The sequence below is a fragment of the Tursiops truncatus genome, chromosome 4, assembly GCF_011762595.2.
Source record: "Tursiops truncatus isolate mTurTru1 chromosome 4, mTurTru1.mat.Y, whole genome shotgun sequence".
Classification (NCBI taxonomy): Eukaryota; Metazoa; Chordata; class Mammalia; order Artiodactyla; family Delphinidae; genus Tursiops; species Tursiops truncatus.
This window is the reverse complement of record NC_047037.1, coordinates 136,689,874-136,834,052: the sequence shown is the minus strand read 5'-3', so window position 1 is coordinate 136,834,052 and position 144,179 is coordinate 136,689,874.

Here is a 144,179-nt window from a genome sequence, read left to right as displayed (position 1 = left end):
GGAGAGCCTCCTGGAGAGGTAAGAGACAACTGAGACTCACCCTGGGGACATAGATGCTGGTGGCAGCCACCTTAGGGAGCACATTGTACCATGAGGACATGATGCTGGCAAGTGTTATTTTGGAGTCCTCCCTCTAGTGTGTTACTCCAGGGGCTTACCTGCACACCAATAGGCCAGCAGCAACCTCACAAGGGAGGACCTGGCAGCTAACCAGGTCAGGGGCCAGCCCCATATACCAGCATGCTCACAATAGTCAGCCCCACCACAAAAGGGACCACACAGCCCACATAGTGGGTGCCCCTGGAGCATATAGCTCTGATTACCAGAGGGGAGTGTGCTCCTGTGTCCCATAGCATGTCTCCTACATATGACTACTTCTCCAAGATCACGAGACTTAACCAACCTATCTAATATATAGAAATAAAATCAGCAAGTAGGCAAAATGAGGAAACAGAGAAATATGTTTTAAATGAAGCAATGAAACAAAACCCAGAAGAAGAACTAAACAAAGTAAAGACAGGTAAGCTACTGAATAAAGAGTTCAAGGTAATGATCATAAAGCTACTCAAGGAAGTTGGTAGAAGAACAGATGAACACATTCAGAAGATTAACAGTGAGTGAGAAAATATAAAGAAGAACCAAACAGATCTGAAGAACACGGTAAAAAATATAATAATAAAAAATACACTAGAAGTAATCAACAGTAGATTAGATGATACAGAGGAATGGATCTGTGAACTGGAAGACAAAGTACCGAAAATCTCTCAAGCTGAACAGAAAAAAGAAAAAATAATTTTTAAAAATGAGGATAGTTTAAGAGACTTCTGGGATAATATCAAGCCTACTAATATTCACATTATAGGGGCTCTAGGAGGGACAGAGGACTTACTTGAAGGCATAATAACTGAAAACTTCCTTAACCTGGGAAAGGAAACAGATATCCAGGTCCAAGAAGAATAGAAAGTCCGAAACAGGGTGAACCCAAAGAGGTCCACACCAAAACACATTATACTTAAAATGGCAAAAATTAAAGATAAAGAGAAACTTTAAAAACATCAAGAGAAAAGCAACTAGTTGCATACTAGAAAACTCTCATCAGACCAACAGCTGACTTTTCAGCAGAAACTTTGCAGGTAAGAAGGAAGTGGCACCGTATATGCAAAGTGATGAAAAGTAGAAAACCTACAACCAAGTATACTCTACCAGGCAAGATTGTCATTCAGATTAGAAGGAACTAGCAAAAGAATAAACAAAATCTAAATGTAGTAGAAGGAAAGAAATCATAAATATCAGGGCAGAAATAAATGAAATAGAGACCAAGAAAAGGAAAATATCAATGAAACTAAGAGCTGGTTCTCTGAAAAGATAAGCAAAATTGACCTAACTAAATCAACTAAGAAAGAAAGAGAAGGTTAAAACCGACACAATTGAAATACAAGGGATCATAAGAGTTTACTAAGAATAATTATATGGCAATAAAATAGACCACCTAGTAGAAATGGATAAATTTCTAGAAATGTACAATCTCCCATGACTGAATCAAGAAGAAATAGAAGATATGTACAGACCAGTAATAAAGTTGAATCAGTAATTTAAAAAACTCCCAACAAACAAAAGCCCAGGACAAGATGGCTTTCTAGGTGAATTCTACTGAACATTTAAAGAAAAGTTCACACCAATCCTCACACCAGCCTCCCAGGGCTGATCAGGTAGGCTGGGGGAGTGTAGACCAGCCAGGTTCTAGGAAACAGTTCTCCCTAACTGCTCTGAAATAGAAAGTGATCTAATCACTTATACAGGCCCTGGGGGAGGTGGAGAGGGCTGATCACAGTCTGGAGCTGGGGCCCTCTAGGGGTCAGAGCAAGGCCAGGCCACACCCCTTTCTGTGCACAAGAGCACATGGGGCAGAGTGGTGGGGCCTCTTCCCTGGGTAAAACCCATTCTCCTGACTTAAAGTTTTCTTCTGCTTCAGAGAAACCTGGTCCTACCCTCAAAGTCCCAGGGAATCTCCCTCCTCTGAGGCTCCCTCTCTCCTTGTGTGTGGTCCCTGTGGGCAGGCAGGGGTGAAGGGTGAAGGGTGTCCCAAAAGGTATTAATTGAAAGAGATGGATTCTAATCCTAGCAACCCTGGAAAATTTCACTGGACCTGGCAGGGTCTTATAATTTCATGGATTCTGTGGACCCAGCATGTCCCTGTGTAATTTAAGTGCTCCTTGAAGAGGGTGACCCTGTACTGGGGGTGACACAGACACCATGGCTCCATCTCTCATGTGGTCCTGTCATCTTGGGGAGGGTCTCCTATCTGCCAAGTCACCTTCAGAGTGGGCCTCTGTGGAGGGTGCATGTCCTTCTTTCAGCTCCATTAACCAACTTTTATTTCATTAAACCACACCTTGCTCTCCTAATATCTCTCAGGCAGATCCAGGCTCAGAGCCTCGTAGTTCATCCTCTAGGACTCAGCCATGAGAGCCTGGTCTCCAGTTCCTTCACTGCTGTGGGAACAATGTAATCTAAGGCCAGTTGGAGAGTCCTAGAGGGTGCCAGGGATCAAGAGATCCATGGGACATGAAGTGGGCACTGGGGGCAAGGGCTCCTCCCAGGGGAAGTCAGACCCCTTTCAGGGCAGCGGGAGCCAACTCTGCACCTGCAAGTGGTTGGTCTTTTAAAAAGATCCAAAATGGGCAGAAGAAATGATAATATTCTTCCTAATACGAAGTCAGGCCTTAAAAGAGTGAAATAGAATTGAGACTATTGCCCCATAAACAGGTCCAGAATATGTTAGTGAGTGAAATGGTAAGATGCTTGTATATAGAGAATTCTGAAAACATTCTGGGAGGATGGCCCCTCCCCAGTCCCCACAGGGTAAAGAATTTGAAGAAGCAGGAGGGAGAAGACTTTGGCCTCTCCCCTCCCTTCCCCTCCCCTCTCCTCTCTTCTTCTGTTCTTTTATTTTTTCCTTTTTTTATCTTTTATCTATCTATCTTATCAATCTGACATTGTTATTATCAGCATAAATAATTTGTAACCCTTGACAGTTTACTTGTAGCCAGGTTGGAATTTGGACCCCACATCACACACTGTCCCCTGTGGTCTGTCCTCACTGTCCCCTACATGTGAGCTGCTCCTTCCTGTTTCCACTGCTCCCCAGACAGAGGCCCCACATCCACTGAGCAGCCTCAGCCTCCAGCTCGTGAGCACTCAGCACCCAGAGCTCACATCACCCCAGGGTCTTCTCTGCTTGGGCAGCTCCTGGGGTCCCTTCCTGTGAAGAGCGGTGCAGGCCTTTCTGCTGCAGTGTCACCTTTGAGCTGTCCGCGCCCCCATGCACCAGTGTATACCTATGTGAGAGTGTATGTGTGTGTGTGTGTGTGACAGTGCATGTGTGATGTGAGTGTGTGTGTAACAGTGTGTGTGTGAGTGTATGGTGTATGTGTAACCGTGTGGATGTGTGTGTGTGATCGCGTGTGTGCATGTGCGGTGAGGGTGTGTTCATGTACGTGTTCACATGTGGGTACATGTGTGTCCTTTGTTTTCTGCTGGGCCGTTAAGTCCATGGAGGGCAGGGCTACATCCTTTTCCTCCTATCCCCCTTCCCCTTCTGCCCTCCACTCAGGGTGTGACTCGGTCACCTCATGGAGAAGTGTGGCCTCCAGGATGAGACAGCTGCCTGGGGTCCTGACTCACCATTTGTCCCTGTGCCATCTTGAGCAGTTAGTCACTGCCTCTTGTTTCCTTTTCCCCATCTTGAAAGAGGGTGATGACAGTCATCCCCCAGCACACTTGTGAGGATTGAGCCAGACGATGCTGTAGGATGCCTACAACAGTGCTGGGCAGATGGAAGAGTCCCCGCAAAGGGTAGAGGTCATTGCCAGGAACACTATTAGTAATCACAAAGGCTTGTTAGACTGAACTGGATAAATATATAAAAATCTGTATCTACAGCGTTCCTCCCTGGGGAATGACTATCCATGAAGTCATTGCTATCCCCAGGGTAGGGATAACTAAGGGCAGGTGAGAGGGGCCTGAGTCCCTGGACAAAGGGGTTTCTCTACAGGCTACACACCAAGGTGTAGGGAACATTTTGCCTTGTTATGGAGGATGATATACAGATGGAGGGTAGGAGTGGACTGTGGACTAGAAAGACCCCTGCACACAGGTACAGGCCAGGTGTTCTCCCAGAAGCCTGGGTGATGCTCTCAATCTGTGCTGAGTACCCAGGTATTGGGAGATGTGCCCATTTTACAGGTGCAGTAAAATATACAAGAATCTTAAAAATCTTGTCTTTTAATGTACTTTGACATAATTCCAGCTATAAGAATATATTCCAAGTACATAATCAGTGTTTGGACTAAATATACTGCACAAGAATACTTATTACAGAATTACTTGTAATAGAAGAAACCTAGAAAGACCACTTAAAGTCCAATCACAAAGGAAAAATTCAACAAATTAAGAGATAGATTCAGGATGATGATATTTGAGTATGGTGAGCAGCAAAATTTGGGGAGAGGGCATATGATTAGATGTAGCTTATTGTCAATGAAGTTTTGCTATAGCAGGTGGATTAAAGGATGCTTATTACACTACTAAAAATACATACATATGTACATGAAACATACCTGCCATGCATGGGCCAATGACGAATTTACACCATGAAATAAGGAATGTAATTTAGCCACTTCAGAGGAATGGACACCCAAAAAAAGATAGATAGATAGATAGGTAGATAAGTGATAGATAAATACAGATGATAAATGTAGATATACTCATACACACATACATATATATGTGTATGTATTTAGACATGTGAATTTTATTACACAACATTTAAAAATAAAAATTTAAAAATATTCTTTCCAATAGTATTCACAAAACATGAAATACTTAGAGATAAATTTAGCAAAAGGTGTATAGGATCTCTATAGTGAAAACTATAAAACAATACTGAGAGATATAACAGAAAACCTAAATAAATGTACAGTGTTTAAAAATTAGATGACAACATGTTATAATGTCAGTTCTCTCCAAATTTATCTGTAGATGCAATGCAAACCCAAGCCAAACTCCAGCACTTTTTTAAAAATAAAAACTGACAAGCTGATCCTAAAATACATATGAAAATTCAAAGTACCTAAAATAACCAACACAATCTTGATAAAGAACAAATGTGGAGAAATTACACTAACTGACTTGAAATTTAATAAAGCTACAGTCATCAAGTCAGTACGGTGCTGGTTAAAGAATAGGCAAAAATAGATCAATGGAACCAAACAGAGTTTCCAGGAATAAACCAAACATATATGATCCAATAATTTTTTGACAGAGATACCAAAGCAATTCAAAGGTAGACTTTTTTTTCAAAAAATGATGTGGAAACAAGTGAATATGGGGAAAAAAAAGTATCTCAATTCCCACTTCACACCCTACACAAAAATTATTCCGGGAGAGATCTAAGCCTAATCATAAAAACTAAAACTGTAAAACTCTAGAAGAAAACCAAAGAGAATAACTTCATGACTTTGGGGGCGGACATAAATTTGTTAGAGAATCCACAGAAAGTAATAACCATTAAAATCATTATTTTGGTAAATTGGAATTCACTAATATTAAAACTTCTGCTCATCAAATATATGTTATTAAGAAACTAAATAGACAAGCCACAGACTGATAGAAGATATTCATATATGTTTTTAAGGGACTTCTGTCAAGAAATATTTTTTAAAACTGCTACAATTTAATAATAAAAATGTAAACAACTTAATTTAAAAATGGGAAAAAATCAAAATACCAATGACATTTTTCACAGAACTAAAACAAAAAATCCTAAAATTTGCACGAAAGCAAAAAGACGTTGAATAGTAAAAGCAATCTTGAGAAAGAAGAACAAAGCTGGAGGTAGCACATTTGCTGATTTCAAACTATACTACAAAGTTACAATAATCAAAACAGCATGGCACTGGTACTGGTGCTCATTTAACTTTTTTGGTGTTCCTGTGTCAAAATCTGCACTCAGATTATAAGCTTCCTGAAGCAAGGACTGGGGTCTACATCCCATTGCACATCCTGAGCATCTAGTCTTCTACCTTAGCCATAGTGGTGGGCCATGGGGCTGCTCATTTTGGGGTTCATTCCCCATCTTTGGCTCCTCTCTCCCAGTCTTCATAATAGAATACTAACACTGTCCCTTCCCCTCTCCCCCACATCAATTCAGTCAGCAAAGCTCCCCCACTCTGCTATGAAATGAATGTAAAATCCTCACCTCCACGACCACCACCGGGGTCCAGCCACCCTCATCTCTGTGCTTGGGTTGATGTAACAGTCCCCCTGTTGGGATCCTTACACCCTGCTTGCATCCCTGTAGAAGATTCTCCACAGAGCAGTCAGATTGGTCCTTCTTGTTTGTGTGTTTTTAATAGCTTTAAGAGAATGTAACTTAGGTATCATACAACTCACCCACTTAAAGTACACAATTCCATGGTTTTTAATGTATTCACAGAGTTGTGCAACTACCACCACAGGCAATTTTGGAACCTTTTCATTACCCCCAAAAGAAAACTCCCAACCCCTTTATCCCATAACCCAAGCCCCTGGCAATCACTAATCTGCTTTCTATCTCTGGATTTGCCTGTCTTGGAACTTTTCTATAAATGGAATCACACAGTATGTGGTCTTTTGTATCTGGCTTCTTTCATTTAGCAAAATGTCTTCAAGGGTCATTCGTGTTGAAGCATTTAAGCATCCCTCATTACTTTTTATTGCCAATTAATATTCCATTATATGGATATACCACATTTTATTTATCCATTCATCAGTTGATGGCCATGTGGGCTGTTTCCACAAATAACCTTGACTACAGTGAATAATGCTGCTATGAACATTTGTGTACAGGTTTCTATGTGGGCACATGTTTTCATTTCTCCTGAATATATACTAAAGAGTGTAATTGTTGGATCATTTGGTAATCCTATGTTTAACATTTTAAGGAATTTTCAGGCTGTTTTCTAAAGAAGCTGAATCACTTCACATTCTCAACAGCAATCTATGAGAGTTCCAATTTCTCCACATCATTGACCACACTTGTTATTACCTCTTTTTTTCATTACAACCATCCTAGTGGGTGTGAAGTGGTAGCTCATTTTGGTTTTGATTTGTATTTCCCTAATGGTTAATGATGTTGAACATCTTTTCATGCTCAATATCATGAGCTATTAGGGAAGTGCAATTTATATTAGTCATTTGTAGATCTTCTTTTTAGAAATGTCTATTCGAATCCTCTGCACATTTTTTAAAATTAATTTTTATTGGAATATAGCTGATTTACAATGTTGTGTTAGTTTCTGCTGTACAGCAAAGTGAATCAGTTATACATATACATATATCCACTATTTTTTAGATTCATTTCCCATATAGGTCATTACATTGAGTAGAGTTCCCTGTGCTATACAGTAGGTCCTTATTAATTATCTATTTTATATATAGTAGTGTGCATATGTCAATCCCAGTCTCCCACTTTATCCCTCTCTCCCCTTTCCCCTTGGTAACCGTAAGTTTGTTTTCTACATCTGTGACTCTATTTCTGTTTTGTAAGTTTTAACTGGGTGATTTACCTTTTTATTATTGACTTGTAAGAGTTCTTTATATAACCTGGATACAAGTCCCTTATTGGATACATGATTTGCAAGCATCTTAACCCATTCTGTCTTTCCACAATCCTCCTAAACATGCCTTGTCCCTCCTCTGACATCCTTTCTCATAGAGAAGGCTGTTAGGAGAACTTAGGTTCAATGAGCGCCTATTTGTTGTGCTCCCTCCCATTACCAATCTGCCCCCATCTCTTACTACTCAGCCCATTCACTCTGCCCCAACCACGTGGGGTCCTGGACAGTCCTCCTGCCTCTGGGCCTTTGCACCTACTATTCTCAGGGGAGACTTCCCTGCACACCCCATTTAATTGGCAACCACCTCTACCCTGGAGCACCTCATCCACATCTTTGCTTGTTTTTCTCTGAAGAGCTCATATCTGACATACTACATTACACTTACTTATTTGTTCATTTCCTGTCTCCCCCAACTAGGCTGTAACTCCATAAAGTGGAGTTTTATCTGTTTTGTTCACCGCTCCAACCTCATCACCTATAACAGGCAGGAAGGATTTGAAGGAATAATTATGCTCCTGAAAACCCACAAGGAAATCAAAGTTTCAACATTCAACACATTTTAAATTCAATCAAGGAGCAAATTTCCTAAAGTAAATATGTATGTTTTATTACATATCCTTAGAAAAAGAGGCTCTTCCAGACCTATCCATTATATATATATGTGTGTGTGTATATTTTGCTTTATTTTCCACACAGGGCAATTGAACCACCCAAAGGGGGCAATTATTACAACCACACAAAGTGAAGCAAGAAATAAATGAACCTATAAGACAGAAAAGGAATCAATTCTTCCTTAGGCTATTGAAGGGAATGGTGGTATTATGTTCTCAGCCAATCCAGAAAACCAATTATGAAAGTAGACATAAACGGTTTTCAGCCTTGTGGCTCAGAAGCACCTCTGTGTGTTTCTTCAATAAACTGATGTGGTGTTTTTCTTTCCATGATTTGGAAACCAAACCAATGAAGCAATTTTATCCTCTCAATTTACATATGTTGCTTTCTGCCATCATTTATAGTGAACTCAGCAACTGGATTAATTCTGTAATTTTATGGTAGATGGACAGCTGCAATCTTTTGACTAGGACACAAGCCTTTTCCTTTTGCTGTGTATAAATACACAGCATCCTGCTTGAGAACCCGTATCGCCTCTCGACATTCCTTGATCCATCTCTATTTTACTCACCCAGATTCTCTCTTTCCAGCTCTACAATAAAACCTCACACGACTGCCTCCACTGCCACTCTACCAAGGGCACTGGGATAAATCCTTCAACTCACCAGCTCCACTGTGATCTCCTGGTCCAAGATGTTATCATTTCTTGCTGGATTATTGCAATAGCCTCCTAACTGGTCTCTCTGATTTCCCCTTGTTCTGAGCACCAGTGAACAAGCAACTCACCCCACAAAAGAGTCAGAGTGATCCTCCTAAAGCCCAAGTCACTTCAAGTCACCCCTCTGCCCCAAACTCTTCCCATTTCACTCAGATAAAAAGTCTTCACCCTTATAGCAGCCTCACCCACCCACCCACTCACATCCAGCCTCTCTGGTCTTGCTGCCCCAGGGATGTGCCAGGCACACACTCACCTCAGGGTCACTGCCCTTGAGGTACTGTTGTCTTAAACATTGTTCTTCTAGAAATTTGTCTGACTCATTTCCACATCTCCTTAAGGTCTTCATTCAAGCTATACCTTTTCCAGTGAGGCCTTCTCTGATGATCATATTTAAAATTGCAATATCTCCCCTGACCCCCACACCCCTAACTAATTCAGTACATATTCTACTTATGTAGTTAATAGCCTGTGTCCTTCTCCCCACTGCCTTGTAAGGTAAGTGAGGGCAGGACTTTTTATCTCTTTGTTCACTACTGTTTCCCAGTACCCGACATACAGTAGACACTCAACATTTGTTGAATGAATGAATTACATGAGTGAATGCATGTTGTCTGCCTACATGGGTTACAGCTGTAACAGCTCCTGAATAGCTTTTCCAGCATATGGAAGAGGACTTGTTCTCGTTTCTCTTGGGTATATACCTGGGAGTGGAATTGTTGGATCATATGATAATTCAATGTTTAACATTTTGAAGAACTTCTGGACTGCTTTCCAAAGCAGCTGCACCATTATATATTCCCATCAGCCGTCTGTGAGGGTCCAAATTTATCCACATCCTTGCGAATATTTATTACCATCTGTCATTTTGATTACAGCCATCCCAGTGGGTATGAAGTCGTATCTCATTGTGGTTTTGATCTGCATTTCCCTATGGACAGACATCTGCTAGGCAGACACCAAAGGGACATGGAACATAATCAGAAGAGCCTCTAGGAGCCTAGGCTTACCTCCAACTGACCCTCAACCAGAGGGAACTATGAGGCAAAGATGACCATGAAGGGGTCAGACTATAGCCTCTGGTTCTCTGCTTGGCATCATCAGAAAACACCAATGGGAGATAAAGGAGACCCAGCTGGGGTGACAGGCCCACATCCTGGTTATTTCAGCCTTCACCTTTGGCAGATGAGTGGGCTGAACATACAGGTTTATTTAAAGGTCTTCCAGGAAACAACTCCTATTTGAATGGTGGGAATGGTGAAAGTTTTCTTGAAAATACCCATCTTACAAATATTTTCAAAATCTCTAAGTCTAAAAAGTCCAGTTTGTCATTTGTATTTTGGGTTCACCAATATTGTCATATTTTAGAGGTTTTCTTCAATGAGCATTGAGAAGCGCATACTAGGCTTCAAATTTAAGATGACAAGACACTGAAATTGAAATGGCTTGGGTTAATACCCCTATTAAGCCTTGCACTCACTTAACCATGGAAAAGAACAACCAGGATTGCCTACAGCCCCTGCTGATTAAAGGAAACTTTGCTTTCGCCTTCCTGGTTGAGAGTAGGCACTTATGTCCTTCTGCTCCATTGATGCTAGATCTCGGGGAAGGACCCTCCAGGCAAGATGGTAAACTACGGTCTCAGAGTGGAGCTTTCCAGCAAGGTTAGAAGGAGAGCTCCCTGAATGAGTATCTGCCATCATAACAGTTGACGGCAAACCCCTCCCGTCTGTCCCTCAGCCTACCCACTGCCCTCTGCGAGAGAACAGGAGCTGAGAAAGGGGAGTGAAGTGCAAGCATTACGGGTCTTACTGACACTAATCCTGAAGGTCAGTGCCACCTGCTAAGGTGTCATGAGCCAGACCAGGGTGACAACACTCCCCTATCCTGGTAACTGCCTGCCCATCTCTTCTTTTTCTAACGATTACACCCCACTGAACTTTTATTTCACTGTGCCTGGGTTGACATCTCTCCATAGTGAGCTTGGAAATTCTTCAGGGTTTTTGTATCATTCAGACGTCTTGTCATTCCCTGTTTTTTCTTTCAAGTGCCCTCCAGGCCCAGTGCCAGCTTCCCAGTGGGTGTCCTGCAGGTTCTTGTTGAATTAAACTCACCAGTGACATCCACCTCCCTCTGAACACTTCCTGCTCCTTCAGACACACCCATGACATGTCCTAGAAATGGGCAGCAATGTATAGAGCGTTAAAGAGCAGCATCTTTTCAGATGAAACCTATAAAACAGGTGGAAAGCTGAGGCAGTGGTTCTTTCTATTTTGGATGGGTTTTCATGTGGCTGTTTTCCAGACACTTCTAATCATCCCTCCACTCTCAGAGAACAACACAAGCTAAGCCCCCAACTTCTTGCCTTTAAAGAATCTGAGACACACAGAAGCCACATTATTGGCTTAATCTCAAAAAACAAAAAAAACAACTTGGTTTTGAAGCTGACACAAGGTTTTAGCCTCCCCATTTCAGGCTTAGCTTCCTGGGCTACACTAAAATTTTTAAACAGCCCTATACTCCCTTTCAAAAGTCTAACCTGGTACCTAAGAACAAAAAATAACCAAACACTGCGATTCAAAATTGGGCAAAGGAGTTGAATAGACATTTCTCCAAAGAAGATATACTGAATGGCCAATTAACACATGAAAAGACACTGAACATTACTAATCATTAGTGAAATGAATGAGATATCACCTCACCCATTAGGATGGACTTGAGGATATGGGGAGGGGAAAGGGTGAGCTGTGACAAAGTGAGAGAGTGGCATGGACATATATACACTACCAAATGTAAGGTAGATAGCTAGTGGGAAGCAGCCGCATAGCACAGGGAGATCAGCTTGGTGCTCTGTGACCACCTAGAGGGGTGGGATAGGGAGGGTGGGAGGGAGGGAGATGCAAGAGGGAAGAGATATGGGAACGTATGTATATGTATAACTGATTCACTTTGTTATAAAGCAGAACTAACACACCATTGTAAAGCAATTATACTCCAATAAAGATGTTAGGGGCTTCCCTGGTGGCGCAGTGGTTGAAAGTTCGCCTGCTGATGCAGGGGACGCAGGTTTGTTCCCCGGTCCGGGAGGATCCCACGTGCCGCGGAGCGGCTGGGCCCGTGAGCCATGGCCGCTGGGCCTGAGTGTCTGGAGCCTGTGCTCCGCGGCAGGAGAGAAAAAAAAAAAAAAAAAGGATGGTTATTATAAAAGAAAATCAGCTGATAGCAAGAGTTGGCAAGGACATGGAGAAATTGGAACACTTGTGCACCATTGGTGGGAATGTAAAATCGTATAGCCACTATGGAAAACAGAATGGCAGTTCTTCAAAAACTTGTAAATATAATTACCATGTGATCCAGTATGTGATCCAGGTATAGACACAAAAGAATTGAAAGCAATGTCTGAAAGAGATATTTGTACACCCATGTTCATAGCTGCATCAGTCACAATGGATAAAGTGTGGAAGCAACCCAAGTGTCTATCAACTGATGAATGGATAAGAAAAATGTGGTCTATATATACAATTGAATGTTATTCAGCCTTTAAAAAGAAGGAAATTCTGCTTTATGCTACAATGTGGATGAACCTTGAGGAAATTTTGCTAAGTGGAATAAGCCAGACACAAAAGGACAAAAAAAGTATGATTCCACTGATATGAGGTGCCTAGAGTTGTCAATTCATAGAAAGTAGATCGGTGAGTGCCAGGGACTGGGGGAGGGGGGAACAGGGAGTTATTGTTTAATAGGAATAGAGTTTCCTATAGATAAGTTTTACAAGATGAAAAGAGTTATGCGGATGGATGATTGTGATGATTGCCCAACACTGGGACTGTATTTAATATCACTGAACTGTACACTTAAAAATGGTTAAGGGCTTCCCTGGTGGCGCAGTGGTTGAGAGTCCGCCTGCCGTTGCAGGGGACACGGGTTCGTGCCCCGGTCTGGGAAGATCCCACATGGCGCGGAGCGGCTGGGTCTGTGCGCCATGGCCGCTGAGCCTGCGCGTCCGGAGCCTGTGCTCCGCAACGGGAGAAGCAACAAAAGTGAGAGGCCCGCGTACCACAAAAAAAAAAAAAAAAGAAGAAAGAAAAAAAATGGTTAAGATGGTAGATTTTATACGTGTATTTTACCACAATTTTTTTAAAGTGCAGAAAAAGTCTAACTTGGCCTTCAAAGGCTGTCTCTTTCCTATTCACACTAGCATCCCTTCACCTTATGGTCTGCAGTCTGTTCACTAGACACACGGAGTAAACGCAATAAAAATGGTGAACACATAAAAGCTGCTGGAGAAGTGGTGGAGCAGGAGGTCTGCGTGAATTCACAAATTCTTCATGACAGGTAAGCACAGCACCTCCTGTGCCCATGACAATGAGCTGGCCCTCAACAGATCCAACAAAGCTGCTATCCTTATGATCTGCTTTTCTCCTCCAGGGTCCTTCAATTTTATTCTTCTTCTCTAGGGGATATTCTTTCCTTTATACCCTAGATTTTATTTCTTGTGGAATTAAACTGCACTTTGGTCCTCGAATTGACCACCTGCCAGGTCATAAACATTTAAACATTTTCAGCCAGATATAACATTGCTGAGAGCCTGTTTTAAGCACACAGTCACTCTGGGTCTGACAAGAGGCTGGTGGTGGTTTCCATGGAGCCAACTGTGCTGGTGGACTCCAGAGGCCAGCTGGCAACCATTCTGTTTTACATTCAGTCAAACCCCTCAGCAGAAAGTCTGCAGGCCCTTCATCTTGGTCAGTCCTGCCCCTGTGCAGTGGTCCTGTGTCCCCAATCCCAAAGCAGGACATGTATGCAAAGGAGCAGAAGTCAACCAGAAGGGAAGTCAACAGGCTTATTTGAAGGAGTGATTTCCCAAGTGGAAGTTTATGTTATGGTGGCCACATCTTATTACCCAGAAAATCCAGGGTCCCATGACCCAAGCAAATAAACTGCATCCTACCTATGAATTTGACATCAGTTCATACACCGTGCAAAAAAAAAAAAATGGAGTTGCTTGTTTTTTGTCACTTCTCTGAGGAGATCTTAAGGCAAGAGGCATTTTCAAATCATAGTTGTCTTTTGCGAACAGAAGTATAAGCACTGTTAACATGGGAGACAATGGCTCATTAGGTTTAAGCTGCATCCTAAGGGCTGTCTCAACAATGCACCAGCATTTCTCTGAACCTTCCAAGCATTCCCAAGATGGCTGTCTGAAGGCCTCAAAGGCCACTTGCATCTAACCCAGCACATCTTGGTAAGAATGCTTTCTCCAGTCTACAAACTAACTCTCTATTTCTCTCAATCTGCTCAGCCTGCCACTAAGTTGCCTGTTGTATTCGGCTCTCAGAGCAACTTGTTCTTGATGACACACAAGCATATAAGAAACAGCCACTGAATGGGATGCTTGAAACCACAGTACCGACGGTTTCATTGCATCTGAATTTGGGCTGCATGCTCTATAAGAGGCAAAATTCAAAACTTTTGGTAAAGATACAAAAGCAATTCAATGAAGGAAGGATGGTCTTTCAACAAAAGGTGCAGGAGCAACTGGGTATCCATAGGCAAAAGAAAATGAACCTGACTAAACTCACCTCTTATAAACAGTAATTCAAAATAGAACATAGATTTAAATGTAAAGTGTAAAACTATAAAACTTTTAGAGGATAAGTATAGAACACTTTCATAACCTAGGGAATGGCAAAGTGTTCCAGACATGATGTCAAAAACATATGCATAAGATAATCAATTTATAAATTGTACCTCACTAAAATTCAAAATTTTTACTTTGTGAAAGATTTCATTAAAAAGATGAAAAGACAAGCTGCAGTCTGGGAGAAAATATTTGCAAACCATGTGTCTGACAAAGGACCCATATTTAGAATATATAATGAACTCTCAAAATTCAACAGTAAAAAGCAAATAATCCAGTTAGAAAATAGACAAAAGACATGAAGAGAGATTTCACCAAAGAAACTATGCTGATGGCAAGTAAGCTCATGATAAAATGTTCAATACTATTAGCCAGCAGAGAAATGCAAATTAAGACCATGACGAGAGATTAATACACACCTATCAGAACAGCTAAAAGAAAAGTAGTGACAAAACCAAATGCTGGTGAGGAGATGAAGAAACTAGATCTCTCATACATTGCAGGTGGGAATGTGAAATGGTACAGCCATTCTAAACAATAATTAGCAGTTTATTAAAAAACTGAACATACACTTTCCACACAACCCAGCAGTAGTTCTCCTGGGCATTTATCTCAGAGAAATGAAGAGTTGTGTCCACACAAAACCCTGTGCTTGAATTTTCATAACAGTTTTATTTTTATTAGTCAAAAACTGGAAGCAAGTATAATGTCCCTCAATCTGTGAATGGTTAAACTGTGGTGTATCAGTAACCAAGGAGGACCCTATGGGGCCTTCCTGGGACAGACACCACCCCCCACCATGTCCTCCACCTGTCTCTTGTCTGTAGAAAAACTTTAGCCTCCTAGGTCTTCCTCAAGTTCCAAAGAATATATTTAATCAGAGGAGTGAGAAATTGCAGAAACAAAGGAAAACAATCAAGCAAGACAAAATAATTAGAGTTTAGGCATTAAACAAAGTCAAGGACCTTTAATTCCTCCTCACAAACTATAGATAATATCCTGAGCAATGATCAGGATATTATCTATTTTGCAGATACTGAAACCCCCACCAGGTGTAAGAAGTTAATTGTATGCTGCCCACAAGCAAGTAGACCCCAGACCCATTGGAACCAGAAGGTTGATGATGTTGACTCCCTAAATATCACCCTGTTATCTCACCACCAACCAATCAGAAGACTGTTCACCAGCTGATCACACACCCTGAAACTGTCTCCTTCACTCTGTCTTTAAAAATCTTTGCCTGAAAACCATTGAGGAGTTCTGGCCTTTTGAGCACCAGCTGTCTGGACTCCTTGCTTGGTACCCTGAAATAAACACACTTTCCTTTACCACAACTCCCTGTCAGTAGATAGGCTTTATTGTGCACAGGAGAGTGAATGCAAATTTGGTCCTATAAAATATAAAAAGGAGTTGAAATTTTTTAATTTTAATTTCTATTTTATATTGGAGTATAGTTGATTAACAATGTTGTGTTAGTGTTAATGTCAGGTGTACAGCAAAGTGATTCAGTTATACATATACATGTATCTATTCTTTTTCAAATTATTTTCTCATTTAGGTTATTGCAGAGTTTTGAGCAGAGTTCCCTGTGCTATACAGTAGGTCCTTGTACTACTATATTTTAAATATAGTAGTGTGTATATGTTAATCCCAAATTCCCACTTTATTCCTTTCCTGTCCCACCTTTCCCCTTTGGTAACCATAACTTTGCTTTCTAAGTCTGTGAGTCTGTTTCTGTTTTGTAAATAAGTTCATTTGTATCATTTTTTTTTAGATTCCATACCATATGATATTTGTCTTTCCCTGTCTGATTTACTTCACTTAGTATGATAATCTACAAGTCCATCCATGTTGCTGCAAATGGCATTATTTCATTCTTTTTAATGGCTGAGTAATATTCAATTGAATATTACAATGAATATTCAATTCATTCAATATTCAATTCACATCTTCTTTATTCATTCATCTGTCGATGGATATTTAGGTTGCTTTCATGTCTTGGCTATTGTAAATAGTGCTGCAATGAACATTGGGGTACATGTATCCTTTCAAACCACAGTTTTCTCCCGATATATGCCCAGGAGTGGGATTGCTGGATCATATGGTAGCTCTATTTTCAGTTTTTTAAGGAACCTACATACTGTTCTCCATAGTGGCTGTACCAATTTACATTCCCACCAACAGTGTAGGAGGGTTTCCTTTTCAAAAGGAGTTGAAATATTGATACATGTCACAACTTGGATGGATCTCAAGGACAATGTCCTTGAGTATTCAATGCTGAATGAAAAAAGTCAGTCTCAAAAGGTCATATGATGCATGATTTCATTTATGAAATGACAAAATCACAGAGATGGAGAACATATTAGTGTTTGTAGGGGTTAGGAATGGTCAAGGTGGTGTGGGGGCTGTGACTGCTGGGGTAACATGAGGGAGGTCTTTGCATGGATGGAACAATTATGTATCTTGATGTGGTAGTTGTTACAAGAAATCTACACATGTGATAAAATGACATAGAACTTCATACACATTGTATCAATGTCAGTATTGATATTGAACTATAGTTGTATAAAATGTAACCATTGGGGGTACCTGGATGATGGGTATATGGCATCTCTTTACACCATCTTTGCAACTTCCTGTGAATATATAATTACTTTAAAATTAAAAATTAAAAACAAATAAACCCAACCTTAGTATTTAGTTAATCTGAAAGCCTGAGGGTCTTTTGGAAAAAAACTAGGAATATATAAGGAATATGTCACTACTTATATTGACTTAGTAGAGAACTGAAACATCAAAATGTAGCAACTCTTCTGCTTGGAGTCACACAAATTCTGGAAACACAGCTCTGCCCCATTAAAGAACGACAGAGAACGTCGAGTTTTGATGTATGGTGCTCATAAATCCAGCTTTTATTTTAATAGCTGTGAGTTGCAGACTCACCACCATGGGTTGTTACAGGGTCCCAGACTCTGCCTGAGTTTTCAGAACCTGTACAGCCTCTGAGGGGATATAACGCAGGTAGAGCTGTGTCCTCACAGGGCCACATGAAGTGGTGGGCCAGCTGGGGAGCCTTGTGGAATTCTGGTCCATGAGGTGCACTAAACACCATGGGAAGCAAGCATCTCTGGAAAAGAAGAAAAGGAAGAAAAGTGAATTTATCAGAATTCATCTCTAAGTAAGTATCAGGCAGGGCTGAAAGGGGCTCTTGTATAGATGTTGAGGGTACAGGGAGGAGGCTGTGACACACCAGGTGCAGAAAAACTAAACTCCACCAAGGGGCCTGGGTCCCTTCATCCACAGGGTTTTCTTATACAGCTTTGGGAGTGTTTGGAACCAGGATAGAAACCCTGGAGACCACCGAGAGAAAGTTAAAGGCTGATACAGGTGATCTTTCTCCTCCTTCCTTTCCCGACACTGCACTGAGGCCCCCCAAAGACATACCCACTGATCAGAGGTCACTGGTTAGGCCCAGCACTAGCTTTAAGGGGGAGAGGGCAGAATCCTGAGTGGACCAGTGTGTCCAGGTTGGTTCTCTGCATTATTACAGAGCAGGAATGAGTCTGTGATGATGACCAAGGGGAGAAATGCAAGCAATTAAAACCCAGAGTCAGACTTTCAAGAAAGTTATGATTCTCAGAACATACACTTGACACCTGTTGTCTTCCCCTGAAATACTTGTATTTTTGTATTGTTATGGGAACTGCACTCTGTAAGTCATTACAGTACAAACTGTGGCTTCTTGTCCTTTATTCTTCCTCAGTGAGCTCCTGTATTTGTTTCCTATGGTTGTTGTAACAAATTGCCACAAACCTAGAGATCTGAAACAACACAAATTTATTATCTTACAGTTCTAAAGATCCAAAGTCCTCAAATCAAGGTGTCAGTCTGGCTGTGTTCCTTTTGGAGGCTCCAGGAAACAATTCACGTCTTTGCCTTTTCCAGCGGCTAGAAACCTCTGCATCCCTTGGCTTATGGCCTCTTCCTCTGTCTTCAAAGCCAGCAGAGTAACAACTTCCAATCTCCCTCTCTCTGCACTGTCCCACCTCCATCTGTGACTCTGACCCTCCAGCCTCCATCTTATAAGGATCCTTGCGCTTGCATTGGGTTCACCCTGGTAATCCTGGGTCATCTCTCCATCTCAAGATCTTTAGTTTAATCGTGTTTGCAAAGTCTGTTTTGCCATGTCAGGTAACATATTAACAGGTTCTAGGGATTAGGATATGGTCATCTTTGGGGGGTCCTTATTCACTATCTTATTGGTAGTGGTAGTTTAATAAAAACTTGGGTGAGGAAATGAATGAATGTTTGAAATGAGACAGATAGTATTTATGAGGATAGTTCTACCTGAAAACAGAAACACATCATATAGCAGAGAATCTATAAGGTTATGACTTCGTTCATGTTTAACAGAAGAACAGGAACTCTTTTTCTCTTGTCAATAAAGAGTAAGGTATCTCAAAGGTAAATTGTGGTACAAAAGAAATTTCTAAAATCAATTGCTTCTCTATGTACCATTAATAACCAATTCAAAAACATGTTTGAGAAAAGATTTCAGTCAGAACAGCAAGAAATCTTAAAATACCAATTAAGTAATACGAAATCTATTAATATAAATTAATGAGGCATGTATGAGACTCACATGAGAAAAACTTTAAAACTTTAGGAAGAACATAAAAAAACTTAACTACATAGATTCTTTATATTTCTGAATTGAAAGACTCAATTTATTAAAGATGTCAACGCTCTCTCCAAATTAATTTGTACGTTCAGTGCAACAGAAAAATTTAAATGGAACTTGAAAACTGATTCTCAAGTTCATCTGGAGAAATAACAGTAGTTTTTGAAAAATAAAATAGTGAAGAATGATTCTTATATTCTATCAGATATTTGAGAATATATATAAAAGTATAACTTAGTGAAGAATGCTTCTGGCTGAAGAATCATCAGACAAATCAGTGAGACAAAACAGACATCCTTAAACAGTCCTGTACACCATCTTTGCAACTTCCTGTGAATACATAATTACTTTAAAATTAAAAACAAATAAACCCAACCTTAGTATTTAGTTAATCTGAAAGCCTGAGGGCTTTTATATTATATAAGATGGCATTAAAATCATTACAGAAAGGAAAATAATTATTTGATGTAATAATTTAGAATAACAAGTTAAGTATTTAGAGGGAAAAACAATATAGAGTCCCAACCTCATATTGTACTCTGAAAGAAATTCCTAGTGGATCAAAAAAAAATGTAAATAATGAAAAGCCTGGGGAGAAACGTATCTGATCTTGGGATGAAAAAGCAAACTTCTGAGCATAAGAAATGATGAGAGAAATCACAAATAAAAAAAAATTATCTCATAATACTTTGAAATGTCTGTATGTCAAAAAAAATTGTTAAAGCATGCAATGAGACAAGATGTATGTCAGAAATATCACAGGATAAAATGTTAATGTTCTAAGTATATTAAGTGGTTACAAATCAATGAAAATGGACAAGAACAGAATCAGAAGAGGAAACATAAATGACTAATAAGCATTAAATATTCTGTTTCACTCAAAATGAAATATCATTTTTCATCTATCAAATTAACAAAGTTTCAATAATAATTTTGACAGTTAGTGAAGTTGTGGTAAAATGGACATAGAAGCCCCTCCCCTTCTTAAAGTCAAAGCAAATGCATCTAAATGACAGAATTATTTCAAAGGGAATTTTTATAATCTTGCATTTGGAGAAAAGCATGGCTTTGTAACAAATGAAGAACAATTTTCTATAATGTGTGGCATGGGGCAATGCCACCTCCAATTGGGGATGTCAAGACAGGTCTATCTTATGATAAAGGAAGCATGGCCTTAATCCTAACAGACAATGTTCCCTCACTGCTAATATGATTTTGTGGGTAACAGCATCAATATGTTCACTAGTTTGCATTTAGTTACCAACAATCTGGGAATGTCATATAACTGGAACAGATGAGATCCCTGGCATGCTGGAAAATGGTATTCCATCCTGTGCATAAACTTCCATCCTAATGAACCTTCAAAATTAAACAGAAAAATTTAAACCTCAAGGCAAAAACTCATCCATTTGCTTACCCCTAAAGACTCTGTTAACAAGTGTGCAGAGCAGTGATAGTCTTGGCCATCAAAGCGATTTTTAGTTTATAATCCATTTACTGAGTTTCAGTTTTTATTTTGAGTGCCTCAGCAACATCAATAACCCTAACATGTCAGATAAATATAAAAGGAAAAACAGGGTTGGAAACGTTACAATCCAGAGGCATAAGATTATTACAGAGGAATTGAAACAGTTAAGACAGAGAGTGAAGAGAAAATAACAAATTTTTACTTGGATGGTATGATAAGTAGAATTTCTAAGTAGGGCCCCCAAATATGTCCTACCTTACTCTCCAGACCCTGTGGGTATGATGAGATGATTGCTTCATAGCATCATGTTATGTCACATGGCACAGTTAAGCTTAAAATTGAAAGATTATCCTGGGCTATCCAAGGGCATCCAAGGTAACACCACAAGCCCTTAAAAGCAGAGAGTTTTCTCCAGCTGGTGGTGAAGCAGTCAGAGAAATTCAAAGTATGAGAAGGACTCGATGATCACTGCAGTTTTGAAGATGGAGAGGGTGCTAGCAGGTGGCAAATAGGAGCTAAGGACAGTCCCCGTCTGAAGGCCAGCAGGGAAATGATGACCTCAGTCCCATAGTCCCAAGGTACTGAATTCTGCCAACAACCCAAAGGAGCTTGGAAGCAAATTTTTCCCCTGAGTCTCTAGTTAAGAGCCCAATCTTGTCAACACCTTAACTTTGACCTTGTGGGACCGTACGGAGAATCTGGCCACAGTGTGCAGAACTCTGATCTATGGAGCTGGAAGATAGTATGATGCTGTTTAAGCTGATAAGTTTGTGATAATTTGTTATGCATCAATAGAAAACTAATAATAGAAAACAAATATCATGGGCACTTACAAACAGAAGGATTTATAGTCAGTTTCTAGAAGCTTTCCAGTTGCTACATAGAGAAGCTCTTCATATTGTTGGTGGGACCATAATGTATACATCCTTTATCAGAAGCATTTGATAGTAAGTTTTAAGAGTCTTTGACCTACCAAACCCATATCCAGGAAAATAGGAAAAGATTTAAATACAAGTCTCATCACAGAGTTATTTTTAAAAATCAAAAAATTCTAATTGATGTATCTATCAATAAGGGATTATTTACATTAATCATGTTATGTCTATAATCTTGCTTCTCAGAGTGTGGTCCAGGGGCCAGCATCAGGATCACATGGGCACTGGATGCAAAATCTCAGGCCCCAGACCAAACCTAGTGAATATGCACATCTGTGTTAATAAAATCCAGAGGATTGATAGGCAAGTTTGTGAAGCACTAATCTAGACAATGGAATATTACACAACAGTAGGAAATTGTTTATTTTTTTAATGCATCATGAACAAATTGTTTGGGTTTCTTTTTTGAGGAATGGCAATTTGGTTTAACAATCAAATGTCAATAAATTACAATCAACCACATTAATAAGTTTTAAAAAATGATCATCTCAGCAGACGCAGAAAAACTATTTGATTAATTTAGTACCAATTCATTTTTTAAAAATTCATGGCAAATTGGCAAAAGAAGGATGCATCTTTTTTTCTGATAAAGTGTGTCTATGAAACATTTAATATCAAAACGTTGTAAACCTTGCTTTGGAATCCAGAGGAACACAAGTATACCCACTGTCACAATTTCTATTTGTCAATGAAGATAGTATCCATTACATCAAGTCAGGTGAAAGAAATGAATCTTTATAAATTGTATAGTAAGAAACAAAACCCTCATCACAGATAATAAGTAAAAAATAAGGAAAAAATCCAAATAAGTCTGCAGACAATTTAATAAAATTTGTAATACTTTAAAAATTTGCTACAGATATATGTGTGTGTGTATAACATTTCTATATATCAGTGACAAAGAGTTTCAAAATAAAATTTAAATAAGTTTTCAATTAAAAAAAAACTGCCAATGGATATACAAAACCTCTGTAGGATAGACCAATGGAAAAGACTAAAAAGCCCAGAAACAGACACCATATGTGACTATTGATCCACATCAGAGGAGGCAGAAAGAGGGAGCATTTGGAATGTAAAATATAGTCATCCATCCTTGTGCAAACAGGTGAGACTGGACCCTGCCACAGAATTTTCTCTACCATCAGGGTTCTTCAAAGTATTCCGATGCACAGATGTTCTCTTCCGAACATCTGACAGCTCTTACTTTGTTTGCTTGCTTGCTATTATGTTTGATGGTTTGATCTTCTAGTTATAGACTGTCTTCATTGTAAGAAGTCAGAAGATAGAGAATGAGCTATCTGAATACCTATCTTCTTGGTTGGCATGCACTGGAAAGTGTACGTGCCATAGGTAAGAGCTGAAATCACTGACATATGAGATTAACGTCATTAATGCCCCATCCACGCAGCTCTTAGAAAGCCCCATCGTGATAGTCTTCAAGTGATCTCTTGATCTTCTGTTATCCTTGAGTCAAAATAGTTCTGGAGGCTGGAAATCCAAGATCAAGGTGTTGGTTCCTTCTGAGAGCAGAGAGGGGGAATCTGTTCCATGCTGTCTTCTAGCTTCTGCTGGTTGGCTGGCCATCACTGGCTTTTCCTGGCTTGTAGATGCACCTCCCCGATCTCTGCCTTTGTCCTCACATGGTGTTCTCCCTGTATGTGTCTCAAATCATGCTTATTTTCAAAAGATATTCAGTGACCTAGAACATTTTTCAAAGCATAATACTGAATTTAAAAGTAGGCATACAAAACAACCATATGATCTCAATTTCATAAAAATAATAATATACAAGCATTTTTTTTAAATTAAAATAAAATACAACCAAAGGAAGAGTGTTTACGCATGGGTGTTTTTTTCTTTATGTTTTCTAAATTTTTCACTAGAGCATTTACATGAAAAATAAATAAATGTAATAAAAGAAGTGTGGGTAGAAACTCTTTACAGAAGAGGCTCTTGTACATGTTAGGAATATAAAGAGATTTTCCACTTAATAACAACAATCACCACAATAAGCACTCACTATGTGCCCAGCGATGCTTTCAGAGCCCTGTGTGTATAATTCATTTTATCTACACAAAAGCCCTATTGTAACCAAGCAGGACACAATGGGGCCTTCCCAGAACAGACTCACCTCAGTCTCCTCCACCTGCCTCTTGTCTGTAGAAAAACTTTAGCCTCCTAGGCCTTCCCCAAGTTCCAAAGAGTAAATTTAATCAGAGAAGTGAGAAAATGAAAAAAGAAAGGAAAAGTTAAGCAAAACAAAATAATAACAGATTAGCCATTACAAAGTCAAGGACTTTTAGTTCCTCCTCAAGGGCTATAGATAATATTCTGAGCCATATCCTTTGAGCTGTTTTGCAGACACTGAAACCCCCAGCAGGTAAAAGAAGTTAACTTTATGCTGCCCAGAAGCATGTAGACCTCAGGCCAGTTGGAACTAGAAGGCTGATGATGTTGACTCCCAATTACCCCACCAACAACAAATCAGAAGAATGTTCATGAGCTAATCACACACACACAATGCTCTTCCCTCACCCTGTCTTTAAAAAACCTTTCCCTGGAAGCCTTCAAGAAGTTTGGGTCTTTTGGACACTAGCTACCTGGACTCCCTTTTTTTTTTTTTCAATTAATTTTTATTGAAGTATAGTTGCTTTACAATGTTGCATTAATTTCTACTGTACAGCAAGAGAATCAGCTCTATATATACATATATCCCCCCCTTTTTTAACATCTTTATTGGAGTATAATTGCTTTACAATGGTGTGTTAATTTCTGCTGTATAACAAAGTGAATCAGCCATACGTATACATATAGCTCCATATCTCCTCCCTCTTGCATCTTCCTCCCACCCTCCTTATCCCACCCCTCTAGGTGGTCACAAAACATCGAGCTGATCTCCCTGTGATATGCAGCTGTTTCCCACTAGCTATTTATTTTACATTTGGTAGTGTATATATGTCAATGCTACTCTCTCACTTAATCCCAGCTTTCCCTTCCCCCTCCGGGTGTCCTCAAGTCCATTCTCTACATCTCTATCTTTATTCCTGTCCTGCCCTTAGGTTCATAAGAACCTTTTTTTTTTTTTAGATTCTATATATATATGTGTTAGCATATGATATTTGTTTTTCTCTTTCTGATTTACTTCATTCAGTATGACAGACTCAGTGTCCATCCACCTCACTACAAATAAGTCAGTTTTGTTCCTTTTTATGGCTGAGTATATTCCATTGTATATATGTGCCACATCTTCTTTCTCCATTCATCTGTCAATGGACACTTAGGTTGCTTCCATGTCCTGGTAAATAGTGCTGCAGTGAACATTGTGGTACATGACTCTTTTTGAATTATGGCCTTCACAGGGTATATGCCCAGTAGTGGGATTGCTGGGTCATATGGTAGTTCTATTTTTAGCCTTTTAAGGAACCTCCATACTGTTCTGCATAGTGGCTGTATCAATTTACATTATCACCAACAGTGCAAGAGGGTTACATTTTCTCCACACCCTCTCCAGCATTTATTGTCTGTAGATTTTTGATCATGTCCATTCTGAACAGAGTGAGGTGATATCTCATCGTAGTTTTGATTTGCATTTCTCTAATAATTAGTGATGTTGAGCATCCTTTCATGTGTTCATTGGCAATCTGTATGTCTTCTTTGGAGAAATGTCTATTTAGTGCTTCTGCCCATTTATAGATTGGGTTGTTTGTTTTTTTTGATATTGAGCTGCATGAGCTTCTTGTATATTTTGGAGATTAATCCTTTGTCAGTTACTTCATTTGCAAATATTTTCTCCCTTTCTAAGGGTTGTCTTCTCATCTTGTTTGTGTTTTCCTTTGCTGTGCAAAAACTTTTAAATTCCATTAGGTCCTTTTTGTTTATTTTTGTTTTTATTTTCATTTCTCTAGGACGTGGGTCAAAAAGGATCTTACTGTGATTTATGTCACAAAGTATTCTGCCTATGACTTCCTCTAAGAGTTTTATAGTATATAGCCTTACATTTAGGTCTTTAATCTATTTTGAGTTTATTTTTGTGTATGCTGTTAGGAAGTGTTCTAATTTCATTCTTTTACAAGCAGCTGTCCAGTTTCCCCAGCACCACTTATTGAAGAGACTGTCTTTCCTCCATTGTATATTCTTGCCTCCTTTAGCAAATATAATGTGACCATATGTGCATGGGTTTATCTCTGGGCTTTCTATTTTTGTGACAGTATCATACTGTCTTGATTACTGTAGCTTTATAGTATAGTCTGAAGCCAGGGAGCCTGATTCTTCCAGCTCCATTTCACTTTCTCAAGATTTCTTTGGCTATTCGGAGTCCTTTGCATTTCCATACAAATTGTAAAATTTTTTGTTCTAGTTCTGTGAAAAATGTCACTGGTAGTTTGATAGAGATTGCATTGAATCTGTAGATTGCTTTGGGTAGTATAGTCATTTTCACAATGTGGATTCTTCCAATCCAAGAGCATGGTACATCTCTCCATCTGTTTGTATTGTCTTTAATTTCTTTCATCAGTGTCATAGTTTTCTGCATACAGGTCTTATGTCTCCTTAGGTATGTTTATTTCTAGGTATTTTATTCTTTTTGTTGCAATGGTAAATGTGAGTGTTTCCTTAATTTCTCTTTCAGATTTTTCATCATTAGTGTATAGGAATGCAAGACATTTCTGTGCATTAATTTTGTATCTTGCTACCTTACCAAATTCATTGATTAGCTCTAGTAGTTTTCTGGTAGCATCCTTAGGATTCTCTATTTATAGTATCATGTCATCTGCAAATAGTGACAGCTTTACTTCTTCTTTTCCAATTTGGATTCCTTTTATTTCTTCTTCTCTGATTGCTGTGGCTAAAACTTCAAAAACTATGTTGGTGCTTTGTGACAGCCTGGAGGGGTGGGATGGGGAGGGTGGGAGGGAGGGAGACGCAACAGGGAAGACATATGGGAACATATGTTTATGTATGACTGATTCACTTTGTTATAAAGCAGAAACTAACACACCATTGTAAAGCAATTATACCCCAATAAAGATGTTAAAAAAAAAAAAAAAAAAAAAAAAAAAAACTATGTTGAATTATACTGGTGAGAGTGGGCAACCTTGTCTTGTTCCTGATCTTAGAGGAAATGGTTTCAGTTTTTCACCATTGAAAACAACGTTGGCTGTGGGCTTGTAATATATGGCCTTTATTTTGTTGAGGTAAGTTCCCTCTATGCCTATTTTCTGGAGAGTTTTTATCATAAATCTGTGTTGAATTTTGTTGAAAGATTTTTCTGCATCCATTGAGATTGTCATATGTTTTTTCTCCTTCAATTTGTTAATATGGTGTATCACATTAATTGATTTGCATATACTGGAGAATCCTTGCCTTCCTGGGATAAACCCCACTTGATCATGGTGTACGATCCTTTTACTGTGCTGTTGGATTCTGTTTGCTAATATTTTGTTGAGGATTTTTTGCATCTCTGTTCATCAGTGATACTGGCCCGTAGTTTTCTTTTTTTGTGACATCTTTGTCTGGTTTCGGTTTCAGGGTGGCTTTGTCGAATGAGTTTGGAAGTGTTCCTCCCTGTGCTATATTTCGGAAAAGTTTGAGAAGGATTGGTGTTAGTTCTCTAAATGCTTGATAGAATTCACCTGTGAAGGCATCTTGTCCTGGGCTTTTGTTTGTTGGAAGATTTTTAATCACAGTTTCAATTTCAGAGCTTGTGATTGATCAGTTCATATTTTCTGTTTCATCCTGGTTCAGTCTCAGAAGCTTGTACTTTTCTAAGAATTTGTCCATTTCTTCCAGGTTGTCCATTTTATTGGCATATAGTTGCTTGTATTAATCTCTCATGATCCTTTGTATTTCTGCAGTGTCAGTTGTTACTTCTCCTTTTTCATGTCTAATTCTGTTGAATTGAGTCTTCTCCCCTTTTTTCTTGATAAGTCTGGCTAATGGTTTATCAATTTTGTTTATCTTCTCAAAAACCAGCTATTAGTTTCATTGATTTTTACTATTGTTTCATTCATTTCTTTTTCATTTATTTGTGATCTGATCTTTATGATTTCTTTCCTTCTGCTAAGTTTGGGTTTTCTGTTGTTGTTCCTTGTTCTCTAATCGCTTTAGGTGTAAGTTTAGGTTGTTTATTTGAGATGTTTCTTGTTTCTTGAAGTAGGAATTTATTGTTATAAACTTCCCTCTTAGAACTGCTTTTGCTGCATCCCATAGGTTTTGGGTCATCGTGTTTTCATTGTCCTTTGTTTCTAGGTATTTTTTGACTTCTTCTTTGATTTCTTCAGGAAACTCTTGGTTATTTAGTAGAGTATTGTTTAGCATCCAATGGGTTTGTATTTTTTATAGTTTTTTTCCTGTAATTGATATCTAGTCTCATAACATTGTGGTTGGAAAAGACGCTTGATACAATTTTAATTTTCTTAAATTTAGCAAGACTTGATTTGTGACCCAAGATATGAGCTATACTGAAGAATGTTCCATGAGCACTTGTGAAATGTGTATTCTGTTGTTTTGGTATGGAATGTCCTATAAATATCAATTAAGTCCATCTTGTTTAATGTTTCATTTAAAGCTTGTGTTTCCTTATTTATTTTCATTTTAGATGATCTATCCATTGGTGAAAGTAGGGTGTTGAAGTCCCCTACTACTATTATTATTGTGTTACTGTCAATTACTATTATTATGTTACTGTCGATTTCATGTTTTTTGACTGTTAGCATTTGCCTTATGTATTGAGGTGGTCGTATATTGGGTGCATAAATATCTATAACTGTTATATCTTCTTCTTGGAGTGATCCCTTGATCATTATGTAGTGTCCTTCTATGTCTCTTGTAATAGTCATTATTATAAAGTCTATTTTGCCTGATATGAGAATTGCTATTCCAGCTTTCTTTTGATTTCCATTTGCATGGAATATTTCCATTCCCTCACTTTTCCATTCCCTCACTTTTCCATTCCCTCACTTTCAGTCTGTATGTGTCCTCAGGTCTGAAGTGTGTCTCTTGTAGAGAGCGTATCTATGGGTCTTGTTTTTGTATCCATTCAGCCAGTCTGTGTCTTTTGGTTTGAGCATTTAATCCATTTACATTTAAGGTAGTTAGTGATATATGTGCTCCTATTACCATTTTCTTAATTGTTTGTGTTTGTTTTTGTAGATCTTTTCCTTCTCTTGTGTTTTCTGCCTAGAGAAGTCCCTTTAGTATTTGTTGTAAAGCTGGTTTGGTGGTGCTGAATTCTCTTAGCTTTTGCTTGTCTGTAAAGGTTTTAATTTCTCTGTCAAATCTGAAAGAGATCCTTGCTGGGTAGAGTAATCTTGGTTGTAGGTTTATCCCTTTCATCACTTTAAATATGTCCTGCCACTCCCTTCTGCTTGCAGAGTTTTTGCTGCAAGATCAGCTGTTAAACTTATGGGGATTCTCTTGTATGTTATTTATTGTTTTTCCCTTGCTGCTTTTAATATTTTTTCTTTGTATTTAATTTTTATAGTTTGATTAATATGTGCCTTGGTGTGTTTCTCCTTGGATTTATCCTGTATGGGACTTTCTGTGCTTCCTGTACTTGATTAACTATTTCCTTTCCTATAATAGGGAAGTTTTCAACTATAATCTCTTGAAATATTTTCTCAGTCCCTTTCTTTTGCTATTCTTCTTCTGGGACCCCTATAATTCGAATGTTGGTGTGTTTAATGTTGTCCCAGAGGTCTCTGAAACTGTCCTCAATTCTTTTCATTCTTTTTTCTTTATTCTTCTCTGCATAGTTATTTCCACTATTTTATCTTCCAGGTCACTTATCCATTCTTATGCTTCAGTTGTTCTGTTATTGATTCCTTCTGGAAAATTTTTTATTTCATTTATTATGCTGTTCATCATTGTTTGTTTGCTCTTTAGTTCTTCTAAGTCCTTGTTATATGTTTCTTGTATTTTCTCCATTCTAGTTCCAAGATTTTGGATCATCTTTACTATCATTACTCTGAATTCTTTTTCAGGTAGACTGCCTATTTCCTCTTCATTTGTTTAGTCTGGTGGGTTTTTACCTTGCTCCTTCATCTTCTCTGTGTTTCTCTGTCTTCTCATTTTGCTTAACTTACTGTGTTTGTGGTCTCCTTTTTGCCCACTGCAGGTTCATAGTTATCATTGTTTTTGGTGTCTGGCCCAGTGGCTAAGATTTGTTCAGTGGGTAGTGTAGGCTTCCTGGTGGAGGGGACTGGTGCCTGTGTTCTGGTGGATGAAGCTGGATCTTGTCTTTCTGGTGGGCTGACCATGTCCAGTGGTATGTTTTGGGGTGTCTGTGAACTTATTATGATTTTAGGCAAACTCTCTGCTAATGGGTGGGGTTGTGTTCCTGTCTTGCTAGTTGGTTGGCAGAGGGTGTGCAGCATTATAACTTGCTGATCGTTGAGTGGAGCTGAGCCTTAGCATTGATATGGAGATCTCTGGGAGAGATTTCCCCATTTGATATTATGTGGAGCCAAGCAGTCTCTGGTGGACCAACGTCCTGAACTTGACTCTCCCACCTCAGAGGCACAGGCCTGTCACCTGGCACCTGGCAGCCACATGGCTCAGAAGAAAAAGCAAAAAAGAAAGAAAAATAAAATTAAATAAAAATTTTTAAAGTTATTAAAATAAAAGATTATTAAAAATAGATTAAAAAATAATAAAAAAGAGAGAGAAATAAAAAAGAAAGAAGAGAGAAAACAAACCAAAAAACAAATCCACCAACGATAACGAGCACTAAAAACTATACTTAAAAAAAAAAATGACAGACAGACAGAACCCTTGGACAAATGGTAAAAGCAAAGCTATATAGACAAAATCACACAAAGAAGCATACACATACACACTCACAAAAAGAGAAAAACAAAAAGAAATATATATATATATATATAAAAGGAAGAGAGCAACCAAATCAGTAAACACATCTACCAATGATAATAAGCTCTAAATACTAAACTAAGATAAATATACAGCCAGAAACAAATTAGATGCAGAAAGCAAATCCCAAGTCTACAGTTGCTCTCAAAGTCCACTGCCTCAATTTTGGGATGATTCGTTGTTTATTCAGGTATTCCAGAGATGCAGGGTACATCAAGTTGATTGTGGAGATTTAATCCGCTGTTCCTGAGGCTGTGGGAGAGATTTCCCTTCTCTTCTTTGTTCGCACAGCTCCTGGGGTTCAGCTTTGGATGTGGCCCCGCCTCTGCGTGTAGGTCACCGGAGGGCGTCTGTTCCCGCTCAAACAGGACGGGGTTAAAGGTGCTGCTGATTCGGGGGCTCTGGCTCACTCAGGCCGGGGGGGAGGGAGGGGCACAGAGTGCGGGGCGAGCCTGCGGTGGCAGAGGACAGCGTGACGTTGCACCAGCCCAAGGCGCGCCGTGTGTTCTCCTGGGGAAGTTGTCCCTGGATCATGCGACCCTGGTAGTGGTGGGCTGCGCAGGCTCCTGGGACGGGAGGTGGGGGGATAGTGACCTGTGCTCGCACACAGGCTTCTTGGTGGTGGCGGCAGCAGCCTTAGCGTCTCATGCCCGTCTCTGGGGTCTGCGCTGATAACCATGGCTTGTGCCCATTTCTGGACCTTGTTTAGGAGGTGCTCTGAATCCCCTCTCCTCACGCACCCCTAAAACAATGGTCTCCTGCCTCTTAGGCAGCTCCAGACATTTTCCTGGGCTCCCTCCAAGCTAGCTGTGGCACACTAACCCCCTTCAGGCTGTGTTCACGCAGCCAACTCCACTCCTCTCCCTGGGATCTGACCTCCGAAGCCCGAGCCTCAGCTCCCAGACCCGCCCGCCCCAGCGGGTGAGCAGACAAGCCTCTTGGGCAGGTGAGTGCCGATCAGCCCTGATCCTCTGTGCGGGAATCTCCCCACTTTGCCCTCCGCACCCCTGTGGCTGCGCTCTCCTCTGCGGCTCCAAAGCTTCCCTCTCCACCACCGCAGTCTCCGCCCGCAAAGGGGCTTCCTAGTGTGTGGAAACCTTTCCTCCATCACAGCTTCCTCCCACTGGTGCAGGTCCCATCCCTATTCTTTTGTCTCTGTTTTTTTCTTTTTTCTTTTGCCCTACCCAAGTACTAGGCGAGTTTCTTGCCTTTGGGGAAGTCTAAGGTCTTCTGCCAGCGTTCAGTAGGTGTTCTGTAGGAGTTGTTCCACATGTAGATGTATTTCTGATGTATTTGTGGGGAGGAAGGTGAACTTATTCCTCTGCCATATTGAAGCTCTCTTCAAAGGGAGGGTTTTGAAGGAAGGGTTTCATAAAGCCTTGGAGGGTAAAGAGTTGTTTGATGCTATCTATTAAAAACTCTTAACAGTTTCAGGTTCATTTAAAAAAATTTTTTTAAGGAAGTTCCTGAACTTCTTGCAAATAAAGTTATTTGCAATGTTTAATTTCCCGGGAAAGAGTTTCCTGGAATAGTAAAGTATATTGATAAAAACAGTGAGATAGAAAAGTCATGTCAAGATCAACCTCGGCCGTAGTTGGGTGGGTATAGGTGTTTGGGTTTCTCATACTGGAGGGCATCTTAAGTAATGAACGTCGAAGGAATTTCAGGAAAGTGAGATTCAGTGAGACTAGAAACTATTAGGGAAAGCTTTCTAGTAAAAGAGACAGTAGGGTTGAACCTTTGGTGAGGGGATAGGATTTGTGTGGGACTAGGATCAAAGGCATCCGAGGAGTGGAAGGGTATGAGCAAATGTTTGGAGTTAGAGATGCACTTGGTGGGGGGTAGGGGCAATGTGGAGCCCATCCTCCCTTAAGGACAGCTCTGCATCATGAAATTCTTCTTCCACAGAATGTGGAAGCCACTCATTGCAAGTCCTAAACAGAAAGTAAGACTGTGGACTTTGTCCTTTTAGTGAGAATTCCCCTAAAAGAACCTTCAAAATTTTCATGAAACTGATCATTTAGGAAATATAATACGGCTGGGTGCTTATTTACTTACAGGGCAGAAAAATCGAAGGCAGGGACATCAGATTAGGAAGCCAGTGTACTGATTCAGTTGTGAGGTCAGAGAATGGCCTTGAGTGGATCTGTTTCTGCATCTAAGCAATGAAATCTTTGACAGGTGACCCCTCCATCTAAAGCAATAAGTAATACCCAAAGATAGTTCTGGAGCTATCTAATATCTTATCTGAAATATATGTTTAACTCTTTTCTAAAAAGTAAGTATAGAAGAATGAAAGAAGAGAGAGAGGAAAGGAGGGATGGAGGGGTGGAGGAAAAAAACAAAAGGAAGGTGGGAGTAAAGAGAAAAAGCTCAAATTTTACTGACACTGATCCACAATTGTTCTAATATTAATAAAAATATCTAACACTAGAGGAATCACTTTAAGAGTGATTAATAGTGTTTCTTCTATAACAATAGTTCCAGCTAATACAATGTAAAATGTAACCTTTGCTAGACAAAAATAACACCCAGAAGAACACATATAAAGAAAAATAAACTTCTATTGGCCCTGTGTGGCATGAAGTTGATTATGTTTAAGGATTAGAGGTCAAGCAAGAGTAGAACTATGTCCTAGGCTCATAGTTTTCCCAAGACAGAAAATCACACTTCCTTCTAATTCATAGTTTCTTTCTTCCAAGCTTCGGTGAAAAGGACATTATACATTTGGTCAAAGGTGTTTTGCCTAAAGAGAGATGAGAAAATGAATTTAGCATCATAGAGGGCTCAAGAATGACTCCTGAGTGTAAATAAGGAAGAATGGCTAGAGGCTTTTATCCAAAATACATGAGCCTAGTGCTCTACTCTGTGCCAGTTTAAATATTCAGTGCTAATAAGGGGCCACCATGTGAGACATTAATACAAATAGAGGGGCTGTAAACACAACATACCACTGCATATGCCAGAAGTCGCAAGAGGATAACCTGTACCAGTGGTTGCTGATTATGTGTTTTGTTATATGTAGGAGACAGATACAAGCGGCAATAAAAATCTTGATAATTGCTGTTTCAAACCATCCTCCCATATTGGGAACGCTCTCTTCCATCCAGCCCCTCCCAGTGATCATTTGAATTGAGATGCCTTCACTGATGTCCAATGAGCTAAAAGTGTAGGATCTAAATTACTAAAAGGACTGCAGTTTATGTTCTCTCAATGTACATGATTCAAAGACAAGGGCTGTGACCAAAAACTATACTTTCCCTAAGAAGAAAAGAAAGACATACAGAGAAAAAGAGGGTGGGAGGGAGATAATGGGGTGGAGGGGGGAGGGGGGGTCTGCCTAGTTCTAAGGCTTCAAGCTTGAGCAGAAAATTGAAATTTTGATTCAGTATCCCAAAGTGTAGAGTTCTTTAGTCTCCAAAATTTTGTTCCATAAATAGAATTGCCTCCAGACCCCAGCTTTCCATAGTAAAACATGCCATCCCACCCTGGTTTGAGGTGCAAAATGGAAAGGAATTACTCTCTGATTCTTAGGGAGTAAGGGGACTGAAAATCGACACATCTTTTGGGGACTTACGAGAGCTGGGTCCAGCTGTTAGTATATCTTAGCCTGCTCCGTCGGCTCTCACCTAGTCTCTATTTTAGCCCCCCCGGAGGGGAGGGGTGTCTTCTCTTGGCCCACGTTGTAACCAGGTATAATTTGGGGATAGGACTGTCCACAAATTTATTCTCCCTCAGTCACCTGTCTCCTCTCCAAAGCTGAAAGTCTTGGCTTTCAGCAGGCAGGAAATTCCCTGCTGCTGGAGAAGCTCAGGGACCCCTCCTTCCACACCACAAGGTGTAAGTTACTATACACAAGATACATCAGGAATATATAAAACGTGAAATACAATGTCACCCTAAAATTTCACTGGCTTGCTTGGCTTCCTGTGAACTAAAAAGAAATCTTTCACTGATTTTAGATTCAAATCAATTAATATCCACAGGAATCCGTTTGGTTCTCCACCAACATCAGTCACTACATTCATTCTTTCTTTCATTCATTCATTCAACATTCATTCTTTTCTTGGCCACTTTCATGTGGAGGTAAGGTTACATCTCTCCAGGACTGTGTCCCAACTAAGTTCCTTAAAAATAAAATTTAAAAAAATCTATTTCTTTTCTGAATAGAAAAGCAATTATGTAGAGAACAGACAAGTGGACACAAAGGGGGAAGGGGAGGGTGGGATGAATTGAGACATTAAGACTGGCCATATATACACTACCATGTGTAGAATATCTAGCTAGAGGGAACCTGCTGTATAGCACAGGGAGCTCAGCTCAGTGCTCTGTGATGACCTAGATGGGTGGGTGGGATGGCGGGGGTGGGAGGGAGGTCCAAGAGGGAAGGGATATATGTACACATATAGCTGATTCACTTTGTTGCACAGTAGAAGCCAACAAAACATTGTAAAGCAATTACACTCCAATAAAGAAAAAGCAATTACATGTCCGTTATGTAAAATATACTAGTAATAATAATAATTATTAATTCGAGCACTTTCTATATGTTTTACTGTGATAGTTGCCATGATTTTTCCTACATCACCCTCACAGTTTACAATGGTAATATTATTAATTCCTAATTTATAGAGGGAAAAACCCAGGTTTAGAGAAATTTGGGATTTGGCGACAACCACACAGCTGACAGGTATAAGAATCAAGATTCCAATCCAGGCACTCTGATCCAGAAGTGGCACTCTGCACACCCCGTTAGATGTTAACAAAGAGGACATGAGAAGCGCCCTCCAATGCACAGATAACTACAGCTATACTGTGTGAAAATCCCATTAATTTTCTACACATCTATTATTGACAAAAGAGTTCATGCACACAAACTATTGTGCAAGTTGCTTTTATTTCCATTTAGTAATATGTCTCATCCTTCCGTTTCAAGACAAATACATCACTCTCTTCTTTGTAACACAGTCACCACTTTGCAGTAAGAGTGAGACTTTTAAAAGTATGTAGAGAGATACCTGCTTCAACCATTCTGAAGCTGTAAGACAGTCCATTGTCTGGAGTTATCACGTGTTTGCCCAATTGTTTTATAGCCATTTGGCATATGAACAATCATTTTTCTCCTGTGAACACTGTGGACTCTCCTGTATACCTATGCAGTTTTCTTTGTGTTAATTTCCTAAAAGTGGATATGGAAGAAACAAAGGGTATATTCATTTTAATTTTGAATACTTTTGGCTAAACTGTCCTTCAAATGATTGTATCAGTTGACATTACAAATAACAGTGTGTGTGAAAGTGATCCTTGACTTTCTCTAATGCCAGAAAAATCAATACTTCTTATTTTTCCACTCCAATACTTCCTATTTGTTTGATGCTAGTAAGATTGAAGTAGATTTTGATTGATTGATTTTGTGCTTGTTGGTCACTTGATCATCCTTCTTGTATTTGGCAAGACCTTAGAACAGTGTGAGCACATATTAGGGCAACGTCATGACACGTCCAATCAGGTAATATGTTAATTTCTATAAGAGCTGTGTGATCCTTCCAGACTGGACAAAAATGAGAAGTAGCAAAATGTCATCAGGTTCAGAGACATATGGAGCTAGATGAAATGTACTGTTACGCCCAAATCCTTTCTTCCCCAATATTGTCTCTTCATCCTATTCCTCTACTGGGACATGACATTCCCCCTCCCAGAGACTCTGCTTGCCCTCAGCCCTGTCAAGTCTTCTCTTCAGCATCCCTTCTTTGCACCACCTGGCCTGGAGGTGGGGGTGATCTATCTGCAGCATTTGACATGGTTTCTCCAGATTGTCTTCCTTCCTCCTTCATCAAAACACCTAGCTTTGAGTTTCAACTCATCAGGCTATGTACCAGTTACTTACCCTGCTTGCCACCATCATTAACTGACCCCCAGTTCACTGTCACTTGTTCCTTGAAAATTTAACTCCCAGCTTATTTTGCATTTCCTGCACATTTTTTCTTCTGATTCAACTCTAGTCCTTCAGACCTAACAGTACCAACAATCTAGCAATCCTGGCTTTGTCTGTTCCCCACCATCCTCTTGTCCTCACTGACTTGTTTATGGAATGTAGAGTCCATGACCAATCAGGATAATCACTCTCTCACTCCCTCACCATCCCCCCTCACTTTGTTTTACTCACTTGAACTCCAAGTCTATGTTCACTTTACTGCACTGGTGGGGCCACATGAGACTAGAGGAAAACTCAGTGTGCAGACTGGCCTTGTTCTAAATTCTCAGATATTAATCTTGCATCTGTGCTCATTTGCAACGCCTTCCGTCTTGTTATAGGTGAACTCTCCCAACTCCTGGCAAAGGTTAATAATCCTGCTGTGTTCTAGATACCTCCTGTCTTACCTAGTCAAGGACATCACTCCTGTAGCCTGGTCCACTGTTCTCCTGAACCATGCATCTTCCCTCCATCTTGCTAATCTTTCTCATCAGCACACAAACATGGTGTTACTTCTCCCATGGTAAAAAGCAACAAAAAACAAAACAACCTCTGGCCCTGACTTCCCCTCTCGTTACCATTCTGTTTCTCCTTTCTCCTCTAAGCAAAGCTCCTTGAAAGAGCAAGCTATTCTCAGTGTCTCTAATTTCTCTCCTCCTGTTTTTTCCTATTTTTCTTTAATTGTAGTAAAATATACAAACAGTAAAATGCATAGATCTTAAGTGCATAATTTGGTGAATTTTGAAAGATGTATACACCCATATAACCTCCACCCCAATTAAGATGCCATTTCCATCACTTCAGAAAGTTCTCTCTGGTCCCCTTGTAGTCTTCCTCACGCCGATTAAAAAAACCTCTGTTCTGATTTCTATCAGCTACTTGCCTCTTCTTTAACATCACATGAGTGGAATCACACTGTATATATTTCTTTTGACTGGTCCTTTACATTCAGCAAAATGTTTTAGGAATTCATTCATGCCATTACTTGCATCAGTAGTATTCACTTATATGAATATACCACAATGTATTTATCTATTTTCCTGTCAGTGAAAACATGGATTATTTCCAGTTTTTGACTGATATCTGTAAACCTCCTACAAATATTCTTATACAAATATTTTTGTGGATAAATGTTGTCATCTGTCTTGGGCTGTACTGAGGAGTAGAATTGCTAGATCATTGGGAAGGTATATGGCTAAATTTATAAGAAACCGTCAAACGGTTTTCCAAAGTGGCTGCACCATTTTACATGACCGTCAGTGATGTGTGAGAGTTCCACTTGCTCCACACTCTCAGAAACATCTGATGTTATCAGTTTTTAGATTTGGGCTAATGCTAGTGGGTGTGAAATGGTATCTCATGGTTTTAATTTGTATGTTCCTAATGACGGATGCTGTTGAGCATCATTTCACGTACTTACTGGCTATTCCTGGATCTTCTTTGGTGAAGTGTCTGTTCAAATTTTTTTATTGGATTGTGTTTCTTGCTCGTATTGATTCGTAGGAGTTCTTTTTGTTTTCTGGACATAAATCCTTTGTCAAGTACATATGGTGTCATCTGGGCATGGCCTTATATCAACAATTAATGCTTCCAACACAGTGCTTGAAGGAGCTTGAACTCATCAGTCAGATTCAGGTTCGGAGATAAGGTGCACTTGTCATTCAGACTTTGGCACAAACTCTCATGCCATATATGAGGTTCTAGGGAGGTAAGATGCTTGCACACAGCCACACAGTTGGACCAGGAGTAAATTAATTCTGCAGTTTAAATCCAGTGCTTTATCCTCATCATATTAAGCTCCTCCCATGTACAAATGTGAATAGCTGCACATTGTTATTTTAACACTGGCTTTAGGAAGTGAATGCCTTGAACACAAGAGTACCTGTGACTTTGGGCATCCCAGCAGAGACGAGGACATGGCTCTCAGTCCGCTGTCCGAGGACCCTTCTTCCTCACCATGAAGGACCTGCCCACACACTGACCCAAGTGTGTTCTCAGAAGGAGCACCTCTCATTCCGTGGCTGGTGTTAAAGGATGCCCATGGTTCCCCAAGCCGGCCATTCCTACAAAGACACGCTCTTACTGAATCAAGATCACCACAGTAAACCTACCTGGACCTTGACTGGGCCATGGGATGCCCAGATAGCTGGTTACATGTTATTTCTGAATGTCTGTAAGGGTGTTTCTGAATGAGATGAGCCTTTGAATTCACAGTCTGAGTAGAGCAGATTGCCCTTCTCAATGTGGGTGGGCATCATCTAATCCACTGTGGGCCTGAAGAGTGCAAGAAGGCAGAGGAAGAAAGAATTGTCTCTCTCTGCCTGACTGATGAGCTGGGACATCTGTCTTCAGCCTACAGACTTAGACTGGAACTTATATTGGCCCCCCTGGTTCTCAGACTTTTGAGCTTGGACTTGAACTACATCACTAGCTATCCTGGAGCTCCAGCTTACAGACCATGGGACTTCTCAGCCTCCATAATTGTGTGAGCCTGTTCTTTATAATAAATCTCTCAATATATGTATGTATATATATATATATATAATCTCCTATGATTCTGCTTCTCTGCAGAACCCTAATACAAGGAGTCATCCTGATGTACCCTATTTTGCTCTGTGAACCAGGAAAGGGCCGTCTCCCTTCACAAGCTGAGCACCCACCCTGGGGAGGCCTCCTCTAGTCCAAGGCCACCACTGTGAACACTGATCACTGTGAGGAGGAGGTGAGGACAGGTGAGATGGAACCAACTCCTCTGTTCCCACCTAAGACCTTCCTCCTCTTGGAGTTAACGAATTTTGGAGGAGCAGATGCTGAGTCCTGACAAGGAGGCAGAAGCAGCCCAGGCCAGCTGCTCCACCTGGCAAGTGAGTATCCCACAGATGGTAAGGGAGTTTCCGACCCCAAAAGCTTTGTCCGATGACAATTCTCAGTTCAACCATATAAAACTGCTAAAATGTAATGACTTTTGACTTAGGAAGAGGGCAGTTCTAAATAGTTCAACCTAATAATAGCTGACATTTGTTGAGCACCGTGCGAAGCGCTAGCTTGTATTATCACATTCAACCCTCAAAACATCCATAATAGTTAATAATTGGTACAAGTCTCCCTGTTTACAAATAAGGACTGAGGCGTAGAGAGGTTGGACATCATACCCCGGGTCACACAGCCAGCAGTTGCAGAGCAGACTCACAGGCAGGCAGGAAATGGAAGCGGCAGGTGGGAGCCTCACTTTCACTAAACATGGGTGTGAGTGTGGGTTCCCTCCTGTTGCAAACTTGGCAGAGGAACGTGAGAGAAAGTGCCTGAACTGGTCCAGAGAGGACAAGAAGAGGCAACAAGCCACCCCTGAGGGACAGAGCTGCAAACAGCCGGTGCTTGGCTACAGCCTGTTACCCTGACCAATAGCCGTGGGACCGAAGACACGAGAAGACCACCGGGCTTTGTGGTCTGTGGTCCTAGGAAGCCAGTGAAACGCTGGTGTGTGGAGGGAGGCTGGCAGGGAAAGGCCTCCGGGCTGGGGGGCACACGGCCCCTCCTCTGTTTCCCTCTGGCAGCCCCTTTGGGACTCCAGGATGTGACCAGCCTCTGAAACAAAGTAGGTATTTTGTGAAGAAAAGCTCTTCATTTTAAGTTAAGGAGACTGAAGCCCCAAGAAGTAGTCTCGGGCAGCCCCTGCGAGGGCCCCTGCAGATCTCCAACAGCAGAGACATTTTGACCAAAGCCTCCAGGTGTCACACTTTGAAATCCATCCTCACCATGTTTGCACAAGGCCACGCTTCCCCTGGGCTACTCCAGCCAACGACCAGGGCAGCCTTGTTCCTGAGAGACACAGGTGAGCTGCCCAAGCCCTGTAGAGCCTTCCAGAGACTGCAGCCTGGCGGTCCAGGATGCATCTTCCCTGCTTCCACTGATTCCCTCTCCCTTTTCTCTCAAACAGTAGTTTCCTCTAATAAAGCCTGTGAGCGTTTAATCCCATCTTGACACCTGCTGCTCTGAGGACGTTGACCGTACATGATTCAGCTCGGTGTGCCAGGAGTTCCTAGCTCAATTCCCTTTATAGTTCCAAAGCTCCCTAGTCTTTGCCGCACAAATGGTGATTGTTTTCCTTGCTCTCTGCTACCAGCAAACTGTCAGAGTTGTACTGAAGTGAGCCCGAGCTGTGTGAGTTCTTCCTTCAGAAGATAATTTACACAGCTCGGCAACACAGAAAGCACATAAGGCTTCAGCGATGCTTCACAAAAAGGTACTGATTTCTTCCCTTATCACTACAGTGCACCCCAAAGAACAGAGTAGGCTGTACAGCATAACAAGCTCGAGGGTGGAAAATGGAGCTGAGGGATTCAAGTTCAATTCCTTAGACCAAAAGTAGGTCAGAAACCTCAGGACATCTCCCGTCTGAAGGAGCCACCCACGGGTGGGCAAAACCACACACATCCACCACCCCCAAACTGTAGGAGGGCTACCCGTATCCAATGAAACCCTTGAAAAACACTTGGAAATGCAGAGAACTCCTCTCTCCATCCGAGGACTGCAATTAATGCAGCCACATCAGAACATCGAGTTATACTATTTGGTGTGGAGGACATTGCTATGGTTGTCCAGGCTCTTGGGGTCCCAGAAATTCTACCAAGGTGTTTCCAAATTTTTAGACTTAATTATAATCAGGTATATCCCAGAAAAATTGTGCCACACTTAATCTCCGGTTGATACTGAATGCTAGTCTGAGGCCACCAGGTCGCACATTAGCAGACGTTCTGGGGACAAAGGGTTGGCTGGGGAGGACACGGGTTCTCAGACCAGCTCACTCTGAAGGGCTATTGTGGATTCACCAGTCCCTCTGCCACCAGACCAAGAAAGCACCCAACGGTCAGGTGTGGATCAGTATCACACAGGAAATGTCACAGGTACCTGAGTCCTTTGTCAGGTTGTCAGCACATCCTAAATACAATGAAGCATGTTCCTCACAATCCCCGGGATGAAGTTTTGAATAAAATGATTTATGTCCAACCTAACTGTCCAATTCAGATTGTGAATAGTAATTCTGCCTGAAGCCCACAGCATCTGAACCAACGGCCGAGACACAGTCTCATAAATATTCATTTTCTTGGCCAAGACAGTGATCACACCGTATTTGGGGTTGTTTACGGTCAGGGTCTTGCTGATGCTCCATTTTTAAAAGCTGAATCTACGACCAGAAGAAAATGGCCTTTATTCCTATTACGACAGCAATGGCGGAGGAGGTTGAGCCTAATCGCTTTTCTGAGGGTGTTAAATTGATGTTAATAATAAAAATAGGAGCCTGGACCGTTAGAGCCTCACAGATGTTAACTTTTATTATGAATATTAACACTGGTAACTTCACATTGATTTTTTTTTAACACTCATACACACAGCAACAATTTTGAGCAAAAATGACAGGACAACTTTTCCTAAATTCAGCTTCTGTTAAACTCTTGAATTCCAAAATCCAGCCCAAATCTAGCCTTAAGTTTCTTAGTCCCCTTTACAGCCACCCTCAGCTCTTCACATCCCTCCCTCACCTAAAATAATCCAGAACATATTTCTTTGCCATGAAATAGAACAAAGGAAGCACGCCTCAGATAAGCACATCTAGCGGGCTCCAGCGTTGCGTTTCCGTTGCGCTCCCACCTCTGTCACACAAAACTCACCTGTTATATCCCCTTCTTGTTCTGGTTGAGTCTTTTTGTCCGGGTTCTAACCCAGCCAGTAGGTGACATCCTGGAGCATACTTGGGACACTGCTTGCAGGGGGACTCGAGGAGAACAGGTTGTCCTTGCAGACTGGTGACATGGGTGATGCCTTCACTCGGTCTCCTTCATAGCGCAAGGGATGAGCTTTTCAAACCTGGCTTAAGATCATAGAGCAAATCATGAAGGGCCTAGGTTCCAGTTCTGCCTCTTCTGCTTCTTATATGACTCTGGGTGAGTTCTTTAACCTCTCCAAGCCTCATTTCTATTGAATACATCTCTTCAGTGAAGATAATACTACCTACCTTGCAAGGCTGCAGTGAAGAATGAAAGAGAAAAGGGATTTGAAGCATTTAGCTGAATGACTAGCAGAGAAGTGCTGTTCTAATTGTATTATAGTTGATTCTGAATCTCCTTTGCTTGGGGTTGAGTACAAAGTCACTGATGGTAAGAGCAGGCTGGATCTCATGGCACGACACTGGAGAAGGCGTGAGGGTGAAGTGGGCCACTCCTTCCACACCAGCCAAGGCACAGTGACAACCCCTGACCTGCATTGTACACACAGCCAGCCCCATGACCTTCTCTCCAAGAGGAAGGAGAACAGCTATGGAGGCGAAGGGTGTTCTAAGAAAAAGTACGATCAGCAGGAATAGTGCATTCAACAAACCATTCCCACATCACTGATAAAATACCTACTGACAATTGATGGTTGAAATGCTGTAATCCAAGAAATCATTGCAAGCCAACATTTTTATTTTTCTGATTGAAGTATAGTTGATTTACAATGTTGCATTCGTTTCAGGTATACAGCACAGTGATTCAGTTATATATATATATATATATATATATGTAAAACTGAATATATATATATATATATATATATATATATATATGAGTGTGTGTGTGTATATTCTTTTTCAGATTCTTTTCCCTTGTAGGTTATTACAAAATATTGAGTACAATTCCCTGTGCTATACAGTAGGGCCTTGTTGTTTAGCTATTTTCTATATAGTAGTGTGTATATGTTAATCCAAAACTCCTAATTTATCTCCCCACCCCCTTTCCCCTTTGGGAACCATCAGTTTGTTTTCTATGCCTGTGGGTCTATTTCTATATTATAAATAAGTACATTTATATCATATTTTTAGATTCCACATGTAAGCGATATCATATGACATTTGTCTTTCTCTGTCTGACTTACTTCACTTCTCTAGGACCATCCATGTTGCAGCAAATGGCAAGCCAACATTTTTAAAAAGTCAGTTCCTGGCTACTCACATCTTGTCATCACATTCTCCAGACCAGGAGGTGGCAGGTGGGTTTCGTTACAAAATCCAGAGTTTTCTGTAGATAAAGATTCTGAGGCTGAGTCAGAGTGGCATCACGGTCTAGCCATGTCATCCATTGACTGTAAGAACAGCGGGTGTGATGGTATAGACTTGTCATGACCTCCTTAGACAGTTCAGAAAAAGAAAACCCAGCCACACACACAATACTTAGAAATATAATATCTTTATCAGCAAGGAGTACAGCCACCATCGTCAGAGAGTATAGACAGCAAAATTGTTCCTATAAACTTCAGCTAACTCTCAACACCAAGAAATGCTGAGGACCTTAGCTCCGGGCTTTGCAGGGATGCACTGAGATGGCAAAGAGGTGCAGAAACCAGCGTCTGCTCTCTCATCGACCCTTCTGAATGCGGCCCCGTCACTGGGCAGATGAGTCGGCTGGAGTCCCAGGAGGGCTCACGTTGGAGTTTGTGGAGAAGACCTGGAAAGTTCTACCCCTCCCCAGAGTCTGAGAATGTGTATATAACCCTGTGAATCCTGACCACCCCTCAGGGGAGCTAACGGCCTGCGGATTTCACCATCTAGCCTTGCATCAGTCAAGTTAGCCATCAGAAGCAACTCCCTACTCCACCGTTAAAGGCCACCCACAGTGGGCCACCCAGCCCTGCACTCAGAGGGCATCACTGGGCCCCTACCCCTTCACTCACACTCCTCCCTGACAGCTTTCTGGTCCTTTGGCTCACAGAACCAGACACTATAGATTTGAAGCAGTACACTGTTCCTTTCTGCACACTCAGGCACCACGCACTCCAAGGACAATGGGACTTGGGGTGAAGAGCCGGAGACGCAGGGTGTCCTCCCAGCTTAGTGTCTGAGAAGTCACCTAGCACAGTGGGAGCCAGATATTCCTGCCCTGGTCATTCAATTAAATTATGAGTTGATCAGCTACTGTGTGCTCAGTAAATGCAGGAGGAAAAGTCAGTTTCAGGGTGGACACTCAGGAAACCAAAAATTACGTACAGGACTCTGGACACACTTACAGAAAAGCAATGGAAGGAAAACACAGCACTTTTTAAATTGAAGTATAGTTGATTTACAATGTTTTGTTAGTTTCAGGTGTACGGCAAAGTGATTCAGTTATGCATACATTTTCTTGGAAGTTTTCTCTTTTTCTCTATTTTTAATTGAAGTATAGTTGATTTACAGTGTTTCAGGTATACAGCAAAGTGATTCATATATATATAGTCTTTTTCAGATTCTTTTCCATTATAGATTATTACAAAATATTAAATATAGTTCCCTGTGTTATACAGCAGGTCCTTGTTGATTATCTATTTTATATATAGTCGTGTGTATATGTTAATCCCAACCTCCTAATTTATCCCTCTCCACCTTCCCCTTTGGTAACTAGAAGTTTGTTTTCTATGTCTGTGGGTCTATTTCTGTTTTGTATATAAGTTCATTTAGAAAATGACGGCTGTTATGCCTCAGACACATTCCCAAGCATAAGCACTTGATGTTAATACAACTGCATTTGAAAATCACTTGACGTGGACTGATATTCACATGAAGACATTTAACATATACTTATGTTCTTCACAATAATTGGTTTCCTTGCACAGTGTTTTAAATAATAGGCATTCCATTTGGCTTTATGCCGGGATGATGAGAATTGTGGACCTTCACATTGTTTTGAAGTAAGTGTGACATCCAGTCAACTGCAAAAGTAGTTCTTTAGCCGCAAAAATAGTTCTTTAGCCATGAATGTAAATGGGTAGCAACCGAGTAAAGAGGAAGAATAAAATATTTAGATTTTCGTTTTCTATAGTATAGTAAAAATTCATCAAATTTACCCCTTTGTCATCAGTGTTTGAGAATAATAAAAAAAAATAATAGGAGAAAATAATAAAAATCAGTTCTCTTTTATGTACAAAATACAAGTTACTAGAATGCAAGTGTTATAAAATATCTCTGTCTTTTCTTTTTTCCTGCATTCTGTCTTCATACCTATGGGGTTTTTTTTAATTAGCATACGGACTGTTTCCTCCCAATAAATTCACTGATTTATTTAAATGCATCCATGTCAAATAGACGCATCTATGTTGTTCTGAAGAAAAACAAAATGCATATGGGTCCCTCATTCCACTGCACTGTAGTGCTCATAAAACACAGTGATGTAAGATTTGCAGATATTTTCTACAAAGTAACAAAATCTCCCAGTGGTATTAGTATCAACATATAATAGTCTCCATTTCCTTTTTTTATTGGAGTATAATTGCGTTACAATGTTGTGTTAGTTTCTGCTGTACAGTGAAGTGTGTCAGCTATATGTATGCATATATTCCCTCCCTCTTGGACTTCCCCCCCCACAAATCCCACCCACCTAGGTCATCACAGAGCACCGAGCTGAGCTCCCTGTGCTACACAGCAGGTTCCCACTAGCTAGCTATTTTACACATGGTAGTATATTTATGTCAAACCTAATCTCCCAATTCATCCCACCCTCCCCTTCCCTACGTGTGTCCACACGTCCTTTCTCTATGTCTACATTTCTCTTCTTATCATGTATGATCAAGTTCTCCATAAGTTTACCATGAGTGGAAACCTGTGTTCAGAGCTGTCTCACACACCAAGGCAGGGTGAGGGCCCCTGAGAGTGGCTAGTGGGAGCTGAATGGGGGGAGACATTGCAGCCTCCAGAGGGGAAATGAGGGGATGGAGAGTCATGTGCCCTGAGGAGGCCATGGTCATGGAACATGCCAGAAATTCTCTGGATGGAGAGCAGCAGCTCAGGGCCTCCCTACGGACCCTTCCCTCTGCTTTCACAGCCTACTCATGACCACAAGATTCACCACCACAGGTTAAGTAGAAAATACGCTTTTCCAGGTCCTTCCTGTTCTCCATGAAACAAGTGTCATGGCTATTTTTGAACAAGGACAGATGTTTCCCTCATAAAGAAGGACTTTTAGGTTACAAACTCCTTTTCCTCTTACCTTCTTTTTGACTTTCAAATGAATAAACATAGCTACCGAGGATGTAAGAGGTAAACACACGAGAAGGACAAAGCAGAAACAGAGAAATATGAAAAGAACATAAAGAAGAAAAAGAGGAAAGAATGAAGGGAAGAAGAAGAGCCTGGAAGAGAGGAGGCCTTAGGAGGAATCATGGCCCTGGTCCCACATAACACACATGCAGTCCCGAGATTCCTGCATGTGTGCGTGAGTGTACGTGGGTGCATGCGAGTGCGTGCAATGCCAGCAACGTAAACCATAACAATCTTCCGTTTCTCACTTCCTGACATTAGGGACGTGTCCCTTTTCATTTCCACGGTGAGTTAATACAGGCTTCTGTCCTTAATAAATATGTCTTTCAGGAAAGAAAAACTGCCCATCTCCACAGTTAAACAAAAGTCACTTTTCAATGTATGATTCCTTTTAAAGTTTGGACAAATGATCCCCACTGTCTACTAGATTTACTTTCACTGCAAATACACTTCACCACTATATATGTATGTATTTACTTGCATATGTAACATCATATACAGGCATATATATGACTACGTGAATACATGTAGTATATAAACATGTAGTATATAAACATGTAGTATATTTACAGTTAGCACTCACTGAGCCCTCAGAGTGGGTCAAAACCATCTCATGCTTTTATAAGCATCATCTCATTTAATCCTCTCAACAACCTGACGAAAGAGATACTGTGAAACTCACCAAGTTACACATGAGGAGACTGAGGTGTAGTTCAAGTTCCCTGCCTGAGGATCCAAAGCTGTTGAGCAGCGTTGAGAGCCAAGGTCAGCCTAGGCTGTGTGCATCTCTGTGTTTTAATCGTGCGATTACTTTTAATAGCTGTCCAAGGATATCCTTCCCTCTCTTGAAAGCCAGGATTGGCTGTAGTCTTCTGTGATCTTGCTCACCACCCTTTTGATTTTTTAAACCACATTCCCACCTCTGCTCTCTGCTGGGCTCTGCTTTCCCTTTACTGTTTCCCCTACCGCATCAGACTTGATGCACTGCCATTTTCTGGAGGGGGTCGCTGTCAGGAACTGAGGTCCCCCAGGCCGGCCATGCTCACGCAGATGTCTGCATTCCTAGCCCAGGAGCCTCCACCAAAACCTCCTCAACAAGGTGCTGCCTGAGGAACTTTTCTCCACTCTGACTGAGTACTTTTCCACCCCAGGCTTTCCCCTCTTGGCGAGTACCCACCCAACTCTGTCTGCCTGACCCTCGCCTGATGCCATTCCGTGGGGGAAATGGGACACCAGGGAGTTGGAACCTCTTTTTTGCCTCTTGCTTGCGCTTTCGCAGTAAGAGAACCAAGACTTGATTGTCAGTTTCACTTTAGTTCGTTGTCCTACTTCACCACCTCCATGCCTGGCACCTGGACAAATCCTTCAGCTGTGACATTTTCTGGTGTTTCCATGCTTGATCTGATGCTGGGACTGACATTGGACTTTGGGGAGAAAATAACTCGAGATGTTATAGGATACCTTCCTTTGTGATAGCAGTTTGCCTTTTCATTTTTTATTATAATCCATAAAGCGCCCGGGTTTGGGAGGCGATGAACCCGTACGGGACAATCTCAGTCGCCCAGGAGCTCAATTTCGAGAAGAGTCAGATTCATGGGCACTCAGTGCCTGTCTATTTCCTGTCCCCCACGCTGGCCCCAACGAAACCTACATAGTCCAAATTACAGTAGCAAAAGAGAAACTTATGTCCCGAGGCTCCCCTGTCCTTCTAAACCACATGAAGGGTCTCTGTCTCCCGCTTATCCCTGCAGCTGCCCCACTTTCATCTGGAGCTTTAACGACACCCTGAGGTCTCCAAACTTTGGGCCCTCGTTTACTCATCACTACTTAGCACCTTCCTGAATTTTTTAAAACTTTGCATTTCACAATAACATTGAATTTACAATGCAGGAATAATCCAGAGCATTCCCATGGAAACTTTACTTAGATTCATCCATTTTTAATATTTTGCTACATTTGTCTCATCATATTCTCTCTCAGATTCTCATGGTAAATGACTTTGTACACAATTTGTTTTCTCTGGAACTTTTGAAAGTAGATTTCATACCTCGTTCCTCCTTACCTCCTAATATTTCAATGTGTGTTTCCTATGAACAAGGATAGTCTCTTTAAAAGAAACACAGTTGTCAGTTCAGGAAATTTAACATTGAGAAAATACTTTTATTTAAATATAGACTATATTCCAGTGCTGTCAATGCTATCTTACACCACTCACAAAAATTAACTCAAAATGGATTGAAGGCTTAAATGTTAGACCTGAAACTATGAAACTCCTAGAAGAAAACATAAGAATAAAGCCCCTGCACACGAGTCTTGGCAATGAATTTTTTTCTAACATCTCTATTGGAGTATAATTGCTTTACAATAGTGTGTTAGTTTCTGCTGTATAACAAAGTGAATCAGCTATATGTATACATATATCCCCATATCCCCTCCCTCTTGCATCTCCCTCCCACCCTCCCTATCCCACCACTCTAGGGGGTCACAAAGCACCAAGCTGATCTCCCTGTGCTATGCGGCTGCTTCCCACTAGCTGTCTATTTTACATTTGGTAGTGTATATATGTCCAAGCCACTCTTTCACTTCGTCCCAGCTTACCCTTCCCCCTCCCCGTGTCTTCAAGTCCATTCTCTATGTCTGCGCCTTTATTCCTGTCCTGCCCCTAGGTTCATCAGAACCGTTTGTTCTTTTTCTTTTTTTTTTTTTAGATTCCATATATATGTGTTAGCATACAGTATTTGTTTTTCTCTTTCTGACTTACTTCACTCTGTATGACAGACTCTAGGTCCATCCAAGTCACTACTAATAACTCAATTTCATTTCTTTTTATGGCTGAGTAATATTCCATTGTATATATGTGCCACATCTTTATCCATTCATCTGTCGATGGACACTTAGGTGGCTCCCATGTCCTGGCTATTGTAAATAGAGCTGCAATGAACAATGTGGTACAAGACTCTTCTAGAATTATGTTTTTCTCAGGGTATATGTCCAGTAGTGGGATTGCTGGATCCTATGGTAGTTCTATTTTTAGTTTTTAAGGAAAAATAGAACTACCTCCACACTGTTCTCCATAGTGGCTGTATCCATTTACATTCCCACCAGCAGAGCAAAAGGGTTCCCTTTTCTCAACACCCTCTCCAGCACTTATTGTTTGTAGATTTTTTGATGATGGCTATTCTGAGCAGTGTGAGGTGATACCTCACACCTACAATGAGATGATACCTCATTGTAGTTTTGATTTGCATTTCTCTAATGATTAATGATGTTGAGCATCCTTTCATGTGTTTGTTGACCATCTGTATATCTTCTCTGGAGAAATGTCTATGTAGGTCTTCTGCCCATTTTTGGATTGGGTTGTTTTTGATATTGAGCTGCATGAGCTTGGCAATGAATTTTTAAATATGACAACTAAAGCACAGGTAATAAAATCAAAAATAAGAAAGTGGAACTATATCAAATAAAATAGCTCTGTACAGCAAAAGAAACCATCAATAAAGTTAAAAAACAATCTATGGAATGGGAAAAAATCTATTTGCAAACCATATATTTGATAGGGAGTTAATATCCAAAACATATAAAGTACTCATGCAACTCAACAACAATAACAAACTAAACAACTCAATTTTTAAAATGGGCAGATGACCTGAACAGGCATTTTTCGAAGAAGATATATAAAAGGCCAACAGGTACATGAAAGGATAATCAACATCATAGTCATTAGGGAAATGCAAATTAAAGCCACAATGAGCTATCACCTCATGACTAATGTGAGAATGGCTATTACCAAAACGACAAGAGATAACAAATGTCGGCATGGATGCGGAGAAAAGGGAATCCTCGTGCACTGTTGGTAGGACTGTAAAGTGGTGCAGCCATCATGGAAAACAATATGGAGGAGCATCAAAAAATTAAAAGTAGAATTACCGTATGATTCAGTAATTCCATTTCCGAAACAAAAACTCTAACTTGAAAAGATATCTGTACCGCCATGTTCACGGCAGCATTACTTACAATAGCCAAGACATAGAAACAAACTAAATGCCCATTGATAAAAGAATGGATAAAGAAGTTGGGGGAATATAAACACAATGGAGTATTATCCAGCCATAACAAATGAAGGAATCCTACCATTTCAACAACATGGATGGACCTTGAAGGCATTATCCTAAGTAAAATAAGTCAGACAGAGAAAGACAAACATTATATGATCTCATTTATATATGAAATATAAAAGAAAGAAAAAACTCATAGAAAAAGAAATCAAACATGTGGTTACCAGAGGCAGAGGGTGAAGGGAGGGAAAATTGGAAGAAGGTGGTCAAAATATACAGACGTCCAGGGACTTCCCTGGTGGCGTAGTGGTTAAGAATCTGCCTGCCAATGTAGGGGACACTGGTTCAAGTCCTGGTCCAAGAAGATCCCACATGCTGTGGAGCAACTAAGCCTGTGTGCCACAACTACTGAGCCCATGCACCACAACTACTGAATCCCATGCGCCTAGAGCCCGTGCTCCACAACAAGAGAAGCCACCACAATGAGAAGCCTGTGCACTGCAACAAAGAGTGACCCCCTCTCACTGCAACTAGAGAAAGCCCGCACGCAGCAACGAAGAGCCAACGCAGCCAAAAATTAATTAATTATTTTTTTAAAGAAAGATCAACTTCCAGTTATCAAACAAACAAGTACTAAGGGTGTAATGTACAACAAGGTGACTATAGTTTACATTGTTGCATGATATATAGGAAAGTTAAGAGAGTAAATCCTAAGTGTTCTTATTATAAGGAGATTTTCTTTTTTTTCCTTTCTTTTTTCTTGTCTTTATAAGGTATCTATATGAGAAGATGCATGTTAACTAAACCTTTTGCAATAATCATTTTACAATATAGGTACATGAATCAAACCATCATGCTGTATGCCTTAAACATACAGCATGTGTGTGTCAATTATTTCTCAATAAAACTGGGGGAAAAAAGAGTAAATAAATAAATAAGAATCACCCTCAAGTGGTACATTATTGATTTTTAAGAGGCATTTGTGAGTGACTATTTGTCTACATATACTTTACATGTAAATGGACAAACATCTCACTTTTCTCCAGGTAGTGCCGTTTTATGCAAGTTGTCTTGGTGTAATTAGTGATAGCACCCTCTTCCACTTCCAAAAGGGACCTCCTCAGAAGATAATTATGTAATCACCTCTTCTTATATACCTGCTTTTCAGATAAATAAGTACTTATTCCAGGCCTACAGCATCTTTTTTCTGAAATGGAATTTACTTTACATATTTTCCTGATTATAAGGATAATTCATCTTCTTTGTGAAAAGCAAATTAGAAAATACAGAGGCATAAAGAAGCAAAAGAATTCCATTTACTGGCTTGTTTCCACTTATGATAATGCTTTAGCTTATATGCACGTTCACATTTGATTTTCACCACCATACTGCAATAGAGCTGAGCCGAGATTATTCTATTTCTTGTTTTACAGCTGAAGGCATTGAAGGTAAAGAACCTCCAGCCCAGACACTCTGCCTTGAAATCTCATTCTCTGTCCACTGCATCACATTGCCTGAGAGACACAGCTGAAGGGAAGTGCAGAGTAACAATTGTACCAGCAATAATGGACATTACGGTTGAGCTCTTAGTAGTTGGATGTCTTTAAAGCTCTAAGCAACCTTAGGAGGTGGGCATTAAGGGAGAAAATGATATACAGTGGGGATGAGCAATTGTCCAGTATCCATCTCACAGTTCACAAGTGATGCCTAGCTTCTATGTCTGAACTCATGGCCACTACGATCTAACCCTCTTACAGTTTTGAAAATCAATCTTATTGAGATAGAGTTACATACAATCAAATGCACCCATTTTAAGTGTATAGTTCCATGAATATGGGGAAATGTATATGCAATTCAACCATCACCACAATCAAGATTTTGAACATTTCTGTCACCCTCAAAAGTTTCCATATGATTTTTTACAGTCAGTCCACATGCCCACCACTGCCCCCAGGCAGCAACCCGGCTACCACTGTACCTTAGTTTTGCCTTTATAGAATTTCATAAAAAACAGAATGATGCTGCTTAATATAGCAAGGCTGAAATTTACCTGAGACCTGTGGTCCTGAAAAATAGCAAAGGCTCAAGGAACACCATTCCTGCCCCAACCCTTTTGTGTTCTTGAAAACATCTTACTGCAAAAAGCACCCATCCCCATACAACTTAATAAGACTCTAAGAAGCCCACTTTGTTTACATATGACAGCCAGACACAGACACAGACACAGACCCTGCAAATTCCCTTCCTTTGCTAATCATGAAAGATTAGCTGCACTGCTTATGCCCACTAATCAATCAGAACAAAATGTTTTTTAATCAAACTTGGGTTAAGAGTTTCCTTCCCCCCATGGGAGCAGGGGGAGTGGGATGAATTGGAAGATTGGGATTGACATATATACACTACTATATATAAAATATATAACTAATGATAACCTACTGTGTAGCACAGGCAACTCTACTCAATGCTTCTAAATGGGAAGGATATCCAAAAAAGAGGAGATATATGTATATGTATAACTGATCCACTTTGCTGTACAGCAGAAACTAGCACAACATTGTAAAGTAACTAAACTCCAATAAAAATTAATTTAAAAAAAAAAGGATCTCCTTCCCCAGGCCCATGAACTTTGGTCCACCCTTCAGTGCCAACAGATAGCACCTCACAGAAAAACAGTCCCACCCTCACTGCCCCTCCTATAAAAGTCTGACCTCAGGGTAAAACATTCTCGATCTACTATCCAGTCACCTCGCCTCTCACCCTACTTCCCCCACCTGCTTCTTCCTGGCTTTATTCACTCCACTCTGCAAAGAACAACCCCTAACGCTAACCTCTGAGATGCTTGCTGATCTGATGGTCAGAACCAGCTCCCTACTGCAGTAGCTCCTCCCCCATTGCGATTTCCTCTTGAATAAACTCTCTCCAAATGAAGTGGAGATTTGTTTTTATTTGACAAATAAAATTAAAAATCTGGCTTTACTTGCTCAACATAATGTTTTTAAGATTTAGCTACATCTTTTCCATGTATCAGCAGTTTCTTTTCATTGCAGAGTAATATTCCACGGTGTGAATATACAAGTTGTTTATCCATTCCCCAGTTAATTTGAGTTTTTTCTTGGGCTCTGAGTTTGAGTTTTTCATTTGAGTTTTTTCTTGGTCTTTGGAGGCTGTGAATATTCTCAAGCAAGTCTTTTGTGGACATGGGCTTTCATTGCTCTGGGTAAATGTCTAGGAGTGGAATTGCTTAGGTGACCCACATTTTAAAGTCAGCTGTCCTCTCCTTTGATTTTAGTGTCCACCCTATAAGTTGAGTATAGAACAGCATTTTCTGATCAAAAATCTTGAAGTGAGATGTTGCATGGTTTCCTCACTTGTGCTTTACTCATGTATGAGCACACATGATGATTCCTTTAAAAACACAAGCTTCATATCAAATTGTCCCCTTACCAAGTAGCTCTGTATTCAGCATGATTCCAAAGAAGAGGTTGGAACACGTGTATATGAGTTTCAAGCAATACATATATCCTTTTTGCTGGAGGATTGCTTTAATTTACCCATTTTAAATGTTTCATTCACACTGTTATAAATATTATGCCCTTTTTCCCATGCATCTGCTGCTTCCTCTCCACTTCTCTCCCCAGCCTGGTTTATTGTGTTTATAAATAAGAAATGACAAACATTTGTTCTTTTTAAGAAAACAAAGCGCATTTCTTTCCATCCCATCAAATGAAGTTCAGCTATTCCACTAGTTAAAATTACATTAGACAATTTCAGTTAGGAAGAAAAATAATCAACGTGATAAGCAAAATCCCCTTGAAAAGGGAGGGACGAGAATAGTTGAGGATAAAATGCAAGGTCTCCTGTGTGAGTGTTAGTTCCCATCTTAAATGGCTTCTGCTCAGATGTCCATTTAACTCTTCAGCCTAGTTTATTTCCTCCCATTCTGTGACCTGAGCAGAGGGCTGAGTTCCAGGACCTGGACACAGGCTGGAGGGAAGGAAGGAGATGGAGAGAGGATGCCAGCAGAGGTGGGGAGAGCTGGCCATAGTTCTCTCTCCCCGATGGTCTGAAAACTTGTAACAACACTATTTTCACTCTGAGCATTTCCACCTACAGGGATCAAATGCTTTCCAAATTCCTGGCACCTAGTCACCTACTTCACTGCTTGTCAGAAGCGCTGACATCAATAATTTACAGCCTTTAAATGTTTAAACTTTACTGTTCCTGGAACACAGGCTTAGCTGGAAGCAGTGGATTTTTGTTTTGAATTTTATTTATTTTTTAATACAGCAGGTTTTTATTAGTTATCCATTTTATACATATTAGTGTATATATGTCAATCCCAATCTCCCAATTCATCCCACCACAACCAGCCCCCTCACCACCCCAGTTTCCCCCCTTGGTGTCCATAGGTTTGTTCTCTACATCTGTGTCTTTATTTCTGCCTTGCAAACCGGTTCATCTGGAAGTAGTGGATTTTTAACAGAAGCCCATATTCTCAGGTTAGTTAAGCAGTACTCACAGCTTAAATTAATGCCATTAAATCCCCACATAAATATCCTGGAATTTTATCATCATTGCAACACAGTTACATGTAATTACAGATTTAAAAACAGAACATCTAGCCCCCATATTAAGACATTTCAGAGGACTAAATAAATATACTTGTGGTGAAATGTATCTGTGGGCTTGCTTTGTTGGTGGTATGTGGTTTTTTCTTTCTTTCTTTCTTTCTTTATCTCCCAGAACAAAGCAGCCTGTTTCTTTACTTTTGTTTTCAGTAGGAGTATGCCAAATTGCACTCACTTTTAACAGGTCCCTTAACTACCCTGTTCTTTTAAACATCTATCTCTCTGTTGTTTCATAACATGTAGCTGAAGATTGTAAAAGGGGAATGGATCAAGAGCCCTTCTGCTAGTCTCTGGTCACACTGCCTATTTCTAGGCAACGTAAACACATCCCGAATCCCCACCCCAAAACAAACAGACAGGACTTATAGAGTCGGTGCAGGAGTCCTTCCTTCACTACAGGGACCCCAAAACAGTCACTACTGTCCAGGTAGTAGAGTTACCAGATTTACTAAATAAAATTACAGGCCGTCTAGTTAAATTTAATTTCTAGATATCACTGAAAAAAAAATCTAGGAAGTTCCCTGGTGGTCTAGTGGTTAGGGTTAGGTGCTTTCACTGCCGTGGCCTGAGTTCAACTCCTGGTCAGGGAACTGAAATCCCACAAGCCGCACAGCACAGCCAAAAAAAAAAAGAATTTTTTTAGTATAAGTATGTCCCAAATATTGCATGAGATATACTAAAAAAAAATTCTGTTTATCTGAAACATAAATTTAACTGGGCATCCTATATTTTATCTGGCCACCCTACCAGGCAGAGATGCCCAAACCTATCCCAAGAATTCCATGGAAGGCCTGCAATCTGTGGTCAATTCTTGAAGTTTTTCTAAATGGATTTAAATAATAATGATCAAAAATATAATTTGATTGAGTCTTTACCTTTATGGGTTAGATCCTATGTTGAGTACTTTTCCAACTCATTTCATTCATCCCTTCAGCACCCTTAGGAGGTAGGTATTATTGTTATCACAGAGGAGGAAGATGAAGGTGTAGACAAGTTAAACAAGTTGGCCTGGGCTCTGACCAATCCTCCAAGCCCATGAACTTCACCTGTATTCCATACTGCCCTCTCTATATGTTACTCCTTCCCCTGAAGTCATTGCCATTGAGTATGATAGAGAAAGGCCTACAGGTACACACACCCTCCAGCCTCTGCAACTGTTCATTTCTCAGTTGAGATTTAAACATAGAGAAACCACCTGCTAACAGAGACAGGACATGGGCCCATTCTATCAGTAGTTCTCAGACTTTGGTCTGCGTCAGAATAATGGAGGGGTAATAACTTGCATTTCTAACAAGCTCCCAAGTGATGCTAATGCTGCTGGTTCAGGGAACACACTCTGAAACCTGCTGGTTTAGAGCACGGACTGTGCCATGAGCCTCCCTGGATTTGCACCTCAGTCCAGCCTTCTAGTAGCTCCACAGCCTTGCACACATAACTTAACCTCTCTGTGTGCCTCAGTTTTCTCACCTGAAACATGTACCTAATAATAGCACCGCATCCTAGATATAGTTGCATGACATACTACATGTAAAATGCTTAGCTCCATAGCTGGCACTACAGTAACAATAATAATAATAGCAGCTCATTATTACCATGATTATCTGATTATCGGAAGAGCATTTTGCTAAGGTTCTAATAGAAAGGAGTGCTGAGTTCTAGATTCTTCTCTATTACATTCTAGCTCCATAGGCCAGAACCTCTACTCTGTTAGGCTTCTCTTCTCTTAAATGTCAAATGGGGCTCAGCATCCTTTCTGAAGACCACCAACCACTGGATCAAATGATGCTTAGCCCATCCTGGCCCTGAGAGCTTCGATCCCCTGCTTTAGTTGGAGGGCTAATGTTGTCTGATATCAAGAATTATTATAAAACTACAGTAATCAAAACGGTGTGGCATATAAAACAATAGAACAGAACAGAGAGTCCAGAATCAGACCCACACATAAATGGACAACTGATTTTTGGCAAAGGTGTAAAGGCAATTCAGTGAAGAAAGGATAGTCTTTCACCAAATTATGCTGGAACAATTGGATCTCCACATGCAAGAACAGACACTACAATTCCTGTGTACCTTAACGAAATTATTGGTTTATCTCACCCCAGCTGTCCACTACCTGAGATGAAAAAGCGACCTAGGACCTCAGAGAGCATTCGACAGTCAGAGCATGCAGGAGTTCCGTGGTCTTCAAATCCCAGCTGGAACTCTGTTCAAAGCCAAGAAAAGCAGAGCCAGGTGCCTGCTGTTCGAGGGTTCCACCTGCAGAACAAGCCAGCTCTAGGAGACCACAGCTGCTAAGACCTCCCCAGGGGAGATGGGCCTCTCATCAGACCAGGATGGTAGTGCTGCCTGAGGCTTCTGAAATGAGGGCTTGGAACAAATGCATCCCAGAGTTTACTCCCCACTCTCATTTAAGTTTCAATCCTCCCCCTGTTACCACCCCCCCGACACCCCCACCCAGAATGAGTGCTCTGTTCAAACACAGAAGTGCAGACCACGTCTTGGCCGGAGTCCACCAGCAGACTCCAGGGAAAGCACAGCCCTTCTCCGAGGTCGCCAACTCTGTGAACATGGTGTAGGGGAAAGCACCTCCCGCTGCTGGAAGTGTAGACACAGCTGTGACCCGGGCTTGCCTGGCTCTGTTGCAGGTACAGAACCAATCTTTTGTGTTACCATCCTAAATCCCCACGGTCCAGGGGCCTGGTTCACCGGCCAGCCTGAATGCACAGGAGCACAGCCTGGTGAGGGCAGGGAGCATGGAAACTCAGCCTGTCACTCCACTGAAGACGTGATTTACAGCCCATACCTGTACCTAGCCAGCCTGCTTTCTCAGAGAACATGCTCTTAATCGCCTGTGCATCAGGGTCTGGCAGGAAGGTGAGGGAGAAAGCGCTTTCATGATTTTCAGCAAATTTATTTTCCTGTCAAAGCAGCAGGTATTTTGGCCCAGATGAGTGGGCTTTCTTTCAGCAATAGAAAACTTTTACTCAGAAATAAATACTACCTTCACATTTCTTTTCTTAGCTTTCTTTGGGAACTTAAAAAGTGTCAAATGACCAAGCAAGAAGAAAGAATATGAAAATTGGGGCCCAAACTCTAGTTCTCAGTGTCAATTTTATAAAAGGACAGCTGGAGATACTAGAAATCATGTCCATTTCACAGATGAGGAAACTGAGGCCCAGATGGAAGGTAACTTTCCCAAAATCTCACTGTTGGTCACTGGCAGACAGGTTGCCTGATTCTCACACCACTGCCAGCTCTGGTGCCCCCCAGGGCTCCTGAAGGGCAAGGATACCAGATGTGGCAAATAAAAATATAAGGGCAGCCAATTAAATTTAAATTTCAGGTAAATAATGAATATTTTTTCAATATAAACATGTCTCAAATATTGTATGGGACATACTTATATTTTAAAAATTGTTGATTGAAATGTTAACTGCTTTATTGAGATACAATTGATATACCAAGAAACGAACATGAGTAATGTATACAATTTGATGATTTTAGACACACCCATGATACCATTACACCCACACACCCATGATACCATTACCATCAATACAATTGAGGTAATAAACATATCCATCACCTCCAAAAGTTTCCTTGTGTCCCTTTGCTTTATTGAAATTTATTACATCAAGGTATATATTACTCAAAGCCTCAATTTATGTTTGGTGTATTCACTTCATGTCCTTCTGAGATACAGTGTGAGATGGAATGCCACGATTACAGATAGGCTCTCCTGCCCACCCTGAATGAGCAGAGTCTGGATAAAGTGAATTATTATGACACCCTAAGGAAAGACAGAGGTCACTGGTACATAGGAAAGCTCCCCGGTGGTCGAGATAGAAACAGGGTTCGATGAATGAAAAGGCATGAGGTGGGGTTTGTGAGGGCTGAGGATCACTCAGAAGCATATGCAGTATCTCTGTGATCTGGACACTTGTGCTGACCAGAGAGGGAAATAATCAGGAACCTGGGTCAATACAAGCTGTGGGCCTTCACCTTGATAGGCTGTGCTATACCCCCTGCTAGGGGGGGTATACCCCCTGCTCTCACACATGTGCAGTTTCCCCCATTATCCACATCCCCCCACCAAAGGGATACATTTGTTACAATTGATGAACCTACATTAACTCCATGTTGTCACCCAAGGTCTATAGTTTACATCACTCTTCACTCTTGGTGTTGCACATTCTATGAATTTGGACAAATGTATAATATGTATCCATCATTATAGTATCATATAAAATAGTTTCACTGCCCTAAAATCCTCTGTGCTCTGCCTATTCATCCTTCCCCACCCCCAACCCCTGGCAATCACTGATCTTTTTACTATCTCCATAGTTTTCCCTTTTCCAGAATGTCATGTGGTTGAGGTCATACAGTATGTAACATTTTCCGATTGGCTTCTTTCACTGAGTAATGCGCCTCAGTGCCTACATTTTGGAAGTATCAATGCTTAAACTCAACAGTTTTTCTGTCATTAGATGAGTGAATCAGTGGTGATTACTCATCTGGCCTCTGGAGGCCTTGGGTACACAACTGATAATATTCCTGTTTGGCTGAGAGGTAACAGAAAGCAGCAAATCCACCCCATCACAGGCTCTTACTCTGATGGGCTGAATGCAGTATAAGCTGTCTTTCTAATGACACTTGAAGAGGGTCATTTCTTAAAAAGAAATGAAGATTAAGATAGGGTTTTCAGGGTTGTTTAATTTTTTAAATAGATTTGGGGAAGAGATGGATATCATTTAAAATGTACTATTTTCTTGATGTAAAGATAAGGCTTCCCTGGAAATTTTCAATAAACCCGCATGGTTCTTTGGAACATGTTTCCCTCCCCTAGCAGGACTATGGCCACCCTTTGACATCAATGCCCTGCACCCCACAAAACAAGCAAACTGTGCTTCTCTAAGGACATGAAGTAGACATAACACAGGGTTAAAACTGGAAATTTTTAAATTAAGATCATGTACATCTGAAAGGCCATATCATGGCATTTCAACCCCTATAGATGTCAGTTCTTCATTCTGAATAATGCTGGAGATGATATCTCTGCCTTTCTCCAAGACTATGAGTCTTGCTTTTTATCAAAGTCATTAAGGTTCAGAGCTGCTATTCATTAGGTTTTGTCTGCCTTGTGTTTCCAGGGTCTCAAGGTAAACTTCCTTTATGATTACTAATTATTAGCCCTGTTGATTTTTAAGCTTGAAGACTAAGAAACACATTCTTGGGGATGTTTGCAGTGGAGTACGGGGGTGACAAAGACAATGTCCTTGACCAATGTTAGTCAGGCTCCTCTGAGCGTTCTCCACTCAGCCTGAATTTGACCTTCCATGTTCATCTCTGCTAAGCCCAGTTTTAGCAAAGATGCCTGCTATCCTGTGCATGTGTCTTAATTTATAAAGGGAACTAGTGATGACATGGAGAGCTCCATACCATTGAAAGAAAAGTTTAATGTAACTCATGGTCTCCCTAGGAACAAGAGGCACAGCTCACCACATAGTACAGGAGGGACACTAAGTTTTGGTCAGGAGGAAGAAGCAGGAGCAAGGGGAAGGCATAGACCACAGCCTTTATTGGGGTCTCTATGGGAAAGACAAGACAGAGAGAAGTATACAGTGTAGGATTGGTTAGTTTGAATAATTTCAGCAGACTTTGGGCTATAGGCATGGTGGTCCCTAGTTGTCTGGTACCCGGCCCTGAGTTGATTAGGGCAGGGGGAATATTGGCTGGGTGTGTGAGAGTTAGACAAGAAAGTGGACGGGGCAAGGCCTTGATTGGTCAGTCTGCTCATGAAAGGCAGGTTCCAGGCAAGCTGTCCAGCCCTACCCATCCCAAGAATTAGTTATGCCTGGGAGGAGCAGTCTGTCCCTGGGGTCTCTGAGATCCCTGAGAAACATCAAAACATCATAAGATTAAAAAATAAAAGTGTAATTAATATACCTGCTGAATCCATCTAGTGAGAATCCTCCCACCCTTGATATTCTAAGACCTTGGCCTGGCTTTAGCAAGACTTCTCCTATCCTTCACTGCTCCTCTTAGTAACTTCCCATCCACTGACTCCCTCTCACTCTGCCCATTGGTTATAAATCCCCAGCTGTGTTTGCAGTTGAGGTCAGTCTCTCTCCCCTATTACAATAGTCTTGAATAAAGTCTTATCGTTTTAACAAGTGTCAAAATAATTTCTCTTTAACAGTAGTCAAACTCAGGTTTAATGACTGTTACCCTCCCTCCACCCACACCTTCATGGATTAAGGACAGGAAAGCCTTGTATCAAAGCACCATGCCAACGTCAGATGGAAGAGTCTGTTTCAGCATGTTGTTGGCTTCTCAGGTAGAGGTTTTATTAATTCAAACCCATCTTATTCAATTTGAAACTTTTTTTTAAGACTTTGGTAAAAAGAATGTCTGTTTTCTATCTGGAATGTTACAGAAGTGATCTTTGACATAAAACCTATGGCAAAAACCAGTAAGCTAAGAATTTGGTAATCCAATATGGAGCTGAGAAATATTCTGAAAAAATAATAATACATTTATTGAGGGTATTTGTTCCTAGAGAATGTTAAAGAAGGAAGTTTTTTTTCAGTTAAAACAACCAACATCAAATTAAACTAGCCCCAATTTCTAGAACTTCTCAGAGAATGTATAAAAATACTCTGTACTATTAGTAGATGATGTTGGTGCCCTGCCCAGATCCGCATCACCAGCCAGTGCACCCACCCCTCAGAGGCCAACAAATAAGTGCTCTCAGCGGACCCTCCTCTGGAGACCTAGTCTTGTCCATGAATGAACTCTCTCACCATCCCCACACCCAGTCTGCAGCCAATGATGGACTGATACCAGGATTTAATGCACACCCCCTTTCCAGGAGGCAGGATGGGCTCTGTGGTACAATCTCACTATAAAGTCAGGCCAAAGCAGGCCTCCAGCTGAGCCCACACCCTTGCTTAGCATCTTCCCCTGCCATACCCTGCACATCTCTTCTGAGAGTGTGACCTCTTTAAAACAAGTCTCCTGAATCCCTGCCTCAGGCTCTGCCTCTGGGGAACTCAACATGTTCCAAAGACAAAAGAAGATACCTGTCCTGATCTGTTCCCATCACGCACCTCACTCCTTGAATATCATCAAGAGAGTTGCTGGAAGGAAAACCCAAAGCCACTCTCCTCAATGTGTTGTTCAAGGCCCTCCCTGACCTGACTCCACCTTCATCATCCTGCCACTCCTTGCACTTGACCTTTCAGAAATGTGGAAACCCTTGTATTCACTGCCACCACCCCTCCTTTGCCAATCCCACCACACAGCCATGCATGAGCTCACACACATGTGCACATGCATGCACAAACACACGCATGCACACATAGGCACACCTGCACGCGCATAGCCATGTACACATACATGCATGAACACACACTCACACCTATACTCATGTACATCCACACATCTGCAGAAACAGCAAACACAGGCACATGCATGAATACACAGATATACACATACACACACAAACACACGTGTGCACACAAATACATGTGCATACGTGCATACACAAATGCACACCCGCATATGCACACAAATACGCATGCACAAAAACATACACCATCCACCCTGCTGTTTCTTGCCTTCATGGCTTTTTCGTGCTTTTTCCTCTTCCTGAAATGTCTTGTCCCCATTCTGACTAGCTAATCCTACTCATACTTCCTGGCTAATCTCAGAAGCCACCTTTTTCTGGAAGCCTTCCTGTTTGGGTTAGATTTACCTCTGTGCTCCTAGAGCCCCCTGAACTTATTTCTATCACAGTTTCTATCTATTACAGTAATATTCTCTGTCCATGCCCCACTCTCTGGCCAGCTTGTGAGCTCCCTGAGCTGCCTGAGGTCACAGACTGTTTTATTGATCCTCCAGCACTGTGTCCAGTATCTAGGAGACACTCATGAAGTGCTTCCTGAATGAACTTGGAAAGAATTTGAAATGTAAAAAGACTCAAGGTATCTGAAATGGCCTGAGCTGGCTCTTGTTGTCAGAGTAAAGGGATTTTCTTTTAAGTGTACATGGAATAAGTTCTTTCTAGAACGAAAGATCTAGTGTTTCGTTTGAGAAACTTACAGCATGTCACCAGGCAGAAAGGAAATGGGAGACTGGTAGCAAGTTCATAAAAGCAGGAATAGGTGGTTTCTGCACTGGAAGGAGAGCAAGCCAAGCATAGCATTATGGCCCAGGTGGCACGTTTGGGGGCCTGTGTGTGGTCCTCCTCAGTGAGAGCTGCCAGATGCAAGAAGACTCTGGACGCTGATCCAAGGCCATTACACCTACCTCTCCACCCGGACCAAGAATTCAGGGGACTCCCCTGCCTGGGGGAGGGTTCCACCCTCTCTGTCAGCAAGAGCTGGATGCCACAACCGAGGCAGCAGGCCATAACAACTGCTAACAACCCAAGCCAGCTCTCTGAGGTCCCCATGCTGGAAGAAGGGGTCCAACTGTCTCTCAGTGCTAGGGTTTCCTCCCCCAACACCAGGGTCTCAGAGGGGACAGGGTGCATGGATGAGCCGTCATATTCACTTACACCAAATACTAACCAGGTGGCCACACGGGAACTTGCAGTAAAAAAGAGGCACCAAGCTTGCAAGCACAGAACCACGTCTTTCATTTATAATCTCAAGACACATCCTGCGTACTCTGCTGACTCTCATGCAAGCTCCTGCCCAGACCTCCTGCAAGGTGGCTAGAGGAGGCTGTTCCAACCCTATGTACTGCTCAGCTCATTGGATTGAGACTTTTCTCACTGTGTTATCACAAAAGGGGCCAAGAAAGAGAGACTACGGTAACCATGGTTACCAAGCGTGAAGGCTGCACAGGTTCACCTCTTTGAGACGTTGTTCCATTGGTACTCCTAGCTTGTGACATTCTGTGGCCTCAGGAATGTGGCGGTTCTGCAGGCTTTTCTTCCTTCCCTTGTAAGACCCCACCCCCGACATGATAACCCTATGTACTGCTCAGCCCATTGGATTGAGACTTTTCTCACTGTGTTATCACAAAAGGGGCCAAGAAAGAGAGCCTACGGTAACCATGGTTACCAAGCGTGAAGGCTGCACAGGTTCACCTCTTTGAGACATTGTTCCATTGGTACTCCTAGCTTGTGACATTCTGTGGTCTCAGGAATGTGGCGGTTCTGCAGGCTTTTCTTCCTTCCCTTGTAAGACCCCACCCCCGACATCATGAGCCACCCATGTCTCAACAAGCCTTTCAGTCAATTCTGATGGCCATTAAAGTGTGAGAACTGCTGGATTACAAGATAACCACTCATAAAACCCCATTGCCTGCTGCCCATCAGAGTCTCATTGTGTTGATCAAGAGGAGAGTCCCTGAAAAAGAAAATTGCTGTCAATAAAGGTAACAAGAGAGGCAAGAACAGCTCATTTGTTCATTTTCTTTTCAAGGTCAGCCACCTTCCTGCATATTAAGTAGACCAGACAAAAATATTAGCCCATTTTCTTCTGGACTTATTGGATTAACCAATGCTCATGATCCTCAAGGAGAGTGGATTCCAACATAAGAAAGCTTATATAAAATAGATAATAGACCATGATGAACTGGGATTTATCTCAAGAATGCAGACTGGTTAATATTCAAAAACAATGTAATTCACCATATTAATAAACTAAAAAAAGAAAAACCATGTATGGTCATCTCAATAGCTGCAGAAAATGCATTTGACAAACTCCAACATCCACATCCATGCCCAATAAAAATAATCTCAGGAAATTAGGAGCAGAAAAGAACTTCCTCAATTTGACAAAAATATGTAGAAACCCACAGTCAATGTCATACTTAATGGCAAAAGTCAAGATGCTTTATCCCTAAGATCAGGAACATGTCAAGGATGACCACACTCACCACTCTTATTCAACACTATACTAGAGGTTCTAACCAGTGCAGTCAGGCAATGAGAAACAGGAGGCATCTAGATTAGAAAGGAAGTATAACTGTCTTTATTCAGAGATGATAGGATCATTTATGTAGAGAATCCTATGGAACATACGAAAAGTTACGAGAGCTAATAACTGAATTTAGTAAGGTTTCAGGATACAAGAATAATACACAAAAGTCAATTGCATTTCTTTATACTAGCAATGAATAATAAATGCTTTGGGATAAATATGACGAAAGATATGAATAACCTCTACACTGAAAATTATAAAATGTTCCTGACTGAAATTAAAGATGTAAAGATGTGGAAAAATTGGCCTCTTTTATTCAATATTGTTGAAATGTAACTTTTCTCCAAATTGATCTGTAGAGTCAATGCAATCCCAATCAAAATCCCAGACAGCTTTATTGCAATCCTTCATAAACTGATCCTGAAACTGGTGTGGAAACGCAAAGAATATAGAATAGTCAAAACAACTTGGAAAGGGGACCTTCAAGATGGTGGAGAAGTAAGACATGGAGATCACCTTCCTCCCCACAAATACATCAGAAATACATCTACATGTGGAACAACTCCTACAGACCACCTACTGAACACTGGCCAAAGACCTCAGACTTCCCCAAAACAAGAAAATCCCCACGTACCTGGGTAAGGCAAAAGAAAAACAAAAAACAGAGACAAAAGAATAGGGATGGAACCTTCAATGGTGGGGATGGGGGTGGGCAGGGGGAAAGCTTTGGAGCCAAGGAGGAGAGCACAGCCACTGGGGTGCAGAGGGAAAAGCGGAGAGATTTCTGCACAGAGTATTCGTGCCAACCAGCACTCACCAGCCCAAGAGGCTTGTCTGCATTCCCGCCAGGGTGGGCACGGGCTGGGAGCTGAGACTCAGGCTTCTGAGGTCAGATCCCTGGGAGAGGACTGGGGTTGGCTGTGTGAACACAGCCTGAGGGGGCTAGTGCACCACAGCGAGACAGGAGGGAGTCTGGGAAAAGTCTGGACCTGCCTAAGAGACAAGAGACCACTGTTTTGGGGTACATGAGCAGAGGGGATTCCTGCTCCATGCACCCACAGAAGGCAGAGCACCACCTAAATGAGCTCCAGAGATAGGCGTGAAACGCGGCTATCAGCTCAGACCCCAGAGATGGGCATGAAATGCTAATGCTGCTGCTGCAGCCACCAAGAAGCCTGTGTGCAAGCACAGGTCACTATCCACATCCCCACAGGAGACTATGCAGCCTGCCACTGCCAGGGTCCAGTCCCATGATACACGGACAACATCCCCGGGAGAACACACACCACATCTTAGGCTGCTGCAACATCACACCGGCCTCTGCCACAGCAGGCTCACCCTACATTCCAATTATGACAACTGTACCCCTCCCTCTCCCTGGTCTGAGTGAGCAAGAGCACCTTAATCAGCCGCTGCTTTAACCCGCTCCTATCTGGGTGGGGAACAGATGCCTGAGGGTGACCTACATGAAGAGGCGGGGCCAAATCCAAAGCTGAACCCCAGGAGCTGTGCGAACAAAGAAGAGAAAGGGAAATCTCTCTCAGCAGCCTCAGGGGCAGTGGGTTAAATTCCCACAATCAACTTGATGTACCTGCATCAGTGCAATACCTGAATAGACAACGAATCATCACAAAATTGAGGTGGTGGACTTTGGGAGCAACTGTAGACTTGGGTTTGCTTTCTGCAACTGATTTGTTTCTGATTTCTATGTTTATCTTAGTCTAGTTGTTAGTGCTTGTTATCATTGGTGGATTTGTTTATTGGTTTGGTTACTGTCTTTTAAAATTATTATTATTTTTATTTTAATAATTTTTAAAAAAATTTTATTGCTTTTAAATTTTTGTTTCTTTTTTTCTCCCTTTTCCTCTGAGCTGTGTGGCTGCCAGGGTCTTGGTGCTCCAGCCTGGTGTTAGGTCTGAGCCTCTGTGGTGGGAGTGCTGACTTCAGGACATTGGACTACCAGAGACCTCCCAACTCCACATAATATCAATCAACAAGAGGTCTCCCAGAGATCTCCAACTGAAAGCTAAGACCCAGCTCCACCCAACGGCCAGCAAGCTTCAGTGCTGGACACCCCATGCCAAACATCTAACAAGACAGGAACACAACCACACACATTAGCAGAGAGGCTGCCAAAAATCATACTAAATTCACAGACACCCCAAAACACACCACTGGATGCGGCCTTGCTCACCAGAAAGACAAGATCTAGCCCCACCCACCAGAACACAGGCACTAGTCCCATCTACCAGGAAGCCTACACAAGCTACTGAACCAACCTCACCCACTGGTGAGAGACACCAAACACAACAGGAAATATGAAACTGCAACCTGCACAAAGGAGACCCCAAACACAGTAAGTTACACAAAATGAGAAGACAGAGAAATATGCAGCACATGAAGGAGCAAGGTAAAAACCCACTAAACCAAACAAATGAAGAGGAAATAGGCAGTCTACCTGAAAAAGAATTCAGAATAATGATAGTAAAGATGGTTCAAAACCTTGGATATAGAATGGAGAAAATACAAGAAACATTTAAAAAAGACCTAGAAGAACTAAAGAGCAAACAAACAATGATGAACAACACAATAAATGAAATTAAAAATTCTCTAGCAGTAATCAATTGCACAATAACTAAGGCAGAACGGATAAGTGACCTGGAAGATAAAATAGTAGAAATAACTACCACAAAGCAGAATTAAAAAAAAAAAAAAAGAACAAAAAGAATTAAGGACAGTCTCAGAGACCTCTGGGACAACATTACATGCACCAACATTCGAATTATAGGGGTCCCAGAAGAAGAAGAGAAAAAGAAAGGGTCTGAGAAAATATTTGAAGAGATTGTAGTGGAAAACTTCCCTAAAATGGGAAATAGTCAATGAAGTCCAGAAAGTGCAGAGAGTCCCATACAGGATAAATCCAAGGAGAAACATGCAAAGACACATATTAATGAAACTATAAAAGTTAAATACAAAGAAAAAATATTAAAAGAAGCAAGGGAAAAGCAACAAATAACATACAAGGGAATCCCCATAAGGTTAACAGCTGACATTTTAGCAGAAACTCTGCAAGCCAGAAGGGACTCGCAGGACATATTTAAAGTGATGAAAGGGATAAACCTACAACCAAGATTACTCTATCCATCAAGGATCTCATTCAGATTCGACAGTAAAACCTTTACAGACAAGCAAAAGTTAAGAAAATTCAGCACCGCCAAGTAGCTTTACATCAAATGCTAAAGGCATTTCTCTAAGCAGGAAACACAAGAGAAGGAAAAGACCTACAAAAACAAACCCAAAACTATTAAGAAAAAGATAATATGAACATACATGTCAATAATTACCTTAAATGTAAATGGATTAAATGCTCCCACCAAAAGACATAGACTGGCTGAATGGATACAAAAACAAGACCTGTATATATGCTATCTAGAAGAAACCCACTTCAGACCTAGGGACACATACAGACTGAAAGTGAAGGGATGGAAAAAGATATTCAATGCAAATGGAAATCAAAAGAAAGCTGGAGTAGCAATTCTCATATCACACAAAATAGACTTTAAAGTAAAGACTATTACAAGAGACAAAGAAGGACACTACATAAAGATCAAGGGATCAATCCAAGAAGAAGATATAACATTTGTAAATATTTATGCACCCAACATAGGAGCACCTCAATACATAAGGCAAATACTAACAGCCATAAAAAGGGAAATAGACAGTAACACAATAATAGTTGAAGATTTTAACACCCCACCTTCACCAATGGACAGATCATCCAAAATGAAAATAAATAAGGAAACACAAGCTTTAAATGACACATTAGACACAATGGACTTAATTAATATTTATACAACATTCCATCCAAAAACAACAGAATACACTTTCTTCTCAAGTGCTCATGGAACATTCTCCAGGATAGATCATATCTTGGGTCACAAATCAAGCCTTGGTAAATTAAAAAAAATTGAAATCATATCTTTTCTGACCACAATGTTATGAGACTAGATATCAATTACAGGGAACAAAACTGTAAAAAATATAAAAACACGGAGGCTAAACAATGCACTACTAAATAACCAAGAGTTCACTGAAGAAATCAAAAAAGAAATCAGAAAATACCTAGAAACAAATGGCAATGAAAACATGATGACCCAAAACCTATGGGATGCACCAAAACCACTTCTAAGAGGAAAGTTCATAGCAATACAATCCTACCTCAAGAAACAAGGAAAATATCAAATAAACAACCTAACCTTACACCTAAAGCAATTAAAGAAAGAAGAACCAAAAAATTCCAAAGTTAGCAGAAGAAAAGAAATCATAAAGATCAGATCAGAAAAAAATGAAAAAGAAATGAAGGAAACAATAGCAAAGACCAATAAAACTAAAAGCTGGTTTTTGAGAAGATAAACAAAATTGATAAACGATCAGCCAGACTCATCTAGAAAAAAACAGAGAAGATCGAAATCAACAGAATTAGAAATGAAAAAGGAGAAGTAACAACTGACACTGCAGAAATACAAAGGATCATGAGATATTACTACAAGCAACTATATGCCAATAAAATGGACAACCTGGAAGAAATGGACAAATTCTTAGAAAAGTACTGAACCAGGTCTTCCAAGACTGAACCAGGAAAAAAGAAAATATGAACAGATAAATCATACTCACTGAAATTGAAACTGTGATTAAAAGTCTTCCAACACCTGCATCTTTATTCCTGTCCTGCCCCTAGGATTTTCAGAACCATTTTTTTGTTTCTTTCTTTTAGATTCCATATATATGTGTTAGCTTATGGTATTTGTTTTTCTCTTTCTGACTTATTTCACTTTGTATGACAGACTCTAGATCCATCCACCTCACTGGATTGAGTTACAAATAACTCAATTTCATTTCTTTTTATGACTGAGTAAGATCCCATTGTATATATGTGCCACATCTTCTTTCTCCATTCATCTGTTGATGGACACTTAGGTGGCTTCCATGTCCTGGCTATCATAAATAGAGCTGCAATGAACATTGTGGTACATGACTCTTTTTGAATTATGGTTTTCTCAGGGTATATGCCCAGTAGTGGGATTGCTGGGTCGTATGATAGTTCTATTTTTAGTTTATTAAGGAACCTCCATACTGTTATCCATAGTGGCTGTATCCATTTACATTCCCACCAACAGTGCAAGAGGGTTCCCTTTTCTCCACACCCTCTCCAGCATTTATTGTTTGTTGATTTTTTGATAATGGCCATTGTGACTGGTGTGAGATGATATATCTTTGTAGTTTTGATTTGCATTTCTCTAATGATTAATGATGTTGAGCATCCTTTCATGTGTTTGTTGACAATCTGTATGCCTTCTTTGGAGAAATGTTTATTTAGGCCTTCTGCCCATTTTTGGATTGGGTTGTTTGTTTTTTTGATATTGAGCTACATGTAAATTTTGGAGATTAATCCTTTGTCAGTTGCTTCATTTGCAAATATTTTCTCCCATTCTGAGGGTTGTCTTTTCGTCTTGTTTATGGTTTCCTTTGCTGTGCAAAAGCTTTGAAGTTTCATTAGGTCCCATTTGTTTATTTTTGTTTTTATTTCCATTTCTCTAGGAGGGGGGACAAAAGGGATCTTGCTGTGATTTATGTCATAGAGTGTCCTGCTTAGGTTTTCCTCTAAGAGTTTTATAGTGTCTGGCCTTACATTTAGATCTTGAATCCATTTTGAGTTTATTTTTGTGTATGGTGTTAGGGAGTGTTCTACTTTCATTCTTCTGCATGTAGTTGTCCATTTTTCCCAGCACCGCTTATTGAAGAGGCTGTCTTTTCTCCATTGTATATTCTTGCCTCCTTTATCAAACATAATGTGAGCATATGTGCATGTTTATCTCTGGGCTTTCTATCCTGTTCCATTGATCTATATTTCTGTTTTTGTGCCACTACCATACTGTCTTCATTACTGTAGCTTTGTAGTATAGTCTGAAGTTAAGAAGCCTGATACCTCCAGCTCCGTTTTTCTTTCTCAAGATTGCTTTGGCTATTCGGGGTTTGTGTTTCCATACAAATTGTGAACATTTTGTTCTAGTTCTGTGAAAAATGCCATTGGTACATTGATAGGGATTGAATTGAATCTGTAGATTGCTTTGGGAAATATAGTCATTTTCACAATGTTGATTCTTCCAATCCAAGAACATGGTATATCTCTCCATCTGTTTGTATCATCTTTAATTTCTTTCATCGGTATCTTATCGTTTTCTACATACAGGTCTTTTGACTCCTTAGGTAGGTTTATTCCTAGGTATTTTTTCTTTTTGTTGCAATGGTAAATGGGAGTGTTTCTTAATTTCTCTTTCATATTTTTCATCATTAATGTACAGGAATGCAAGAGATTTCTGTGTATTAATTTTGTATCCTGCCACTTTACCAAATTCATTAATTAGCTCTAGTAGTTTTCTGGTGGCATCTTTAGGATTTTCTATGTATAGTATCATGTCATCTGCAAACAGTGACAGTTTTACTTCTTCTTTTCTGATTTGGATTCATTTTATTTCTTTTTTGTCTCTGATTGTTGTGGCTATAACTTCCAAATCTATGTTGAATAATAATGGTAAGAGTGGGCAACCTTATCTTGTTCCTGATCTTAGAGGAAATTGTTTCAGTTTTTCACCATTGTGAATGATATTAGCTGTGGATTTGTCATATATGGCCTTTATTATGTTGAGGTAAGTTCCCTCTATGCCTACTTTCTGGAGAGTTTTTTTTTTTCATAGATGGGTGTTGAATTTTGTCAAAATTTTTTTCTGCATGTATTGAGATGATCATATGGTTTTTATCTTTCAATTTGATAATATGGTGTATCAGATTGATTGATTTGTGTATATTGAAGAATCTTTGCCTTCCTGGGATAAACCCCACTTGATCATGGTGTATGATCCTTTTAATATGCTGCTGGATTCTGGTTGTTAGTATTCTGTTGAGGATTTTTGCATCTCTGCTCATCAGTGATATTGGCCTGTAGTTCTCTTTTTCTGTGACATATTTGTCTGGTTTTGGTATCAGGGTGATGGTGACTTCATAGAAAGAGTTTGAGAGTCTTCCTTCCTCTGCTATATTTTGGAAGAGTTTGAGAAGGATAGGTATTGTCTCTTCTCTAAATGTTTGATAGAATTCAGCTGTGGAGAAAAGGGAACCCTCTTGCACTGTTGGTGGAAATGTAAATTGATACACACACTATGGAGAACAGTATGGAAGTCTCTTAAAAAACTAAAAATAGAACTACCATATGAACAAGCAATCCCACTTCTGGGCATATACCCTGAGAAAACCATAATTCAAAAAGAGTCATGTACCACAATGTTCATTGCAGCACTATTTACAATAACCAGGACATGGATGCAACCTAAATGTCCATCGAGAGATGAATGGATAATGAAGATGTGGCACATATATACAATGGAATATTACTCAGCCAAAAAGAAACACAGTTGAGTTATTTGTACTGAGGTGGATGGACCTAGAGTCTGTCATACAGAATGAAGTAAGTCAGAAAGAGAAAAACAAATACTGTATGCTAACACATACATATGGAATCTAAAAAAAAAATGGTTCTGATGAACCTAGGGGCAAGACAGGAATAAAGACACAGATGTAGAGAATGGGCTTGAGGACACAGGGAAGGGGAAGTGTAAGCTGAGACAAAGTGAGAGAGTAGCATTGACATATATACACTACCAAATGTAAAATAGATAGCTAGCAGGAAACAGCTGCATAACACTGAGAGATCAGCTCAGTGCTTTGTGCCCACCTATGGAGGTGGGTTAGAGAAGACTGGAAGGAGAAGCAAGAGGGGGGAGATATAGGGATATATGTATACATATAGCTGATTCACTTTGTTACGCAGCAGAAACTAACACACCATTGTAAAGAATTTTAGTCCAATAAAGATGTTAAAAAAAAAACTTGGAAAAAGAAGAACAAATTTAGTGTGCTAACACTACCTGATTTCAAAAATTATTATAAAACTATAGTAACCAAAACCAGTGTGGTGCTGGTGTAAAGGTAGAAAATGCAATTGAATGGAAGAGGGAATCCAGAATTAGATTACACATAAACAGACATCTCCAGCCATGCAGTGGGTGTTAATTCTATGCTATGTATTAGGCTAAGTACTTGAATATGCTAAAAAATGTCTTTAATCTCGCAAAACAATACTATGAGTAGACACTACTATGAACCACATTTTATATGTGAGTGTACTGGAATCAGAGATATGAATGCACTTGCCCAAGTCATCCAACTACAGTGGTAGAGTTTGGATCTGTGTTTTTAACCACCTGTGGAAGGAAGTGGAACATATTTGATGACCAACTGAATAGCTGTGACACATACCCTTGTCTGATCGGGCCCTCTTCAGTGAGGCCCTCTGCCTCACTCTTCAGTCTTACAATGTGGGAGTCATTTATACATAGGCAGATAGTTGTTACCTGTTCTCCAAGACTGGAGAGGGCTCGGCCAGAGAGCACTCACTTCCCCTTTGCTCACACATGGCTGGGCTGTAGAATTGGATCTAAAATCCACCAACTGGTTTCATGTCCTGGGTGTTTTTCAATGCTGCTGGCCTCCTACATGTTTCAGTGATCTTGTTCCCAGCAGAAATGTAGTCAGTCTAAACCATGAGCTTCTTTTTACATTCATGGGGCATCTGGCCCAAGGCCAGGGCTCTGAGGATCCCAGAGCATCCGTGAAGTTGCTATTCTACAGCAAGACAGGCGTGATTTGCTGCCTTTCTCAACAAACTGGCAACCCAGCCTGCAGCATTTAGTACAAAATACTCAGGGCTTGTGATAAATTGTCTCTTATACATTACCTTGATGGATACAGTGTCTAACCACATCTAGACTGATGATTCCAATTGGCATTTATGATTCCCCTTCTATTTCTTGAACAAAAGCCCTTCTTTGGTTGGAATTTTGTAAGCAGCAGCAATGATTAATATCTTCTATGAACCCTTTCACATACTGAGGGAGTTCTCTGTAGAAGACCTAAAGACACCTGCTATTATAAAAAACACTTCCCAGAATCTTGGCTCTAAAGGCAGATATGTGTTATGCAAAGAAATTGAATAGCATGAATAAAATGTTTACAGAAGAGAAGATAAAAAGAGGTGTATGCCCTAACATCTTGATCATTTGGCATTATCAGCTGCTGTTACATATGAGTTATCTCCAGATAACAGCTTCCTCATCTAGCATCAGAATTCATTTATATAACTGAGTTATTTTAATGGAAATTATTCTAAGATGCACAGCATGGTTTCCTTCTTTCCAAAAAGAGAACAATGAACCTAATTTAAAATTTTCTTGATAAATCACGATTATTTAATACAGTACATTCAATAAATACAGTGTTGGCTTTTTATTGGCAGTATTTCTGCTGTTAGTGGATATTCTCCCAGGACCTTACTTGTTCTCACTTGCTGTGGGCTGAAAGTCTAAATGATCAAGTTTGTTAGGATTGTGTGTAAAGTAAAAGTCAATAAGGAATAAGAAGTAAAGTGGATGACTGTAACACCAAAGGCTTTGGAAAAAATTATTCCCCATACTAAAGGGCTTTTACTTGCACATTTGTGTTAGATTCTAGAGAGCTGACATGTAAGGAAGGAATATTGTCACCAGATAAATGGAATACAGGGATATAACAACAATAATAATCTCCTAGAATTTTTTTCTATTTTAGTTCTTTATTGGAGTACAGTTGATTTACAATGTTGTGTTAGTTTCTGCTGTACAGCAAGGTGAATCAGTTATACATATACATATATCCACTCTTTTTTAGATTCTATTCCCATATAGGTCATTACAGTGTACTGAGTAGAGTTCACTGTGCTATACAGTAAGTTCTTATTAGTTATCCATTTTATATATAGTAGTGTGTATATGGCCATCCCAATCTCCCATTTTATCCCTCTCACCCCCACTTTCCCCCTTTGTAGCCATGAGTTTGTTTTCTACATCTGTGACTTTATTTCTGTTCATTTGTACCATTTGTTTTAGATTCCACATATTAGCGATATCATATGATATTTGTCTTTGTCTCACTTACTTCACTCAGTATGACAATCTCTAGCTCCATCCATGTCACTGCAAATGGCATTATTTTGTTCTTTTTTATGGCTGAGTAATATTCCATTGTATATGTATACAACATCTTTTTTATCCATTCTTCCATCAGTGGACATTTACGTTGCTTCCATGTCCTGGTTATTGTAGATAGTGCTACAATGAATATTGGGGTCCATGTATTTTTTATAATTATGGTTTTCCCCAGATATATACCTAGGAGTAGGATTATTGGATGATATGGTAGCTCTATTTTTAGTCTTTAAGTAACCTCCATACTGTTCTCCACAGTGGCTGTACCAATTTACATTCCCACCAACAGTGTAGGAGGGTTCCCTTTCCTCCACATCCTTTTCAGCATTTATTGTTTGTAAATTTTTTGATGATGACCATTCTGACTGGTGTGAGGTGATACCTCATTGTAGTTTTGATTTGCATTTCTCTGATAATTAGTGATGCTGAGCATCTTTTCATGTGCCTCTTGGCCATCTGTATGTTTTCTTTAGAGAAATGTCTACTTAGATCTTCCACGCATTTCTTGATTGGGTTATTTATTTATTTATTTATTTTGAGCTGCATGAGCTATTTGTATATTTTGGTCATTAATCCCTTGTCGGTCACTTCATTTGCAAATATTTTCTCCCATTCTGTGGGCTGCCTTTTCATTTTGTTTACAGTTTCCTTTGCTGTGTCTCCTAGAATTTTCTAAGAAAAATGCTTTTCATACAGAAGTTTCTTTCTCAGTCTGAGTCCTGAGGCAAGTTAGTAGTTCTTTAAAGTCACACTTCCACTACTTAGTGTTAGAACTCTGATTCAAAGCCTATATCTTTTTTTTTTTTTTTTTTTTTGCAGTATGCAGGCCTCTCACTGCTGTGTCCTCTCCCGCTATGGAGCACAGGCTCCAGACACACAGGCTCAGTGGCCATGGCTCACAGGCCCAGCCGCTCTGTGGCATGTGGGATCCTCCCGGACCGGGGCATGAACCCGTGTCCCCTGCATCGGCAGGTGGACTCTCAACCACTGTGCCACCAGGGAAACCCCTCTCTCTTTTCTGACAGTGAATTGATATTGTTTCTTCCACTAATCTTTGATAAAACTCACCACCAAACTCACATTCATTTCTTGGTAAGGATATTTTAAATTACTAATTCAATTCTTTTACTTTATACAGAAATATTCAAATTTTCTGGATTTTTTCTTGATTCTTCAAGATAAGGTGTATTTTTCAAGGAAATTATCTATTTCGTATATGAGGCCAAGTTCATTAACATAAAGTTGTTCATAATATTCTTTTATCATTATTTTAATGTCTGTAGGGTCTGTAGTAATTTCTGTCATCCAGATACTGATAATATATGTCTTCTGTCTTTTTTCTCTTGATCAATGAGCTAAGGCTTATTCTATCTGATTAATCATCTTTTTTTAAAAAAAACTAGCTTTGACATTATTGATTTTTTTCTGTTGTTCATTCATTTTCTTTTTCATTCATTTCCACACTGATTTTTTTTTACTAAGATTAAATTTGGTATTACTTTTCTCAGCTTCTTAAGTGGAAACTTTAAGCACTGGGTCTGGATATTTCTTCATTTCTAAAGCTGCATTTTTCCCACTAAAATCTACTTTAACTGCATCCTTCAAATTTTGTATGCTGTGTTTACATATTCATTTACTTTATTATTTCCAATACTTGGGGCTTTCCCAGATATCTTTTCCCAGATATCTCTTTCTCTTCTTGATTTCTAACTTACATTACAATCTAACTTACATTACAGATTATAACCTGTGTAATTTAAATATTTTTTAAAACTTTCAAACATGGTTTATGACTGAGAACATGGTCCATCCTGAAGAATATTCTGTGTGCCCAAAAGAACGTATTGGCTCAAACAAAGCCCCATGCTATTGTACTCATATATATTACACATATATATAGTATAGACCCTAAAATACAGTTGTGTATTATAAATTAAGAAAATAAAATATATAAGGACATACACAAACATACACACATTTACTATTTCCAATCTATTGATTCTTCCTTGTAGATCTGAGTTACCATCTGATGTCATTTTCTTTCAGCCTGAAGGACTTCCTTTAGCAAGGTAGCACAGGTGTGTTACCAATAATTTATTTCAATGTTATTTCTTTATCTTGAATTACTTTAATTTTGCCCTTTTATTTTAAGTATGGTTACCTGCATTGTAATTGACATACATTTCAAATTATCCTTTTTTTTAGTTATGCAGTTCTATGAGTTTTGACAAGACACAAAGTCCTGTAATCACTGCCAAAATCAATATATAGAACTGTTATATTACCCCTAATTTTCCCTGGTGCCTCTTTGTAGGAAATCTCTCCTCTTACCCTCTGGCACCAGCAATTGCTGATCCATTTTCTGTTTCCATAGTTTCACTTTTTGAGAATGTCATATAAATGGAATTGTACAGTATGTGGCCATTTGAATCTTGCTATTCTCACTTATCATAATACATTTGAGATCCATTTTTTTGCTGCTTGTATCACAAGTTGTTTCTTTCTATTGCTAGGTAGTGTTCTATGGTATGGATGAAAACAGTCGTCTATTCACCTCTTGATGGACATTTGGATAGTTTCCAATTTTCAACCTTTATGAGTAAAGCTGCTCTAAACATCCACATGCAGATTCTTGTGGGAACATAAGTTTTCATTTCATTGAGTAGATACTACTAATGTGATTGTTGGGACTTATGATAAGAGTACATTTAACTAAATAAAAATGGCCACACTGGTTTCCAAAGTAGTCATATCTTTTGCATTCCTACAAAAACATATGAGTGTTCCAATTTCTTCATTTGGTTTGTTCACGGGTTTTTTTTCCATTTGAATAGATATGTAGGTGTATCTCACTGAAGTTTTAATTTGCATTTATCTAATAACTAATGATGTGAGAATGCTTTTATGTGAATTTACCATTCACATACCTTCTTTGGTGAAGTTTCTATTTAAAAATTGGCCCATTATTTTTTAGACTGGATAATTCTTATTATTGAGTTTTGAAATTTTCTTATATATTCTGGATATAGGATTTTATCATATATATACATTTTTCAAGAATTTTTCCCAGTCTATGGCTTGTCTTTATTTTGTTAATAGTGTGAGCAAAGATTTTAATTTTAATGAATTCAAATATTTATCAATATTTTATTTTATGGATCATGCTTTTTGGTATCACATTTTTAAATATTTTTACCTAATCCAAAGTCAGAAACATTTTCTTTTGTTTTCTTCTAGAAGCTCTATAATGCTTAGTTTGGTGATACCTATGCATATTGTATTCTTTTGGCACAGCCATATTCATAATATTAAACACACACACAATGCTTTGCCATCTAACTCAATAATAAAAAAAATTCACAGTCAAATTTAACTTTTCTCTCCATTTCTTATTTTGATATGGTGATTATGCACTGGTAATAAAAATATACACATAAAAGTTTTCAATAAACCTCATATTGTCACAAGTTTATAAATTTGTCCAACTAAGTCTTTTTCTCATCCTCATATATACTTATCACCATCAGTTAGTTCCTTATGCAACACTAGCTGACTGAGTTACCAGAGATTTAACCCAAACATCAGCCAATTGACTTTCCACTCTCAACCCCTCTCAAAGATCTTTCGTATGTCTTCATATGTCCTGGCTGGAATACAGAAGGATAAGTCTTGGATCCTCTTGAGCTGTCCACTTAAAAGCTGTCCCTCAGACCTAAGTTCACTCTGAAAGGCCACCGCGCCTGGGCTGACGTCACCAAGAAGAATTCTAGGACCTGGAGAACGGTCTACAACTGGGAACTGCTCCCCACTCCTCCACAGATGTCCAAAGAGGATAGAGCAAGCAACCATCTTCATAATCAAACTGCCCTTTCTTCTTTCTAACACGGAGACCCTTACACCAGCATGTATGACTCTGTACTGAAAGGCTGAGATGATTTACAAAAGAAAATACTACACATAAGAGGGAAGGGAAGGTGAATGCTCAATAAAACATTTACCAGAATTTTCAGGGAAAGCGCCTACAGCTTGCTAACAAACTGGTCCTCAATGAGTTGTGGGTTTCAACTACCTTATTCACCATCAGAAAATTCTTGTCAAACTTTCCCTCTTGTATCTCCTCCCATCTCTTGGAGAATCACCTCTACCCAGAGGGAATCACTTAACACACAAAGCACCATAGACCATCAATTCTTCCGTTACCATTCATGCATTTTCTTAACTTATTATTCAGCCAGAGTGCAGCACTAGCCAGATGTTAGTACTGGTCCTCAGCCCTCCAGGTTCCATATATAGTCTGATGGAAGGGGCTTAGGCTGCCAAGACTAGACCTCAGGGTGGGGTCTCTCAGGGTGGTGTTAGGGTGGCGTCAGCTCAAGTTTCAGACATATCTACTTCTATCATTGACATCTATCTATTGCAGCAATAGTGTGTGTGCTCGCATACACACACACACACACACAAACACACACACACACACCTTTCTCTGAGGCAAACACTCATTTTCAGGAATAACACTTATTACTCAGTAAAGAAGGAAACCCTCTAGCAATAGGAATGATTCTTTTATCTGAAATCACTAGGTTGGTTTCCATACGGGGTTTTGCAGAGTAAAATTGCCTCTACATCCACAGAAAACAGCTGTTCCCTTAGTGCACAAGAGACTCTTTGAAAGGCCCTTTCTTATAATGGCTTGGTTAAGTTCTAATCCAAGAGCCTTGGTTCTCTATAGTCGTGACTGGAGGAAAGGGAAAGGTGAGACCTATTACGGCAGTTTAAAATATAACATTGTAATAGCACCTAAATTTCACCTGAAAATATTGCTTGATAGATTTCAGTCAATTGCTTGAGAGAGGTGGGGAATTTTCTTATACATCTGTGTATTTTTCCTTTTAAACTGTGTTGCTTTTTTTTTTTGGTTACCTGGAAAACAGAGCTGCTTAAAAACACATCCTCCAAGTGTATTTTTTCATCCTAAAGCATCATGAATATTTCAGTAGGCCAGTTAATAACTCTAACTCGTTTGCTGTCCTGACAGAATTTATTATTAAAGGTAAAAGAATGGTGTATGATTTGTCTTATTTCAAGGAAAAGGAAATATAAACTAGAATTCCCCATTTCTGCAAATCCAGTGATTTATAGCTAACATTGTCTCAAATCATATCATACAACTGTGGCTGTGAAGTCAGTGTGTAAAGAAAAAACATAAATCAGAAGAGAAATTAAAATGTAGAAAGATATTTTTATGCTCCTTCTGGGAGTTGGACAGTCAGGATCTATACTACTGTGACAGTGATGATCTGGAGTCAGAGGTCTCCAACTGCGGTGCCACTGCAACAGACCATGCACTTGATTTAGTCCTGGTTTCAGGACCCTTGCAAGTCAGTGATGAGCAAAGTCATTTAATGATGTGAGCCTGAGTCCACTGGGCACTTCACTCTACAGCAATTTATTTCTCATTGTGTTTGGCTTATAAACAGTTACCTGGCCTTCCCTGGTGGTGCAGTGGTTAAGAATCTGCCTGCCAAAGCAGGGGAAACAGGTTCGAGCCCTGGCCCGGGAAGACCCCACATGCTGCAGGGCAGCTAAGCCCGTGCGCCACAACTGCCGAGCCTCCACTCTAGAGCCCGCGAGCCACAACTACTGAGCGCACGTGCAAGCCCGCACGCCTAGAGCCCATGCTCCGCAACAAGAGAAGCCACTGCAGTGAGAAGCCCGCGCACGGCAACGAAGAGTAGCCCCCACGTGCCATAACTAGAGAAAGCCCATACGCAACAACGAAGGTCCAATGCAGCCAAAAGTAAATAAATAAAATAGATTTATTTAAAAAAAAAACTGTTACCTAAAACAGTGGGGTTCTTTTTTTTCCTTCTCACTTCCCTTCAAGTAAATATGCTCTAAAATTGTATCTGTTATCATAAGGTATTCCCATTTGTCTGAATTTATTAGTTAATAATTATGGCCTGAGTACTTTTTGACATCCCACTCTGAGTTAAGAACTGTGGTCATCAAAAAGAAGCATGAGATGTGTCCTATTCCTAGCCGTTCTCAAGTATAAAGGCTAACAAAGTAAAACTAAATAAATACACAAATAAACAAACATAAGAATACACACTTTTGAAGACTCCCCTACTATGAGAAAATGTCTAGGTGCCTTTGTAGCTGCATGAATGACATCCCTAAACCTTCATTTTTTCCAATATTACATAAGAGAATTCATTACCTAGTATCTCCAGATATTTGTAACTCTCTCTTCGTCTACTGAGTTAGTCACTTCATGATTTAGAATTGATTTTTCCAGGATTTTCTAGAGTTCTCAGAATCCACTAATAATAAAGGATCTAAAATAAAACAAATGGATCATAACCCTACATCTAAATAACAATGCTTTGGAAACTATCACCTGAACTTCCATTCCATTATAAGCCCAGTAATGGAGTGCTGATCAACGTTTTGGCCGGCAAGTGTATGTCTGGTGAAGAGATCCCTAGGAATAAAATAGATGCTTCCTCCTAATGTCATGGTTTTGCCTATAAAATCAGAAAAAACTCTTTTCTGGAATGTGGGTCTAATACTAATTGAATTCCCTTTGTGGGGATTCACAGCCCCTTTTCCAGTTCCCAGACCTAAGTCAGCTCCAGACCCAGAGCCCCTTGATGGAGGAGGCTGAGGTCAGGCTCTTCAGGGAAGAACCATGCAGTGTAGCTACAGATGTCAAACAAGGAAGTGTATGGAGATTCCGGAAAGCTCCTATAGGAGAATCACAGAGCAGACTCTTAGGATTTAGGAATAAAGCCATGTTCTCTCCACTTGAAAAGTAACTCCTCACTTGATTTTGGGCTCTAGTAAAGATGGAAAGTTCACCATGGATCACCAAGTGACCATACAACTCAAACCATTCCTCATTAACTGGGTGTTATCTGATCCACTGAACCACCCAAAATTGGATGTTCATAGCAACATTCCATTGTAAAATGGAGATGGCACTGTTTCAGCTACCCATTGCTGTGCTCTTCTGCTAGTTTCACCTGAGCTCACAGGGCATGGTGTGATTCACTGGAGACTATTAATGTAACAGTGCACCATGTGTATATAAGATGGGTCCAATCAGGTCTGGAAATTATGAGAAATCTGCCCAAGCTAATGGCCACAACTACTATGATAGTTGGTATTACTCTCCACCTCTTCATCAACCAGCACCTATGACCTCATGGGGAATTCCATATAATCAATCTTCCACAGCCTCCTCCCCCATCCCAACCCTCTGACCCAATGATTCAAATGTTTCCAGTAGGCAAAATATGATCATCCCTTCCTAAGTCTCCTAAATTCTCACCCAATCATGTCATCAGGCTAGAGGCCCATATTCTCTTTATATGCATTAAATTCAGAAGTAGGCAAGGCTCCTTGAGACCAACAACTTTTAATCTAGAAACCTTTCCCATACATACAACGTTGAGACAAGAACAGGTTAATTGCAACAGGTTAATTAATTTTTTCAATTAAAAAAGTATTTATTGAAGTAATATTATTAAAGTAATATAAGAGTCATTGGCCCATAGCAGTTCTGAAATACATCTAAAACACTGTTGTCAGGGCCTCCTGCAGGCAGGAAATGTTCCATCGTTAAAGCCCAGTTCTGCCCCCAGTAGTTCTTCATGGTTCTTGGCTCCTCTCTTTGGGGGTCTTAGCTTTGCCCTCTCAGAGATCTTTCTTTCACATAACCAATGCCCCATGTTTGTACATGAGTAGCTCTCCCAACCTATTTCCTGCCCATAGGAAGTTATGGGATCCAGAGCCTCTTTGCATTTTTAATTGACTCTGTCTCTTCTAGTTCAAGTTGGCAAAAAATTTAAAAGTACCATGAGCTTCCTATAGTGACTGGGATTCACCCTGTTCCCCCAAGCTAAAATCATCTTTCAAGACAGATCACTCTGTACTTTGGATGCCATACAGAACTTCTGGAGGACAATGCCCTTAAGATTCTTGAAAGCCCTTTTGTCTATTAAGGAATTAACCCAGCACCACTTAAGTCTTTCAGAGGTCTTACAGTCACATCCTTCATTTGATCCTTATCCTGTGACTAGTCCTTAGCTTGAGACTTGTTTGCTAGTGGGAAAAAACAAGAGATGAGAAACAGTTTTATTTTCCAGCCAGCAGGTTCTATCTCTTTTAAATTTCTCCTAAATTCTGCTTACAAATGGAACAGTTATTATTAAACACTTCCTTATTACATGCAGCTTTAAAAAAGCCATTTGGTTCTTTCAACATTCTACCTGGAAATCTCCTTAGCCAGACCCATAAAGGTAGGTACGTTTTCTATCTTCAAAGTCACACAAGGTCTTGGATAACTAGAGGCATGATTTTATGGGGGCCATTAGTGGACAAGTCTAGCACAGGTATATAGAACTCGGGGTCCAAACAGAATGGACGGTCCAAGTAAACCTCACAAGACAGTTGGGCAGATTTCTATGTTACCTGATTCTACTGCTCTGCCTCTTTTCCATCAACACATGTTTATGTCTTAATAGGAAATTTCTTATGACCCATTAAAGAAGAAAGAAAAGTCAAGGGCCTGATCTGCCTGTTCCAGACAGAAGTGGACTGTTGCTCAGAAAAGGTGGTGGTAAAAGGAAATCTCTCTATGGGAAGGTATGTGGGTGATGGTTTACATTTTCTATGTAATGGGGAAGGAAAGGTAAACAGAGGTACAGATATGCCCTGATTCATATCACCAGGATTGGTGATAATGAGGTCTGGGAAGAAGTACACGTATCAGCCTCAATGAATGAGCACAGAGTGTGAAGGTATTTGTGTCTTGTGTCGAAGTCAGTATCCCCTGCAGAGGACCTGATGTGGCACCATTCCTTGAGGGACACGGGAGGCCAAACTGTAGTACGTTCATTACGTGGGATCTCTTCCAACAAGCCTTCACTGCTTGAACAATCTCTCCCTTATCCATTACCATAGTGTCCCTCTGAGCAGGGGTCAATGTGTGGGACATAAAGTGTGACAATGGGCTCATGAATTTCCAGTGAAGTTCACTGGTCTTACCATGTGTCTCATCACCAAGAAGCAGCTTCCTTATTGCAAAGGTGGAATGGTCTTCTGAAGACTGTCATGGCACAAGCTGGGAGACAGCACCCAGCTGTCTTATAGGGATTCTGTCTTATAGGGAGTGGTAAATGCCTTAGACTGGCAAACAACACTTGTGCTGACACTACCATAGCCAGAATATGCAGAATTCATATCCAATAACCAATAGGATGAAGGAGAGAGTGGCCCCATCACTATTTCACCAAATATTGTTTGCTTCTCAACCTTTCTGCCTTGGCTTCATGAGTTTAGAGTTCCTAGTGTCAAAGGGAGGAAGGCATCTACCAAGAAACATAATAAAGGCTCTGATGCATTGGAAGTTTGCATTACATCCTGGCCTTTTGGACTCCTTATGCTACTAAACCAACAGGCAGACAAGAAGTCCTTGTTTGTCATGATCAATCCTGATGACTAGAGAGAAACTGAGTTACTTCTCTATAACATAGGCAAGAAGACATATTAATTTTAATTTATCTTTTATTGAATTACAGTTGATTTACAACTATGTTGTGTTAGTTTCTTGTACAGCAAAGTGATTCATAGATAGATAGATAGATACTCTTTTTTATATTCTTTTCCATTATGGTTTATTATAGCATATTGAATAGTTTCCTGTGCTATACAGTGAGACCTTGTTGTTTATCCATTCTATATATAATAGTTTGCATCTGCTAATCCCAAACTCCCAGTCCATCCTTCCCCACACCTCCCTTGGCAGCCACAAGTCTGTTCTCTATGTCTGAGTCTGTTTCTGTTTTGTAAATAAGTTTATTTGTGTCATATTTTATATTCCACATATAAGTGATATCACATGGTATTTTATTTCTCTTTTTGATTTACTTTACTTAGTATGATAGTCTCTAGGTCCATCCATGTTACTGCAAATGGCATTATTTCATTCTTTTTATGACTGAGTAGCATTTCATTGTATATATATACCACATATTCTTTAACTATTCATCTGTCAATGGACATTAAGTTTACTTCCATGTCTTGGCTTTTGTGAATAGTGCTGCTATGAACATTGGGGTGCATGTATCTTTTCGAATTAGTTTTCCTTGGATATATGCCAAAGAATGGGGTTGCTGGATCATATGTCAACCCTATTTTTAGTTTTTTGAGGAACCTCCAGACTGTTTTCCATAGTGGCTGCACCAATTTACATTCCCACCAACAGTGTAGGAGGGTTCCCTTTTCTCCATACCCTCTCCTCATTTGTTATTTGTCGGCTTTTTAATGATGGCCATTCTGACCAGAATGAGGTGATACCTCATAGTAGTTTTGATTTGCATTTCTCTAATAATTGCCAATGTTGAGCACCTTTTCATGTGCCTATTGGTCATCTGCATGTCTTCTTTGGAGAAATATATATTTAAGTCTTCTGTCCATTTTTTTTTTTTTTTTTTTTTTGCGGTACGCGGGCCTGTCACTGTTGTGGCCTCTCCCGTTGCAGAGCACAGGCTCCGGACACGCAGGCTCAGCGGCCACGGCTCACGGGCCCAGCCGCTCCGCAGCATGTGGGATCTTCCTGGACCGGGGCACGAACTCGTGTCCCCTGCATTGGACTCTCAACCTCTGCGCCACCAGGGAAGCCCTTCTGTCCATTTTTTGATTGGGTTGTTTGGTTTTTTGTTATTGAATTCTATGAGCTGTTTGTATATTTTGGAAATTAAGCCCTTGGTTGTATCATTTGCAAATATTTTCTGCCAGTCCTTAGGTCGTCTTTTCGTTTTGTTTATGGTTACTTTTGCTGTGCAAAAGCTTATGTTTGATTAGGTCCCATTTGTTTATTTTTGCTTTTATTTTAATTGCAAGAAGGGCTATTTTTGAATGGAATTCACTGGGGCATCTCATTACTCCCTTGATCAATAGTCCTGGAAAAATGTGACAACTTAATAATGGGAGCACCACCAAATTTCCTCCTTCTAATCAATAACAGTTGAAGTTACCTGTACAGGTGAAGTCCATCCGTCAATGTGCTGACAGAGGGTAAGTGGGATACAAGATAGCGATAGAAAAAGGCAGTCCCTACTAAGATCTTACCCCTTAAAACCAGATAGAGATGTGGGGACTGCAGCATTGACTCAATACGATGCAAACAGACTGGAACCCACAAGGATGAACTGAACCTTGTGTCAGTTCTTACTGCCTCTGGCGCTGGTGACGTGAGTGTTCTACGGAAGTCTTTCATCACAGGGTTAAACACACCCACACCAGGCCCAGGAATCAAAGAAGCTGATGGAGGAGGCAGGGAATGGTGGATAAAGTACAGCCTCAGCTGATGCTTCATGCCAACAAGATGAATCAGCAGATCAGCAAACCACGTGGGTTTCTTGGTGTTTCCATGAAAACTTCCTTTCAGGGCTTCCCTGGTGGCGCAGTGGTTGGGAGTCTGCCTGCTGATGCAGGGGACACGGGTTCCTGCCCCGGTACGGGAAGATCCCACATGCCGCGGAGCGGCTGGTCCCGTGAGCCATGACCACTGAGCATGCGCGTCCGGAGCCTGTGCTCCACAGCGGGAGAGGCCACAGCAGTGAGAGGCCCGCGTACCGCAAAAAAAAAAAAAAAAAAAAAAAAAAAAAAACAACAACAAAAACTTCCTTTCAATATACTGTGTACCCATGTATTACCTCATTTATTAAAAACTCTATGAAGTAGAGAATTCTAAGAAGGCTCCCAAGATTCCCAGCCCTGGTATACAAACACCTTCTCCCAGCTGTTCATTCAAACATTAACCTAGGTGCTGCTGTGAATAGCTAAGCTCCCAAATCAGTTGACCTTAACATAGAGAGATTACCTAGATCAGCCTGCTCTAATCGCTCCTTTGAAAGTAGAGAGTTTTCTCTGGCTGGCAGTAGAAAGAACCTCCAGACAAGAGCTTAGCCTGGCTGACCCCCTGATTTCAGCATTGTGATATGCTAAGCAGAGAAACCATTCATGCCCTGCTGGACTTCTAACCTACAGAGCTATGAGCTAGTATGTGAGTATTTTTCAAGCCACTAAGCTTGCAGTAGTTTGTTATGCAGCAATAGAAAACTAATACAAAGTATTTTTATTATTCTTATTTTAGAGAACCTAAAAAGTTAAGTAATTTGTCCAAGATTGCTTAAATTTCTAAAAGCTCCTATTACCCCAGGAAATATGTGGGCAAAACTCCATCTTGGTATCATTGTATTATCTTGTATCATTTTTCTTTCTTGAATTGTACTTGTTTGAAAAAGATCACATAACACTATGGGAAATGTTTGTGCCTTTCATGTTTATGATACTATAAATAATCTGTTTAATGTATGAGACAGATTTGAGAAGACAGGAACTAGGACAAGGAATGAGTCAATAGTGGTCAAAGTTGAGAACTTAGTTTTGAGAAGAGGGAAAATTATTCCAGGGCATCAAATGTAAGAAATAAGCTAAAGATATGAGAGTTAGTGTCAAAGGCTTTGATGTGGTCAAAAGAACAGCCAATCCAAGAGTTGAAAAGCGGAAACAAATCAACATACTTAGGTGGTAAAGGCAGTCCAGGGTGTGTTAACTGGGGTGAGAGAAAGGCTCATGGAAACTGAAAAGGGACCAGCTAATCCCTAAGTTGAGTGACTTCCAAGTGCTATAGTCTGCGGCTCTATCATCTTTACACTTTTTTTTTTAAACCAGTGTTCTCTTTCCTGCCACTTTGCATCAGCAAATGAATACCAGTAGAGACAACCACATGGGGACTGGAGGCTGCAAATGAAATCTGTTCTTTGTTTGCCATAAGCAATCAGTTTCATGAATCCCAGTGTTAAATTGCACCCTCGCTTATACTTTCCAGGCTGGGTTGCTTGATTCCTTGTAGACTCTGGAACTTTTTGATGCTGTATTCCATTTCTTCCACTTTAGTTTAAAATAAAAAGAATATAGGAAGAAAGAGCTACCTAAATAAATCACTGAGTTTTGAGAATTACTATAGCAAGGGAAAGTGAGTTCACTGTCTATAGTGACCAAAGTCTCCTATGAGCCTAGGTTGAAGTCCCAGTGAACTTGAAATGGGGTGGACAGAAACCTGGAGCTAGTTGAAAACACACGATCCTGAGTTTGCTTAATCATAAAAATGACAAGCATCATCCATTAATAAGTAGCTGACACTTATTAAGCCGTTACTCTAGCCAGACCCCACGCTCCACTTTTTATATGAATTATGTCATATAATACTGAGAGGAAACCTATGCAGTAAGTAAATGTTATCATCACCGTTTGTGGTAGACATGGAGATCTGTCACCAAGATCCCCCTTCAAGGAAGGACTTAGCCGTGCTGCCATAAAATTGTTGGCAGACAGCTTTTAGCAATCAGATGCAGAGTACCTAGAACACACATCCAGGAACTGATTGGAAAGGGGCTATTTTGACTCATTACAAGGCAACTCTAATGGTCCAGTTTAGCTTCAAAGCTGCCCATGGGATCAGCCAAGGCTGGTATCAGTCATGCTTCCCCTTATGCTCATTCACACTTCCTTTCTCTCCCTTCCATAGATGTTGATCTCATAAATATAACATCCCTTAGAAATGTCTCTAATAAACATCCAGCACACTAAACTTCATCTCAGAGTCTGGTTCCCCAAGAAACCACCTGTAACACCATTTTACAGATAAAATAATAAAACAGAATACCCCTGGCTAAACCCATCACTTAGCATGGACACTGGGGCCAGGACAGCTCAAGTATATGAATCTTGCTTCAGACCACTGAGGCTGATCTGGAATGTGAAATTGGACTTTGGACTGTATCTCTAGGAAGGAAGGCTGACAAGGCTCCTTTGGGAGAGCTAAGGAAGCCTGAGAATGTTGTACAGGAGCTCCATCTCTCCTGAAAGCAAACAAGGTCCAATGCAGTAACTACTGCTTGGTATGCAGGGTGACGGTAGGAGATGACCCACAAACAGATACAGTTCCCTACAGAAGAAGGCACTTCATCTCATTCCCTCCAAGGCAGAGTCTCTGTTAAGAATGTCAGCAAGAAACAAAGAATCTGTACATCTTAGCAAATAGTTAACCACAGGAAGAGCAAATTCAGTTCCTTTATTTGAATGTTCAATGTTTCTGTTGTGCAGATTTCATGTTAATTAAAATTATTTCCAGGAAGAGAGTAGTTCATGCAATTGTTTGTAATCATCACCTGCTGTGGTCTTTGAAATATTACATTTGAAGTTATGATTTTTTAAATTTGAATTTTAATGAATTCCTTGGGGACACTGTGATTAAAAAGAATGATACCTGCTAAATGATGAACTAATAAAACATTCTATAAGAAAGAATTGATCAAATAATTCTTCAGATTTCATTTATTTATCAAGTGAGGAGACAAAAATTAAAATGTGTAATTTCAAAATGTTTATAAGCATTTATAATCTAAGATTACTAGGACTCAAATCAATAGAATTAGGAATGAAAAAGGAGAAGTAACAACTGACACTGCAGAAATACAAAGGATCATGAGAGAATACTACAAGCAACTATATGCCAATAAAATGGACAACCTGGAAGAAATGGACAAATTCTTAGAAAAGCACAACCTTCCAAGACTGAACCAGGAAGAAATAGAAAATATAAACAGACCAATCACAAGCACTGAAATTGAGACTGTGATTAAAAATCTTCCAACAAACAAAAGCCCAGGACCAGATGGCTCCAGAGGTGAATTCTATCAAACATTCAGAGAAGAGCTAACACCTATGCTTCTCAAACTCTTCCAAAATATAGCAGAGGGAGGAACACTCCCAAACTCATTCTATGAGGCCACCATTACCCTGATACCAAAACCAGGCAAAGATGTCACAAACAAAAGAAAACTACAGGCTAATAACACTGATGAACATAGATGCAAAAATCCTCAACAAAATATTAGCAAACAGAATCCAACAGAACATTAAAAGGATCATATACCATGATCAAGTGGGGTTTACCCCAGGACTGCAAAGATTCTTCAATATATGCAAATCAATCAATGTGATAAATCTTATTAACAAATTGAAGGAGAAAAACCATATGATCATCTCAATACATGCAGAAAAAGCTTTTGACAAAATTCAACACCCATTTATGATAAAAACCCTGTAGAAAGTAAGCATAGAGGGAACTTACCTCAACATAATAAAGGCCATATATAACAAACCCACAGCCAACGTTGTTCTCAATGGTGAAAAACTGAAACCATTTCCTCTAAGATCAGGAACAAGACAAGGTTTTCCACTCTCACCACTGTTATTCAACAGAGTTTTGGAAGTTTTAGCGACAGCAATCAGAGACAAAATAGAAATAAAAGGAATCGAAATCTGAAAAGAAGTAAAGCTGTCACTGTTAGCAGATGACATGATATTATACATACAGAATCCTAAAGATGCTACCAAAAAACTACTAGAACTAATCAATGAATTTGGTAAAGTAGCAGTATACAAAATTAATGCACAGAAATCTCTTGCATTCCTATACATTAATGATGAAAAATATGAAAGAGAAATTAAGAAAACACTCCCATTTACCACTGCAAAAAAAAGAATAAAATACCTAGGAATAAACCTACCTAAGGAGACAAAAGACCTGTATGCAGAAAACTGTAAGACTCTGATGAAAGAAATTAAAGATGATACAGATGGAGAGATATACCATGTCCTTGGATTGGAAGAATCAACATTATGAAAATGACTATACTACCCAAAGCAATCTGCAGATTCAGTGCAATCCCTATGAAACTACCAATGTCATTTCTCACAGAACCAGAACAAAAAATTTCACAATTTGTATGGAAACACAAAAGACCCCGAATAGCCAAAGCAATCTTGGGAAAGAAAAATGAGCTGGAGGAATCAGACTCCTAGACTTCAGACTATACTACAAAGCTACAGTAATCAAGACAGTATGGTACAGGCACAAAAACAGAAATATAGATCAATAGAAAGCCCAGAGATAAACCTACGCATGTATGGTCACCTTATTTTTGATAAAGGAGGCAAGAATATACAATAGAGAAAAGACAGCCTCTTCCATAAGTGGTGCTGGGAAAACAGGACAGCTACATGTAAAAGAATGAAATTAGAACACTTCCTAACACCATACACAAAAATAAACTCAAAATGGATTAAAGATCTAAATGTAAGGCCAAACACTATAAAACTCTTATAGGAAAACCTAGGCAGAACACTCTATGACATAAATCACAGCAAAATCCTTTTTGACCCACCTCCGAGAGAAATGGAAATAAAAACAAAAATAAACAAATGCATCCTAAATAAACTTAAAAGCTTTTGCACAGCAAAGGAAACCATAAACAAGACGAAAAGACAACCCTCAGAATGGGAGAAAATATTTGCAAATGAAGCTACTGACAAAGGATTAATCTCCAAAATATACAAGCAGCTCATGCAGCTCAATAAAAAAAAAAAAAACATCAATCCAAAAAATGGACAGAAGACCTAAATAGACATTTCTCCAAAGAAGATATACAGATTGCCAACAAACACATGAAAGAATGCTCAACATCACTAATCATTACAGAAATGCAAATCAAAAGTATAATGAGGTATCACCTCACACCACTCAGAATGGCCACCACCAAAACTTCTACAAACAATAAATGCTGGAGAGGGTGTTGAGAAAAGGGAACCGTCTTGCACTGTTGGTGGGAATGTAAATGGATACAGCCACTATGGAGAATGGTATGGAGATTCCTTAATAAACTAAAAATAGAACTACCATATGACCCAGCAATCCCACTACTGGGCATATACCCTGAGAAAACCATAATTTAAAAAGAGTCATGTACCACAATGTTCATTGCAGCTCTATTTACAATAGCCAGGGCATGGAAGAGATGAATGGATAAAGAAGATGTGGCACATATATACAATGGAATATTACTCAGCCATAAAAAGAAACAAAATTGAGTTATTTATAGTGAGATGGATGGACCTAGAGTCTGTCATACAGAGTGAAGTAAGCCAGAAAGAGGAAAACAAATACCATATGCTAACACATATATATGGAATCTAAAAAAAAAAAAAAAAAAATGATGGCTCTGAAGAACCTAGGGGCAGGACAGGAATAAAGATGCAGACGTAGAGAATGGACTTGAGGACATGGGGAGGGGGACGGGTAAGCTGGGACGAAGTGAGAGAGTGGCATGGACCTATATACACTACCAAATGTAAAATAGCTAGTGGGAAGCAGCTGCATAGCACAGGGAGATCAGCTCCGTGCTTTGTGACCATCTAGAGGGATGGGATAGGGAGGGTGGGAGGGAGAGGCAAGAGGGAGGAGATATGGGGATATATGTATCTGTATAGCTGATTCACTTTGTTATAAAGCAGAAACTAACACACTGTTGTTAAGCAATTATACTCCAATAAAGATGTTAGAAATAATCATTATGTTGTACAACCGAAACTAAAAAAAAAAAAAATTAAAAAATAAAGAAAAGATTACTAGGAATACTGAATGGAATTCCGAAGTGAAGAAAACATGTAGAAGATGAAAGGTATCCCCCAAAAAAGGAAAGTGATAACTGAATGATTGGAGAATAAAAGTACTAAAAATCAACACTAAAATGCCCCACATGCTATGAAGCTAAAACCCATCCGAAAGCGCCTTCTTAAGAAAAGTACTGAATTTTTTTCACCTGGAGATATTTATTAAGAATATATCTCCAAATTTATAATCAAAGTTCAGAAAGGAAATACAATAACTCTTTATAGATAGTCCCCAAATAAGAAACATGGATGAAATCCATCTGGCCCATTGGAAGTAGAGCTGCAGGATAGAGTATTTTTAAAATTTATCTTTCTTGATTCTCTTAACGATGTCCTTTATAGTTAAAGTAACTTATTTTAAAATTATACACCTATCTCTGCATTTTAAAGATGTTGTTTTTTTGTAGGTTTTATTTGGTTTTTTGTTTGTTCATTTTTTGATAAAGAGAGGTGGGTGGGGGAAGTGAAATGGAATAGAAACTGGGTCTCCACAACAGCCTAAGATCTTAAAAATAAAACAAGTCGACACAAGTAAAGATAAAGACCAGAAACAGCCACCCACCTTGCTCCTAGTGTCAGCCTGCCCAAAGCAGAGCCAGAGCTACACGTGGGCGGGGGAGACAGCCCGGGTTGTAAACTGCCACAATGGATAATGGAGAAAAACAAGACTACCTGCCACAAATGGCACCCAGTTGAGATAATTCAGTTTGTCAGTTTGGGTAGCTAATAAGCCTCCATTACAATTGGATACATGGGGAGAATCCAGTTTCATCTATATAAAAGAATCAATCAGTCCTAGAAGCCACTGTCTTTGTCAGCTTTGGAGTACTAACCTCCCCAGAGACAGAGACCAAAAGAGCTAAAGTCTTGTGAGCCTCACCCCCCAGCCCTTGCCTTCATCGGAAATCATAAAATAGACATATAAGTGAGATTCCAGGCATGCTGAACACAGTGTAGCCTGAGAGACAGGGCTCTGGGGAGCTCAGAGGAGCCGCAGTGGGCAGCTCCGAACCACAGCTTGCCTGATTTTCTGACATCACTGAGACTCCTCCTAGCTACAGCCATGCTGATCACTGTCTGAGCTCTCTCAGGAATAAATGAATTTAGTTAAGCCAATCGTTCTTGTCTCTGGTGTTAATCAAATCCCATGCCATGTATATGTGACCCACCTCATTCAAAACAAACTTCTACACTATTCAGGAAGAGCTGCAGCCCGTATCACCCTGGCTTGCTGCTTCAAGTTAGGGCAGTTTTCAAAGTGTTCAAAGCAGAAACAGATGATTCTCCTCTTTGACTTACTTAGTCTGATGCCTTGAGAAATCCTTCCACTGGTGGAAACCTACATAATCAAACTTGGCGGACGTACCCTTAGCAGCTTCGCAGATTAAATAGAATGCTCTTTAGACAACTATAGTCAATGTGAGTTGTCCTTTTAATGTTCTAGGGAGGTTTCCACCAAAGTCCTGCATCTCACATCCTTACTCCAGGATCCCTCAGGGATTGTTGAGTCCAGTTGTCCTTTGTTTATCTTTATCTCTGACAAAATTACTAGATCCAGCAAGCACTATGGAGCATAAAAATCACATAGTACATATACTAATATCTTCTGTATTTGAGCTATGTGACTCAGAAGTAAGAGCAAGTGAGATTACACAACCTCTTAGGGAAAATCAGTGAGTATAAGCCCACAGGTTGTGTGTGTGGTTGACCTGTCTATAACTGATGATGCAGATTTGAAGCAAACACCTCCCCATACCAAAAGGCATCCTTAGACAGCAGACGACATTCTTGAGGGGCTGAATTGCTGTGTAATTAGAAAGTATGAATGTAGAATAAAATAATCTTGGAAATAAGAGGTCTTGACCAGCACTTTCTCTTGAATAGGGTCACCTTCTTGGAAATGGAGATCCTGTATGTTGTGGAAGGAAAGCCACTTTAAAACATGGCACAAGAACAGTCAGTTACTGAAAGGACCATTACAAAATTATCAACCAATGGTATTCATTGCTCTCACAGTTTAGTTGTCAACCCATTTATCCCAGGAAAAAGATGGCATACAAGAGTGGACAGCATGGAGGTAGAAGCGAGTTGTGTGGAAAGGATTCGGAAATGTGGAAATACTCTTTGTGAAGATCATAAGAAAAAGAAGGGTTGCAGAGGGGACCACTATGGTGTGCTCCCTGGAATAACAATACAAAGCAAGTTTAAAACTCTAAGGATGGAGGGGGCAGTTGTGCAGGGACTGCCGAAGTCAACTTTGAAGGCAACCTGGATTGTGTATGAAAACGCCCACGGCGCCTTCTCCTCCAATGCCACGGAACAGAGACGTCCGGATGCGGGTAGGGGAGGAGCAGCAGTGGGGACCGGGGCCCAGCTGCCGTGGTCAGGACGCAATGTATGCAGCAGCCTGCTGGTCTCCGGCGGTGCAAGCTTTGGGGCGCGGCCCCTGGACTCCCACGCAGCCCGTTCCCTGCGCCCCCTGCCGGCCACGTGGACAGTGCGCGCTCCGGCTTCCGCGCCCCAAGCTGACTCTCCATTTCAGCCCAGAGGGAGACAGGGACAAGAGTCTCTTTCTCCTGATGTCACAAAACATTAAAGAAAGAGCCCCCTCCAACCAGCAGTCAAAAACTGATCCCCGAGCTTCGGCTTTCCTACTTTCCAGGCTTTTCTTCGAGAATAACTTAGTGACCTGGGGGGGAATGATGGGAACCCGAGGCTAACCCTAAAATCATCCCCAGGCATCGAGAGCCCCACATTTTCCAGGCTCGTATTGGAGGGGTGGGGCTTGACTCGGTTGTTTCCGCATTGGCTCGGATTTGGGGGCGGGGGGGGGGCGTCGTAGTGTCCCCGCCCAAGCTGGGCGATCCAACGCGACACTGATGCTGAAAATGGGAGGTGGGTGGGCGCCTCCGGGTCTCCAGCTCCATCCCTCCGGGTCCCCGCCCACGGCCTCTACGGAACAGGCTGCGTGGCAGCTTTTCTCCAGCACGCGGCGCTGCGCTCGCTTTTATCTCCGGAGCCGCGTCTGTTCGTGCGCTGACAGCCGGGCTCAGCCAGTCGCCAGGAATTGAGTAGCGTTCTTTGAATCTGCGGCTTTCATGACGTCTCCCTGCGTGGTCCATCACTTTTCTCCTAGCCGGGGATTTTTTTTTTCCTCCACTCTAGCCTTTTCCCCCTTCCCTCCACCCGGTCTCCCTCCCCCGCCCCTGCCCGAACGCACACCCCTCCGCCCCTCCGTTGGCCCCCGCGCCCAGCCCTCCTCTCCACTCTCGGCCAGAGGGAGCCAGTTTGAAGACGGCCGCACCTGGCCGGAGAGGTTGGGCGGGCGGAGGGGTGGGATCCGCGGGACCCGGGAAGATAGACCCAGACCTGGATGCACCGCGAGGAGAATGGAGTCTCCTAAAGCCTCCCGGGGCTGATGTAAAATTTGACCATCTGATTCCAGTTTTCCTTCCCTTTTCTTTTTTTATTTCCTCCCCTCGCCATCCATCGTGTAGTGAATTATTAAACCTTGCTCCGTTCCAAGAGGGGAGATCATGATTGAATGAAGCCACCAAGTCCGCAGCAAGGTAAGCGGTGCGCTGAGTTGCTCGAAGGCAAGAAGCTGGCATCAATCTGGGCAAGAGGTTCTGTGCCCTCGGGTCCCCAACTCCCCTTCCCCAGTTTCCGCCGCTGCATGCATCTCCACTCTGATGAGAAACAGGATGCCCAAGTCAAGGGAAAGGCGAGGGAGAAGCAGGTTACATAACAGAAGGGAAATCTGTTTCATACGGTTCTCATTAGCAACTGAAAACTCGCAAGGGGGGCGGGGAGAGGAGGGGGTCTGCATGCCCAGGGCCCGGAGAGACCCAGTCAGTTATTACAGACATCATTTCAACATCCGTTGGCAAAGATGAAATGCACGGATTAACTGGCAGGGGTGGCTTGCTATGTAGTCATTTACAGTTGGGAAAAGCCCATTGTCTTTGTGGAAAGCTGTATCCTTGTTCTTCTTTGCGTATAGGAGCAGAAGAGAGAGAGGAAGGAAGAGAGAGAGGGAGAGAGAGAGAAAGAGAGATAGGGAGAGAGAGAGAGAGAAAGAGGGAGAGAGAAACATGAGGAGGAAAAGGAAAAGTGAGGGCTGGGGAGAAACAAGCAGAGAATGGGAAACAATAACTCCTAACTGTTCTCTATCAATATAGCCAGAGATGTGATATGATGACTACCAACAGTGAATAGGAAGCTCTCCCTAGAAGTAAACTGAATTATTTTGTAATTGGAAGAGAAAAAAACAAACAAACAACAACAACAACAAAAACCCTTCAGATAAAATGAGATGTTTACTGCATTTAGGGGGCTGGATGAATTCACTGCCTTGCTTCCTCCTGGGTATATTTTCATTTGCATCAAGACATTAAGCTTGGATGAGTTTTTAACAGAAATAACATTTGTATTTCCCAAACCCAGTAAAACCTTGGGTTAATCCACAGGTATATCTCTTGTACCGGGTTCAGTAGGGAGAGACTCTTAGGGAGGAAACATATCTTGATAGAAACAGCCACAGTAATGGGGTGAGATTAGTGGAGAAATAAAATACCAGCATTTTCCAAAGAATCCCACCTCCACTCCCAAAAAAAGGGAGGGGAGGGGGGACTCCAGTACTTAGGAGTTGGAGATTTATTATACATTTACAGTGTCTCCTGCCTGCTTTTACCCAAAGTCTGATGATCCAAGGAGCCACCACAGAACCGGGTGTAATGCCACATTCCAGCTAGCACCATTCCCTGCCTACCTTTCTTCTGAAAAACGGAGAAGAGGGATGCCCAGGAGCTGCTTAGAAAGAAGAAGGGGCTTTGCTACAGTCAGGGCTGAGCTAACTAAGCTTCGCCCATTTTGCCTGGAGAAAAAGAGAAAGAGCTCAAGTCTCCATGGCGACCCAGGTGGGAGGGGAGAAGGCAGCTCCAGTTACAAATAAACGTTGTACAAAACTTTCCCAGATCCAAGCAAAGAAATAAGGGAGCTGCGTCCCCTGCGGAGGGTCCCAGGGCATAGGCTTTGCCCAGATTCCTGCCGGCGACCGGCGAGGGGGTGCCTAGGACTGGCCAGTCCCCATCAGACCTCCCAAAGTTGCCCAGGAACTGCTGAGATTGTTGGACAGCGGGTTTCGGATTCAGCACCAAGGCCAGAGCACAGGCGCCCGCATTCCCACCCCGGATGGCTACCCCAGGGAACACTATTAAGTTCCTTTGGTCGCGGGAATTCAATCGCTTTCTATAAAGGAACGATTCCCTTGCCAGTGCAGAATCTGGCTATATGATTATGCACGGAATTGCGTGGGACAGAGAAGCTTGCAAATCACCCATTTCACGCATGGCGGTGCATCACAATAGCTATTCAAAGTCAAGAACATTGAAACCGCAAACGATCCGAGCTGAACTGAGAATGGGGAAAATCCCATCCTCCGGGGAGAAAAGGAACACACATGCACACACACACACACACACACACACACACGCAGGCACGCACGCACGCCACGGATCAGTCCCTGATGAGAGTTGTCTAGTTTCAACCGAGCCCCTTTGGCTTCAAAAGCGTTCATTCATTCTTCACCCTCTCGCTCTCTTCTCTAACTTTTTGTCGCGCTTAGAAGGCAGAAAGGCGCTGTGGGAGAACTGTGGTCAGCGAGATACCGGCCAATCAACTCCTGTCTAAGGGTCCTGAGACCCAGGAGGGTGGAGAAATAGTTTACTCTTAGTCCAGACCTGACAGACTTCTCAGCAGAGCTGGTGAGCTCCAGGAAAGGGAAAAGGGTGTGTTTGTGAGATCAGTGACTAACTTCAAGTCAGCATGTGAACAGAGCGACTACATTTCCAAGGTCGCAGGCATAGTAAACAGAGGAGGAGTTACTTCTCCTAATAGAAACAAGGAAGAAACTGTGCAAGAGGGGCCGATTTACTATCATTCCAGTTCCATTTCAACATTCCTACAAGGGAAACAGGTAAGTTCCTCACGCCATTCTGTCTTCACCTTAGGCAAGACTGGTCTGTGCCGCGCCCTCCTCTTCTTTGGTACCAGCTCCTCACACACCCCCTCCCCTGGACTGATACTGATGAGGAAAAATAGTAGAGGAAGGTGGAAGTCACATTTTGAAAGAGGAAGCTTTAAAAGGGGGCATCCAGGTGTTAGAAGGCACAGTTTGAATTACAGAGCCGAGGCACAGTTTGGCAACGGGATGGAAATACTGATAAAGACTCTACAGTACCCCTGGCTGCCATTCTCTTTTGAGGATGCCATTATGCATGTGTGGTCTTGAGCTAGTTCTGGTTTGTTGTTTATGAAGGTAAATGATATGTATCCTGGTTTTCCTTGTTGGGTATTTCATTGCTTTCTAAAGATGATGCATGCAGAGCACTCAGGACTTGGATAAAGCTGTGTGTTTATACCTTCCGGTCTTTTTTCTTCCCCTGTGATCACTAATGAAGGCAGAAGCAATCTATTCTAAATCTGGGCAAAGGGTGAAATATTACACTACATTTACCTTTCGGTTCCTGATGGACATGGACACGTTTGTCTATCATTTAATTTATAAGAGTAGACAGAAGTGATGTATGGAGTATTATTAGGACTTAAACAAGGCAGTTTACCCTGCCTTTGCTGCATCTGATCTTATCAGCAGAAGGAAAGTAGACGTTACTTATGAAGATAAATCCAGACAAGAATATGGATTATTAGGTAAACAAAGTAGTGTATTTGTGAGTTCTAAAGTTCAATTTCTCTCACGAATTAAAAAAAAAAAAGACGGGAATGAAATTGCTCAATCAATTATCTTTAGTTCTGGTAGATTCCATGTTCATGTATTCAGTGCTAATTTACCAAACTATGGTTTGCTTTCTTCCTGGGTGGCTAATTGCTGAGCAAAGTGTCATTATGTCCTGATGACAGTGAATAGCATACTCCAGAATAATTGGTTTACCCATTTCAAGTAGGATTTGTTAAGGAGAGCAACTTAATTTTATTCCTGCATACCTGGAGCCATTTTGTAATTTTTTAAAATATAATTTTGATACCTCACCCTGGTATTTCCTAAACATCAGTAAATATATGCACTTGTATGACCCAGGTCTTCATTTAATACACAGGACTGGTATAGGCTGTTTCCTTTGAGTACATAAAAATTCTTCAGTTCACTCTCATATTCCTCCCTATCTTCTCACAAACTATCCTTACTTTACAGGATAAAAAGAAAATAAAACATGAAAATAGCTGTTTAATAAGGAATAGAAAAAATGTGTTGGATATTAAAAATAAATAAATATAAGGGCGGAGGAAGGAATAAATTAGGAGTTTGGGATTAGCAAATACACACTACCATATATAAAATAGATACACAACAGGGGCCTACTGTATAGCACAGGGGACTATATTCAATATCTTGTAATAACCTATAATGGAAAAGAATCTGTAAAAGAATATACATATAGACATATATTCACATCCATATATATAAAACATATATATAACTGAATCACTTTGCTGTACACCTGAAACTAACACAACATTGTAAATCGACATTACTTCAATTATTTTTAAAAGAAAGTAAATACAGCCTTATGGAAGCTTAACCCCATTCACAGGTAGAAAATATTACTTTCTTCAAGGGTTGAATGTTGATAAAATGCATTTTCATGGAAACAAGACAAACCCTCTTTTTCAAAATGAGCAGGTAGGCAAGATAAAGCTTTTCTTTTTTTCACTATTCCTTAATCAAATGTTATGTAAGTACTATGTTGGTTAATAAGGGAAATGGACCAGAGAGAGTCAGAATAAGGGGAAGGAAGGGGGCTAGGGGAAAAGGCAGTTATTTATTTTTACCAGGTTTAAAGTCATGATACTTTTCAAAGCAAGGTAGTTTTTTTAGTTCATTGTATCAGCACTTTAAAGTTCGTGGACTTGCAATGTTTAAATTCAACAAATTTGGGTTTGACTTACTAAGATGGCATTTACTGTTTCTTTTATTTTTAATAATTTCATTTAAGTACCAAAAGAGAATCGGTTCCATCTCGATTTTTATAAAATTATTAAATTTGGTAGTATCAATAAAAGAGGAATTGGTAAAGTTAAAAAATTATCAAGACACTTCTGTTGAATTAAGGTATTTTTCTTTAATTGTACTTCAAGTATTTAAAGAGATATAAAAATAAAATAAAGTCATTTGGGGGCTTCCCTGGTGGCTCAGTGGTTGAGAGTCCACCTGCCGATGCAGGGGACACGGGTTCGTGCCCCGGTCTGGGAAGATCCCTCATGCCGCGGAGCGGCTGGGCCCGTGAGCCACGGATGCTAAGCCTGCACGTCTGGAGCCTGTGCTCCGCGATGGGAGAGGCCACGACGGTGAGAGGCCCGCGTACCGCAAAAAAAAAAAAAAAAAAAAAAAGTCATTTGGGATAAAATACATTTTAAAATGTATTTAAAATAATTAGTCCTAGAAATAATCAGAATTCTGTAGAAAGAAGAGATCATGATAACTGAAGTTAGTGTCTGAATGGTATTCTGACTCTCCTCTGACAAAGTATATAATATACCCATACTTGATAACATTTTACTAGCACTAATTAATAATACAACTTTACTTCCTTTCAATAAAGAAGGACAATGTCATCTTAAAAAGAATATTCTGTGTTCCCTAAACTATAGCCTTGATCTAACAATACCTGCTAATCAACTGTAGAGGCCCAATTATTTATTTATTACTGAATTGAATAGTTATTTCAACAAAACCTCAGAAGCTGATTTTGCTCAGTGCACAATGTTCGAGTGGCTATACTCAAATCTCTATTTTGTCCAGATGCAGTGAGACCATCAATCAACTTTCCTACTTACAATGTATGAAGTTAACCCCAAATTTTAATGAAATGGCTATTTATTTCATGTCTTTACAGATGAGTTCAGGTCAGATTAATCCCAGTAACCCCTTCAGTCTCCCATTTCATGTTTCCTGTTGATGGCTGTGCTTAGGACCAGGGACCGTATAGTACTGGTGGTTCTTTTAGTGGATAGATTTTGGGTACTATTCACCTCCAAACTCCCAGTCACAGAGGTGTGATTACCAGTGTGAAAACTTTAAAAAATGAACCAGCAAGTGAATCTATAAGATCCACATCCTTGCCACCAATTTTTTTGTGAGGCACTACATCTAAACATTTTGTATGCGTTGTGAGAGACAAAGCTATGAGTTAAGTTTTAATCCCGGTGCTGTGACAGTTTTCTCTTCAAACTCACAGTCATCACCTTTTTCCTACCCGGAATGAGAACAGACTTTTTTTTTTTTCAATGGTGCTTTAAATTTTCATCATATCATCTGACAGGAACGTGTGCAAGTGTGACAATGTGCCTGGCAGGTGTTGTTTGGTGATGAAGAGCACAGGCTCTGGTGTCTAACTAACTGCATTTGCATCAAGTTCTAGATGTATCCATCAGCTTTTAGTAGGTTTGGTGCAGTAACAGCCATTACAACCTCTCAGTTGCCTATAAAGCAAAGGTTTATTTCTCCCTCAAGCTACGTGCCTTTGCTGGTCAGCGTGACTGCCCTTAAGTGTCTTCTTCACACTGGAATCCAGACTGAAGGACCAGTCTGACCTGGGACTTTCCATTCCAGTATCAGAGGGAAAAGAAGAATGCCAAATTAAGCAATGGCTTTTAAAAGTCCTGCTAAGATATGACATAAGTTATCCACTCACATTCCGTTGACCCAAAACAAGTCACTTGTTACACCAATGCCAATGGTCAATGACATGTATATTTCTCCCAGAGTGGGGCACTGCAAGTCACATAACAATAGGTGGAGACATATAATCTTCCTACAGAGAAAGAAGTGAATAACTGGGGATGATGATACAATCCACGACACTAATTGGGTGACCTTGCTCAACTTCAAGTTCTTGGTTTACCTATCTGTAAAATGAAAATAATAATAATGTCTACTCCGGAGATGTTATGAGGATTAATGTGATAATGAGGTTCTTAGCACGATGTCCAGCACAAAGTTGGCACTTTATAAATAGTAGATGCTATTATTTATTTGTTATAATGTGTCATTAAGTTTGGTTCTCAATGAGGCTATGTGAACTCTATTAATTAGGTAGCTGATGCAACAGAAAATCCCTACATTTCAGCAGTTTAGCAAAACAGATTATTTTTCATCCCTATAAGTCTACTTGGCTGATGCCATACCAGCCCCCAGGCTGATGGACACTTATTCATCTTAACATCTGGCTTCCATGATCTCCTTAGAGTTGATATGCAGTTGGCAGATAGGGTAAGAGGGAGTAGATGATCATGCAGGAGATTTTCAGTGATACAAGCCTGGAAGTAATTATATCAATCTTGCCCATATTCTATGGCCACACCTAACTGCAAGGGTAGCTGGAGATTGTAGCTTAGCTCTATGCCCAGGAGGAAGGCAAACTGGTAGGGTGAACACACTTGAGTCTTTGGCATATGTACCCAATGTTAAGCATGCAAATTTGACTACTTTAATATAAATGTCTGGCGTCAAAGAAATACAGTTAGTGTGGGTCAGCAATAGAGTGGGGCAAAGCAAATGATTTGTCCCAATGGTGAAAAGATCCCCAGTTGGACTAGTATTTTGTTGAGCTCTTGAATCATTCTCCAGTAGTGTATTTTTTCTTTTTTTTCTTGCGGTACGCGGGCCTCTCACTATTGTGGCCTCTCCTGTTGCGGAGCACAGGCTCCGGACGCGCAGGCTCAGTGGCCATGGCTCACGGGCCCAGCCGCTCCACGGCATGTGGGATCTTTCCAGACCGGGGCACGAACCCGTGTCCCCTGCGTCGGCAGGCAGACTCTCAACCACTGTGCCACCAGGGAAGCCCCCAGTGGTGTATTTTTTTAAATAAGTTAGTTGGGAACCTTTTGACTTTAGGAGTAGGCCTATGTGATGCCTACGAAAGAGATGCAAATCTATATTGTTTGACTTCTGGTAGCTGAACCATTAAAGTAGACACAAAGAAGAGCTGACTTCACAACTCAAGCTTGGGAGCAAGTTTCCAATCCTGACAATTACACCCACATTGTGTCTAAGAAGGCTGAAGCATTAGGTGCTGTCTTCCAGTATCTAGTACTTGCTGTTGACTAGCAGTTTGCATTTTGTTTTGAATAGCATATAAGTTAGACACATGCTCTAAGTTTAGGTTAAATTAATCTAACAATAGTCAAGTGTTCTTTTGAAAATAGACCATGTAATTTGGAAGTAGTCTTTGAGAACTCCTGCCTGCCTCAAGGAGAGTAGGTACCCTTGGAAGCTAAAATCTATACCTTTTCATTAGAAGGGAGAGATCAGCCTTAATGCCAAATATACATTTAGAAAAGAGAAATGTCAGGAGGAGATATATGAGAAAGCTATGAGAGAAAGAGCCAGAAGAAATGTAGTGGTGATCCGTAATGCTTCCAGCCTCTTATGTCATTCCACTCCTCCAACTTAGGTGCCAAAGCCCTGGCCCATTCACGCAGGGCCCAAGGTGCCAGCCTGAAACAGTGAACACCTACCACTAATGTGTGTTCATCCTTCCATGGTGCAGTTATACTGGATTAGAGACCCCTTGAACACTTGAAATATCTTGCCATTCCAAAGTGAATAACATCTCATAGTGGAGCTTCTGTTTAATGAAGAGAGTGTTTTTGAAGAGAGGGTGTATTTCACTGCCACATCCTGACATTTCAACCTAGAAGGGATATAACTCAACTCAGTCTCATGCAGAAGGGAGCAATTAGGATAGTAGGTAAGTCCAAACCATGTAGTATAAGAGGTAGATGAAGGAATTGGGGTTATTTACCCTAGAGAATTCTTGACAGGAGGGAAAGACCATTGTTTTCAGGTGTCTTAATATTTGAAGATGAAGGATAGATTAGAATTGTTCTGATGGACTCTAAGGGATACAACTAGGACCTAGTGGTAGAAGTTACAAAGTGACACATTTCTGTTTCATATAAGAAAGAATGTTCTGTAGTCAGAGCTGGGCAGGGCTTATATGATCTGTCCTCTTCATTTGCATAGCTCTGAATTCCCCATCACTGGAAGGCACAAAGAAGTTGGAGGAGCTAAGAAATGGGGCTAAAGTGCATGTGTTTTAAAGTCTCTACAAACACAAAGAGCTTCCAAGTCCTAAGAGCGCAGTGATGACCTACAGGTTAAGCCAACAAATCAGACTGGACCTCTATGAGGTCCATAGAGTAGGCTATGATGGACTGAGGTCATCATTTTATGAGGGAACCATCATTTCTCTATGAGAGAAATGAGTCATATTTCACCAAAATGACACCTCAGTCCATATACAAAATGTGTGGTCAGTGAGAGCAGGTCTGGAATGTAGGGACCACATGACCAGGCTGCATCTACAGGATTCATCACTCAAGGAAAACACTTACCCTGCTGCTTTATGTTGTCCATACCTCTCTATCTTCCATCAATAGATAGGGCATGAAGTACCCCTTTGGAGGTTTCTCATGGCACCCTGAACCTTCTTATTTGTAAAAAGCCCCAAGTTGCTTTCAGAGTCAGGACTCCGTGACATATCAGCCAGAGTACATTTCAGATTTGCAGACATTTCTTTTGTGCAGAATATGGTGTGAATAAGATAAAATTCCTACTCTTAAGGAATCCAATTTCAATAACAGCAAAGAAGGAGTGGACCCCTTCCTTTTCAGCTGTATCCTGAAGACTCACCAGTGAATACCCTAAATATATATTCACCCTCCTGGGGTGACCAGACCCATTGTAGTGAGGCATATACAGAGAGAGGACACAAAGAGAGAAGCAAATAGAGAATCTGTTATAGATGTGCTGTCATAAAAGGGATTCCTTCATTGAGGAGACTGAATTAGGTGGCCCTCTGTCTCATCAGCAGCTGAGGAGTGTTAAGCCCCAAGCCAGCCCCTCTCATGCCTCCTTGCTGGCCACAGGCGGATCTCTGTGAGCAGAAGGAAGCATCAGAGCTCACAGAAGTCAGCTTAGGTCAATGGTTCCCAAACTGTGTCCCTGAACCAGTAGCAATGGTATCACCAGGGCAACTGGTTACAAAGGCTAATTCTCAAGCCTACCCCAGACCCACTAAATCAGAAACTCTGGGGATGGAGCAACCCATCTGCATATCTCCTCCAGGAATTGATGCACACTAAATTTTGGGAACGACTGCAGCCCCTCTAGTAGGCTTCTTCCTGTAGTGAAGACCTCCAAGTGTCTGCTCACTTGAGAGCCATGCAAAGTCACAGCTGGAGATGGAATGCCTGTCTTTATCTTCTACTGCATGTGCAGATCTAACCTGGTCTCAATGCCCAGGGGAAAAAGACAAAAACAAAAGGCTTTTGTTCCAACAGATAAAACATGCACAATCGTACTAAGTGGGGAAAAGTATGGCAAGTAAGGGCTTCTCTCTTGCTCTCTTCATGTAAATAAACTGCTTAGTCTTTTGGAATTCCAGATAATCCATCCAGAAGGTTTTTAGTTCTTATTTTAAATTAATAGTCTCATCTATTATCCTTTAAATAAAAGACGCTATCAGAAAATAAGAATGGTGTACTCTGGAGAAAAGCCACATTACAAGAATTGAATAACGGGCTTATCGTGGCAAACCTTCATGCAACCAAGTGAAGAATAATTATAGTTATATAACATTCACTTTTGTTTAAAACATCTCTTGACCATCAGCACATTTCCAGAAATTGACCTTTAATAGCTATCCCCCATATCAGCATAGCTTCTTGAACCAGTCAGTCAACAAGTCTTTAAGAGTAACTGCTATATAAAGAAGACAAAGGAGGAAAAAGTAAAAGCATCCTCATTTCAGCCTTCAGAGGCATTAGACTTTACGAAAATAAGAATATCAGTGAAACAATAATGCACAGGACAAAGAAGCATAGCATTAAACAAGAAAGTGCTAGGCTTTGAGTAAAGAAGGGGGATGTTAAAAAGGGCTAGTGTCAGTAGGAAACATCAAAGCATATGGTGGAAGGTAAAGGAATCTTGGAAGAAGTAGGGTTTTGATGGGGAAATGGGGAAGAGAGTGCTTTTCAAATGAGAAATCAGTCTGCATGGAGGGGGCATTGGCAATGAGGATAGGTCAGGCAGGGGTATTGGTGTACCTCACCATGGAGAAAATGGAGTCCAGGCATCAGTATGGAATTTGAGTCTTCAATCTCAAGTAATGGCTTTGGTTGGGGGCAAAGGAGAGGACACACAGATTTTATTCTGCCATTTTAATCTGGCAGCCTTGGGCAAGGCAGACTTGGAAGAGAGGAAAAACTGGGATCAGGAGATAGCCAGACCTTGATAGGAAGGGAAGAAGACCTAAGTATGCTCAGAGTTGTAAACCAGCAACAGAAAAATGGTCCCATTTGAGTGCCTTCATTAGTACTGGAATTAGATCTCGTGAGCGGAGAGACCAGGCTGAGGTAGATCCAGCCCAAAGAAAGCTCCAACGTCGTGTGCTCCGTGAGCACGAGGGATTGCACGTGGCCGCTGTCCAGGTGTGGAGTGTTGAGGTCATTCCAGTGAATAAATAACACGACTGGGAAGGAGGCTGAGCGAGGGCTGCCGTTAGAGCTGAGGTTAGGGTTGTGGCTCGATGGTTCATCCTCACCTTCACGTGCAAACACTGGGCTGCAGCATTCCAAAATGTGTCTTTGGGGATTTGTTGTTCCTGAGCCACCATAGGGACAAGTATGTGCAGGGGTATGAATGGGAGATTTGTTAATCCTGCAGGCGGTGGGACCGTGTTATTTTGTGATGCAGAGCAGAGGGAAGAAAGAACTCCTTTAGCTCCTTTCTTGTTTGCAAAACCAGTGCTGCCTGAGATTCATCTCATAGTCATCCCTACTCATGTATATCGGACTCCTACTTTTTCTCTGCCCGTGGAGTAAAACTCACTGAAGACTTTATGGAAGTCACTGGGGATTTAGTCTGGCTCTGAACAGCATGAATGGAGCCCCCAGGAAACATGGAGCTTTAGAATATATCCTACCAGTGCCTGCCATTAACCCAGGGCTCCCACTGAGCTGTCACCAAAGAGTAAATATAAAATGGACCCACCATCATCTGCAATAACCTAAACGGCATGGTCCCCTTTGGCACAATGAGAGGCATGGGTCAGATCCACCACTGCAAAATGAGTAAAGATATTTTTTTACAAGACCTCAAAATAATAAAAATAGTGAACTAAAATATGTTTCTTTCAGTGAATTTTATTTTTCAGGGAAATAGTTTATTTGGTCTACACTCTGGAGATAAGAGTCTTGATCCTCCATTCCTGTTGTTTGCAGAGGTGGAGCTTATTTTAAATTAGCAATGCTGAATCTTTTGTGAGATTTGGCTTTCATGGGGAGAACAAAAAGTTATGTTGGGCACTGGGTAATAAGGGCGATTATGTGGCATTCTCAGATCAGAAAGAATAAATCCCCTGAAAATTCCTGGTTATAAATAATCATCTAATCTTCAAAACAATACCAAAGTCATCCACAATAGCCATCCCTTAAAGTGTGTAGATCCTGGATTTTAGAGCAACTCGTAGAGAAAAATGACATTGTGGTGACACACAAAACTAGTCTGGGAGAGGAAAATTTCATTAAAATCCACCAATCATTTTCAAATAAACCTCTAATTTCTGTTATTTATTTAATAATATTTTCTTAAAGAAAGTAATTGTTAAACTATACGAACCTTGTTTTGGTTACCCCAACCAATCCAAAGTGTGTCTTTTTGTGGCAAAAGAAGTGTCAGAATGCTGTTAGCACTGAGATTGGAGCCTGGGTGTCCTTGGGAGACATTGTAATCCTCGTTTGACTGCTCAAGCTCTTGCAATATGCAAGTATTGTTCTAGTTTATTCCTTTACTCATGTAAGGAATCTGGACTCAAGTTATTTCTTTCCCTGTTAAGTTTCCAGATGAGCTGTTGGTATTGCTAGAATAATAAACCCTGGAAACATGAGGTCGGCGAGCAGGGCAGTCACTTAAGTGACAAACCCTCCATTCCATCCTGGCTTCTTCCCATGCCCAGTTCCAGACATAGAGGAACTGGTTGAATCATGTGTGCCTCAGATTCCAACCACAAAACAGATCACTCTGTGCGCTTAGAGCATCCCCAAATTTCATAAATGTTCAATTACATGAGAAAAGACAAGAGAAATCCCGTTCAGTTGGCAAAGAAAGCAAAACTGCCAACTAGGGCCTTGACGCCCTGAGCACAAGAGAAGGAATCTCAGGCAGTGGGAGGGGGAATGAGCAGTGGTTTCTAATAAGCAGAGAGAGAAAATGGGCCTGAGATCTATGCAAGGTGGGCTTGCTGGAGCCAGAGGTTCTGACACCCTAAAAATGCTTTAAAAGGAAAGGATGGAAATTTCTGTGCTGGCATCTGAGAAATCAAAATGATAAACGAGGCAACGTCTTAAGTGCAGTGTCCAGGTCACTAAATTTAAGATGTCAATTAGAGTATATTGGAAGATACCACCGAAATTCAAAGTTGTGCTCTCATGCTTGAGCCTTCTCCTCTCACCGTGGGTACCATTCGATGGGCATCGTTCCGTGGCCACTGTTCCGTGAGCACTGTTCCGTGGGCCTTGTCCTGCAGCCACTTCATGGGCTGCTGCGTACCTGCATGCTCTACTGCTCTGCCAGGCTCGAACCTCCTTGCCAACGAGGGCTAGACTTAGACATCACTGCACCCCCTCTGTGTTTCTCCCTAAGAGTTTCATGGAAGAGCAATTCAATATGTGGTATTTGAATAACATTTCTATGATGCCTAAAGTTTCCTGATTCCAATAGACAGATTAGAAACTGTTAAGACTATTTAAAAATAGCTCTCCTCGGAAGATGAATACAGCTTGTGTCAGTCCATGTAGTCAGATTGTAGCCATCTCCAAAAGTTCAGTAAAGACCACCCAAACAAGAAATAAAACACCCAAATTTTGTATACGGAGGCCAGAGGGGAGACATAAGAGGGAAAGATCTTCTTCCTCCCTTAGTAACTTGTACGTCTGTTTTGGATGTCCCTCAAACACAGTATGTGAATGACGAGGAAAAGGGATGAGTGTGGGTTTCAGATGAGACTAGGTGAGTATCACTCTCACTTCTCTCAGCCATATAAAAATCGAAGCTCAGTCATTTCCAGGTCATTGGTTTCTGACATGTCTGTGCTGGTGTAAGCGCTGTTAACCATAACACACTTCCTTTCAAGAAGCCTGAGAGATTGGCGTTAACGTTGAGGCATGCGGTTTATAGAATGAGCTTTGACAGATACCAAGCTCTGTTAGATGAGTTATTGAACTTCTTTCTCTGTCAGGTTTCCCAGCTATAGAGTAGGGATAATTCAGGGAAATAAACTCAATAGATTAGTGAGCTATTTTTCCCATACCTTGCTTCTAAGAGGGTATGGAAAATTAAAATGAGCAATTTAATGATTTTACACTTTTTTTAAATGCCAAGTGAATATGTTCAGGAGGGAGATGCTACTCACAGCTTCATTATAGGCCTCTGAAGGTGAAATAAGTTTATGGGTAGGATGATGCCCCAGATACACTGTGGGAACCCACATCATCAAAGACTGAACTGTGCCCAGCCTTGCACAGTCACCAACACAGGGAAGTGAGCTCATGGGCTAGGAAGATGTTTAACAACTGAATTTGAAATCCTAGGAACCATCAGTTGAAATTCTCTTTATTCCTGGGTGGAAGAGATAATCCAGGTAATTCACTTAAACCAGACCATCCCATTCCTGAAGCACTTTCAATCAACAAAGTTTTACGGCAAAGTCAATACTGAATCTTGTGAGTACAAATGGGTTTCAAAATGTATATAAGCTTATGTGTGGATCAGGAAAGCTCTTCACATTTGTACCTATATAACCGTATAACCTGTATAACCATTTTTTGTGTGGTTTCCATAGAGGTGGCACTTTTTGGCACTACCCTGGTGAAACGTCTACCAATGGAAGTATAGAGAAATTGTATGTTGGGTGTGGCCAGACTTCTGGAAACCAAACTTCTCTTTCCCTGAGATAACACTCACCTTTAAAGTAACTGGACAATTTTAACTCTCCCATTGTTTGAACATTTCTACAAAGCCAGGAATGTTTATAGCTGATTCCGAAAACTAAACAAATTTTGAGAGTAATGAAACCTGTGCTCAGACAGCTTGACTAAAGACAATAAAATACAGTCAATTTATTTTACCTGGGCATTTCTCCCTTATTCATTGTACCAGTAAGTTACATTCAATGTAGAAAACTGTAAAGATTCAAATAAGCTTAAAAAAAAAGTCAGGAAAGCAGCAAGCAGGAAGGAAGGGAGGAAGGAGAAAGAAAAGAGGGAACGAAGTAGCATGTACAGTAAATATATGAGTTTATTTATGTTTGTAACTCAAACCGGATCACTGTTTTTAGTATACACTATTTTGCTGTGCTCTTTTCTTACCTGATGATACATCATCAGCTTCTTCCCAAGTCAGTAACTAGGAGCAGATTGTAGATGTCTTTGACCTTACTCCCTTCTGCTGTGGGACTCAGTCCCTGCACTCTAACCACCTTGCCGACGGCCCGCCCGGCTATCCCTTTAACATGATCGGTAGTTGCCTGAGAACCAAGGGAGCTGATAATGTGCATCTTAATCTGAACTCAGGATAGGATGGAATGAGATCTTCCAATCAAGCAGTGAGGCGGGGAAAACAGGGGCAAATTCCTTCTTTCTCCACCTTTTGTTACATTCAGGCCTTTAATGGATTTGATGATGTCTACCACCTCGAGTGGGGAGGGCAATCTACTTTGCTGAGGCCACTGACTCAAATGTAAATCTCATCCCAAAACAACCCCCCAGACACACCCAGAAATAGCGTTTGATCTGGGCACCTCCTGGCACAGTCAAGTTGATGCATAAAATTAACCACTGCATTGGCACATCCTTAGCATCCCAAGCACTGCCCAGCACATAATAGGTACGCAATATTGTTGAATAAATATATAGTTGTGACGGCTACATTGTAAGTAATTCTAAAACTTATTTACTGTGAATTTTTTTTCATCTTTATTTTGGGCATTTGGGTTGTTTTCCTTTTTGTGTTGTCAACACTACTATTATAAGCATTTTTGTACACACCAGTTGAGAATGTCTCTTTAGCATAAATTATTAGAAATGTAATTGCTGGGTAAAAGGGTCCACATTTTTGGTTTAAAGCTCTTACAACATTCAACCAAATTGCCACCCAGAAAGGCTGCCCCTATTTACATTCTACCAGAGGTCCAGTCCACTGACCCACTGACCGCATAACCAAGCGAGCCAGATGCAAGATCATTTAAAGAATTGGACCAGGTCTGTCTCAGCTGCCAGAACCTGCGACCCCTTGAGCCATTTGGCCACATGACTGGGCCAGTTAGAAAGAAGGAACTAACATCGGACATTGGGCAAACACTTTCCTAGGGTGGAACTCAGATGATTGATACAAATTTCAGAGATAATATCCCAATCATTAAGCCAACTGATCCTCACAAGAGCCCACCAAGGAATGGCACACACTGTTGACCCATTGGCAGATGGCGAACCAAACCCAAGTTCACACGGGTAGGTGATCACCACGATTTGTAGTCAGAGTCAGGATTCCAGGCCTCTGGCCTTGAACTCTTTCCCCCTTTGCTCTTTCAACAGCCAAGATCCACTCTTCAATCCACATTCACACTGGCCAGGAGTGTCCAAGATGGGTCCTTTAGAAGCGATTTTAAGAGATTCAGCAACACTGTAGTAGTATATTAACTTATTGAAATACTTTTATAATTTGTAGACTTGAGGGATGGGGAGAAAGGGGAGTTGGTGGGGAGAGAGGGAGAAAGAGAGAAGAACTATCCAGCTAGGGGCAGTTTCTTAGCAATAGCTTTTGTAGTCTACTTGGCCATAGTAGACTACCATGGCTCTGAGTTTTTCCCTCTGAGTTCATAAACTGTTATTAGTTTCACATGTGTAAGAATATCATTAAAGAGATGCCATGATTTCTGCTGACATTATACACAAAAGATAAAAATCCCTTCCTCCAGGGACTTCCCTGGCAGTCCAGTGGTTAGGACTCCAAACTTCCACTGTAGGGGGCAAGGGTTTGATCCCTGGCCCTGGGAACTGATTCTGCAAGCCGTGGGGCAGAGCCAAAAAAAAAATCCCTTCCTCTTGCCCCCATCATTCCACTCCAACCCAGGAGCAAGTCAGCATAATATATCTCAGTAGATGGAGTCATGTCTCCCTTTATTAGCTGATATCCCCCTTAAAACCTAAGAAAAGTACATTCATTTGAGGGCTGAAGGTTTTTGCTTTTTAACAGAAGGAAAAAAATTTTTTTTTACTATGTGAGATTTTTACCTGTCTTATTTTAAAACATTGAAAAATGCTTTCTTATCAAAACAGGATATTTAAAAGTTTTGTATGCATTTGAAACTTCAACTGAGAAATAGCGAAAAGATAACAATTGTCATCAACATCTGTAAATTATATGTAAGCTAATAGAAAAAGGAATCTCTTTCCCTGGCTATGTCTTTTATTTAAAAAAATACAATTTCATAGATATTTTAACAATTCAATTTCTCCAGTGTCTCTGATATCTAGTGACTTACCCACATTTTACAGATGGTAAGACTGGGGCTTAGAAGGAAATATCTTCTCCATCCACAATGCCTTTCTAGAGCAAAAAAACAAAAAACAAAAACAGAAAAAAAACCTAGTAGCGCATTATTGACATTTTTTAAATTTAAAAGAAATGAAATCCACTGGGAACAGCTCTCAAAAGGCATTTTGCAGTGGCTGATCTGGAGTGGAATTTTCCATGACCAGTAAAGACTCTGGAGCAAATCTGATGACCATTCTAAGGAAAGACAACAGAACCAGGCTTGAATCAGCAGCCAAAGATACTCAAACAAGCGATGCTCTGGACAACCTTGGCCATCCAGCCACACAGATTCAACAGGTCTGTGGTGCGCGCGCACACACACACACACACACACACACACACACACACACACACACACACGTACCACTTCAGAGCCTCCCAAATGATTTTAAAGCGCAGCCAGGGTGAAGAACCCACAACAGCCAGTGCACACAGCCCAGCATTCAAGGTTCACTCTATGACAATAATAGGAATCTTCCCTTAAACTTTCTCATGAGCTCCAGCACAGGAAGTGGTTTCCCATCTACAATCTCGTTTGATCGTCACTCCCTCAGCAAACAAGGATTGGGTCCTACTGGGTCCTAGGTGCTGCAGTACCACTCAAGGGCTTTTCCTGCTAAGGGGTGGAGAGAATATGACAGCTCTAGTGCTGGTGGGTGTGGGATCCCTGTCCCCGAGATGGGTGAGGGGCAGTTGTGAAAGACCTCTGATGGAGCTCAGCATTAGGAGCCAAGCTTTCCCCCGCGATGAACTCGGGAAATCGGAGGTGGCCGTGGGGAAGGACAGGGGCTTGGTGGGATGAGGGAGCCAGGGGAGAGGGTTGAAGACGGGGTGAAGGGCCAAACCACAGGGACCCGGTGTGCCACCAGAAGCACCTTAGTTTTCATCCCAGAGGCAACTGAAAGCCAAAGCAAGACTTTAGGCAAGGCAGCGGAAGGGACAAATTTGCTTCTAGAAAAATGATACTTGTGTTTATCTAAAGGCAGTATCAGCAGCAATACTTAATTTGTCAGTGAGACGGGCAATTGTGAGGAATAACAGAGCTTATTTTTAGATCCACCATTTCCTGGTGCCCCGAGCTGACCCCACTTCCGCCAAAACCACACCCTGAAGGCCGTTTCCATGTGATCTACATCTCAGGGCTTCTCACCGGGCATGAGAGTGGACGTGAAACCTATGTGTGTGGGTTCCAGGTGAGCAGGCCCTCAGCTGATGTTGCAGGTCATCCCTCCTGCCATGGGCGGCCCCGACTGGGCTTCTCCTCCCCTTCCCCACGGCTTCACCAGCATGGAGGTGGACGTCACAGGAGTCACTGCCCTCACACAATCCTGTGACTGACTTACTGTTCTCCCTCCTCACTGGGCAGCCCCTTGGGGATGGCTGAACACAGAGACAGGATGGGGGCCCACACCCCAACCAGGGGTCTGCAAGGTAACAGCAGACCAGGCTTCCTTGCAGGGCTGCCTTCAAAAGATTTTCCAACCCAAATCAGCTTCCTAGAGTGGAGAGAACCCCGTTCTCTCCAAATCTGTCTTCCCAGCATTTAGAAATACGGTTTAAATCCCTTAGCAAGATGAAGGAGCCAGTGTGAGTTCCTGCAGGCAAATCTTGGGCTTTCACGCGAACCAGCTCCCTGCTGGCTTTGTGATTCATCCCAGCCTGCTGTCCCTTCCTCGGAGAGAGCCTGGGCAGGAGATGAATTCCCAGCGGTCCTGGCACCAGACACTTGCCTCTTCTCTTCCTTTTTAAAGGGCAAATCCTGTGCTCCAGGCACTGCCTTTGCACGCCTCTGTTTTTGGCAGGGATGTGTCTGCCAGCGTGGTATCCCCACTGCCTCTGGGACCCTGGTTGATTCTCCCCAAAGGCTGTCAGCTTTTCTGTTCCCCTGACAGACACCAGCTCCTGCCAGAGAGAAACCCTGAGTGTTCCCACAAGGTTTCAGAGAATTTGTTCACCTCCGGTCCACATGCCACCCTTGAGTCTCCTTCAGGACATGGGAGGGCAGGGTCCTGCCCTCCTAGCCATGCTGTGGTCACCAGGTTCACCTTGGGGCTTAAGAAAGGTCACCTCTGCACTTTCATGACCCACGAGAAATGCACACCTCCCACCCAACGCACCAGGCACCACCCAACAGAGGCACGACCACAACCAAACCCACAGTCAGGCTGGTAAGAAGCCCCAAGCCCCACACGAGCTTTATTCTTTCAAGTGAAAACAGATGTGTGACATCACTGGCCATCCCAAAGGACTTCGGAAACATCAGCAGTTTTTACGGACCAACAGGAACTTCTCTAACATTTGAGAGAAACGGTCCGTTTTTTTTTTAATTTTTATTTTATTTTTATTTATTTTATTTTTTAAATTTTTATTGGAGTATAGGAGATTTACAATGTTGTGTTAGTTTCTGCTGTACAGTGAATCAGTTATACATATACATATATCTACTCTTTTTTAGATTCTTTTCCCATATGCAGAGTATTGAGTAGGTTTCCCTGTGCTATACAGTAGGTCCTTATTAGTTATCTATTTTACATATAGTATTGTGTATATGCCAATCCCAATCTCCCAACTTATCTCTCCCCCCACCTTACGCCCTCTACAAAACGGAAACAGAGTTACAGATGCAGAAAACAAACTTATGGAAACAGTCCTGGTTTTAGGAGTATGACTTTACCCTGAGAAACTTCAAGATTCTACACTGAGACTTCACCCTGAGTTTCCATCTTTCAAAATAGGGAACTGGGGGCTTCCCTGGTGGTGCAGCGGTTGAGAGTCCGCCTGCCGATGCAGGGGACATGGGTTCGTGCCACGGTCCGGGAGGATTCCACATGCGGCGGAGCGGCTGGGCCCGTGAGCCATGGCCGCTGAGCCTGCGCGTCCGGAGCCTGTGCTCTGCAACGTGAGAGGCCACAACAGTGAGAGGCCCGCGTACCACAAAAAAAAAAAAAAAATAGGGAACTGGAACAGGGTACCACTTTCAGGCTTAGGGTGGGTCTCTGACGCCCTTGGTCTCTGCCTCACAGCCCCTCTGTCCTGATCCCCTCCCTCCAACAACTCCCCCTGCCTTCTCGGAGCCATTGGAGGGTGGATGATGTTACAGGACGATGGGAGAGATGGAAGCAGAGAGGGCTGTACATTGTTAACCACAGACACTGTCCAAAGAATGACCTCCAGGAGGGGGGAAGGTCAGCACCTCAGGAAGGTTGTAGGAGGCGGGAGTGGGGATAGAGATGCTGAGTCCTGGGGAGGAGGTGTGGGGACAGGGGTTGCCGTCTTCAAAGCAGCGATGCTGTCTTCGGGAGAAACAAAGCCTGCTCTAGTTAAGAGTGCTAATGCTTCTGCAGTAGGAGCAGACGTCCTGAAAGAGCTATTAATGGGATCTTATTAAGATGGCCAGGTTCCCACTCTCTTCTGGCTGATTCTAGGTTCTTCCCATTTTGCGGCAGCTGAACTTGTGGTTCTTGATCTTGTGGGTGTTTGGGGACAAAGCCACGTTGCCTCATGAACCTTTAAGAAAATCCCTTCTCTTCCTCATGTCTAAATGCCAGGACCGTTAACTCGGGCTTCAGAAAGAAGCTGATTTGGCATAATTCGAAGTTGTGTGTGCTTCTCTTCCTTATTTGGCATATGTAATTTTAGTTAGAAAATAGTAAACAGGATACTGTGAACACAGTTTTAAAATAAAGTGATATTCTCTAGGTTCTTTTGAAAAACATGCAATGGGAATCATCGCTCCAGTGCTAACAAAAGAAAGTTGGAGAAAATGTCGATATACTGCTGCTTTATTTTCCTTAAACTACTTAAGAATGGTCTTGAAAGTTGTAAGCCAGATTTTCTAGGCAGTTAAATTAATATTGCCCATGGGAGTCAAGGGGTCCAAGTGTTGATTCTGTGTGATGGGTTCATGTTTCTCAAACTTTAATGTGCTCAGGAACCATCTGGGTCTCTTACTAAAATACAGATTCTGATTCAGTAGGTCAGGGCTGGAGCCTGGGGTCCTACATTTCTGACAAGCTCCCTGGTGATGCTGTTGTTGCAAGGCTCTGAGTAACTTCCACTGATTCACCGAGTGCCTTGTTCCCTTTATGAGTTTAGACAGACATCAAGGAAGGATGAATAATCCGTTTCTAGAACCAGGCTTCCCAGGTCATCTCCTTTATGTCTTTGGTTTTTGTTCTGTTTTCTTTTGTTTTGTTTCTGAGTGGTTAAGCAAGGATCACAAGGCTTCCTGAAGTTAAAACGTGGTAAAGGGTTTTGATTACACTCTAATTTAACAGATCAGTTTAAGATTTTGGAGGGCATGATGTTGAAGAGGATCCGAGAGAAGAAAGAGAGAGGAAGAGGCCAGCTCTGCTTCTTTACGGCAATTTTGGACACGGCTCTGGGTTATGTATATAGCGTGTCTCTGCCAAAGGGAGTTAGAGAAACTTGGAAGAGGTTATTTATTGAAGTATTTTAGAAGTAAATTCTACCCTTTACAATCTTTTTAAAATAAACATCTCTAAATGGAAGGACCAAGGAAACTTCAGTTGCTATCCTAGGAATATAATCCAGAACCCAAGGTAGTACTTGTTGGAAAGAAATGTCAAAAGGCATATGGAAGGGCAGTCAGCAGAGCGGAGCAAAGAAAGCCCTCCCTCTGCCATGGGGCACAGACCACACAAGTAGCCAGTTACACAAGGGTGTATTGGTGCAGGTTTTGAACAAAGAAATCACCATGTTTCTGCAAAAAGGGGGACAAGATCAAAAGAATACCCAGGAACTTGGTGCAAAGCTGTGGAAGGAACCAGATGAGTGACAAAGAAAGGGAAAATTCTTGGGAGTGCCCACTTTCCTGAACTGTAATTTCTTCTTAAAAAAACTCCTTAATAAAAATATTGTGGGCTTCCCTGGTGGCGCAGTGGTTGAGAGTCCACCTGCCGATGCAGGGGACACGGGTTCATGCCCCGGTCCGGGAAGATCCCACATGCCGCGGAGCGGCTGGGCCCGTGAGCCATGGCCGCTGAGCCTGTGCGTCCGGAGCCTGTGCTCCGCAATGGGAGAGGCCACAGCAGTGAGAGGCCCGTGTACAGCAAAAAAAAAAAAAAAATTGTAAGCCATTTTTAGGACCAGCAGTAGACAAACTGGTGGTTGCCTTAGACATCCTAAGCCTCAGGCCCATCCTGCACCCCTTTTCTCATCTTGTCTCCCCATCTTTGCCCAGCCTTTAGTCTCTATCATTGCCTCTACCCAGTTTCCTGACTTATACTAAAATAGAAGGGCTCTAAATGAGCAGCATGGCTCAAATATATGCCCAAATATAGTCCACATTTTTCAATCCATTCATACTTACCAGATATTTTTTAAAAGCCACATTTTCAAAACTGATACAGAAGAAATATTGCAGAATACTAATATCCATTATTAAATCTGGAGTGAGAGCTTGGTTATTCTGTGTCCTTTCCTAAATTTTTTTTTTAATTTATTTTTATTTTTGGCTGCGTTGGGTCTTTGTTGCTGCGTGCGGGCTTTTCTCTAGTTTTGGCGAGCGGGGGCTACTCTTCATTGCGGTGCACGGGCTTCTCATTGCAGTGGCTTCTCTTGTTGTGAAACATGGGCTCTAAGCGCGTGGGCTTCAGTAGTTGTGGCACGCGGGCTCAGTTGTTGTGGCTCACGGGCTCTAGAGCGCAGGCTCAACCCAGACCAGGGCTCGAACCCGTGTCCCCTGCATTGGCAGGCGGATTCTTGACCACTGCGCCAACCAGAGAAGTCCCATCCTAAATTTTTATAATATCTTATAGTAAATAATAAGAAATGAAGTTACACTTCAATGAAAAAAGAGAAATGAAGTGGGTGGCTTTATTATTGAACAGTTAGACAACAAGCTTGTCCCTTCAGAGGAGGTAGCACCACCTGAGTCCCCCTCTGTTACCTGTGCCTGATTGGGATGCTCTGTTTGACCTGCAGTGGTTCAACACCCCGTGTGCACATCAGCATCTCCCGAGGAGATTTAAAAATATATCCACATCTCTTCCTCACCCCAAACCAGTTAAATCAGAATCACAGCGGGGAGCAGCCTCTGCGTTGTATGTTTTCAAAGCTCCCCACATGCTTTTACTGGGCAGCCAGGGTTGAGAACCATTAGTTTAAAGAATAACCATCAGATGCCTTCAAAACATACCTGAAAATTATTAAGCATTTAAACTCCCAACATGAAAATCTTTTACCTTTTTCTTATTGCCTAGAGCCATTTAAAAGTCATGTGATGGACATCCCCCTTCCCTCCACCCACTATCCCCTCCCCATCCCACAGCATCACCATCTCCTATCATCACCACCACCACTGACTACAGCAAAAAGGTCAAAATACAGAGCTGAGGCACTTATCTTAAATTATCAGCTTTTGTATTTGGATATTCAAACCTTTAAAATGCGTAAAGTAGCAGCCATGGAAGGAGGTGGTAGGTGGGAGCATAAAAAAACATTGCAACCTGGGCCCCCAAGGGTATTTCTAGCTTTCATCGGGTATAAGAAACTGTGAAAACAGTTTCTCTTATCCAAACAGCATACAAGTAATCGATCTATCAATCTCCCTTTTTACAAAATTAAAATATGCATTAAAGCTTTTTATTTGTAACTTTTAGAGACACATTTGTAAGCGATGCTTAAAAATCCTTGGTTTTCCAGCTAGTGTGAACCTTTGATAAGTCAGAGGCCAAATTTTGATCAATATATAAAAGGTATTTTTGCTACAACTAAAATGACATACTGTGCAGAGTGGACAGAGAAAGAGAGAGAGAGGGGGAGAGAAACTGTGTGTGTGGATGTGAGTTCCCTTAACCTACTAACTTGCTTCAGTAAAAGCGATGTTCACCTTTTAGTCTCTTCAGTATCCTGCTGAGAGGTCCAGCCTATGAAACTATTCTATAAAAACAAAAAAGGAGAAAAATCTCCTGCCCTGTGCTTTCCATTCCTCTTATTCTGTCTATAACTCACCTTTCTAGGATAATTGAACATTATTTACTTAGAGTCAAGAGATCAGGGTATATACCCTCAGAATTCCTTGTGTTTAACTTCAGGGAGAAATTTCTTGAATTTCTCACCAGACTTTCAATACACATTATTTTACAGGAAACATTTTTATGAAGTTGTCCCCGTACGCCATCTTGCTATATTCGATTTTGCAAAGCTTTGGGGGGAAAAGGCGGTAGGTTCCAGCTTCACGTGGGGTTTGTTTTGTTTGCTGCTCGCTGGAGTGTGGAGGAGGTGGGTAGAATTACAGCTGGCGTTCTCCCGAATTATACCAACGTGGCGTGCTTGCCATGTCGGCGGGGCGTGCGGGGGAAACCTTCTGACACAAAGAGTTGCCACCTATTATGCATGGTTCTTTTCAGCCCCCAGAAATCAGAAGTCTCAGGGTGAGTTTCACCTCCAGGAGGTGTGAGCCCAATCATGGGTGGGTGTGATGTACAGACCTGCACATCTCACCAGGTCAGGATTCTAGAGCCGCAGCGGCTGCCTAGAAGCAGAAGGATTGTGTGCTGTCAGTTCCTGACTCTCAGAAAGAAAGGGGCCTTTCCTGAAGAGTTTATGAACAGATGTATAGGTCTCAACTCTTTGCCTTAGAAATGTGAATAGAGTATAAAACACCTTTGAGAAAGAGGTAAGTTCTGCCATCTGATTTCTCTAAACCCAGCATCCGACCAGGAAGCCAACAAGACAAATGGGTTTCTGCAACCTAATTCACTACCGTGAATTGAATTGCGTCCCTCAAAAGAGACATGCAGATGTCCTAACCCTGGTACCTGTGAATGTGGCCTTATTTGGAAATAGTTTTTGCAGACATAATCAAGTCAAAATGAGGTCATGAGGACGGGCCCTAATCCAATATGAGGGGTGTCGTTATAAGAACAGAGAAGGTGATGTGATGGCAGGGAGGGAAGAGGCCGTGTGAAGATGGAGGCTGAGACTGAAGTGATGTGTCTGCAACCCAAGGGATGCCAAGAATGGCCGGCAACACCAGAAGCTGAGAGAGAGGCATGGAACAGATTCTCCCGTAGAGCATTCAGTTGGCTCTGCCAACGCCCGGATTTTGGGCTTCTGGCCTCCACAACTATTAGGGCTTTAAGGTTTTAAGCCATAAGGTTTTAGGTTTCTGTGGTTTTAAGCCATCCCAGCTTGTGGTACTTTGTTACAGCAGCCCCCTAGGAAACAGATACACTATCCAAGAACCTTCCTCTCAAGAGTCAGCCAGCCCTGAGCAAATCTCTATCTCTCACATCTCTGCCCCCATCCCGCTCTGGCCCTTCCTTCTGCGTTAGACCACCTTCTCCAAGGACCCTGACTTCCAGCGAGCTTGTCACCCATTGAGCCTTATTTCTCTTGGTGAAATGGAAGGCTTTTCTGCCTGTTGAAATAACCTGTAAGAAATCGCAGTAAGAATCTCACCATCATAAAACTTAAAGTGGACTTCCCTGGTGGCGCAGTGGTTAAGAATCTGCCTGCCAGTGCAGGGGACACGGGTTCAAGCCCTGGTCCGGGAAGATCCCACATGCCGCGGAGCAACTAAGCCCGTGCACCACAACTACTGAGCCTGCACTCTACAGCCCGCGAGCCACAACTGCTGAGCCCATGTGCCACAACTACTAAAGCCCGTGTGCCTAGAGCCCGTGCTCCACAACAAGAGAAGCCACCGCAATGAGAAGCCTGCGCACCGCAACAGAGTAGCCCCTGCTCGCCGCAACTAGAGAAAGCCCATGCGCAGCAACGAAGACCCAACGCGGCCAAAAATTAATTAATTAAACTTAAAGCGTTCAGAGGAGAAAGTCCACTTCCCTAGACCTGAGCCCACACGAGCCCCCGTGAATGGGAAGTAGCAGGAAAACTCTTGCCAGTTGACAGTAAACTCAGTCCCTTATGATTTACGTCTGTGTAGGGGCCTGAGCCCACATGCTGCTCCCCACTCCCTTGCAGAGCATGTGTGCTTGGCAGGGGGAGTGGGGCGGTTGGCACAGTGATGCCCTAGGTCTCGACTCCATCAGCTGTCTGGTCCCCACAGGACCTGGCTCCTCCTCCTAGCCCTGTGGTCTCTGCCAGCCCACGCGCCTCTGGACCATCCAACTCCCAATGCTGGTCTAGGTCTAGATGCCAGGATCTCAAACAGGTTTGCAATTCCCTGGGCCAAACATGAGCAAGCTAGCTGCAAGTCTCCTCTGCACTGTGGTCCCCAAACTCATCCCCTGTCCCCTCCAGGCTTCCAGCTTCAAGGAGACAGCTGGGGGGCGACCCCACACTCTCCTCTCACCTGGCCAAGTCTTCCCACCTTCCCCCCGCCGCCAGTGTAAGGTTTCTTGTCTCCTTTTGGGAGACAGAACAGCTGCTCTGTCATCACATCTTCTCTCCTCTTCAGGAGTGTATAGGCTTTATGCTCTCCCAGGCTCCCCAGGCTCTGTGCCTGGTATCTGAAGCCAAACTTGGGAGAACTCACCAAAAAAAAGTCTGTCCAGCTCTTGAATTCCAAAACCCTGGCTCCCAAGACTGTTCTGGAGGTCAAAGCCAAGAATGCCACCATTTGACTTGCAGTGCTCTTTTCTGTCACCCTTCCCTGGGCTGAGGAGCCTTCTTCACCTGTGGATTGAAGGGTGGGAAAGCTAAGGGCAAAAAGGAATTATGAGGATGCCAGAGTGGGGGGGCGTCAGGAGCTGGGAGGCAATGAGGTGTTTAGAGGGGATCACAAAAGTTTACCGGCACCCTAAAATCTCACCTTGTAGAGAAGCTGCCTGCAACACTTTCACCATCCCCAGCATCAACACTGCTGAGTCAGAGAAGCCAGCCCTGTCCTCACAGGCCTGTCACAAGAGGAGTGCAGACTGCCTATCCCAGTTTCCGTGGACCCCACCAAGCCCTTCCCCAGACTCTCTGCTCAGTCCTCAGACATCCAGCCACGGCAGCAACAAGACGAACATTTGCTCTGGCTGGTCCAGCCCCACACAGCTCCAAAACACCAACTGCCCAGCTGGGGCTACCATTTATGGTCAAATAAGTGGAGGACTCTAACCTTCCTCACAACTGCCTTCCTTTGCTTTATCCCAGTTCACCTGACTTTCCTCCTGTATTTCCAGGGGGAAAGAAAAGAGAAGCTGTATCCAAATCATCGATGCATTAAGGTGGTGAAGTGCTTGAAGTCAAGCTACTTCTAACCTCAGGACCTTTGCACTTACTGTTCTCTCTGCCTACATCATTCTCCCCCCCTCCCCAGGAAATGTGCATCTTATTTCTTCTCAAAGAAATGTGCTTTCTATCTCATCAGAGAGGGAATCCCACCCTAAAACCACCCCATTACTCTTAATCTTCTTACACCCTTTAATTTATAGCACATACTATCTCCTGAAATTTACACCTATAATATGCAGCTATTAGTTCCTGCTTTGATCTCCCACCAAAATGTAAGCTCCATGAGGGTAGGACTCTGTCTTGCTCATTGCTGTGTTCCCAGGACCTGGAACAGTACCTGACATAGAGTAGGCGCTTAAGAAAGACTTGATAAGTGAATGGTGACAGCATCCACTGGAAAGTATGACCAAACTTGAATGGGGCTTGGTTTTGCAACAAGCCAACCTGTGATTAATATTTGAGGGAGAGGTTGTCTTAGTAAACACAGGATCCCATGCTGACTCGGGGGTAAGGCATGATTATAAAACAGGATAATCCTACTGTAGCCCTACAAAGTTGGCCTAAGAGTTCTTTGACCTTGGAAGCTTCCCACACACAGAACTTCCGCAAGAATCTGGGCCGTGGGCGTCAGAAACTCCTGGGTCAAAAGGAGACCACGCTGAGCCCTCAAGCAAGCTCAGGAATGTGAGAGTATTCATTCGAGAGGGTGGGCATGGAGGAAACTGCTTTGTGGGTGAGAGTGATTGGGGGTGGGGCTGGCCCATGCTCCTGTCCATCAAGCTGGACAGAGAGAGAGTAGAATTCAGGAAAGAATCAGAAGCCCAAGGTTGGATCTGGCAGGGGAAAAAAATTAGTGAATTTTAACTAATTAAATCAACATACCATGAGGCTTTTTTTTGTGCCGGCACAGTGCTGGGACTGGGAATAAGACCCCAAAAGTCACAGTTCCAGCCCTCAAGGAGCATAAGCCAGAGGTTCTAGAAATGGCTGTGAGACCAGAGTGAGAGCTAGACTTTGAAGGAGGCTGAACTGCAGCAAAGTGGCAACAGTGACGCGGCCGGCAGCTCCCCCTCTGCTGGGACAGGTTCTCGATTCCAGCTTCCTCCAGTGGGTATATCCTCAGACTTACTCATCGGTTATATTTAAAAGTAGCCTGCATGTGTGACGCCTTATTAAAAGTGCCTTTCACTGACTATTTTTAGAGGATATTAATCATGTTGCCTTTGGATTTGAAATTGAGGCAGGTTAGTTGTAATTACACGAGATTCTTCAAGAAGCTTGAAAAGACCCAGATGACCCACCCCCATGACCACATTATCCCTGACCCTCTGCTCTTGCTCTCAGGGAAAAGCCACTGGTCAGAGGCAGGGTGGGAACACTAGGGATGGTGCCCAGGTGTCACCACCCAGGACTGGGGAACAAAGGCTATCGCAGTAAGCAGGTGGGCAACCACACATCCTAGTCCATTATTTAAAACATAACCTTCTCTCTGATGTAGACTTCGGTTCCCTTGAAGCTCTTGATAAAAAAAGATAAAGAGTCTTTTTTTATTTAACTTTTCTGTTCAATTTTTCGGAGGATTGCAGCCAACACGTTAGGAATTTTGGCAGCAGGTTGCAAAAAGAGTTCTTAGAATGTACCTAGGATCCCCTTTCCTTCCACCCCACTCTGCTCTGGAGAATGTCTCATCCATAACAAAACTTGCCCCTCTTGTCATTTCATCTGCCAGGAGATGGCAGCCCTGCCAGGACTTCCTGAGCCTGGCGGGGGCAGAATATTAATAAATCACAAAGGAAATGGTCTTGAGAAAGCGCGTTTTGGAGAGGAGAAATCATGCAGTGGTCCTACTGCAATTAACGAATTACCACAAACCGTGAGGCTTTCACGTCACTCCTTTATTATACCATGGTTTCCGGGGGTCGGACGTCAGGTGCAGCCTAGTGGGGTCCTCTGCTCAGGGTTCCACAAGAATGCAATCAAGGTGTCTGCAGGGGTTGCAGTCCTTTCTGGGTCCTCTTGCAAACTCGCATGGTTGTTGACAGAATTTGCTTCCTTGAGGTTTTAGGACTGTTGGTTGCAGGCCCAGGACTGGGCTTAGCTCCTAAAGGCTGCCCACAGTTCCTTGCCATGTAGCCCTGTCCATGCGCCCTCTCAGCCTTGAATCCTTCTCTTGCTTCGAATCTCTCCTGTAAGGAGGAGCCCAATCTCTATTAAGTGCTCACCTTAGTTCAGGCCCACCCAAGATCATCTCCCTCCCTTAAAGTCAACTGATTTCAGACCTTAATTACATCTGCAAAATCCCTTCACAGAAGCATCTAGGTTAGCATTTGTATGGATCACTGGGAGGAAGTGTGTGGGCACCAGAGGGTAGGGATCTGGGGGACCACCATGGAATTCTGCCAACCACAAGACACTGACACCTTTGTCCATGTCTTTAAGATTTCAGTGGTATATCACCCCACTGTGCCTGTTTTAAAACTTTCCCTCCACTCCCCACCGGTCCCACCCTGAAAGTAGGACTCAGTAAGCCTTGCTGTGTGTGCGGAAGGGACCTTTTCTAAGAACCAGGTCTCAACTCAGAATTAATTCTGATCCATCCCTCCGCCAAGCTCTCCAGGGGCAGTCAAGTTGGGGATGGGACAGGCAGGATGAGTGGATGTGCTGGATGGATGGAATCCAACACATGGCATCCTCTGCTGTGCCTAGGGACCCAGGGATGAACTGGAATTGGAAGAAGGTTTCTCTGAGGATGGGAAACTCTAGGCCCACATGGAAGGATAACAAAGAGAAAAGAGAGCAAGAAGCTGTGCAGCAGCAGGAGGCTGAGAGGCAAGAGGGTGCATGGTGTAGTTTGGGTTATTTATCATTTGTGACCTAGGGACTTCCCTGGTGGTCCAGTGGTTAAGACCCCATGCTTCCAGTGCAGGGGGCAGGTTCGATCCCTGGTCAGGGAACTAAGATCCCATATGCTGTGTGGCATGGTGGGGGCGGGAGGGGGAACCTCTATAATTAATGGCCTTCGCTATTTTATTCTGACTCTTGAAGTAACATGCATTGTCATTTAGCAAATTCAAGGGCTGATGAGACTAGCTGGGTTTGAGCAGGCTTCCTGGAGGCTGTGGTTCTCAGCCCAGTAGCTGGGCCCAGTTCTGACCAATTGAACCCAGGCACCGGGCATGAGATCCAAACATCTTTATTTTTGACGACTTTCTGAGATAAAAATAAAGACGCAGATGGGAGACTAGGAGAGTATAGACGTCTGGGTTTTAGTGAAGTTGGGGTTTTGCTTTTGACTTTGGGAAGTTGTGAAGTTTTTCTGAGTAAAGGAAAACTTGTGATATCAGTGAGCAAACTGCCACCTTTGGAAGGTTAATCTGGCAACAGGGCAGACACTTGGGTCTCTGCCCGAAGAGGAAAGAGGAAGGAAGAGAGCTGATGCTCCCCGAGGACGCAAGCAGGCAGAGATGGGAGAGGAGATCAGGGAGGGGGGCACGGGATGGAGATCGAGACTCGCTCACGGGTAACTCTGGGTCTGTCCAGAGAGCCTGTGAACTTGGGAGCAGTAACAAGTGAGTGCCTGGGTCCACCTCCAGAGCCACATCGCCATCATGCACTTCCAGAGGCTTTCTTAGGAGAGATGCAGATACATTCATTGAGCCTGGACGACATGCCCACGGTGTCTGGCTCTGACACCTCGAGCCCACGCTCAGCCAACACACGCTGGGAATCAAGAATCCTGCAGGCGGTTCCCTGAGCGGAAAGGTTTCTCTGCCTGCAAAGCAGCAACGTGGCCCCAGGGAGGGAGACGCAAGAGGGAAGAGATATGGGAACATATGTATATGTATAACTGATTCACTTTGTTATAAAGCAGAAATTAATACACCATTGTAAAGCAATTATACTCCAATAAAGATGTAAAAAGAAAACATAGATATTTTAAATAGATGCCAACGTTGAGGGAAATCTTTCTACCACGGACAACCCATGAATCACAAAGACAAAGACAGGTGAACCAAGGAGCAGGGATGGCTCTGAGGACCACAGCTCGACCTCCAGCAGATGGGCAGCTTCCTTCAGGCCGGTGTCCTGAGGCCAGGCCTGGACCACGGGCAAGGGCTTCCTGGGGCTGCAGTGTGGGAGGGACTGGGCAAGCTGAGTGTTTAGCTACAAGGGAACTCAAAACACCCTGCTCTCAAGCAGCACTAAGGGTAAATTGCACGATTTCATATCCAGAAGGAATCTGAACAGTTTCAAACACAGTTACCCAAGCAACCAGAGAAGTGAACTCACCTGGGCAAAGCCATACAGTTAGGGAGCAAAGTGAGGATTCAACCCTCCCTCCAGAAACAGAGGCAGAGGGTGTCAGCCTCCCGGCCCCCAAATCAGAGCTGTGTCCCCACCACCCTGTATTGACCGCTTGGTCAAATGGGAGCATCGGATGACAAACTCTGCAGGAGGGTGAAACATCTACCTTGGCCGCAACCGATTCACTGGGCCAGGGGAGCCAGCCGTGCTGGAGCTGAAAGGGGTCATCTACAGGGTCCTGCAGCTATGCCAGGCCACGCTACCACCTCTTTTTACAAGGCCTGAGCTCAGAGTGGCTTTTGCAGTTTTGAAAAGTTGAGGGAAAAAAAGAAGACCATTCAACGGAAACTACGTGTGCCTTGTAAAGAATAATATACTTAACAGCCGGCCCTTCCCAGAAAAAGCTTGCCAACCCCTAGATCCGGGGCAAGCCTACATTTCCAAGAATTGCCAATGACCACGGGAGGTGGAGAGACTCCTGGAAGGTGACCCAGCTATTTGGAGACAGAGCTGGAAACCAGGACCCAAGCAGTTTATTTCTACTACCTAGAGGGAGGGCCTACATGGGTGTAAAACATGTGAACACACACAGGCACATACAGACACACATATATAGTCACGCATGGGTGCACATGTATACACAAACTTGCACACATGCACACACAAATGTCCACACAATCATGCACATACCATATACTCACGCACACACATGAATGCACACACAACCTACTCATGTACACACGCAGGCTCCAGAGACGCCCTGAGGACTTTGCATCAGGACCTATGATTCAGGAATAATGATAGTACTTTTTCTCTTCTTTTTTTTTTTTAATGTTTTCTCGTCTTTTTTTATTATTATTATTGGAGCATAGTTGATTAATAATGTTGTGTTAGTTTCAGGTGTACAGCAAAGTGATTCCGTTATACATATACGTGTATCTATTCTTTTTCAGATTCTTTTCCCATTTAGGTTATTACAGAATATTGAGCAGAGTTCCCTGTGCTATACAGTAGGTCCTCGTTTGTTATGCATCTCAACTATAGCAGTGTGATACTACTTTTTCTTTCTGGCCTGCAAAACATTCCATCCGTAAAGGCAGTTTGCAAACTCTGAAACACAAAGTGGTGTCATTTACAAAGCGTCTCAAGCATGATGCTCAGTTCCTGGTACTGACTCACTCAAGTAACTCAAACTTTCATGAACTATCGTGGCTTTAAATCTTCTTCCTCATTGGTGTCAATAGAGCGAGCTTCTCGTGTTAAAACCCTTCCTCCTTCCTGAGCCACCTCTGCTCATGGGCTCTTCTCCATACGTTCTCTGAATTCCTTTTTGGGGGGAGGTAATGACTCTATTAATACGTGTATCACAAATGTTCACAGTATCAATGCATTCTTGTTGGTATGCAAGACAGAGATATTATTTTTAAAGATCTTTAAAAAATATTCTGACCTTTGTTCTCCCTTCACACTCATTTTTTAATTGATTTGATGAGGTCCTCGATGTCTGTAATGTCAGTGCAAAGAAAAAATATAGAAAGAAGTTTGCCTTCTGAAAACTTAGAGCCAGTTCTCACTCTGTTTTCCTTGGAGCACATGGTCTGTGAGCTCTCAGTGTTTCCCACCAAAAAGATTTCAGAGTCGAACCAGCTTGGGAAACACTCCACAAGTGGAAAGGCCCAAGTAAAAACACTTATTTCATTGAACCCACAATTATCTAAATATATTTGCTCAAAAGAAATTGTTGCAGACAACCTTGAAGGACTGATGGAACATGGAACTCAAAACTCTTGCTTAATTCTACACTTCCTTCTTCTTCCTTCACTATTGCAAACCTTCAGCTGACAGAATCACATTCCATGAAGGTCCCAATCAAGCCTACTTTTGGGGGAAGAATTAAAATCCAGAGGACCATCCTCCCCACCTTCCCCACTTCCCTTGAGTGGTAAGAAGATGATGACCTGGAGTGGCCCAAGCCCTCCCTGTATAGCAGACTCTGAGTTTCCCCCAAACCAAGACTTTCATTGTTTCTCTCCAGAAGTGGGAGGTGCTATACAAGGTGCTTGACAAAATCTGGTGTGACCCCTTTTTCATGGACAATGCCTATATTTTTTCCTTTTGAAATGGAAAGCTATAAATTTCAGGACCCCCAAGAAGCCTATACATCAGTCAAAACATTATTCTGCTGCTGCTTCGAGTTCTACAAAACCCAGGTCACCTTCAAATCCAAGCTTGGGAGAGTTCTGCTTCTTTTTGAACATGGTTTTATCCAACCTGGAACTACTGACTGTGTCTCCTCCCAACCCAACAAGTATGCAAGCGTGCACACACACACACACACACACCTCTTTGTAAGGCAGGCACTGATTTTTCCCAACAGCTGGGACTCTGCTTTGAGCTCTCTGATGTCACTTTGTCTGTGATGCTAAACTATAAGCAACGGAGCCCAGACTTTAGGAGGAGGGAAGGAGATGTTATTTTGGACCATAGGTCTTTCCCTGTACCTGGAAATGACATTGGGTGAACCCAAGGCACAGTAAGCTTAAAGCTGTCCTGTCCTTAACTGACCCAGTGGTGGAGTCAGAGCAGCCAATGTTTGTCACAGCTGACCCCTCACCACCGCCACTAAGCTGCCTTGTTCCGGTGCAGGGAAGACTCATAATTAAGAGCTTAGTATTAAACAGAGGATCACTAGATAGCCATTGAGAATGCAATGAGTCTGAAAATGCAGCCCAACTTTGTTCTGGGGACATCGCACACTGCCTTGTCCTCAGAGGAAGCTGTAGTCAACACCCTGACTTGTACACATTTTCTGTGGAGCTGGTCATAAACCTGCTATGACCCTATCCAGACTGTGACCAATTTGAGGGGAGGAACGGTGTCTTGTTCTTGTTCTCCTCCCATCTCTCAGCACTCAGCCAACCCTCAGTAGCCGATCCACCCACAGCAGGAGGTAATCGTCGTTTGTTGAATTGACTTGCTGTGAAGAACAGATTCCTTTTGCTTTCTCAGGCATTCCTTCTACAAACCTTACCTAAGAGCCATATGTCAGCATGAAAGATGGTCAATAGACAGTGCCTGTCCTCAAGGAGTTTACAGTCTAGCACTGGATTCAGGCGTAGGTGGTATGCAAGACACAGCTAAGCGTATCAGGACATTGTGGAGGGTCGCCATTGTCAGAGTGGGAGCCTGAGAAAGAAAATAGCCCTGCCATGGGGTCAGTGCTGGCCCTCCCTATTCCCTTGACCTCCTCCCAACATGCCACTTCGGCCTTCCTTTTCTTCCTACCCCATGACCCCCATCCTACTCACCTTTACTTTTCCCTCTGACACTCAGTGGTGGGCATAGTTTACTCGATACTCTAGGTGCCCTGATACAATTTCACCTGAGCAAAGATACAAGCAAACAAACATGATTGGAACAAACAGGCTCCCCAGTTTCTGATGCTGGGCACAGCTCTTGGCAAGGGTCTGATGCTAACACCTTCCATCACCCTGGCCAGTCCTGGCTCCTGGCTGTGGGGCTGAGCTGTACTGAAGGAGGAGGCTGGTTGACCAGCAAGCCTGCTGGAGGGAAGGCTGACCCCTTCAGGAACTTCTTGAGAGTTTGTGTGTCGAACCTGCTTTGCCACTCACCCAACTCACAATGCCGCTAAATAAATCGTTGCCATCCCACAAAGCTATTTGCTTGGAATTTCAAGTCACAGTTCAAGGAAAGAGGTAGAAGATGAGCATATTATAAGAAATACTTATTAGCTCCGTTCCTCTTTAAGGAAGGTAATTTTTTTAAAAAATCCCTCTAAACGCAGCAATAGTCACAATGCGATGTGACATTATAACTTCAGGCACAAGAATAATTCAATTATCCTTGAAGGTTACTTAGTTTTAAACTAGCATTTTGCTGCGTTTTGTTTCTCAAGCCTCAGCTGTGCAAAGCTGAATGGTTTTTGTTCTCACAATGCAGATTGATAGCAGACAGGAAATCCCAAAAGGAGCTCAGTTCCTAAATGAAACCATTTAACCATCACTCCTATTGAGGATATTGTCAGATGTAAGTCATTTTTTTTTTTGACTTACGCTTTCTTTAAGAAAATCTCATGATCCCCTTTCTTTCTTTGAGTTTCTCTTCTCCAACTTGTGTTTTATCTTGCAAAATGTCAAACAAATTAAGTTTATGAACTTCTGGTGCATTCCAGAGAAAGAGACAGACAATACACACCCACATTTGTTCTGAACCTGGTATTCTCTTAAGTTCAAACTAAAACCAGTGTCTAAATCCACAGTCCCAGGAAATAAGGCCTCTGGACAGGGAGAGTAAGGGGGGCAAGCAGCCTCAGAGCACATCTCTAGACGCCCCAGCTGGGGATGGGTGGAAACACAGGGGGTCCAGCAACATTCCTCTGTTTCACCTTCCAGAAGGAAGAGCAAACTCACCTGTGGGTTTAAATCTCAGTGGCCTTTTAGCCTAACCAGAATTTCTCATGTCACTCACTCCACATTAGGTTTGATGACTTCACAAAACATCCCGGCTCTTTCCCTTAATTTGGAAAGCAAATTATTCAGCTGGATTTTATACTTGAGTCTCAAGTTTTCCTGTTTAGAGGGGAAGAAGCATCTCTTGGATCAGTGATGTTTTTCCCATACACATCCTGCAGAGAGATGTGTTGGCGCCATTAGATAAAAACCACAGGAATATTCTCAGGCAGTTGCTTCTCCTAACAACACTTGACTGGTGTAGAAATTGCAGATAATGCCAGTAGGCTATCTGCAGGGAAGAAGGGTAGTCCTGCTTCAGGCTTTCTGAGTTGTCACGAGAAACCTGGAAAGGAAATGTGAAGGGGACTGGCTAGGACAAGGAGCGGCAGGGAGGGGGGTGGTCCATGATTTAATCATCATGATTGAATCAGTTGCTGTTTTCAAACCAGTTGTTGTCTTTTTATTTAACCTTCCACCATGGAGTCACTGTTTTGGGTACAGCATGTGTACATAGTGTTTGAATGGCACCCAGGTGCAAAACAGTTTCTATCAAGCCATCAACTCGAGAGCTGAGCACTTTGAAACATGACTCTGAAGAATAAAAACGTTCAGTTTCCTTGACCTTGGACCACATAAGATACACTGAACAGTGAAGCTACGGGCATTTACAGGTGGGCTGGTCGAGCTTCCAGCACTTCCACTGGATGACTTCTTAGGTAGTTGAACTGAGGTTGCCTCGGGTCTGATATCTTTGGGCTCTTGTTTGGTCTTTCCAAAATACGTGATTTCATGAATTCAATTATCCAAAACGCTGCTCTGAGCTTGGGCTTGGCCACCTTATCCTTTTGCTGCTGGGTTATCCAGACTGAGTCCATTTGGGTCCACCATGTACATTTCCTACTGTGTGTTTGTTCAACTATCAACCCACAGACATGTGAAACTGTGACTGGGGTTTTTGGTTTTCTTTATTAATTTTTTAAAATTTTTATACAATTTTTAAAGGTTACACTCCATTTATAGTTTTCAAAATATTGACTATATTCCCCATGTTGTACAATATATCCTTGAACACCTCTTACACTCAATAGTGTGTATCTCCCACTCCTCCTGTATCTGTATCTCCCCTCCCTCCCCTCCCCACTGGTAACCAACCACTAGTTTGTTCTCTGTATCTGTGAGTCTGCTTTTTTTTGTTGTTTTATTCACCAGTTTGTTGTATTTTTTAGGTTCTACATATAAGTGATATCATACAGTATTTGTCTTTCTCTGTCTGACTTATTTCACTTAGCATAAACTCTCCAAGTCCATCCATGTTGCTGCAAATGGCAAAATTTCTTTTTTATGGCTGAATAGTATTCCATTGAATATATATACCACATCTTCTTTATCCATTCGTTCATCAATGGACACTTAGATTGTTTCAATATCTTGACTATTATAAATAATGATGCTAGGAACAGTGGGGTACATGGATCTTTTTGAACTGGTGTTTTTGTTTTATTTTAGATATATGCTCAGGGTACAATTGCTTTATCACATGGTAGTTTTCCTATATAGACAGATAGCTGTCACTTTGAGGATTGTTGCTCTGGGTTCACTGCCTAGAATTGAACCCTGGCTCTCCTGATTATTAGTTGGGTTGGGTGACTTTGCAAGTAACTTAACCTCTAAAAGCCTCAGTTTGTTCATCTGTAAAATGGAAATAAGAGAAGTTTTTCTCTTGAAGGGTTTTGGGGAGAATGAAGTATGGACCCTCAAGGCTTACATGGTCGGTGCCCAGTCACGGGCCACATCCTATGAATATACACAGGGCCTGGTGCTCAGAAGGGCCCAATGCTTAGTTTACCACTCTGCTGTCATCATGAAATTCTTCATTTTTAATCAAGGAGGCCGGCATTTTCATTTTGCACTGAGCCCCGCAAATTCTGCAGCCTGTCCTGAGCCCAGTAATTGTTAGTTGATATTATCAATCATCCCTACTGGTACTTCATTATTTCCAAGTTCAACACACAGTCAAAACCACAGGTCTTTACTAATTACCTTTTAATTATATAAACCATCCAGCAATGTCATTAGGGCTCTGAATTATTTAGTAATTAAAAAATAAGTTAGAACCCGAGCGGTCTGCCAGACGTGTCCTTGCACTGAAGCGTCTACAAGCAAACATGGGGAGGATGGGGCACAGTCTGCTGGCAGCCACCGGCCCTGAGGTGGCTGTCCTGGAAAGGGCCAAGGTTATCCTTTGTAATATGGAAAAATCGAAACAATGGGCTGTTAGCAGCCGCGTGTGCAGCAGCAACCTCAGATGCGTAAAGCCTCCAGCAGTGAAAGCCAAGGAAACCCAGAGCAGAAGGTGGGAGACCCCAGTGGCCTGGTCCCTCGGGGGGGTTCCTGGACACTTGCTCTTCTATCTACCCTCACTCCCCACCCCAGGCTCTCCAGGTCAGCTCGGGGACAAAAGCACTGGGCTGGAGAAAGAAGAGGACACAGGATGGGGGATTTGGCATTTGGAATTCCTAGGAAAGGTGCAGATGCCCCACCGAGAGCTGGGCTTGGGGAATCAGAGTCAGGCAGCCACAGTTCCAGTTCTTGGAAGGCAGATTTCTGCTTTCAGCTTCCTTTTTCTTTTAAGAAGATTTTTTTTTTTTACAAAAATAATGCCTGTTGATTGGAGAGAGTACTGATTCACCCTGGAAGCGGTGACCATGTCCAGAAAGGGCACCACAAACCCTGCACCTTCATTTCTAGAATCAATGGTGGAGATGGAACCGCCCCCTGAGCCTGCCCTGGGCTGAGGGCAGTGGGGGGAGCCTGTGTCCACCATCAGGTGGTCCCTGCTCACCGGGACCTCAGGAAGGGGAGTGCAGGCCTTAGTGTGATGTCGGCATTGTTGAGAGAAGGGAAGAGGAGGGTTTTGAGCAGAGGACTGCCAGGACCCACCTTATGTTTTGAAAGGACCACTGTGTTGAGAATATATTTTCAGGGACATGATGGATGCAGAGAGGTTGGTCATGAAGCTGCTGCAGAGATGGTGGCGTGACCCAGGAGGGAGGTGGCGGGAGAGCCGAGTCTGTCAGATATGTGAGTCTGGAGTTCAAGGGAGGACCAGGTGGAGACCTGGGAGGTCCAGGTGGTCCTGACTGTGTGCTGATTTGGCTCTCATCAGCACACAGTCAGGTATTTAAATCCAGAGTGAGAATGGAGAGGAGAACAGGTCTGAGGGCTGAACCCTGGGGTATCCTAAATAATGAGGAACCAGCCAAGGAAAGAAAGAAAAAGCGCAACAATAGCAATGAGAAGCCAAGTGAAGAGGATGTGTCAGTGGGGGGGGGGGGGGCGTGGGGGGGCAGGGCTCTGATCAAGTGTGCCACCTGCCACGGATGGCTCGGCAGGACGGGTCCCGTGGGCCAGTGGTGGCGTCCACCAGGCAGGAGCAGCTCACAAGGGAAGGCAGAGGGCAACCCCCAAGTGGAATGAGTTTAAGAGAGATGGAGGGCGAAGTAAGAGTAGGTCTTCTAAGGAGTTTGCCGTAAAAGTGAGCAGAGAAATGGTGGTAGAGGTTAATGGGGGAAGGGGACAAGAAAAGATTTTCTTTTTAGGATAAGTAATGACAGAAGATGGGAAGAAGCTGAAAATGCTAAGAAAGAAGAGAAATGCTGAGCCATGGTGTCTGTTAGAAGGCAAAAGGGAAGGAGGGGATCAGAAGTACAGTGTGGGGATGGGCTGCCTAGGATGGGAGCCTGGGCAGTTCCTGACTAGTAACAGGACCCAGGGCAGAGGAGATAGGCAAGGATGCGGACAGGTGGGCGGGTGGCACCTGTTAACCTGTGGGTGTTTCCCTATGAGGGCATCAGCTTTCTCGTTCGAAGAGGAAGCTGGGTCTTCGGCTGAGAGTGAGGATGGAGAGAAGGGCTGGAGGTTTGAGGAGAGAGGAAAAATGAGTGGGAAAGTGGATCATTGTTCACCTTGCTATCTCTAGTCCCTACATAATGGGCTCTTTTTTTTTTTAATGAAGATGGGAATGTTTCTTTTTATTTTTTATAAATTTATTTATGTTTGGCTGTGTTGGGTCTTCGTTGCTGCACACGGGCTTTCTCTAGTTGTGGTAAGCTTGGGCTACTCCTCATTGCAGTGCACGGGCTTCTCACTGCGGTGGCTCCTCTTGTCGCGGAGCACAGGCTCTAGGCATGCAGGCTTCAGTAGTTGTGGCACGTGGGCTCAGTAGTTGTGGCTCACGGGCTCTAGAACACAGGCTTAGTAGTTGTGGAGCACGGGCTTAGTTGCTCCACAGCATGTGGGATCTTCCTGGACCAGGGATCAAACCCGTGTCCCCTTCATTGGCAGGTGGATTCTTAACCACTGCACCACCAGGAAAGTTCCCATAATGGGTTTTTTTTTTTCTTTTTTTTGCGGTATGCGGGCCTCTCACTGTTGTGGCCTCTCCCATTGTGGAGCACAGGCTCCGGACACGCAGGCTCAGCGGCCATGGCTCACGGGCCCAGCCACTCCACGGCATGTGGGCTCCTCCTGGACCGGGCACAAACCCGTGTCCCCTGCATCGGCAGGCGGACTCTCAACCACTGCGCCACCAGGGAAGCCCCTCCCATAATGGGTTTTTAATGAAGGTTCTTGAATTCACGAACACTTATAAATCAAGGTTAATTAAATGACATCAGTCCAGACAGGTCTGCAAACCCTAACATGCTCTCCTGTCTGTTTAGGGCTGGTATGTTTCCTGAGCTAGTTTAGGAGGTCAGTCAGTGTATGGTTGGGCACATGGACTCTGCACTGCCCTGGCTGACCTCAGTCCAAGCATCCCCACTGACTGTTAGCTATGTGATTTTTGGAAAAATCATTTGTTTGATTTACTCTCAGTTTTCTCAACTGTAAACTACGACTGATACTAGTCCCATAGAACCACTGTGAGGATTTACTGGAAGGATTCATGTAAGGTGCATGGCACATGATAAGCCAGGAAAGAATGGTAGGCATCATCATCACTCTCAGTATAATTACATTACTAAGAAATGACTGCAGTGCGTGCACAGTTGGGATGGTGATATTGTCCTGGAGGAGCCTGGCGAGTGATGACTGGAGTTATTGCCGTGTTCCAGGGTCTGGCCCTCAGGCCCCAAGAGCAGCAACTTGACTTTGTCAGGTCTGTAGAGAATGTTGAGCTCAGGGAGCCAAACTCACATGAACTAAACTCACAGAAGACTGATGGATAAACCAGAAAGCCAACTTAGGAAACATCACTGCCAGGAGAAAAATCTACTGAGGGAGCCAAGTTACAATCAGAAGGCTGTTCAAAGAGTCTGGTTGAGTAATGTGAATGAACGAATGTCATCAGGATGCAATAATTACTCATCCACCCTTTGTCTCTACAGATTAGGTCTCTTGGGTGGAATGACAACTTTCTGCCAGGAGCCAGGGTGCCCTGTTCCCTAACTGATGCCAGTGACACAAAGGAAGACTTGCCCTTTGAGGTTCACAGATCCAGACTCCAGACAATCCTCTTACTTAGGTTTATCCACATATTTTCTGCAGGAACCGTAAGAGCTGTGGTCCCTTTCACATCCAGGTAGCCTTGATGAGACTTCTAGGCCTGGGTTGTGCCTAAAAGAAGCCCTTAGTGTATCCATGCCTTACAAATATTTATTCTGATTTGCATGTAAACCTTTGTTTAATAAACTCCCCCCACCCCCCCCCCAAAAAAAGGCTAAACTCTATTTTCATGGGGAATTTTACTTTTATTTTAAAATTCACACATTCAATTAAAGAAAAATGAAATCCATATGTTTCCAACTTATTTATTCTAAATCCATCAAAACATTTTAACAGTAGCCTAATGCCCAAGAATCATTTTGATGTCTCTTAATAGCTTTTTAAAAAGCTTTTCTTTAAAAAATACAAGAAGAAACAGGTGGTTAAACTTTGTGAGTCGGAAATATATCCAAACACCAAACTTCTGTTGCTTTGGACACATTTTACTCTACAGGCTCACCTTTTTCCATCTCTGTTTATCTAGAGTCCCCCCATCTGTCTGCCAGTTTACTCATCTGTCTGCAGAAACACACTGTTTTGTTTTTGGGGGGGTGGTTTTTTTTGGCTGCATTGGGTCTTTGTTGCTGTGCACGGGCTTTTCTCTAGTTTCGGTGAGCGGGGGCTACTCTTCACTGCAGTGCGCGGGCTTCTCATTGCGGTGGCTTCTCTTGTCGCGGAGCACAGCCTCTAGGTGCGTGGGCTCAGTAGTTCCGGCTCACGGGCCCAGTTGCTCCGCGGTATATAGGATCTTCCCAGATCAGGGCTCAAACCCAAGTCCCCTGCACTGGCAGGCAGATTCTTAACCACTGCGCCACCAGGGAAGTCCAGCACATTGTTCTTTGAATGACTTCTTCCAGATTTGAGGATGGAGCCATGAGTCACATGTGAAGAATATCCAAGAGTATAAATCCTGCTGTTATTCAGGAAAAAGCCTCAGAGCCCAGCATGTGATTGTGCCCAGACCCCTGTCCTCTTGTCAAGGGTAGAATTGGCCTCTGACCCTCACCTGGCCCTCACCTGGCCCTCCACCTGGACATTCTGCTAGGAAGGTGGGTAGGAGTGCACAGGGCCCACATCAGCCTTGCATTTCACCTCTCAATTCTCATCCACCCAGAACTCTCAGCCCCAGACTTTGGTTTGAGCTCCTGCATTCGTCTGAGGTTATGGCACAAGGCAGAGCAGAGCAGCAGGGCCAGATGGATGTACCCAACTCACATCCAATGACAATCATGGCTGTGAGGTCCCCCAAGCTATGTCCTCAGTCCAGGACCCACAGCTTGACTGAGTCCACCCAACCTGCCCTTCCCTGTGTTAGTTCTCATCCACTCAGGACCCTCCCCTCCACTGTTATTCAACTCATGAGTCAGTGGACAGCCAGTGCCAGACACTGGAGCCCTCGAGGACAGAAGGGGAAATAAAAATGCGGAATGGAAGGCAGTGGATGAGAAAGAAGAGTTGGCAAAGTAGAAAGAAGCCTTGAGTCTGACAAAAAAACATCTGGAGTGACAGAGATAATGGTGCATCCCCCAGTGGAACTGGTGTCTGAGTCTACGAGATGGACAAAGAATTCCCCAGTTCCTACTACGAGGCTCTCATGAGTGCCCAGGCCAAGCTGTAGTGCCAGAAGCAGAACCCAGTCAAGCATCAGGTGAAGGGCATGTAGGGACACAAAGAAACACAATGGACAATGGCATCATCAGACCACCTTTGGATCACCTTTTAGATTGGACCCTGGAAGGGTCACTCCAGAATTCACAAATTTCTTCATCAAATATAAACATCTGATAATAAGAAACCAAAACATTCAGGCGTACATTGTACTGTGTACGCGTTCTCTCTGAAATGATTTATAACTCATTTAAATCCCTTCCCAAGAGCTGATTTTGAAAACAAAACAAGACAAATAATTCTTGAATTGTTTCCATTTTCTAATGCACTATCTGGAATAGCTCAGAATTATTCTAACAGACCTCTGAAACCCAGAGAGACAGCTTTCAATTCTGGCCATCTGGAGTTTTTAGATCCCAAGAAGCAACTCTGGGGATAGGTTTGGGTCCTTGCCAGCTAGGTACTTGGGCCTGAGCCAAAGAGATAAATACTGGGCTGCAAGTAAAACAGATGCTTAACTGGTCTGTTCCACTCCTGAGATCTCTGTTTAAAGGCGGCTATTGCTGACATTATTCTTAAATTTTTAAGTTATCTAAGCAGACTTATAATGCCACATGTCCTCCCTTGTTTCCGCAGGCCTGAGAAATTCCATCAATTGTGTGGCCTCCTAGTACTGCAACACACATGAGAAACAGAAAAGGGATAACTCAGCATCTAGTGAGGGCTCCTACCTCCCATGCTTCCAGGATGTAAGACATGGCTATGTAAGAAGCTCACTTTGGAGAGCTGTGATCTCGTTTTTTTTCTTCCCAATATTCTCCCAGAGATCTGTACCATTCACTGCCTGGCTTGCCTCTGCCTGTTCTGGTGCTTTGCTTTTCAAATCCTACTGTCCATAACACCTCCCCCCTCAAGTCTGACCTCAGGAGAATTCAGTCCCTCGTTTAAATTGCCATGTCCTGGAGCCCAGACATTATGACTTAGTGCCTAGTAAAGGTGCCGCAGCCATCTGGTCAACCAGCACGCTAATGGAAGAAGATGAGCTGGCTTTCCAAGCTCATCCTTTAAAGAGTCCTAAATAGGACTTTGCTGCCTTATTTGTAAGTATGAACAACATAATAGCTTTAAAACATATAGAAGGATAAAGATGCCATGTTACCTGAATGGTGGGAGAGGCTACAAAGGGAAAGATAGAACGTATTTCCTTCCTTTAAATCACTACGAGTCACCAACCCCCTGCATCATATCTATAAATTCTTCCAACTCCTGACAGGACTTAAAACTAGCAGAGTAAGCTAAACTCAAATTATACAAACATGTGAAAGCCTGAGGCAAATGTTCCCATCAGAACCCTGCTTAAGCAGATCCAAGAATTATTGAACCTGACAACTCAGGGAAGTGGTTATACGTTTAAAACACAAACTGTAGCTAACTTACCTGATGAGTTTTTCCACTCTAGTCTGTAAAAACACCTCCTGGATTGTTTCTATGAATTAATACATGGAAAGAAATGCCTGGCACATAGTAGGTGCTCAATAAATGTTAGCCATTACTAAGATTAGAAGAGGGGTCACCAGTATGAAGAATGTGCTTTGGAGGCTCCAGATATGTCAATAGCAGGCCTGTGTCAATAGTAGCTCATCATACTCAGGAAACCCTATTCCTTCCCTGTCCTCACAGCATGTGATTCATTATTTACTCCCAGACCCTCCGGGGGACTGACTCAGGCTGCTTTGATAATCCCAAGAAACAATTCACTGCCCCGTGCGTGCTCAGCTCAGGGATCTGCAAAGTCTGGTTCCCCCCTCCCCCAACCCAGGGCCACTGTGAATTTCTTGCACAACCTGCAAAAGACCTCATTCGTACCTACTTTCCTTTTTCCCTCTTCTAAACTATGAGTGAGATAGCGAACACACAGCTTGAGAACCACGTTTTAAAACTGTCACTCACGTAAAAGACGTCCAAGCATTTTCTGTACTATGAATTCCGAGGAACATTTTAGTTTTATTTGAAAATTGCCAGGTCCTCTTTCTTACTCACCCCACTCCTGCCCATGGTGGGAGCCCAGTGTAGCTACTCTTAGGATATGACACAGGTTTTGAGCTACGTGGACCCACACAGAGATTGTCCCCTGACTGGTTCATTTCCAGGGCTCTGAGGCTGGTCCTCTTAATTTTCCAACCACCATTTACATCCAACTCCCTCTTCCCTTGCTGAGAGCACATGCACTGCTGCTGCCTCTGGACTTTTCCAGTTCTGTCTATATTTTCCCCACATATCCCAGGGAGATGTTCTTCCTCTTTTGTCTGGAGTTCAGCTTTAGTCTAGATCCTTCTCTTAACAGCAGATAGATAGAGTGTTAATATAATATCTCAGTTTCCCAAATGCTTTTCTTGATAAAATGTGTAATTTACCTCCTGAGGCACACAATATTTTCATTGACACGTATTTAATTGAATTCTGTGATATTTTCCTTAAAAAGACCTTTAGGAAAGTTTTTTAGAATTACATTCCAGACAGTATAAATCTCCACACTCACTGATCTCATACAATTCACCTTGAAATTTGCAGTCATTCTCTCTCTCAGCACAACGACATCTATTAAGAAAATAGTATAAAGTGCCCCCCTCTGCTCCGTTTATTGCATTGTTTACGGAGTGCTCAATGACCCTTGCCGACGCCATCCCCACCATCACCATGGTGCTGGAGACAGCATGGCAGACAGGACACCGGCCAAGTGGGAGACTTGTGCTCCAATGTTCCAATGATGTCTTAGGGCAGGGATGGTCCCTATCCCTGCTCCAGTGTATCCATTCAGAGGGGAGAATTAGCAATGTCTGCTGCTGCCCCAGGCCTGCACTCTGCTGCCCCCGCCCCCACCTGCAAATGGAAGGCCAAGTGTTCTTGAAAGTGAAACCACACTTGGCTCTTTGGAGACTGTTGACATAAATCCAACCTGCAACGTAACTTAATATCTCAGACCTGGTGACCTTGGGTGATCCCCTCCCTCCTCATCTTTTACTTTCTGTTCATCAGTCTCATTAGCTGCCTGCCTGTTGTTATGATATATTTACCATGTAGCCTTCTGTTATTTTTATCATATGGTTTCTCACCATCTGCTCTGTGGTCCTGCAGATGATATTGCTCTTTGTAAGGTGAGGTCTGCTAGACAATCTATTATTCTTTCTCCTTTTACCCTCTGCTCCACTTCAAATGTGGTTTCTGGAAGCAGGTAAGATAGAAATCACACCTACATAAACAAACGTGTATATAAATATAAAACACAGAGGATGCATTTAACTCTCCTTCTAAAAACTATAAAAGCATCTCTTGATGTTAATCTCAAAGGGAAGGATAAAGGATCTGAATTTTACCCTAATTTAAAAAGAAAAATGAAAAAGTTTACTTTTGTTTACGTTGTCTGTGCTGCAAGGATGACTGCATGGGCCTTTCTGGGGCCTGGTGACCCTTCAGCTTCCCTCAAACATAAAATGAACACAGACCAAATATTGCATGAACTCATTAATTAAACAAGGAAATCATACAGATGTTACAACAGGTTCAAAGAAGTCAAACCACAAATTTATATGGAGGAAAGTAATGTTGAAATGTTTTTTCCCATCAGGAAAGAGATTGATTGAACCGCCTCCTGGCAGAATTTATTTGTAGGTCTATATACAAGAATTGTTTGATTGGTAATTATAATTGCATTGCAATCAGTTCTCTACCATTTACAAATTATAAAACTATCTCCACGGCAATGAACAGCTCAAATCAGAAAACCCAGAAGGGTGTGCTCTAAATAATGCATAGTTTTCCACTGGAAACACCCAGTTACCTTCATTGCTTATTCCTAAATTTCCACACCCAAAGCCTGGCTTCCTGTTCTCCGTCTTCCCTTGTCTTTCTCGCAGCCGTTGGCTGTCTTAAGCTCATCTTGTGACCTCTCATCTTGACCATGACCTGGTGGCAGGCAAATCTGCTCATGCTCTGTTTTCCTAAGAATCACCAATTGATCATTCCAACTCCTTTCTGTCAGTTTCTGATCTACACTTCTCTTGCCCTCTCTCCCTCTTCCCACCAGTGCCCGGTAGGTATGAACCAATGTCCATCAGTCTTTATATCAGAATGCAATCTGGACCTCAATGTTCCAGAAGGGCCAGATCTTCTTCTGCAGCAAGAGTTGCACAAAAGCATATGAACAATCAGGCTTCTGGTTCCATGAAGTAAGAATAAGTGGGCTGTGGCCATTCAAGGCTTTTCTTTCTCTTTCCATCCATATACGGAAACCTCATGAGATGCTCCCAGCACATCAGATCCACTTTTGGTTTTTTTGGGGCTGTGCCGCCGCATGGCTTGCGGGATCTTAGTTCCCCAACCAGGGATCAAACCCATGCCCCCTGCAATGGAAGCGTGGAGTTCTAACCACTGGACCACCAGGGAATTCCCCATCAGATCCAGTTTTTAACTACAATTGCTCTCTTGGTGTA